The sequence below is a fragment of the Bactrocera tryoni genome, chromosome 5 (genome assembly GCF_016617805.1).
Source record: "Bactrocera tryoni isolate S06 chromosome 5, CSIRO_BtryS06_freeze2, whole genome shotgun sequence".
Lineage (NCBI taxonomy): Eukaryota > Metazoa > Arthropoda > Insecta > Diptera > Tephritidae > Bactrocera > Bactrocera tryoni.
In genome coordinates this window covers 3,398,358-3,512,018 of record NC_052503.1, presented here as the reverse complement: position 1 = coordinate 3,512,018, position 113,661 = coordinate 3,398,358, and the positions used below count along the sequence as shown (strand labels likewise).

The window sequence follows — 113,661 nt, the reverse complement described above, 5'->3', positions numbered from 1 at the left end:
TACGGTAAGTAAACTCCAGAGTTGCAAATAATGCCTTGAAAAAATAAATTAGTTAACTTTTGAATTAATTTTTTTGTTTTGTAATCTCAGAAATCTTAATACAAATATTTTAAAATTTTTGATCTGTAATTGCGCAAATGAAAAAATTATTTGTCTCAAAATGTCGGATTAAATTTTTCTGTCAGTTTTTAATGCCAAATAACGGATTGAAAAAAAAAACAATTAAGTCAAAGCGTATAATTAAAAAAAAAAAAAAATTTTTAGAGTTTTATTTTTTTTTTTTTTTGCGTTCAATTCGTTAAGAATAAAATTTTAAATTCCGATTTTGGTAAAAATTGTGACGGGTAGAATTAAAACTTGAAAGTCTTATTTCTAAATCCAAAATTGTTAATTAAAATAAATCTCAAATCTGGTAAACAGATGTAATAGAATTTTGTCTTCATTTAAGCATCATAAAATATGTATTCTACTCACCGAAATTGACCCGGATTTTATATGGCCAAGGGCTATTATTTCGGAGAAAAATTAAAATTCTACCGATTTTCAATCAGTGGCTTCCCAAAAAGCCTGGCACTCATAAGAATTCTTTCACCAGAACCAAGCGCCTAAAAGTATGTATCAATCTCTTAATCCAAAAAAGTAAGTTTCAGTAACGCAATTCTTTCGAATTTTTTAGTAATCAATTAACAACAATACATTTCTCATTCAATTTTACTTTATTTCTTTGATTTAAACCATAAAACATCTATTATGTAATTATTGCTCATTGCGTATGTATATTATTATGGGTATACAAACTACTACATTCATATACAATATATTTAATCAATTGATTTTTATATTGACCATAGTTTGGATACATAAGGAAGAATTAAGTTTAATATTTTTGGTTATTGTTGTCATCTATATCTGTGTAGTGCACCGATTATTACATGTTACGGATTTGTTGAAATGTTAAGTGGGCGAAAATCTTGAGATTCTATTATTAGGAGCCACATATCCTTAGTGCAGTGGAGTAGATGTAAAAAATTATAATTTAGAAGAACGTAACCGTTAGAACCGACGATATGTAAAAGCACATCACTTCATAGTATTACAGTAGAATTTTAGAAAATGCTAAGCTAAGTGAGATTAGTTGCTAGTATTCTGCACGCGAGATATAACTACGTGTACCGTAACTGCAATAGTAAACTTGTCAGTCCAGTGGAGTATATCAGAATTGTGTTCGCCAATTTGGGAATGTTGGATTTTGGCATTGAGTATAATCATCTTCTTCATTGAGTATAATTACTCTATGTTAATTCTCCACAATCCAGTTTCTGGCAATCAAATAATAAACGGCTTGTGGCGGCAGTGAGTACCTAAGAGTGTATAAAAGTATGGTAGCATATTATGTGGACACCTAAACCGAAAGGAAATTTCAAAATTGTGTCGGTTGCACTTTGTGTACACGTATGTATATTTATATGAAGCAAACATCTAAAAAACAAAAACTATTTATGTATATTGGATACAAATCTTAACACGTCCATATTTTCCGAATTTCGTAGAAATCACTTCAAGACCTTAAATAACGTTTTATTAATAAAAATATTTGATAACATCATTCAAGGTCAGCTTTAAATTTCATTACTTCGTAATAGTAAGAAATATTATAATTAACGACGGATGTATGTATGTATAAAGATGAGTTGTAATATCCAGCATAGTTTATAAACTACATTTAAGTTTTGAGCATGATTGAAGTTTTATGTAAAAATCTTTATATTGTTTTTTTTTTGTTTTTATAAATATTCATTATCATTTCATAATCTTAGTATTTTGCTAAAAATTTGGGCTTTTTAATATGTAGTGGAGTTAGCTCAAAATTTATGTGTAGTTGCATATAAATTGTATGAACATTTTATGTTTACAGTTTCCATTTTGTTATTTATTCTGCTCTACTCTGGTTTGTATTGGTGTTAAAGGGCTGCTCATGATGATGCTGCTGAAAGCAGAATATATTAGATTCGATTTTGAAAATAAAAAATTAAATGAAAAATAAACATGTGTTTTTATGTATGTGTATGATTATATGAGATTGAAAAACTGCTCCTTGACACGAGTGTTGCTTCCGTTAGGAAGAAAAAACTTCTCAGCCTCCCGATAATTTTACTTGCGTTTGCCGCTGGTGTCGGAACGTTAGTGGCATTCATATTTGCATTTACATTAGCGTTTACAATGGTTGCTGTTGCGATATGCGTTTAATGGATGTTGTTTTTTGGTTTGTTACTACTAGCGTTGCCACTTGCAGCCGCATTGTCAACTCATTTCTTACCGGGAGGCTGCAGCGGTTGGCCGCGATCTTTTCCACGTAATTTTATGCCAATCACACGTTCAATCTTGCCCAAAATTAAGTTATTAGGAATGCCGCGGCCCGCTTCGTAATCCGTGACGACCTGTTGTTTTTCACAAATTTTCTATATGAAGGAAAATATTTTTGTTAAAATTACTAGAGGCCATAACGAAATTACTTGTACTCACAGTTGCCAAATCCTTCTGACTAAGACCTTTCGACTGACGACCCTGCATTATTAATTTGCCAACGTCTAATGGAATTTTGTCATGTTTTAACTCCTCAGTCTCTCGATCCAGTTTGGCAGTGTTTTTTGTGGTTATATGTTGCTTGTTGGTGCCCGCACCATCTAATATAAAGAAGGTAACATGAAATGATTGTAACAAATAGATATTTCTATTTCAATTGACCAGATAATTAGCTAATCATAACCAGAAAAGGTTTATATCCAAGGTAATGACTTTCATATCGGAAGCATTTCTCAAAACTATAATCGCCCCGTTAGGTGAAATGACAGTTTTTTGCATTATTTCTGCAACGCTCAACACAAGCACTTTTTATTGAAATATTTTTTGAGATTCGATTTCATAAAATAAAAATTAAATAAATAACTTTCTTGCACATAATATAATTCATAATAATAAAAATTTGGTGGCAAAAATAGCGTGAATAAAAATAAACATGATATAAATATCATGCCCACTATTACATTTGACAGTATGATTTGTCTACCACACACGAAATATACATAAATGCGATAAAGTGCGGCAGGCGAGAGCACTGCTCTAGCAGTATCTTGCAATTGCATACGATGATGAAAATCACGAAGTTGAAGTGCAAGTATTGTGAAATTGGAAGCATGCTACGCAAGATAGATCAAAACAATAACATTTAGCGCCGGGAAACTACTCGGCAACTGCAATGAACATATGTATGTACATAGAAACACATACACATGTTTTGGCTTACATATTCAGATATAAGTACCTCTAAATATACATATATTCGACATCTCATCTATACAATTGCGTAAAACTTGTGCTTTTCGCACAAATCGGTTTATGTAAATATTTAATTAGAAAACTGTGCCACGGACTCACTGAAGACGTGTCTTTATAACCAATTAACTCACATTTTTGTGTTGTTTCCACGGGTACTCCTTGTCGTCTGGCATGATTAACCACTGTTTCCGATTTAGCCGCACTGCCTTTGGGCGCCTTCTTGCGCAGAACAGTAACTGTGTCCCAATCAGACATCTTCTTTTGTTTCTATTACAACGTTAAGCAAAATCGATTGTTTTCCTCAAACTTAAAGCTTCTTTAAATTGAGATATGTGCCGAAATATCTACTTGAATTTATTCTTTCCGAACGTTCTACATACATATGTTGATTGAGAGAAGCAGTATGAAAAGTTAGTATGTAGAAAATTTAGTCAGCTTTATGCTACTTACACTTTTAATAGGAAATAACAAATTGTTTATATAGATTTGTTTCAAAACTCTCTATTAGCAAAGTATTTTTCGATTCCAGAAAAATCCGAATTATATGTGACGAACTTCAGCTACGTTTTCGTTTGACAGTTTGTTTCGTGTGATTTTTCGTTTCGATATTGCCAGGTCAATGTACCAATATGTGCATGCGGTCCAGTGACATATGATCGAAAAGTAACCGAATCGAATTATTGTTGCAGTATTTGTATAATAGTATATAACATTCGAGAAAGACAGAATTTGTTTTATTGAAAATAATTATTTAAATCTTAAATTATCTGTTACTTTCTGGTACGACTTTCAAATTTGTTGATTGTTTGTAGATTTTTTTGCACAAAAATTTCAAATATCTGCTTTACTAAATCTTTCCAAGTTCAACCGTGTGTTTTTGCGGTTTGTTTCGCTGACATTCTTTTGAAAGAGCGAGATAAGCATATAACATTTGTGATGTATCTTTGAATGCACTGTGAAACATTTGGACAAAGTGAAATTGGAAAATTGTCTCAAACGACGAAGAACGACGAGTTGATGCAGACGATTTTCATAATCGCTGCATATTAGATTTTTGTGAAACCTCAATTATAAATTCTATTGAAATTGAAAAAAGTGAGTAACTTTGAAAGCAAATTTTTTTTGCTAATTATAGCACGTTTTTCTCGGCTTGTGCGGGACGGTTCCCATGCAGTGCATTCGCACATAGATTGAAGTGCAAGTGTATAACATTCGAAAAATGTTTGCAATATAAGAAGTTTTGTACACAGATAAGTTTGTAGGCCTTTACAAACGTAAAAGACATGAAACCTACAGTGAAGTGAAATTTATATTACATAAAAATTATCGTGAAAAATACCCTTAAGTTCTAAAGCCTTAGAAATCCCTCTATAATCCAAAGTCAATATTTTGGTACATAGCAATAAAACTTGTGTTAAAAAGAGGTTGGGTGCAGACAAGTTGCACTTGCATACAGGTAGGGCGTGTTTTTCTTATACGCGTAGCCGCCGATAACGATACAGTATTTTTAGTATATAATTTAAAGAGTTGGTGCAAAATATAAATATACCCATAAAAATCGATGTTAATTTTGCTAATCAGAATTGTTTATCTCTTAAAAAAAGGTTATAAAACAAATATTAGCGCCGATAAATGGGGAGTTGCGCAAAGTAGAGAAGAAAAATAATTGCAACTTCCCTTTTATAGGCATTTTATGTCTACTACAAAGTGCGAAGTAACGTAGAAAAGGCGAGTTGAAAAAAGCGTAGAGTAGTGGAAAGTGAGTGCATAATCAAAATATGTAAGAAATCCTTATATTAAAGGGCAATTTGTATACATAACATAAAACCAAAAATGTATGTAAGATAAAAGTGGAAATATACAATCGTATTATATAAATGCCGGAAGTTATATACGTGTAGAGGAAATTATAAAAACGCCGCACTTCCGTCTGTGGTTTGTGCCCAGTTCGCCGGAATCGCCACGAATTTTGGTTTCGGAAGCTAATATTATTGGGTCTCGTGCACACGCCCACCGAATTAGCCAAAACCCTGAGCTACGGTTTGTCATTCGTCTGAAGCTGAACTGAAGTGTTTGATTGCTAAAGATCGAAGTGAAGCTTAAAGCGTATACTTTTTCTCGATATAGTTACTAAGCTGGCAATATGGGCGCACAGCAGGGTAAAGAGCGCGGTTCACATTCCAGCGGCGGTGGCCATGGCGGCACGGCCAGTTGTATTGGTGTGCCAAGTAGTGGCAGCCCAGTCGGCTTGTCGTCGTCTCATGGCATTAGTGTTGGCAGTGTAAATGCACTAGCTGCTGGTTCCACCTTGCGCGGCTCCCGCATCAAATCATCAGCTACACCAGCATCTGTGGGTGGGAGTTCACATCGTTCGACTACCGCTTCGGGTAGTAGCATTGGACATACATCTAAGGACAATCACAGCCGTTGCAATGCCATCGGAATGAACATTTTCACAGAACATAATGGTGAGTTTCCGTGCCGGTCTGGCTTTAATACGTATATGCAAGTAAAATAAATACTTGAGGTACTATTTACATAAAGGGATGTAGGTGCATTGTACTTGTAAGCTATAAATGTACAAACAAACGCATTTAGCTACATTTTTATTATAATTCTTATTGTCTACTGCGTTCATGTTACTTTCTATTTTATATTTGCGACTTTCGCTCCTCTTTATATAGACAACTAAATGCTGCATTTTTTCCACAGCTTTTATGCGGGTGGCATATTGTGTCTAGGTTTTATTATGAAATAGGGTGGATTTTTTGCCAGCAGCTGTTAAGTATGTTTGCCGGCCGTAATCGCACCACCATTGTTTGAATGCCCCTTGCCGGGTTAGCTGGCTGCCATTGAAGGTTTCTATAAGTACGTATGTACATACTATTCATACATATGTACATTTATAACACGAGTGGGGGCTTTTCAAAAGATTACATGATGTTAATGTCTCAAACAATTTTCATAATATATGTATGTATGTATGTGCATAAATTGCTGTGTAAATATATTTTCAGATAATTTTAATAAAAATTATACCCCATTATTAAAATAAACAGTTAACATAAGTAACTTAAAAGAATACAAAACAATGTTAGATCTGTTGCACCGTAGCTAGACTACCCTTCACAAATAAAAGAGTTTCTATACAAGAGCGTGATTTCGATGTCAGTTTGTTTGGCATGCCATAGTTATCCGATCGGAAAAATCTAATCTGATATATGTATATGTCAAATAAATTAAAATACCTTGTTGGGTCTCCGACGATTCTGGGCGTTGCAAACTTCGTGGCAAACTAAAAACACCCTGTTGAGGGTATATGAAATAAACAATAATATTAATATTTTTTCGGCTTTATTCATTCGTAAATATACACACATACATATCTGCTTATATAAATCTTAATTAGTCGCTGTCATCTGATTTTTCTTCCATTGATTTTGGAGTTGTAGTCGTCAGTAACCCGTTTAATTGTATAATTTATTATTAACTTCAAACAAGAAGCCTGCTTTGGTGGCAAATGTGCAACCACTCAGCAATTGTCAATCGAGGGACGACGGGATTGCGTTAACACTGTTGAATTTATATATGAACTTACATATGAACATATACATACATACATATGTATGTGTATGTTAGTATGTATGATATATAAAAATATTATACAAATAAACATGTGGTTATTTATTTAAAAATCTTATGTACATACCTAAATATACATACATACATACATATGTACATACATAAATGAACATTTAAAATTATTTTTGCATCCACATATTCCAACTTCACGCTCGCCCTCTTGTGGTCGCATTCTTTGCTGCATATGCTCTTTGCACTTCATACGCCTTTGTTGTTGCCCTTCATCATGTGGGTTGGGTTGTTCCGTACTCTTTGCTTACTGTTGCTTTTAGTATTTACAAAATTACATTTAAATTTCCAAACAAAACACGTCGCCACATTTTATATTGATGAGGGAAAGAAAGCAAATGGCAACGAAGAAAATAAATGAGTACCTACTAATACACATATTTTTGTACGTGTATATAAAGCCGACAGTATTTTCAATAAATGTACCATAAGCTGAATTTTTCAAACAAATACCCAGGGGATGGTGTATCTGTAAAATTTCCTGTATATTTACCAAATAAATAACTATGTATGTGGATGTTTGTATGTACATTTATAAAGGTGCCTAGAGTATAGTCATCACTTTTATATTTTTGTTTGTGTCTCTGCCGGCGGTGATATTAGTCAAGCTCCGGAAGGCATTTTACGCATTTACGCATTTTATTCCATTGACACGTTTCCCGAAAATGACCTTTTATTGCTTCATCCGGCGTTTATCGCCAACGGCAGCACGAGACCACGACATAGCTGTGCTTTAGCGTTCCGTCATAGGGTTACAACTAAATGCATTCAATCGCATCGAGTCGAACCATATTTGGTGCATACGTTACCCATATAATTTTGAAAACACATCAAGCGTGCACAAATTGCTTTCAAATGAGGCCACTAAAGCGCTGTGAAGACCCTTCAACGCTCAGTGAGCTTGAATTCCTGACAAAGTTCAAAAATGTATGTAATTGCAACTAATGGAGCTGCCATCAAACATATTTATATTTCATTCGATTAGTGTAATAAATACATTATCATGGTATTTGAAAATCAGTAACCGGATTTATTTTATTAAGAATAACGAGCACACCAACTAAGAGCAACGTCCTACCGCAATTGAAAAAGTTCAGCGTTTCTCATGAATTTTATTTAATAATTCACTGCTTAAATAGAAAAGCATATGGCAATTGAAAAGTTGTATAAGTGTACCCATGTGATATGCGCCTATTGTTCCTTGCGCACATATTATTTGAAACTCAGTAGAATTTGAATCAAAGTTGAAAATTTCTTCTACATACAAGTTCATACTTACATACATACACACATATGTATGTATGCGCATATCTGTGTGCCTCTTACTTGTTAAGTGGCTTCATCTGCCTTCATTATTTTAATTCCCATTTCCACTTTTTTATATGAAGGCCTCGAGGCTTGCCTCTTTTTTATAGCATATCTTTCACACTCATATCTGTTGTGTGCCGCATTTGCGTGACAATTACTTGGTTGAAGTGTCGCTGTGGACCTTGAGCACAATTTGTTTCGATTTATTCGCGCATAAGTATGTTTTGCAAGGGAAACGCCATGAATTGTATTTGTATGAAAGTGATTTCCATATCAAGTGCTATACTCGTGTGTATTGTACTTGCACAGACCGGCGAAAATTGTATATTTTATTCACTTGCGTTTTTTTATATAATTCAGTTTTATTTTACTATGTAATCAAACTTTCTACATTCTATTATTTATTACTTTTTCTCTTCAATGCTAAATATTGTTTAATTTACTTAATTGAATATAATTTGAAACAGTAAAATTAATTTATTTTATTTTTTTATTCAAATAAATATTCTACTTACATGTTTTTGTTTTTGTTCTTTAATTGTTGTGATGAATATAAACCCATAAATCATTTCACTTTTCTCATTATGTAAAAAGATATGAACATAAATAATAGAGACACCCTAATGTAAGCGCACAATAAACAAACATATATCTATTTACTTACATATGTAGTTCATGTATGAATATTACGCTTTTCGTTTATTTTTTTAAGGTACTGGTTAGCACATGGCTTATCGCCTTGGAGCCTGATTTCACTTACATATATACTTGTTTCAATCAAGTTAAATACCAAATAAGTACCCAGTGCGAATTTATAACAATATTAATAAAAATATCAATATACTATTTGAACAAATTCGACCCGGAAGCCATAAAAATCTTTCCTAGACTGCTACGTTCTTTCTTTTTGTTTGTGTAAAGTTTGGTCTCCATATGTCAATAAGTGTGTGTTTGACAACTTTTTGTTTATATTTTTATATATTTTTTACTTTTTATTTCGCGATTTTGACCATAGAAAAAAATTTAATGTCGTCGTAAAGTTTTTCGCCCATCCGCGTCAAATTTGATGAAATGGTACAATGGTTTTTACGAACTGCCCTAAGGAATGATTTTAATTTCTTCACATTAATTATATTAAGAAAGCAAACTCTCTTCAAAAGGGAAATGAAATATATACAAGATGTAATTGAAAAATAATTATATGAAATATTTTTTTTTAATTTTCTTAACCTCTATGTATTTGAAAATAATTGTTGTTAACCGTGATTTCTTGATTTTTTTTAAGAAAAGAGTATTTCAGTATTTATTATTTTTCCAAATTTTTCTTGCAGGGTTTATGTGAATAAAAAAATATAATCTAAGTATGTTTTTATATCACACATTTTTGCGGCTTCTATTTTTGCTATTATTTTGCATCTATAAAGCTAAAGTACATATAATATATGTACATACATACATATGTACATACATTATTACTGCTGCATTATCGAAACTTTGGCAAAATCAGAAAGTGTGGCTAAATCAAAGATATTGTGGTTGTTTCCAAAGCTCGATCTTATCTATTGTTTTTGCTTTTCGCATACTTTCAAATTTGCATATTTATTAAGTAATTTTTCTCTAATATCACACTCATTGATTTTTCCTCACATATATACATACATAAGTACATACACATGTACATAGTGATACATATGCCTACATAAATTTGACATTTGTAAACATATGTTCTTATACATACATACATTTGTCAATACTACTAAATACAATACTAATTTCTGAAGTAGATATGTAAAGTCTAATAGTCGTCACTTTGTGCTTGGCTATTCCATTTTATTGTGTTGTGTTTGCATTTCCTCTTTCCTGTCGTTCGTGTCGTCATCAATGCTGATTCATGTTTTCCGCGTAACAATTAAAAATTACAATAATCACCTTTTGATGACTGCCGGCCGCCTGGTCTATATGTTTTGGCACAGGCCGTCGTGTTATGCGCCCCTCTCCCGCTAGTCATTATTACGTGTTATCACCAAAGCGAACAGAAGTGGGCTTGTCATTTGAATTTCTAATTATGTGAATTTCTTGTGCTTAATTAATAGCCCCAAAATAGAAAAAATATATTAACTTTTGTTATTTATTATTTGTTTCGACGTGTAAAACTGTCGTTTTATTATATTAAATATTTGTTAACACTTTTTTCTATTTTTTCTGTACACATACATATGTATGTGGAGAAGTATGTATGACTGTGTTAGTTTGTGGTGAGATTCTTTCATCTGTTCTCTTATTAAAAATAATAAATTTTCAAAAATTTAAGCGAAAAAGTAAAGAGAAAATTCTAATATTTGTATGAAATTGATTATGAATTTTTTTTTTGACCTTTGCCAAAACACACACAGGAAAAATGTACACTGTGGGTAAAACTAAAAATAAGTTGAAATTTAAAATACAATTTGTCAAAAAATTTTCAAAAAAAAAATTAAAATTTAAAGTTTTTTTCAAATTAGTTTTCCTAGTATGTCCAACACTATTACTCAATCTCTTTTAAACTTTTTACTATATATAGTACTTTTATATAAAACAGCTTAGTAACATATAATTGAGGTCACTTACCTAGTAAAATTACAGTAATTACTCTTTTGTGTAACTCTGCTTAAGTTTTAATTTTAATAGCTGCTTTTAGAGTGCGCCCTAAAAACTGTTCACATGCGTTGAAATTTTCGATTCGTGTTTTTGCATTATTTTCAAAATTTCAATTGTGTCGAGGTTTGTCTAAGCTTTGCGAGGTTACCTATTACATTCATCCATATATCTATGTATAAACCTCTATATATAGACGTGTACATACATACTATATGTGAGCTTGTAGTTGTCACTGGCATGCAATAACGGCAATTTTCCGGTAATTTTTTTTGAATCAATGCAATGATAGTTAATGTGTTTTTTTATGCAAAACTGTATCTACTATACATCTACTCGTGTGCTAAGAGTATGTGACAGCAAGTTCAGACCCTATAGGAAAATGAAAACTATTAACAAACGCAAAAGCTGAACTTTCAGTGATTGTGATTTATGCACAATCAGTTGTAATTCCAATTATTTGGATTGCTGTTTCGTGAAAATTTGAATGTAAATCTCTTATGGTGGATAGATATCTGTGTACTTAAGTTGTTGTATCCCCATGTGAATATCTAATAATCGATTTTTGTATCGAATGTGAATGTTGAAGTTTATTCCGCAAATAGTTTCGTAGAAAAATGCGCATTTGTAATAAATTGTTAACTTTGTGTAATCGGCTCCCAAACGCGTTTTTCTCGAAATGCTGTTTTCTAAGTCAGTCAGGAATATTTTGCCGAAACAGCTGAACCCATCGACTTGAAATTTTGAAACGGCCTTATCAGATATATTTGCCAGGTAACCGAAGTCGATAATGATCGAAGGAATAAGATTTCTGATATTAATTTAAGGAAAAAAATATATTATCTTTTTGAAACACTGATATTTTGTTAAAAATCGGAATTAGCGTCTGGATCATTACTTATTTACATCTATAGTAATAATGAGTTTTTTTTTTTATTTTTGGATGTGAATTAATTTTAAGCAGAAACCCTTTCTCGCTGCCAGATACTGTTTTCCGCTGGTCCTTCTCGGGATCGAGATTTTTTTTTCAAAATGACTCATCGAATATTAACGAACATTAAATTTCAAACATTAATCGTCAATACTTCCTTATTAAAGCTGAACTGAAACTAGGTTGTTGACTGCACATGCCGTTTTGGAACATAAAACCTCACTTTATCCATTGGAGCAAAATATGTACGTGCAAAATTTCCTATACGGTAAGCCTCTGGCCATCCATCCATCGCTGCATTTCACACTCGCATTTGCAACAACACCCATCCGATGGAAGTGTAGATTAGTTGACTGTCAGTCAAGGCAGACAGTAAGCTGGATGAAGATATACGTTTGCATGTTTGTTAGTAGTCAAGTGGACGATTGGATAGTTTGTTTACTCATTGCTTAGTGGGCTGATGGCGATTGTCTGCTGCTGACTTTTTGTGTTTGCGCGATTTTACAACTTCAATATGCAATGCTGTGCAAATAGTAAACAGAAATGCAGAATTAGATGAGCAAAAGCGAAGCAAGCGGCTTAACCGCCTTACTCATATACATACATTCATATGTATTAACATATACATACATATGTATGTACATATGGAGTGCCCACGGTACTTCCACCGACCTAATGAATGAATGAATGCATTAATAGTTGGTGGGATGATTTGTGTGTCCAAAAGGGCGTGTATGTATGTATGCTTGTACTTAAACAAAGCTACTGGGGATCACTAAAAAATTTGCAAAGTAATGTTGCTGAGCAAATAGACAAACATAGCGTTACATAAGTGCTTGATGGACATGCCTATGAATATACTCTTGTCTGCGTATAAATGTCGATAGCACATGCAATTGTGATTTGCAATTTGCTTATTTTATTAGTGCTCTTTGGTACCACCATTGCCGCAGTCCGTTGAGTACTTGAAAACTTACATACTTTGTCACATAGTACAATATATACCCATGTACATACATACTACCTTATGTGTATGTGATGTGATGTGGTCACAATGTTTTTGCTCGCGCTGTCAGCTTGTCCCGTGTTTAGCAGTGGTTTTACCTATGCATATACACACATACATACATACATACATACATATGTACATGTATTCATAGGCGTACCTATTTAGTTGTGCGGTGACCAAAGCACACTTGCAACAAATGTAATTAGATACATTTGGCAATGCGTGCAAATAAGCGCAACTTTACGCATACACTTACCGTTTGTCTGTCTGTTAGTTAGTCCGTTGTTTGTTCGCCCAACTTGTTTGTGCGCTGCTTTTGATCTGGTGTGATCTTTTGGTCTGTCCGTACCACTGTATGCCGACCGCTTTGCCTATAATGCCTATGGGCATATGTGGGCTTGGAATGGGAAAAATCACGTAAACAAGTGTCTCGAGAATGGCGAATTACAGTAACTGCCTGCATTAGCTTCGCTGTGCTTAAGCATTTGTGGTGTTTGAACATCATTAAAATAAATTCAAAATATACATATATGGGCTATACTATACAACAACAAATATTTAATCGCTATTTTAGAAAGCTAAAGCCAATTTAACAGAGTCATATATGATCTTTTAGCGTAAAAGGTACTTAACATAATTGACATGCAAACTTTGTAGATAATGTACCACATAAGTTGACAAGATCCGGTCTGACCGAGAGATCGCGTCTTATAGAAAATATTATCTCGATACTAATCATAGAGTACTAATCTTAACTATATTATTGTCAATGTTATTGACATTTGATACCATTTGTCTCAAAGTGACGCCACATATGTTATTTTCTAAGCATCATTTGCAAATGAGAATTTTTGAGGTCACTGTAATTCGACCCATAAACTTTGAACTCGACCAAAAGCTTAAGAAAAGCTTAATTTTCACTCAAATGTGAAGTTCAAGATGGAAACCAAGGCAACAAAGTTTCACACATTTTAAAACAATTCTTTATTATTGCAAAAACGATTCCAATACAACAATGCCAACGTTTAATCCAATTTTCTATACACTTATTATAGACTCCGCTGGCATGGCCTTCAGTGCCTTCAGCGACTGACTTTTAATGCCTTCAACAATTCATGGTGTGTTTTTCGAAGCGGACTTTTCAGTTTCGTAAACACAAAAGAGCCACGGAGAACCAAATATGGCGAATTGAGCGATGACTCCTGTTTCGTGTTAGGCCAAAAAGTCGGAGACACTCTCTCTAGAATGAGACGGTGCATAATACTCGAGAAAAACCCATGTAGTTTTCAGCCTACAAATCCGGTCATTTACGACGGAATCGTTTCACTCAAGCTGCTCAAAACGGCCAAGTAATCTTCCTTATTGACCATTTGACCCTATTGAACGAATTTATGGCAGACCACATCACGGTTATCAGAGGGAACGATGAACTACACCTTGTTTTTTGACCGACTTTGATGTGTCTTGTTCGGTTTTAGCTCATTTGTGAAGTGTCATTCGCTAGTTTGCTGGACAGTTTCGACGTCCATATTTCAAAAACCAACGTTTCGTTTGGTCGCTTTTGTGACCTCAACTCAACGACGTTTTTGCAAAAAATGCATGTATCTTTCTGGTGCCAATACGATAGATTTCAGGCACGTCTGTAACAGTGGTGGATGGGCGACCCGAAAAGGGAAGTTTTCGATAACTTCACGACCTTCACTGAATGCTTTGGGCCTTTCAAATACTAGTGCTCGTGATAGGGTAGACTCCTCAAGAGACTTCTGCAACATTTTTAACAATTCCATAGCCGTGATTCCATTAGAAAAATAATTAATATTAATAATAGTAAATTCGTTCTAGTAGTTAAATGGACCAGTTCAAGCCACATTTGTTCAGATTGTATATATTAACTTTTTGGTCTGTATAACCCAACGCCCGAGTAAAATTTTTACACCAATATAATCTCTGGTTATTACATCTAGATGACGCTAGATTCGAGATATGTTAAATACTTATACAACGAAATATTCATTAATTGATGCTTATGCAAATACTCGTCGGTTGAGATAGGTGATTTTAGTTTATAAATTCAACACATCAAATCAACCGTTAGTTGAACGTAAGCTGCTCCCGCTTTTCCCCATTTTATGGAACCTGCTTTTATAAGCGAAAATCAAAATCATAATTTCTACACGCATTTACTAATCCATATGTATGTATGTATATGTAAGTAAGCACCTGATACTCCGCAAGCGATTCGTAACAAATACAGCTGCCGTGAAAGCATTAAACGAGGCGTAACCGCCTTCCCTTCGAATAGCCACAGCAATCAGCCTCTCACTTATCTAACATATAGACGAACATTTGAAGCATGATTGATGAATTGCATACACCTATTGATCAACCGAATCAGCATCACGCTTTGATTTTGCATGATATTCAATATTCCAGCCGAAACCTTACGTCTGTGTATTGCATTGCTTACTTACGGTACTTTCAATAGTTGTTATGCAATAATGACAACTGAAACCACAAACAGAGCACTTATTAAAACCAACTTGTGCAATCATAATATTATATAAATCGGGAATTCGAGCTAACGAGTTGAATGTGTATGTGTATAGACGTTGTTGTTGTTAAATAATCGCACAAATTCCATTATCAATAAAACGTCAGAAATTGCAGCAAACACACGTTGTCAGCAATTTCGCGCAGAAAATATTTGCAAGTCAACGGAAATAACCAAACTAAGTAACCATGAAGGCAAGCCTCCAGCGAGCGTGGCATCAATAACACCTGACACACACTCACTCACAGGAGTCGTTCCTTTATTCAACATCCTTCAGTCGGTATTGGCGCTTTTGCAACGACTTCAACACTTCAACACTCCGACATCCAGAATCAGAGTCAGGGCCAGGGACAGGGGCAGAGTCAGCACATTTGTCTAAGTAGACACTTCACCACACTTCAGCGCCAGCGAGCAGAACTTGACTTTAGCATCGCAGTGCGAAGAGTATCATGCCAGAGACACGCGCGGCACACAAACCGGCACCAGTATGGTGGTAAGAATGCCCGAACTCGGTCGTGTAACGGTGAATCACCCACAAGCTATTTAGGTGTGAATGCCGAGTTAGTGGGCGAGGCGTAAGGACACTACGCTGTCGCTGCTGCTCCAGGCGTTGCTCACACGTGAACATTATCGTGTGGATTCATATACCATATTATTATTATATGCATGTGTACGTTTTTATATAGGTATGTACATACATACATATATCCTACACATGCTGGGCTCTTTGGTATTTATAGCGTGTTTACGCTTGTGCTCTGGATCGATCGATTGATTTATAATTAAGTTTATTGCCTTTTGTGTGTGCCGATGACTTCGAGTGCGCCTTTTGTTAGGTGTTATAACCAGCTTTCGGCTTTCGTCACGTGTGCTGTTGTTGTTCTATGCTGCTCCTGTCATATAAGCGTCCTGTCAGTTTACTTGATAAATGAAATTACTGTGGAAGTTGGCTGGAACTGGGATTGCTTTTCAGCCCTTTCTGCACTTGACATTCTAATGCCGACAGGACTCATGGCGCACAGGGTGATGTTTTACTTGGAAATTTCGCGACGAATTAGTTGAACTTTAACTCTGGACGTTATGGATATTCATTTAAAGTTAATTCTATCTTTTAACATGAAAATTTTATGTTTCCTTTTCCAAAATCCTATTAAGTGAACACTGGTGGATTTATATAATCGACATACAAGGTGCGTTCCAAAGAAAACAGAACTTTTGCGTTAGAATCTGCTATCTTTTACGATCGTCCAGTGAGAATTTCATAACATTTCATTGATTGGAAGTGAAGTTATTGCGTTTTAAGTGTCAATATGTTTGTGTTATCGGTGCGAAAATGAGCTTCGAACAAAGAGCCAACATTAAATTTTGTTTTAAAATTAGTAAAACTTTTACCGAAACATTTCAATTGATGAAACAAGGTTACGGCGATGATTGTCTATCCCGTAGCAGAGTGCATGAGTGGTTTCAACTTTTCAAAGTGGTCGTGAGGGCATAAATAACGATCACTGGAAATTCCATCGAAACTGTGCGTGAATTCATCAAAAATCAGCCGAAGTCATCATTGAAATTCATGGAAATGGAATTGAACATCTCCGAAACATCGATTTATCGCATTTCGACCGAACATTTAGGTGTGTGCACGGTTTGTTCCACACAAATTGACTGACGACCAAAATTACTCAGAATCCAACATTTGAAGGACGATTATTTGACCAAAAATCACATTTTAACCATTAACCACTCCCCGTATTCACCTGATATGGCACCGTGCGACTTCTTCCTTTTCGGAAAAATGCATTTACCCTTTCATGGGCGTTATGCAGACGTAGAGGCCATTCAAAAGGCTTGCACCAGCGTACTAGCGGCCATACCGGCCAACGAGCTAAAACACTCATTCGACATGCTTTTGGACCGTGCAAAAAGCTGTATTGAAGCAGAAGGAGACTAATCTGAATAAAATAAATTGATTTTGCCGGAAAAACCATTTGTTCTGTTCTTTTTAAGTCCTGTTTACTTTGGAACTCACCTTGTAGTTCTTACAAATTTTGAAATTTTCAAACATAAGTTACACTGCAGCAAAAATCTCGAGCAGTTAAGATTCGTTGTTGTGTTTGAAAAGTCTCTGCTTAACTGTTGTTTGAAGATCGATTTGTAACAGATAATAAGATCGAGACAGGCTTGAAGCTTTGGATATATTATAGTCTTGGGCAATATTTCGAATAATAAAATAGGTATTTCGGTAAGGTCTTCTATTTTGAATTTTAACCGACGAAATATTCAAAGTCAAAGAAAAGTTCTCCATTCAATTCTCGGCAACCAATGGTTAGGTATTTGAATGAGGATTTTCCATAGAAAAAAGTTGATTTTCATCTTCTTTACTGGCGCAGACACCGCTTGCGCGATTATAGCCGAGTTAACAACAGCGCGGCAGTCGTTAAATTTCCAACTACAAAAGTAAAATTAAAATAAAGTTTCATTAAAAATTGAACTCTCTTATTCTCTTTTGTCATTAGCCATTTTTATTGGATTTTCCATTGATGTAAATTTTGAAAAATGTCGATGTCTTTTTTCTGATAAAAGAGGGTTGATTTTTTCTACTAAATTATTATTGTTTTAAGCTTTGCACTGCCTAGATTAATGTTCTGATAGTACCAAGTGAATATAATTTTCTTGGAAAAATTCTGTCCCAAAATGATGACTTCTTCTAAGTAGTAATATTATTGACTTTTTCTCCATAGTATGATTGCCCAACCCATATAATAAGCATATTCACTGAATCAGCTCATCACGCAACGAAATTTACTAAATACCCAGCTCTTCAAAACGCCAAAGACTTGACTCCCATAATACCCCACTTGAGGAGCACATATTGGCTGTGAGATTTACTTCAAGTATCGACCCGTCACACGGCTGGTGCTTTGTTGTTGTAGTGCAACGGTTTTAAGCAAATATTTATGTTTGCTTTCCTTTGCACGCGTTTAATGTAACGTGAGCTTTTCAAGTGTGCGATGTGGCGGTCACCAGAAGGAAGCTACTTAAAAACCTACACCGTCTAGCCACACCGGCGAGAGGCCGCCGAACAGCCAAGGTGAGACAACACATAATAAGGCAAATAAGGAAAACGGCATATACAGACACTGTTATAACTATACATATACACAACTAAATATAAGCGAATATAAATACGGAAAATTCTTTATTTTTTCAATTGGAATAGGAAGAACTAACTGACTGTAGTGGAGCCTAAGTGCCGGTGTGGGTTGTGGAGGAGGTGTCATATTTTTTTGTTGGGGCTGACAGTGAAATTAAAAGGCAAATGAACTTCACAACTAATGAGCTGCATTAGAAAGTGTGAAGTTGCACGACAGCAAACTACTTGAGTGGCGCAAGCGAACACGCGTGCTAGCTCCAGTAGTTGGCAGTGTGGCATGAGTATGCAAGAATTTCAAGTATTTATTTTTTTCTATTATATAAGGGTTTGCTGGAAATATGTTTTGATATTTTTATTGAAGTTATATGAAAATATTCAGATATAATTATATATAAAATTAGAGTTTTAATTAATTTTAAATTCTTCAATTAATACTCTCGGAATTAGTCGCTGTACTGAAAAAATTACACTTCATATTTTACTTAAAGATTAATGATACTTAAATATTTGTACCAAGTATGATGATTGCGCTCCGACACAAAGTAGAACCGCAACTCTCTTCATTCGTACCCTTAAACCTTCTTCTTTATTTTTACCATAGTTATATTATCGCTTAAACTGTACAAGAAATCAAATCTCACTATAATTCTCGGGGAAAACTTTGCGTCAATGGCTATGTACACTGTAGGTAGTAGACCAAAACGGAATAAAAACTAAAATTTATAAGAAAATGGGTGCACACATTTGTGGTTTTGGCTTTTTGTTAGTTAAAATTCTGGACTTTTTGCTGAAAAGAGAGATAAATGTGCCCAGAATATCTTTAAACGCATTCTTCAAATTTAAATATACCATCTGATTCAATTTAGTTGGATAGAACAGTTTTTTTGTAAGACGCGAATCGTTTGTCTGGCGATTTTTACCAGGAAAAACAAATTGGACAATTGCTTGAAATTTTGTATTTCCAATGGAACTCCGGCTACTTAATATGTTGCGGAAGTCTTTGGGGAACACAAATTTTTGAGTTGCACAAAGCATTCAGTAAGGTTGTGAAGTAATCAAAAACTTACCTCATATGAGTCGGCCATCCACCTCTGTAAGTGAAAATAACATCGAAAAAGCTAAACAAATAGTGCTTGGAAATCCTGGAGTTGGCATCAGAAAGATAACAGAGGATCACAAGATCTCTTATGGATCAAGTCAGCACATTTGGGTATACAACCCATCAATACTATACTCGTATATATCGGAATCTTTTGCACAAAGGTGTTGAGTAGAGATTGCAAAATAGATAAACAGCTGGTTTCCCGACCCTAATTTAAGTAAAAAATAATTCATTTCAGTTTCATCATTTGATTAAATTTTTATTTAAATGTCCATGCTTTGCTATTCAAATATTATTTAAATACGGTCATATGCAACTAAAAAAACTTAAAAAAAAAACAGAGCAAATGGTTTTTTCGGCAAAATCAATTTATTTTATTCAAAATAGTCTCCTTCTGCTTCAATACAGTTTTTTGCACGGTCCAAAAGCATGTCGAACGGGTGTTTTAGCTCGTTGGCGGGTATGGCCGCCAGTATCCCGGTGCTTAACGCTTTCCATTCATAGGCAAATGTATTTTTCTGAAAAGGAAGAAGTCGCACGGTGCCATATCAGGTGAATACGGGGAGTGGTTAATGGGAAAATGTGATTTTTGGTCAAATAATCGGTCACAAGCGTCGATCCATTCTGAGCAAATTTTGGTCGTCAGTTAATTTGCGGAACAAACCTTTCGTAAGCCCAAATGTTCGGTCGAAATGCGATAAATCGATGTTTTGGAGATGTTCAATTCCATTTCCATGAATTTCAATGATGACCTGATTTGATGATTCACGCGGTGATCGTCATTTATGTCCTCACGACCACTTTGAAAACGTTGAAACCACTCGTGCACTACGGGATAGATACTTGAAATGTTTCGGTAAAAGTTTTACCAATTTTAAAACAAAATTTAATGTTGGCTCGTTGTTCGAAGCTCATTTTCGCACCGATAACAGAAACATATTGACACTTAAAATGCAATCATTCCAATCAATGAAATGTCATGAGATTCTCACTGGACAATCGATAAAGATAGCACATTCTACCGCACCAGTCGACATATAGATGCGCCACCAGGAGCACTGTATTCAAAAACTCCTGTTTGCTTTGGAAAGCACCTTATATGTTTACGTTTTGCTATCAGCTGATTTGACAAATAAATACAAGCGTTGACAGACTTCTAATGAGTTGCCGGGTTAACGTAAATGTTAATAATATGAATAAGGAAACGTTAATAAAATCACTATAGATCACTCTCACATTCTACAATTTTCTATTAAATTTTCTTCATTAAAAATGCCACGATTTTAGAACATTCGCGTTGAGCCATATAATCCCCTACGTTCTACAAAACAAAATTCGGATACCGAGAAAATCAATACAAATATATTTACAACCCAAAAGTAGCTTATAAAAAGTGGCGGTTATTTCATTTCAACACGTTTACACGAGTCTTTAAATAATTTGATTTTCTAAACAAATTTCATGGACCTTAACAAGTTCGACGATTTTCAAGTTCAAAAAAGGTGTATGTGTAAACAAAGTTGTATGAGACTTGAAAGTCGAAAATTTACAGTTGCGGTAAAGTCGTATTATTAAGAAAATATACAAAAATGTAAAGGGGAAGTACATAATCACACTAAACTATTTCTATCGCAACTCTTCAGCTCTTGAGATTATTTGCCTGCAGCTCGAAGTGTAAAATATGTTTAATATTCACTCGCTTGATTTTGAGAAATGTGGCAATTATAGATTTGGAATGTTTTCCCGAAAAATGTAAGCGCACAGCCCGACACATACGACATAATTCGACTTCCATAAATAAGTATTTATTGACTTGCCACGCATGGATTCGAGGCGTCAGACGCATGGACGACAAAAAGAAAAACACATGTGCGCCTCATAAAGAATCGCGATGACAAAAACGAAACGATTATTTTCATTTCATTTTCATTCTGCGGCGAAGTGGCCATGCATGCGAGGAAAGACAAGCAGGAACTGCAAGGCATTCTAAATTTAGTACAACTTCCATTTCACTTACGAACACATACACAGAAATTCTGGACGTGCATGGCGTAGATTACCCAGCGCCAGTGTCGTATATTTATTTCTTTGAATTCTCAATTCCCCTTTGACGTCTTATATGCATGAGTTATTGTGTACTTTCGGTTCCTTGCTTTTCCATTTTAGAAATGCTCAACGCGTTCGGCTGCATTTACTGCTTTGTTGTTGTTAGTGAGTCAATTCCTCGAGTATACTCGCACTCACTAGTTAACCACTCGATTCCTGCTTCGCTACTTATCGTTCGTGCGCATTCCTTTATTATTATCGCCGTTCTCTGTGGACGTCTATGTGTTCTAAAGCAAAAACAAAGTGCCGAGTGGATAAATCATCAACGCCACCATTTGTGCAATTAAATATTTTATACAGTTTTACTCCTTTCTGTCCAGTCTTCCGAGATTAAAACGACAATGTCATAAAACTGTTGAATAGTTTTGGGACCAGCAAAGGAATAGAAATGAGAAATGTATTTTAATTGCCATTCAGCAGTTGGCAATTTGTTGCTTGCTTTATGCAAAGTCACCACTTCTGCTTCCAAACGTTAGCCAGTACTGCTTTCGTAAAATTATCCGTCGCGTATGTGTGTGCGCGTGGAGTTTATCAACCTCAGATAAGGCAATTGTTTTATATTCTTAAAATCAATACTAATCCCTTTCCTGTGTTCATTTTCATCCAGTGGGATTAACTTCACACATACATTTATACCCAGTCTTCGCTTTATGCGCTTAGTCTTTACGAATGGTTTTGAAAATGCGAGTATTATTTCCGCGAAATATTTCTAATTAATAGTGGCTCTCAGCTCTATTCCGGCTAAGAAGGCGTAATCATTATAGCCAGAATTCGAGATGAGTGCGTGAACCCATATTCTTATTTTTCTTCTTTATTGGCGTAGACACTGCTTACGGGTTATAGCCGAGTTAACAGCATAAAGTCAATCATTTCTTCTGTTTGGCGCTAAATCGAGATTCTAAGTGCAGCCGGATCCTCTTCTGCCTGATCTCTCAAACGGAAACGAATAATTTCAAAGCTGAAGTGTTTTCATTCATCCGGACAACATAACCTTGATTTGCTGAATTATGTCCATGTCGCCGTACAACTCATTGTTCCATCGATTGCGATATCCTTCGCCAATGCGCAAAGAACCATAAATCTTCCGCAACCCATTCTCTCGAACACTCCTAACGCCGGCTCATCAGATGTTGCCATTGTACATGCCTCCGCACCATATAGCTGGACGGGAATAATGAGGAACTTGAAGAGTTTGGTCTTTGTTCGTCGAGAGACGACTTTACTCTTCAATTGCCTACTCAGCCATTTTACCACTGTAATTCTCCTGAAATGCTTCGAAGTACTCGAAAACTTATTCGGAATAGTATCTGGTATGGTTTAGGTCCAGTGGAGATAAATCCATAATTTTTTTATTAAATTAAAATATGTATTTAGCATAGTTAGATTGATCCGATTTAGGTCAAATATGGCTCGTTTCTTTCAATAATTTGTTGCTATCATTCAGCTGGTGATCACTTGGTGACAGGTCTGGATTATAAGTACGATGCATAAGAACTTCTCTACTAAGATCCCGAAACTTCTGGCAATCCACTATCGATGTATTTACCCTGGTGTTGTCTCTACGGAATACAATTCCTCTTCAGTAGGTCGCTTCTGGGCAATTTCTTTCTTCAGACGATTCAATTGTTGTATAGATCCGATTTAAGAGTTTAGCCGTAAGAGAGCAGCTCATAGATAATTCTCTCAATCCCCAAATACATAGCAAACTCTTCCTGACAATTAATCCTGGCTCGCCTATCATTCGCGCCGGCTCACCGCAGCTTGACGCTTCACTTTTCATCACCAATAACCATCCGCTTCGGAAATGCATCTATTTGAAAATTCGGCTCGTCTGGCTCCTATACATCAGCCGCTTGGCTTGCCATTTCGCCTTTATCAAAGAAGAACTGTAAAATATGGAGTATTTTCTCTTTGGTTGTGTCCATATTTGACGCGTGCTTAAACAACACTGAGTCGAGAATCACAAAACTGTCTAAGAAGCTTTTTTAGCACGAAATCTTAACCGTAAAAACCGAGATTTTAAAATGTATTTTTACGTAATCATACAAATATACAAAAATATAAAGTGAATCATTAGCCCAAAGCCATCGACTAATAGAAGTTTCTTAAAATTTATATGTATGCATGTAGCAAACATTTTCAAACAAGAAACTACAACAACAGTAAACAAAACACAAAAGGCACGTGATGCCTCCTGATACAGTTATCTGCATGCATAATTTTGTCGGTCAGTTAACTAATCAGCCAAACAGTCCGATATTTAGCAGTTTATTATTAACATAAATAGAACAGGTTACGGTTGATCAAACTGGCCGTTAAAAATTATTTATTCTTCTTTTTAGCTTATTTCATCGTTCATTTGCTGCTGCATTCATTCACACATTCGTGGTTCCGCATTAACAGCTTATTTTGAAAGTTTCGTAACTGTTGAGCGGCTCTCCAGGCCATTTTGTGCTTGGCGCACTCGGCAGCTGAATAATAACACTTGCTCAACGCTGGCAACAGCGAGTCTGGGCCATGAACGTGAGCGGTGAATCAGCATTCATCGTGATAACGAAGTCATGTATGTACTTGTATGTATGTACATACATAATTTCTATATCAAAGCACGTTGCGGTACTATAGAGTTTTTATTTCGATACCCGCTCGCTCGCTATCTGCAATCGAACACAGCGAACAGCTTGTTGTACATCTACAAATATTGAGATATATGTATAGTACTTGTATGTACTTGCATTACTGATATACAAAATAAGTGTGTTTGTAATTTGAATTCAAGATTTTTTTTATTATTTGAGATATTTTATTCGTTCACTCGGTGGCTTTCGTTCATTTAGTAGCGGCATTAATTTAAATTAGTGCAATCTGCGCACACATCACGTTCCATTCCACTCGATGTCAGCCATGCCAACACGCCATATGCCCACATAAACTGTACATATGTATGTATGTATATAGCGTGCGTTTGTATGTGAGTATTTATAAACGAAAATCGCTGCTGGCCATGACTGATTCGCACATCACGTATTTACTGTCTTCGGGGCTTACTTGCACGCACACTTACTGCGTTGGGGACCTTGACCTCCACGCTTCATTACACTACAGCTATGCAAGCGGGGAGTGTTTAATCGTACTACAAAACTTTGGATTCCCCCTCATTTTCACTGCATCCATATATTTATGCTCATGTATACATAAGTACATATAAACCCCTTCCATAGTCCATCGTTTCTTCTGAAATTGCACGAAGACCAACCGGTAGTAGCTTCAATTCGTCGAACATTTTATAGCTCGTTTTATTTGTTGTCACATTTATCGCCAGCCGCTGGTCATTGTCTGGCTGGTCCACGTTTTTGTCGGCTTTCTCTTCGCATGGCCACCTGCGATGGCCAATTGGGGAAATGCTTTTGGAAACGTGCAGCTTTTGTTATAGCGCTTCTTTGGCGTGTAAGGTCTGCATTAAGCTTCAGGTGTGCACTTCAAATACTTGACTAACAAATTCTTGGTAATTATTGGTATGCGTTTGTAATTAGAAATAGTCTCAAGTACACAGAAATACTGGCAATGAAAATGCTGAAAAATGTTTGATGTTCACTTCTAAGACTTCGTTTCGATATTTGCGACTTGTGACAGCGATTAGCTGATTAAAATGCGTCAATAAGAAATTGTGTAGCGGAATTTAAAATATTAAATATATCTCGTCCGAACTTCGCATGTCTTTTTCAAACTTTTAGCTTGTAATCCTAAGAAAGTATGAAAATCTGAACAACATTTACAGTAAGTAAATTGTTTTTAACATAAAAATATGTTTATTTTATTTAGTTTTTTTTTGTCGGCAAAATTACATAGTTTTAAAAGTTTTCTTTGTCAGTTCGCTTGGAATTTCCTTAGAAATCTCTCAGAAGTTGGAAATTCTAATTTTTAAATAATAATTTCTCGAATTCAATTTCGGAAAACCGCTGGTTTTAAATCAATTGATTTAGTATCTATGCGTGAAAATGTTGTGCCTCAAAAATTCACTTTTTGCCAATAGTTATTCATTAGAGGAGACCGTTGGCATAAAATTATTTTGGGTCGAAAATATGTAGTCGGTTATAATTCCTAACGAAGCCCAATCTCAAAACGTTTTCATTCATCCATTTGGGGAAGTATATTGTTTGTAATATGCAGAAGGAAAATACAATTCAATACAATTCTACAAAATATATTATATATACTATAAATTATCAGTATGACGGTCTGAGTCGATTTAGCCATGTCCGCCTGTCTGTCTGTATATACGCGCTGCTCATTAGTCGAAACTGTCGATATCGGTCCACTATAGCGTTTAGCTGCCGTACAAACTGAATGATCTGTATCATGTACTGGTATGGAAAACTGTTTCATTTGACGAGATATCTTCACGAAATTTAGCATTGGTTATTTCCTAAATCAAGAATGGAATCTGTGAAGAAATTGTTCAGATCGGACTACTATAGAATATAGCTATCATACAAATTGAACAATCTGAATCTAGTTTTTTAAGGAACCTTTCGTATTTGTGAAGGGTATTATGGCTTCTTAAGGATTTAGCATCTATTTCCCAGCGAGTTTTGTATATCCGTTCTCTGAGAAGATGTTTTTATTAATCACGCTATTATTATTACTAACAGTTAATATCATGGAACCTTCATTGCCTAAGATTACGTATCAACAACCTTCAATACTTTAAACTTATGTATGATTGATCATTAAAAAAATATATAGATACATATAAGCTAAAATCTTAAGTTAAGCAGCACAAAAAAGCAAAGCTTCAGAAATGCGTGTACTTCGAAGAAACTATGTGTGGGGTTTATTGTATTGTTTGTTTACTTGATTATTAATAAGGTTGAGGTGCGAATTTCCAATAAAAAAAATGGCTATCATCAATGCCAACTCGATTGCAGTTACATAGATTTCTTACAAAAGATAGCGCTAACCTCAAATAAAGTATTAACACTAATCTCATGTCGTCGGCAGCACCTTTTAAACATTTCATTTCGCATGTTTTTTTTTGGTTTATTAACAAATTGCAAATAGTTTGCTAATAAACTGACGAAATTTAACGAATTTCAACTTGGTTTACATACAGATAAATAGCTTTGGCTAGGGGCAAAACAGCTTCCTTAACCCAAAATGTTCAGCTTATTTTGATAGGTACATATGTATGTATATACATACATGATATGTACATAAATACCATGTTAAAAGTAAATTCTAAATTTGTTCGTCACAATCGCTTTACTTGCGTCCTTATAGTACCCACATCTATACCTACCACACATGAACAGTCGTATTACTCTTCCTTTTTAATGGCCACACCTATTGCTGGTTGACAGTTGCAGTTTGCAATTCTATTTGTTCAATGTCTGAAAATTTTCCTTTCTTTGCTCGTAATTCTGTTGGTAATTTGTTTGCGCGTCGCCACTGCCACTGCCGGATGGGCGGCCGTCAGCTAGACGAAAGACCATCCAGTCGTACGTGACCGGCGTTGGCAATATTATTCACACTTTTGTCGCCTGCCAGCCAGCCAGCCGATATTCAGCTAAATTTAAATATTTTCAATTGCATACAAAGTGTTGCTTTGAGCGAGTGCTCCTCCACCTATCTCGGTAAACAGCACCGGCGCATGGGTACCTATGTACATATATGTACATACATATGTATGTATGCAGCACCACCGTGCAAAGAGGCGAGTAGTTTCACCATTCGCCATCTAGAGCCATCTTTATGGAGCTGCCGTTTTCCCTGCTGACTGTCTATTATTGAAGTTGTTTATTATTATTTGTGTTTAATTTTTATTTGGTCTTTTCTTCAAAGTTGTGAGTTGTTGCACACGCCATTTGGCGGCTCTTCTATATTTTCTTGCGAATCAACTGCGGCAACTCCATTCAACCGTTGCACCTTGCACACACATTCAACGCTTTTGTTTATTTACTTGATATACATTTTTTTGCTTCATTTCTGCATCCACATGCTTTCCTCTACCTCTGCCTCTCCTCTGTAGTTTTGGCAGCGTCGTGTGTAAAGTTTATGACTTGCTCACTCGCTCGCTGGCCATTGCCTTTTCCTGCGGCACTCCGCTGTTTGTTGGGTGCATAAAATATTTTATTTTACCTCCTTTAATTTCCATGCATTAAATATCTTCAAATATATATGTAAGTTAAGGGCGTTTTTTGTGTTTTCCTGTAAAATTGAAACCAGCGCCCTGTTAGTCCCTTTAGGCGTTCCCTTGATGCAAAGGTGGCGCCACTTGTTACATTTACAGCCCATAATCCCACGAAAATTATAGCTAGATGCTATTTCATTTCTGGCTGCTTTCAAGTTTTAACTTTTCCCGTTACATTACCTTTTGTGATTAGTGAGGTTAGGTTTAGTCTGCTATTACGGTCATAAATTACAGACTCTGATGGCTTAATTCCGTACGCTTTCTTATTAAACTCAAAGCTTATTGCTTATTATTGAAGTGAGGCGTTTATTTTGACAATACGTTTGACCTTGTGACTTGTGTGTACAAGGACGTTTACGTAAATACGAGTATACACATATGCGAAAACACTTTTTTGGGTTGTTTGGTAGAATATCTGAAAAAATTACAATAGCAAAGTTAAAATGATGCCACCTGTTCGAGAATTTCAAGCTAAATATTTTTTAAAACCGGACGTACCCTTTAAGAAGTCTAGTTGATAGTATTTCTTAGGACAGTTGCCACCTGTTTGGGAATTTTAATTCATGTAGTTAATGAGATGAATTGAAAACAAACAGCTATATATTTATAATATTTATAACATTGAAGCAAAAAATAATACTTTAGCTCCACCCTGTATCTTTTTGGTTCGTATTATATCATTCGCCACAAATAAAAGAAAAAAATGTGTTTTTTTTAATAAATATACTTTTGTGGCAAATGCACACGAGCGAACAAAGTACGCCCTACAATTTACTCACTTTTTTTAATTTTCCTGTAATCAAAGGCCACTTAAAAATGCGTTGAACTCGTCTGGATGCTAACACAAATAAAGAGTAAGTGAAAAATAGTAGCGAGCCAAAATAACTTCATAAAATACATAAGAGAAGTCAAATTAAATTTAATTTCATACGCATATGACTGCAAAAAGTGAAACAAAAACAGAAAGTCCTCAACAAAAAAGACAATCACAAATAAAAGTTGAAAACTATGAGAGTCCGACAATATCATCGCGTCGAGAATAGCCGGCGAGGAATGTGTGAAGTCAGCGCCTGGGCGCCCACAATTATACATACATACTTATATACACATTTATAATCACGAAAAACATATGTTTTCAATAATTTAGCAACTCCAGAGTGTGGCGAGGCCGATGCGACCATATGATAGACCATCAGCATGCCAGTGCCGACAGAGTTTGTGCTCTTATTCGTATTCACTTGCCACTACTCTCCATAATATGTCTGTGCGTATAGATGTTTCATTTATGTATACTACATACATGTGTACGAGCATATTTATTTAAATATTTGTCACGACTCAATACATTTGGTAGTAGACATGTGCCTATCCCTGCAAGAACTTTGATCAATTCGAGTTGGTCTGAATTCCAGAACATGATTAGCATGTGCTCGTGTGTTATATATTTTTATGGCTCAATTACATATAACTTTTAGGATTCTTTCTGCTCAAGACCCCATAAAAGAATATTTTCTGGTATTCAAAAATTGGTTTCGACAGAGCAATCCAACCTTTTCCCAATAGATTGCTACGGAGTTTACATTCCTTGACGATAAAGAAATCTATGTTCATCTCACACACGTAGAGGTGACCGCAGAGAGTGAGGTCCATCTCATTGATCAGCTGTTTTACTATTTGGATGAGAAAAATATTCGAAAATTGCTTTAGCATTAATCATTTTAATTTTGTTTTACAAAACATTGAGGGGTTTACCTGGGTTTCCTCGGGTGAAAAACAATAATTTTTTCTCATAAAAAAAGAAATATTTTATTACAATTTCTTATTGTTACAACTACATACACTATTAACAAAGAAATTCTGAAATTTTTGGAAAAAAATATTTTAAACTCGACCATTGCGTCGCCATTTCCGGTGACCTCTCGGAAATATGTAGATGCGCCCGCGTTGGCAGGATAACTCTTTACAGGATAATCTAAAGTGAAAAAATACATACGTGTTTCAGTTAAAACCCTAACTTAGAACTTGGGCGAAGTGAAAAAAAAACTGTAAATTGAATTTTTAGCAGACATTCTTAAAAAAAAAAATTAACATTTTTAAATGCGAAAAAAAATCCTTCGTTCAAGTCTTTACGAATATTATCTCAAAGGCCTATATTCTGCTGAAAACAAAATTCACCCAAATGTTAATAAATTGATTTGCGAAAACTGTGTTTCAACTACCATATAGAATCCCCATTTCATCTCATTCATCCATCCATATCTTTGACTCGACAAAATTTTATCTTCGCGTAATGGTCTTTTGCACAAGAAAGTTTTAATTTTTGGCATTCAAAACAAATTTGTATGACTCATAATAAGTCTTTACTAGTTGCAAATGAAGCTATGGTCTATGCCCCGACTGGCTGTTAGCAAGCACCAAAGCAACTCGACATGTCTTCGCCGACAACTCCACACGCGACACCGTCAACTAAAGTTATTTTATTTTTACTCTGCGAAAAATGCAACCTCCGTCTGCATACAGGCATATGGCTGCTACAGCCACATTTTTATTTCGCTTGTATTTTTATATTATTTATAATTAAAGTCACTTTTTTGCTATTTTGAATTATTTCGTGTTTGATTTTTATTTATTTGCAATTTACTTAGGCGTATAATTACTTTGATAGCCTGTTGACCACCGGCTGAAGTATACCTATAAGCAAATGAATGAGCCAGCTCATGACTTGCTGCAATGGCTGAGCTACACGCTGGCGATGGTTGGAACGGGTTTGCACGGTCGTTGGTCTATTGATGGTGATCAGGTTGCATGCTTACAAGTTTATAATTTTTTATATGCAATCATGTATGTATGTTTGTAAAAAGTGTATACATGTTTGAAGCTAACGGAGTATATTTTTATATGTACATATGTATGTATAAATTGTCAATGTCACTTGAGGGGCCTAGCATGTGGTAGCTAAAAATATCAATCTGATATTAAAGTAAATTATGCAATGTTTATAAAAATCGCTCTTATGTGCTTATTATATTTAACCAATATGAAGATAAAAATATTCTGAGGGCTAACTCTCTAATTGTAGATATTAGATGCATAATAATAATGGAAATTGTAATTTATAAAATTTACATGTTTGGTAAATATAAATAACTTAATAAATACTTTCAAATTATTTTTTTAAAGTGCATAAATTATATACATTTGTATATGTATGTATATATAATAGCCTTGAACTTTCTGTTCGCATAATTTTTTGGCATATACTTCGGACATATGTATGTATGTATGTATGTAAGTACTAAAATTCATTAAATAATTCCACAATGCACTATTTACATGTATATTTCCATATTTATGTACTTACATTAGTGTAGGCAAGACCTACATATTTGAGGCAGAAATTCCTCGCATGAGCATCGCAAATCTGGAAATTGTATTCGGTATTAAATTTCCTACATATACAAAAGTATACAAGGCTATAACCATAAATACATTTATACATATGTATAAATGTAATATGTACATACATATACATATAGCATATAAGTACCTCTAAAAATCTCTCCATTTTATTGTCTCGCTTTACGGCACCCACAATTGCTTTCGTTTCGTCACTTCCTCTTGTCACGACTCGGCTGGTGGTAATTGCACTCAATTATTTGTTATTTGTTGTAATGGTGAATCTGGAACTGCATACATTGGATTGTATTATGGGAAATAAAACATGTTCCAACATGTTTCCTGGCGGCTAATTTTGAAAATAAAATAAATTTATTTTCGTCGATAATTTGAGTTCCTTCGTATTTGCAAGATTTTCTTGCCATCTAGTTTTCCCATTCGCCATCGAATCAACTTTTATTGCTTGTAAACTATTCTGGTTATTTTCTTTTTAATTTTATAATATTAGTATGAATTGTAGCTGGTAAAAAGCAGTTATTTAGATTTTGTATGCATCTTTTAAAATCGAACAATTTATATACTTCTTAGAGCTTTATCTTACAAATTGTACTTACCAACGGATAACATATTCTCGATAACTTGCTGCAAACCGAAAAATAGCTAATTGTTGAAATTAAGACAATGTGTGAATAAATTTGACTCGGACTAAAAAATAAAAAAAACGGTTTTGGGTATTTTAATACAAATCTTCATTATCGCCGCCAAAATAGTAGACTCCTATTGAGCAAATACAAGCATGCCCATTTTACCCAGTTTTCCATACACTTTTTATATGAATGTAAGCCACGGCCTGGATGGCCTTCAGTTTCTTAAGTGCCTTTATCGAAATTCGGTTTTTTGGTTTCGTCTTATTTTTGGAGCACCATTCGCTAGATTGTTGAACATTTTCGACTTTTTATACCCTGAACAGGGTATATTAAGTTTGTCACGAAGTTTGTAACACCCAGAAGGAATCGTCGGAGACATTATAAAGTATATATATAAATGATCAGTATGTCGAGCTGAGTCGATTTAGCCATGTCCGTCTGTCTGTCCGTCTGTCTGTATATATACGAACTAGTCCCTCAGTTTTTAAAATCTCGTTTTGAAATTTTGTTAACGTCATTGTCTCTTCAAGAAGCTGCTCAGTTGTAAGAACGATATTGGAGCACTATAACATATAGCTGCCATAGAAACTGAGCGATCGGAATCAAATGCTTGTATGGAAAACTTTCACATTTGATCAGATATATTCACGAAATTTGGTATACACTATTTTCTAAAGCAACAATGTAATCTCCGAAGAAATTGATCAGATCGGTTGACTATAGCATATAGCTTCCATACAAACTGAACACATAGTTACTAACAGAAATGCTCCTGTGAAGGGTATTTAGCTTCGGTGCAACCGAAGTTAACGTTCTTTCTTGTTTTTATTTAAAAACCCACTTCTTGTCGTCAGTAGTGACGCGTTCGATGCGTGTAAGGTTTTCAGCTGTCAAGCATTTTTTTTGCAATTTCTACTCAACTGTTTTTATTTTTTTGATCCATTCCTTTAGCAAACTGGTTTATTAATTTAAAAACCAGAACATTTTTCAAGTTTTAAAAAGTTGAGGTTAGATTTCATAGTGTTTCCTTAGTATAGGGTAGTCGAAAAAGTATTTTCGTATTTCTAATCAAATTTCAGCATATTTTTTTTATATTTGTAATGAACTTTAATGAACCAAATATGTACCATTTTGGTCGACCATTTTTCTGGTTCCCCATTAAGGGAGTTCTGCATTGACCGAAAGAAATGGTAGTCCGATGGTGCTAGGTATGGTGGATGCATCAAAACATCCTAGCCAAGTTCTCCCAGTTTTTGCCGAGTCATCAAAGATGTGTGTGGTCTAGCGTTGTCCTGATGAAAGACGAAGCCCTTTCTGTTGATCAGTTCTTGCCGTTTTTTCGATTGCTTGCTTCAATCTCATCAGTTGTTGACAGTAAAATGTAGAATCAATCGTTCGACTAGGCTAGAGCAGCTCATAGTAGATGACTCCTTTCCAAACCTGAGGATTGGGTTAATTTTTCGAGACGTCAAACCACGCTTGGACCATTATATTTTTCGCACATTATCGTCGTATTTGATCCACTTTTCGTCTTCTGGTACCATTCGCTTCAGAAATGGTCCGATTTAATTTCGTTTCAGCAAAGAATTACAGATGTTAATTCGCTCCATTAAATTTTTCACAGACAATTCATGTGGGACCCAAACATCGAGCTTCTTTGTGTAGCCAGCCGGTTTTAAATGGTTCAAAACCGTTTGATGATGAAGGTTAATTTCCTTAGCGATGTCATGGCTGCTTATTTGACGGTCTTGGTCAATCTTTTCCATAATTTCATCGACTTTTTCAATGATAGGTCCACCAGAGCGAGGTGCGTCTTTCACATCGAAATTTCCAGAACGGAAGCGATCGAACCATTGTTGTGCCATACGAACTGATACAGCATCGCCTCCGTAAACTTCACAAATTTCATTGGTGGCTTGCGTGGCATTCTTCCCTTTTTTATACAAAAATTTCAAAATAAAACGAGTTTCTTCATCATTTTCACTCATTTTTAAACAGCTGGAACTTTTTTTCAGCTTCCACGAATTTAATTTTTCTGGTTCAATGAAACTTAAAAGCTCACCTTTCCAATTCTATGGTGTGACAAATGTGATTGGTAGCACTGAAGATATACGACTACAACGACATCTATTGATAAAATACGAAAAGATTTTTTCGACTACCCAATATACTCGAATATTAGTAAGTCATAACACTTAACCGCATGCTTCTCTCTGAGATCTAAGACATTAGAGTAAATGTATTCAGAAAAACTTGCATAAATACAGAATTTGTAACGAATTTTTGGGGGCTGACCACTAGAACAATCTTACCACCTCCAGTTTCATAAATATTCTCTCATAAGCAAATGCTTCAGCGCTCCAAAAGGTCATTAAACTTTATTGCCTAGCTTCCATTGACAATGTCCATTAAGCTTGCTATTTTCCGCTTTTAATTACATACAAATTTTAAAAGCTGACAAAATTACACATTTCCGTTATGCCAGTGTTGGAATTATGCAAACGATTGTTTGCAAATATGTTTCAAACGAACGCAAAATATTATGACAACAATGCTAACATTTTATGGTAGTTACCGTTAATGTTAATTTAGTTTCTTGTTGTCATTCGTACATATATGTAAGTGTGTGTGATAGTAAATATTTTTGTATGTATATACATACATATATGTAATACGGGCGTCGCCTGGGCAATGAAAAACATAGCCACCGGGAAAGTCGAGACCTTCTACCCATTAATTTGTAGCAGACGAGCACTACACCATATACATATGTACGTATATAGAAGTGTGTATGTACACTACATAGTGTAACATTTCATTTGGACTAGTTTGTGGGAGCACACTTTATACAGGCGACTGGCTGCCCTCGTTGCTATGCCTCTCCATTTACATGTGTTTATATGCAAATATGCTCTTAGATGTGATGTGACAGCTCTATCCCCACCAATTGTGGTGTTTTCGTTTTCTATGTTCCTTAGTTTGTTGTTTTTATTGTTGCACTAAATGTTTGCGGTCTGACATTGTGTGGGCTGTGACATTTAAAGCACCTTTAATTAGATTTTATATTGTCATTTGTGGTGTTGTTTTGCTTTTCTACCAATGCAAAACTGTTGGTGTAAAAATGCTGTACCTTTACCGTTACAAAGTCATTACAGTGATTTCACTACATGTTCTCGATTTGCCTGCTTGCAACTTGTCCAAAACTATTTTTTACAATATGCCGACAGTTATCGACAACGAGAAGTTCACAAGCACAGTTCAGCTCAAGGAGGTTACAATCGATAACCGTTGTAGGCCGTCAAGGTGTGCTGACATTTTTAGCATAAATACTATAAGTTCTTATTTCATGATTTGCGGAATGTAGTGTTCTTCTGGTGGAGATTAATTTTCATGAAGCTTATGGTAAAAAATATATTTATATATACTATTACCGTGATGTTTAGATATGTGTTGGATTCACAATCTATTGAAAATAGTTTTCATGTTTTTGAGAGGAGAAATTCCGTAAACAATTGTTTAATAGAATGTACCAAAGACACTTAGTCCAAGGAATTTGGTGTTGAAATCACCAAACAGAAACTTTTAACTTGACAACATGCTCTGGTGAAAATCTGATCTGTGTGATGAATCCGGACTGGTCCATTTCAATTGCGACGCTAGAAGATTGAGCTACAAGTTTGCTGGAAATTTTGTGGTTCTTATGGAAGCACGACTACAGAATCGTTGAAAATGTTGCAGAAGCAAACATTTGCGGGAAGAGACTAAAAACGCCAAAAAAATCAATTCACAAACATAATATTCCCAATATAAAAAAGTCCTTAAACTTAAAAAGGTATTCCGAGCGAAAGAACTGATCATACTCCGGTGTTGGATCGTCCTGTCGTTTAAGTGCCCCTGAAGACCGCAAATGCAGAAATGGGATATTGTTTTGAAGATTTTGAAATCGGGAGTTTCTGGCTTAACCCATAACAGAGCTGCAGAAAACATTCAATAAATATAATAATTCAATAAAGATAATATTGAAAAAGTTAACGAAACAGTGCTTTTAAATTGTCTTGTTGGCATCAGAGATCTCTCTTTTGGATCCACTCAACATGCTTTTTTGTTAAAGTTTTGGGAATGAAGCGCGTCGATGCCAGACTCGTACTACTCGTCGAATGGAGATCGTAAAAGGGAGACACTTGGCTTTATGAATATGACGTCAAAAGTATTCAATAATGTAGCGAAGGCGCTCTAAAAATATAGAAAATTGAATTAACCGTTAACAAGCTTGATAGTCTAAATGGGAGCCTATATTGAAGGCCATAATACAGATATGTAATAGGTAATTTTTGTTTTTTTCTTTAGTCCGGGTCAAATTTGATCAGATGGCATTTCGCCATAGAAATGTGTGTAGTGGGATGTTCATTAGTCCCAATTATACATATATATTATTTATTTAAAAAATAGTAACAGACATATACTAAGAAAACCCTATAACACCACTCTTTAATATTTCTATTGAAAATTTTGTTAAAACAGAGAAAATCGTGTTTTAATTCACAATGTATACGAGTAACATATATGTATGTATTATTTATTTATCTATTATATGTAAAATAATAATACAATTATTTTTGTACAGAATAAAAGGAGCACTAGCTACAGATGCTTTCATATATATGTACATATACATATGTATATTTTCTACTTCCCATTTGAAATTGAGTCATTGCATGTAATTTAGCAAATATCTAACAATAATTTCAATACAAACAAGAAGACTCGAGTACATTTTTGCATTATTTTACTATATAATGGAAAAATATCTATGAACTTATGTATGTATGTATGCAATATAAGAGTTTGTACTGTTATTTATTATTTCCTCAAGCGCTCCATTACCTGCCACTTTCGTAAACATTATTTAATAAATAAAGAAAAAGAGAAAGTCTAACATGCAATATAATATGATATCTTTATTTGTAATTTTCTCTGCCGACATGTATTATTTAATTGTCGAAGTGATGACAACCAATTATAACTTATTAGGTAAATTGACGATAAATGTTTAAATATATTACACACATTTTTATGCTTTCACTGAAAATTTACAAATTATTGCCGCATAATGTTATAAAATAAGTGAAATTGCCAGCAAAAATAAAACTTTTCTTTTATGTCTTATGTTTTGGTGTTCTTTTTATTGGTTACGGGCTTTCATTTGTCCATAAAAGTACTTTTCTTTGAATGCTAACATTTCCATTACTTTGTCTATAAAAAACTAATAGAAACCTTTATAAAAATACAGAAAAGAACAAAGCGCGATTTTAAGGCTCATTAGGTAGAAGTAGCAGTAGGAAATTAAATGAAAAGCTTCCAAAGTAGCGTGGGCGTATGCTCGAAGAACAAACATGAGACAACACACCTCTTAGCCTAGCTGAAAGACTTCACAACTTTGTGCTGTAGACAAACTGGTTTAGTGGCATGTTGGCTTGTCATTAACCATCCGCCGCTAAATACCAACATTTTTGATGGCAACAATTTTCCATGCTTTTTCACAAGTTGGCCCGTATCAATCGGGTTTCTCCTGTTTTCTAATAATGTTTTATCGAGCAACTTCATCAACAACAATAACAACAAAACAGAAAGAAAAACTCCAATGCCGTTTACAATTTCAATAAACTCTTTAATGGTTTCACTGTCATGCCACGCAGTCAATCGCACACACCGGCTTCCAGTTCCAACTTTAGCGCTCCACCCGCCTTTGGCGCTGTTCGACCGGCTTTCCGATTCCGCCATTCATCCTCAAATCGTCGCATGTAATGCATATACTTGTTGTTGTTTGCGTCAAGGCTTCCTAGTGTTGGTATGTACTATAAGCCTATGAAGTCAGCTTGACTCCGAAGACACTTCCAATGAATTTGTGCGTGTTGCAACAATAACAAAGCATTAAAAGAAGCGTGAAAACAAATATGTAACAGGGAAAAATCTCACTAAAATGCCTGAGCAGTATGCGTGGAGTTGTGGGAAGAAAACCCACAACTTTTACTTTGGCATTTTAGTGCGTGCATCGAGTTCACGGCAGTTCAAAGCGTGTGTTGCATCAAATTCCGATTGAAAGACTTCGGTAAGTCAATTATGAATGCAGTTTCATGCTTGTTCGTGAAAAATTTGATAACTGCATTATTTATTTGTATTTAATACGGTTAATTAACAGTTATTATTTTAATTATTTTCCGTTTTTAGTTCATTGTTCCATGCTGTAATATGAGTATTTATTAATTGGTAGAAAAAGCATCAACAAAATAATTGTGTGTATGTGAGGTCTAATTAAAAAGATATAGAGCTTCTAAATTTATTTTTGTTTGATTACACCAATACATCTGATTTTTATTTGCTGGTTGTTCGACCCACAAAAATGTCTAAAAGCAGGACTTTTTGAATCTAGCGCCCCCTGGTGGCGCCATCTACATATATGTCGACTGGTGCGTTAGAATCTGCTATCTTTATCGATTGTCCAGTGAGACTTTCATGACATTTCATTGATTGGAAGTGAAGTTATTGCGTTTTAAGTGTCAATATGTTTCTGTTATCGGTGCGAAAATGAGCTTCGAACAAAGAGCCAACATTAAATTTCGTTCTAAAATTGCTAAAACTTTTACTGAAACATTTCAATTGATGAAACAAGTTTACGGCGATGATTGTCTATCCCGTAGCAGAGTGCATGAGTGGTTTCAACTTTTCAAAGTGGTCGTGAGGGCATAAATAACGATCACCGGAAATTCCATCGAAACTAATGGTGTTAAATCACAACTTGAAGGCCATTCAATGTCACAATTTCTTGAAATAATCGAATCTCCAAAGTTTTTCCGCAATAATTCAGTTGCACGTTCTGTCGTTTGCTTGGACGTCTATAGTAAGAGCTTGTACGGTTTTATATTGCAAGATATCTTCACGAAATTTGGCCAAGATTATTTCCGAAGGCAATACTATAATCACCGAACATGTTATTTAAATCGGAGCATGCTATATAGCTGCCTTACAAACTGAACGATCAAAATCAAGTCTTTTTATGGAAAGCTTTCCCATTTATTACGATACTTTTACGAAATTTCACATATGTATGTATGTACATACAGTGATGGCCATAACGTATGTAACTAAACCAATATTTTTAAAAACTATATATGTATATCTTACCATTAAATATTGCAGACTGATAACCATGAAATTATTATATGGTATTTTTATTTTCATCTAACGTTCTTAAACAAAAAAATTTAATTCATAAAAAAGGTGCAACATATGTATGTAGATCTTACTAATATTTTGTGTAATTGTATCTTGCCATTTTCCATAAAACAAAATAATTCATTTGCAAACACTAACGACATGGTATGTTATGGCCACCACCGTACATTATTGTTGATTCGAAAAAATTTTGAGCTACCTCAATTTCCTTTACCTTAATTTAACATTATTGAATTAAGCTAATGACTCGTAAAATAACATTAATTTTAGTTTTTAGTGTACTTAATTTCAGTTTTCAACATTAGTATAAATATGAAAAGGAAAAATTATTAATAATATTTTGTATAAAATGTATTAATTAAGTTTTAGCTCATTTTCCCACGTATACCAACACTCTTCTTACAACAATAATTTTTTATGAAGGCGTTATTTGATTTACTCGCATAAAGTAGCTATGAAACACTTGTTTAATATCTCATATGATGCGCCTGAACACTTAATTAACCATTCAAATTTGTTTGCACCGATGTCTCATTATCAGCCACATACATATGTACATATTATACATATGCATGAGCACTCGAAACATGAATAAAATTCACTCGCTGCCCAATTGCTCGAGCAACGGCGGGACTTTATCTACAGCACACTAAATAATTTTCCCCGCAGAGCCAATGAAAACAATTGTGTTTGTATGTGTATATGCACGAAAGCATAAATAACAAATAACAGCCGGCAACAAGCCCCTGCTTTCGCTGTACAAGTTTGGTGTAATTTTTGGCATTTTGCCGCTTTGTTTCGCATTTCGTTTTTATGAGCGCTCACCTGTCGGATGCTTTCCGATTCCGATTCGCCATCTCGACCGTTGGCCAGTTTCATTCATACCTTCGATTCAAGTGGCAAGTTAGCCAATTTCGACATTGTTTATGCAATTTGTTTATTTTTGATTGCGTGTTTGCGCGTGTGTGTGTGTGTGGACATGAACCTGAAATTTATTTGACTTTCAGCGCCGTGTACGAGTACATATTGTGATCTTACTTTTCATTTGCTGTGCGTTTAATTGAGTAAGGCGAGTGAATAATTGGGCGAAAATTGTGTAAACAAAGAAATGCAATGCTTTTCCGAATTCGTGCTTGTTATTTATTGTTGCCATTGCCGATTTCATTATCAATATTTGCAGAAATAATAATTCGTTGACCTTTTGATTTTCTTTTTCGCCGCAGCGCAGAGAAGAAAGTTTCCATGCACGAGTTAAAGAAAAACGTGAATGGATATGATTTGCTTGATTTTTTAATGAAAGCAATTGTAATTTATAATTGATTTTTCGATTTTACTTTAATCAAATAACTAAAAATATCAAGCAGCTGACCGCAATGAATGAATATTTTTCTACACTATTTAGCTGAGTTATAAGAAACGCATAAAGTATTGAACACCGAAAAGATGAACTTAAGAAAGTAGGGAAAATACGTAGATATGTATAAGTGTAACCTTTTCCCCTGTTCAAAACAGTTTAACTAGGGTTAGTATTTTAATTTAAATTGGCAGTCAGATCTTGATTTCATTCTCAGGTTCTGCCGCAAGGCAGCCTTATACCATATGCGCAAATTTAAAATGATTATTTTTCACAATAGTTAGAAGCAATCATTAAAATACAAAAATAACACTTAAATTTAAAATTTTTATTTATTATCTGATCAAATTTGATCCGAACTAACAAAGAAATGTTTTCATGGTTTTTGATAAAAATCTGTGTTATCGCATTCAAAATTGGCTCCTGGGCCAATAAGCATTGGAACGCTTAATAATTTTTCCAAACATTTGTTATAAGCCTCGGCTGCATTGGCCTTCAGTGCCTTCTGCGAATTCTGTGATTATCGGTTTCGACTAATGTTTGGAGCGCCTTTCACTAAATTGACTGTTTCATAAACTCTTCCTAACAGAGGTGGATGGACGACTTGCATAACTTCAATGACTTCACGACCTTCACTGTATGCTATGTGCCTCTCTACTACTTGTGTTCGTGATAAAGTAAACTCCCCCAAACATTTCTGCAACATTTTCCTCCATTCTTAGCCTGGATTCCATGGAAGCATAAAACTTGAAGCAAACTCGTTTTTCGACTTTCAAAATCGCCATACAAAGCTTTTGTGTCGAAAACAAACAGCTGCCAAACACACACTAATAGTTAGTTGAATATCAAAATTTATACTTATGAACATAAAAAACAGATGTAGCAAACTAAGGAAAAAATTGTTTATGGACCAGTTCAAAACAATTAATTGATCAATTATCAAAATAAATAAATTAATCAAATACATATACACCATCATATTTTTAATCAAAGAGCCTTATATTTTTTTGTAAAATTTTAATAACTCTTTAACTAGTGATTTTAACCAACGTCTTATTTTTATTTCCAGGTAAATTTACGGCTACTTTAACTTATTTATCTGTTACAGAATCGTAAGTATCTGACTTTGTTTTAACGCCGTGAACATTTGGATCATATCACTGTACATATGTACATATATACAAAATCAATTACATATACTAGGTTCACTCATAAATACATAACGATATATCTTAGATCACATTTCCTACTATCGAAATTTATATAAAATATTGTAAATATTATGAAAAATATAGTCCTGAGCTCCATTCATTTGAAGCATTAGCATAAGTGTACCCAATACTCTTCTTTTCTTAATTTTCCCTGATGAAGTAATAAATATGAATGTACATAGTCATATCATTTTTAAGACACCGGATGCATTTTTTCTGACATTAGTATAGCTTTTTCCGACCCTCACTACAATTATTCAAAATGCAAACTATTCCACATTTTGTCATGCGTTTCCTTCACATACACTTAAATCATTTTTACATTTCATAAAATCACTTGACTTTTCTTCCGTTTTGCTTTCTTATTTATTCAATTTATGACTAATGCTTGTTTAGAAAAGTAATTTCACTTGCAAAAGAGACCTTCGTAGAATGTCCTTTCGAATTGACTTCCGATGGAGCACAATGAGTGAGTAAAGAAGTAAAAATATTGAGGTTTATTTGTAAGTTGAGGTCTCCCACCTCTTTGACAAGTGAACCGTGCAATGGCTTAATCTTTCAAAGAGTTTTCGTTGCATTCGAGAATAATGTTGAACATTATTTTTTTGAAGCTTGATGCCTTAAGTAATATTTGAATGATATTGAAAAAAATGTAGACATATTATTTTTTTAGTTATAATTAAAATTCAAAAAATACTGTAAATATTTTATGTTATGCTTTAATTTTCTCATATAAGAGCGCTTTAAGCCAAAATATTCAAGTAATCTGCGACTGAACATGAGTTCATTAATGTTTGTTTACCGGAAAATGCTTTCCATACAAATTGTAAAAGGTCGGCATGGATTTGCGAAGCATTGTTGCTACCCGCTTTCTGGCATCACAAGCTAGGCCACCTCAATGCCTCAGTTGTGGAGGCCAAGGACATGCAGTCAAACGAAAGCTGCGCCATTTTTGGCTAACGAACAAACGAAAAGCCAGCAGCACAACACTATCACTTTTATTTACACTGACTGCATCCGCGAATATATGTATGTACATACAAATGTATAAGGATAGATGAATGAATGGCTGAACATTTCACTTATAATATCACCAATACTGAGGCACTTTTATTTGCAATGATTCCAATATTTTTCCATTGTTGTTAAATTTTCGCTTTTGGCAATGTATACATATATGTGTATATAGAATGCACACTTGCGCCTCGCATTGTTGTTCTTTTTGTTGTCGTTATTCATATGAGCACATTAATTCCCCAGTGTCATTGTTGATATTTGCGCAGGCATCGACGGCTCCACACAATGGCTAAAGTCTCGATTTGATGTGCGGCATCAGAAGTGACGGCAGTAACGGAAAAGTCATCCTTTAGTCCGCACTTGCAATAGACTTCGCCACGCACACACACTCTCTACTACCACTACAGCCGCATTGTCTCATCCTGTTTGTGTGCGTGTATTTGTCTACTTTCGTTGCGCCACACAGTGGTGCCGCTTCATACAATCCGCGGCAAAAAATAGAAGGAATCGAGGTAGGGCTTTGAAATTTGACACACATCTCTCATGTTGCCAAATTAGATGAAAAAAAAAAAATTTGTTAAAATCCGCCCACAACCACGCCCACCTCCCATATAACACAAAAATCAAAAATCATCCTACAGTAACAAAATTTTCTACAGTGTAATATTTTGTAAATATAAGCTTGTCCAAAAAAATTAAGAAAATCCGCCCACAATTACGCCCATCTCCCATATAATATAATCACAAAAGTTGCAATATTTTCGCTGTTATCACAGCTAGTTGTAGTAGATTAAAATGCTAATTACTCATGAATTGGCAGCTAATGGGAGCTGATTTTTTTTTCTATCGATGAAGGAGATTTTAAAGTTTATTTTGTTTAAGTGGCTAACCTGCGCGCTCCTGCGCACAATAGTTATATTCTGTTGAAGTTGTGAAATATATGATTTTTTTGGACCATGAAAAAACATCATATTAAAAAAATCTTGGAAAAGAAAGTATACATTTGATGATGTAAATCACATCTATAACATTGGTTTTAATAAATAGAAACTTTATAATTGGTATTTTATAGTTAACTTTTGAGTTTTAACCTTTGCAATATTCATCACATTTTTCTGAGTAACTTTGCGTTGATACTTTGTTGGACTTTGAAGCTCTCCCAACAAAAAACCATTGAATATATCAAGCCCAAGTATTCGGACAATGTTATTTGATTAGTTCTTAGCTTAAATTGAAAAGATGGTACAAATTTGGAATGATAAAAAAAATCCTTTTTTTCCGCTCTGGCACCACTGTGCGCCATCCTTCGGCTGCCAACTTGCGTTTCGTCCATTGTTACATGGTCGTATTTTTCCCCAGTTGTTCGTGTAATGGCGAAAAAATTGCAATGATTTTTTCCCCTGCAGAGCCATAAATATTAAGGTGTACCACAATACCATCTCACTTCTACATTTCACACAAGTGCAAGTCTTCTCCGGGTGCCCCGTGGAGCTCCTCGCTTTTGCCGCCGCAAGCCTTACCAACGCATCCTTGCTGTGCTCACATACTTACATTCTCATATGTACATACATATATTTCTACTACATTTATCGATTTTTATGCTTTTACTCATTACTCATTTCCTCGGCTCTTCGTTTTGTTTTTCCGGTCACATATTTATTGAGGCATGGAGTAAAAATTTTTGCTATTTCATTGTATGCGTAATGGTGTACAGCAGCAGCACGCATGTGGATTAAGCTATCGTCATTTTCGTCAACGCCCTTGCAACATATGCAACATGCATATGCTTACCGATTACACATGCACATTAGGGTGGTTCTTTTTTTTACTTTCAAATTCTCACTTTATCTGAGCATTATTGTTGGAGCTTATATGACTTCAATAATTCAGATCTGGTGAAACAAACAATAAGTTATTATAATCAAATGATATAGCTTCTTGGTAAAAAAAGAGCGAACGAATCTTCAACGTTTCCTTCTGGGCGTTACAAATTTCGTAGCAAACTTAATGTACCTTGATCAGGGTATAATGAGTGACATTCGATTTATACATCTCAGGGTCATCCAGTCTGCATATTTTAGATCAACATTCTTTTATTATACAACAAACATATTTTATTGTGAAAATACGAGCTTAAATACATCCCAACCAAGTTGCTATCTTTCGGTTTAAGTTTTTTTAAAACTTTTTATTTCACGAGAACTCAACGTTTTCTACTGAGTTGTAAGCATATTTGAGTATAACTTTAAGAAGGTCAACAATGTATATATAATAGCCAAAAAAAATATTTTTTCTTACCCTAATGCATTTCCATCCACAAACGGTATAAGACCCTAGTTCTTCTAGTAAATGCGTTGGTAGCGTCGAGTAATTGCACTTCACTGAAGCCTTTTAAGAGTGAAATTTTTACCGGTGCATAAATTGTATTTTTGCACATACACATATGAGGGTGGTTTTACACTTTATTCCACCCAGTTGGCACGAATCTGTTTGCTTTTGCTTTCTTTGATTGTATATTGCTTTCTTTTCGATTTTTCTGTGCCCTTTTTCTTGCCTACCGATAACGCTCATACTGTGCCGCATTTCTTACGCCTCTAATGCACTATAACTGCCGGTAGTGTGTAGAACATTTACTCAAGAATACCATGCAATACTTTGTATTGTTGCTTGAATTGTATTCCTGAAAGACTTCTATAACAAAGCAGCGCCGGCGCTGACCACCAGCCAACGGTGGGTTAAAAGCAAAAACGTGTTCAATATTTACATTGCACTCTATTTGATTGAAGCATCATTCCGGGCAATACCCTATTGTCATATCTAGAATCTCATAAATTTTCGTCTTTCTTTTGTTCTTTTGTTATTTCGTTTTTATTAAATTTTATGAACTTGCCTTTTTCTCCCTTTCGCGTCAGTTTTTTCGGTTTTTCGTCTATTTGGTGCTTGTTCAAATATTTATTTTACGGTTTTAATGAATTGGTCACACTCGTCGTACGTGTGCGCTTATTTGTAAAGGATATCTCACGAAAGTCAAGCTAACGTTGTTATTAAACAAATTGTTTACCGAAATTGTGCAAAAATCCGAAAATTGTGAAAGCATCCAATTTTGACCTTGCTCTGCTTGGCTATGAAATTGAAGGGTAAAACGCCATGACAGTGTCTGTGTGTGTGGCTGTTTTAGAAAGTTAGTAATTAAGTCGTTTTTGTCGTCGTTTCGAAGTTTTTGCTTGGACATTCCCAACTGGTAGCGATGTTATTGTTTTTAGGATTATTGTATGTATCTACAGAAGATAATATTAAATAAATAATAAATTGAGTATAGAGTCAGCTCTTCTCCTAAATACTTTTAATTGAACTATACAAATCGATATTGGTATGTGAATTGGAATATTGGAATTAATGAGCACCCTCCGATTGCTTGAAAATGCTATTCCGTATTTAAAGAGTCAACCGTCTATACTACACATTTGGATTCTTAAAACAGTCTCTTGGGATTCACTGATTTGCTGGACGAAATGTCCGGGCAAAGTTCATCAAAAATTAAATGGTTCTAAATGAGATTATTAACTAGGACTTTTACGTAACTTAATACTGAAAAACTGTATATCTCGTCTTAACTGAGTCGATAATTTTAACTCTTATCTTTTTATCAAAATTTCGCCATAAGCTTGTAAACCGCACTTTTTGGAACTCGAGCTCCAGATAGGCTAATATGCAAATGGTTCTGGCCCCATCACTATTATCGGTTATGTGGCTACATCTTTAGGTTTATAAAAGTGTGGATTCTACTGCCTTCAACCAGTTTTATCTAAGTACCCGTTAAACTAGTAATATAGTTTACAGCTTAGAATGTGTTCCCGAAAAAACCGTATGACTCATTAACATAAGGTCCTTGTATGGTAACTTGAAAAATCACTTTACAGTAATTGTTCTGGAAAATTCTTTAGATCTAAAGAACTCTCTATTAGAGCTCCTATTATTCGACTAATCGATTAGATTAGTTAATATTCATACGAACGTTTGAAAAAGTCTATTGGAATGGTTATTCGAATAATTTTAAGAGCCTTACTCTCTATGTTACATTTCATTTGATCAAATTTGATCCGGACTAAAGAAAAAAACTATATTTTCACGTATTTTTTGTTATAAGCCTAGACGGGCATCTTCAGTGAAGTTTTTGTTTTCGGTTCAGCTCATTTTTGGAGTTCCATACGCTGGATTGTTGGACAGTTTTGGCGTCATTTCATAAACCCTCGACATAAGTACTAATGCGTTTGATAAATGTAGGATTCTCAGCTACGTTGTCATTGTCAAACATTTCTTTTGCAACCTCTACTTGCCACTGTCTTTGACTTTGCAAAAGATTCAAGTCTTTTGATACTAGTTTAGCATTAGCACACTTCATACCCAAAACATTAACCAAAACGTGTTGAGTCGATCTATAAGGCTTGTAAAGATATCTCTGAAATATGATATATATATTTACTTTTTCGATTTTTTCGTCTTCAACAGAGTTGGATGGCAAGATTTCAACGACTTCATGACCTTCACTGAATGCTTTGTGCCTCCACAAAACTCTTCTGCAACATTTTGAATGATTGCGTAGTCGTAATTCCATTGGAAATACAAACCTTTAAGGGGGTATTCTGGTCTAGAAATTTAAAAAAATCGATTTTTTTTTTTTTATATTTTCAAAGTTTAACTATTCAAGAATATGTGTACAAGATGATTTTTCAAAATTCAAATTATTTTCGGAGATATAGGCATTTTTCTGACCCGGCATCTAAACTGGTTCGGCCGGAACTAGTCGAACAAAAGACATTACGCGAAACTTTAAACGCGTTTTTTTTCAAAACTGACTTTTTCGGAACGCTACCCTCTACTGGACCGATTTACTTGAAATTTTTATAGAGAGTCTTCTTTATAGGCTTGTCTATGGTTGGAACTAGCCCCATCCTCAAATTTTTATTTTTTATTATTTTTAAAAAATTCGAAATAGTCAGAAAAAGTTTTCCAAAAAAACTTTTTTGCAGGCAGTCGCCATCTAGTGAAAAAAATTGTTTCCCACTTTTCCGTAGTTCCGGCCATTGAGACATTATTCTCGATTAATAATATTTTTTTTTTGGTTTCAGATGACTAGGAGGGTTGAAATCACGTGAAAATTTTTAGAGACCGTCCACTTCGTCAGCGCATAATTTTTGAAATTTTTTTAGTTTTTAATTTTTTTCTGTGCTCTTCTAAAATTAACAAATAACTAATAAAAAATAGGATAGTAAAAATATTAATTGCCTTTTTTTACGACACTTTAATAATTACCTGAAATTCATGCTTCTAGACCAGAATACCCCCTTAAGCAACCTCGTTATTAATTTCTTTGTCATTTTAACTAACAGATGACTGCTTTATAGACCTTGAGAAAACGACCCCAAGGATATGAAACCACACACCAGCAAAATTAAAATTGCAATAACCAGTCCGGGCAGTTTCTATCGAAAGATTGCTTTAGATAAATATCCTGGACGTTCATCTCTACAATCGTCTTTCATTTCTCAACATGCTCAAAGAGTTACAGCACGCCCAAAATTAAATATAATTATACATTCATACATACATACAACTCCAGACATTTATCTAATTTCCCACAACGGAATACAATTAAATTTTTTCTATGCACCATTAAGTAATACCAAAATAATTTTTCACAATGATAACCACTATACTTCCATGGAAGTTGTTTGACAATATTCCGAACAACGTACGCACACACACATACATACATATGGATGTAGAAATACAATATTAAATGAAGCAAAAAATTAAATGTGTGGCATGCGACAAAAAGCACCGGCCGCAGATACTCCAAATGACGAATTGACTTGCGTCAGACAATCTTGGGTGGGATATGAGAATGAATTGCAGCGAGACAAACGAACAGATGGAGGGCGACAACGGTGACGCAAATTCGCACAAAACGAATAATGCAACTCTGAAAATACAGACTGAATGAGCGGCGATAGTGTGGCATTTGACGGAGTTAAGGCAGACTAGAACTCTGAGGAAATGAATTTAGAATTGAAGCTCATTTCATATATACTTATGTATGTAGTTATGCTTGTATGTGCATGACAGGCGAATGGCAGCAACAAATGTTGCCGTTTCTGCAGATGATTGCTCGCTGACAAGGCGAGCGATTGCTGGCGGGCAGCTCGTCAGTCGGCAAGGGCGGCATAACAAAGGCGAGTAAGCGCATTTCGCTCGTCGTATCTATTTGCAGTGCCAAAACTGTCGGCTGAGTGAGACATGGCGCGGACGTAAGCTTCCGCCTGACGCTGTTTCCGCTTCAATGGAGGCGCAAAGGCAGAAGACAAATTGAATTGTAGTGCCGGCAAATGGAATTGAAGTTAGTTGGCGAAGTTGAAGTTGAGCGTCTGCCTAGAAGTCCAGTAGTTGGTGTCTGCCAAACTGGCAGACGATGCCGAGAATGCACATTTGTCACAACTGTCGCTTGATGAGTTGCCACGACGAGTTGGCGGCGACTAATTAAATATTCGCAACAGCATTGCGTAATTATTTAGAAGCAAAGCGAAAACTTACGAAAATCTAATTGATGCGTCAAATGCAGCAAAACTTTGTGAACTCAACATTATGTCTGTCTGTGATTGTGAAATTTAAGCTAATGATGCTTGAATTGCTTCAGCAATTCTCTCATTATTATGTCAGCGTTGCAAAATTATCACCAGCACGACGCGCTCTATGCAACTACTTGGCTTTATGTTATACATGTACATATGTATGTGTGTGTGATTGTAGCACTGTAGGTGGATGTGTAATTGTTGCAGCAGCTTTAAAGTGCCATCAAATGGATTTTGCCAGCAAAACGAGCGTGTACACAGACACACACACACATGCACGCTCATAGCTTGAGCATAAAGAATATCTGGGGCTCATTGAAAAGTGCTGCCAAGGGCAAGACAGGCCGGGCCGCCCGAACAATGGCCACAATGAAACTTTCGCACACAACTAACTACTGGCATGAAAGCGAAGAACATGAATGATTTGAATGGCAGCGCTTGCAGCTAAATAAAAACAACAAAAACCTACATACTATTGAAAAGCATAAGCACAGCAACCCGCTTACAGTGCTTTCGGTGGGATGTTGCTGACTTAGTCCGTTGCTTTGGCGCCATTACTGACCCAGTTGAGAGAATTGGAAAATTGCCGTCTATTATTAGCACAACGAGATTGATGCTGGCGAAAAATTTCAAGATTTCAGATACCAAAACAAGTGTCCGGCTTCATTAAGAGCCGTGTAAAATGAGAGCTTATGATTTTCACAACACAAAAAGATATTTAAAACCCGATTGTAAGCAGAAAATCCTCGAATAAACGGCTATCAATCGTGAATATGAAGGGCAGAGACTAACTAAAAATGCGATTTGAACACCGTGGCCGTCGGTGGCATTGAGTCGATATTAGCAAGCACAAATTTAAATACATAAATGCTTCAATTAACGTCATTTCTTAGTTTTTTTTTAGTTTCGCTTTACTTTCCGTTTGCTCACTGAATTGTTTCGCTTTTCCCCAGTTATTATGTTACTTACTTTCAGGTTCGTGCCACAACACTATTCGAAGCCATTCAAGCGACAACCGGAACGCCTTCCTGCTCATTACTTTGTGATTTCGTTCATCAAATATTATACTATATACTACACATTTACATACACAAAATTTTTTTGCAACGCAGTTGGAGCGCACAAGCAAATGACGGGAAAAAGTTCGTTGTAGTCAACGAAAGTTGTAGAAATGCTAGTGAAAAGAAGTAAAAGCGTAGAAGTTCTTTGAACTGTTGTCGGAATTCAAGAACCAAAAATCCATAAAGGAGTGTATAACACTTGGGGCTACTGGAACTGAACTGCAAACCCTTTTGCGGATGGCATGCAATGAGAGAACTGTAATAAACAAATGGGAATAATTCTTTGGGGAAAATGAAAGCGCTGCATAACCGAATTAGATTAAATAAAATAAAAAAAAATTTAAAAATTCAAATATTTTACTTACATATGTATGTACATTGGGAAAATTGTGGGTATGCCATGGTATTAAATAAAAAAATGTTTTAAATTATTACGACTTCAGTGTCATCTGATGGTTTTCAATCGAACTTTGTAACAACCAGAAGAAAACCTATCAAATATATCTATAAATGATCAGCGTGACGAGCTGAGACGATTTCGCATTTCCTTCTGTGCCCTTCATTTTTTAAACCGATCTGTAATATTGTACATCTTTTTCTGCACTCTAAGAATATATAGGATATATCTGCCATACAAACTGCTCCATCAACTTTTTATTTTACAAGATGACATGAGAAATTGTCTAAGACAATTCTACAATATTCTAACATATTAGTCAGGTCGGTTCGCTATAGCATATAGCTGTTATACACACGATCAATATCTAGATAAAGAACTATAAAATATATTTTTTAAATAACCTTAATTCGATTTGAAGGTAAAAGGCGTACAACGAGGTTAGAAAGAACCAACAAAGCTTTTGAGATTGGATATAAACCGTTGGCCGGTTATGTCTTCAATTTAATTAAACACATATGTACATACATATGTTATGTTGTTGCTATAAGAAATTCATCTGTGAAGAGTATTATAACATCGATGCAGTCGAAGTTTAAATGGACATAGAACTCATGATCAGCTATTAATCGCTAAAGTTTTTTACCGAAGATTGTTTTGAGGTCTTAGAACAGGAGTATCCGCTATATTGCGGTAGAAGCATGTTAGAAAATAATAAGTAAGAACATTTTACTTATAAATTTTGTGTATGTCCAAATTAAGAATGGAATATAAAAAATTTCCTTAAATATTTTGACCTCAGCGCCATTTTTGAGTTTTAGGTTTTTCATATTTTATAAAATTTCATCATTTTTATATTTATTTATTGCCTGTAAAATATTACAATAGCCTTTTAGAAAGTTCTCTCATTGAATATTTAAATAATTAAGTATTCATTCATTCTACTGGGATTTGAGTAAATCCTGCACTTCACTTCAGCAGTATTTCACCAAGAAGCTATGAGAGTATTCCTGTTACAAAAAAACACAAAATTAATTCCATCTATGTTTTTTTTAGCAACTTCATTCATATTTATTTAGTTCTTGAAGTGGCACCTTTTATGCTCGCACTCACAACATGCAACGCTGAGGAACAAACCCTTCAGGTTTACGCGCTCCTTTAAATTCTTCATTGTGCAATTGTATTAGTTGCTCTTGCTGCTGCAACAATGTTTTCAGTTTTCTTTCCTTTTTTTTGTTATAAAACGTATGCATATTTTTTGTGGCTGCACTTGTTTGCTGATTACTTATATTTTCGTGATTATTTGCCCCTCTTTCTGCCGCCGAGAAGTTGTTATGGACTTAACGAATTCAAAGGGTATTTCAGTGTGAAAGCTAGAAAAGAGTGGAAGCAAAAAATATTACTTCTTTCTCTACTTCAACAACAGGGACAAACGCAATATGTTGGTACCGTTGCAATTTGGGAGCAATGTTCGTGCAACATATGCTGTCACAACAGCGCAACATGCAAGTTGCAAGTACCTATGCGTGTTCGCAGTCTAAGTCCTGTGACTGTTTTCCAGTTAACAAGTTCCAGGGAAGTCATGTATTTGCGCAAACAAGTGCAACAACAACAACAAAAGCTTGCTGCTAAGGTTGACGCAAATATCGACAACTAGCTTTAGATCGCAAGCAAGTGCAGAGATTCTTACTTAAATAACTATGTACGTATACCTATACATATGCACGCACATTTACGTCATTGACTTCAGTGTTGCAAGCGACGGCAATGCTCTTTAACTTTGCTTGCATATTTTTAAAATTTTGTTCTCCCTCATTTGGCCTGAGTTAAAGCAAAAAATGTGCAAGGACTAATCAGACAAGGCTCCTGACATTTTTCAAACTATCATATATAACTAGCATACTTGACGTCTCACCACCACCAATATAAATATGTGTGCTTGACAAGCGCCTGCTAGCTTTGTAGACGTCTTGTCGCATCACACGACCATCTACTGCGTCACTACTGTAACTACTTTAAGTGTTTCACTTTGCTTTCTTTCACTAACGTATACCATCTTTCACCCTTGAAGTATCCTTGCGCATTTTTCTTGCAGTTTTTATTCATTACTTCACGACGCCACGCACAGCAGTCCATGTACATGTACATAAATGAAGATTCTTTTTCGCTTCTCCTTTAATTTCTTCACTCACGTTTTTCACTTCTGTTCCATTTTTTTACACACTCCCACGCTCTTGCCTCAACTTAAGCTGCGCTTTTCTACACATGCCCTTTGACATTCACCACACTTTCTAAGGCATCAACGCCAGAACTGCATTTTATTAGCTGTAAGTGAGGTAAAGGACACAGGTGCCACAAGCGCGTTGCTATCCGACATACACTTAGGTAACTAACTCTAACTTTAACCCTTTTAAACTTTTTATATCCATATGTTTTCTAGTTTTGCCTCTTTACCTACAGTTGTAAAGGTTTTATTAAGAAAGTTGACTTTAAGAAAGCATTTATAGTGATTAACTTCAAAATCAAAAACCAAAATATTGTTGTATTTATCGTTTTTAAAAAATCATTCTCACCCTGTCCAATGTTTGAACAATTTTTTTTGAACAGTTACATTAGGGTAGTCAGAATTTAAAAAAAAAATCGTTTGTTTAGTCTAAGTAAGTAAGTTTAGTCTAAGTCTAATCTATTAAAAATTCAAAATCATCGGATGAGAACCAGTGTTTGCCAGTGTTGGTTATCTAGTAAATAGGAGGTCCTAGCTTCGAACATAAAACGATTGGTTGCATTCAAAGAGGGAGATTACTCAAACAGTAAAGCGAATCTCAGTCCAATTGAAAAGGCCACATAACCATAAATACGATCGTGCTGTTTGAGAACGTACTAAAGCTTTGCTCCAACGTGAGAGCGTAGAATAAACTGGTTGAGAATTAATAATAATCATAATAATAAGCGGATAGTTAACTATTATGATTTCACTATCTATCTACATAAAATAAAGGAGGCGAATGGGAGAATTATTACAAATATCGAAAGCGTGGTGTTTTTCAAGTTTTTCTCACGCCTTATTTAAACTACAAAATAAATAGAATGATAAATTTCAAAATGCCATTATATTTGAATTAACGGTCCTTATACTTAGTCCGATTATTACAGAAGTGACTAGAAATAACTTACCTCAACTGTCATATAATTTCTATTGACTATCAATTTTAAATTCGCCCTTAGTGCATGCTCTCACATAGTGCCTGGGTAATTATAGCAAACATTATTTACGATGTGTAATAAATGCATCGCTAAGTATATTCCTGGGGTTTTATAGATTATCCCTTGTAGCCTCATGCAACAGCTTTCCCACCTACACGCTTAGTTGCATGCACATAGCGGTATATCTATTTGCTTTTACCGTTAAGATGACTATTAACGGAGATAAATTCTGACTTTTATAGCCACATAACCACAGGAACCAACTACTACCCTGCAGCTGCCGGGTGTAGAAGGATGCTCCTTCAGTGCCATTGATTATATTGCTTACAAAGGCTATAAACTTCCTCATTTTTATTGTTGCCTTCACAACGCCGCAAAATGCCTTTTTCGACCTACTAACTCTAAGCTTTTAGCACGGCTACAAAATACCGGCGCTACCGATGAATATACGTACGTATTCGTGTAGAACTACTTATATGGAACTTTGGCATTGGCAGTCGTGGCATGCGCTAAAAATTCTCCATATTCTCATGTCATGTCAAATCGTACTTTTCACAAATAATCTACGTGTGACTTTGTGCAGGTGAACATTTATCGTCTTCCGAGCATTGTGGCAGAGTGCACGTATTATCTACCTTAAGCAGAAACCTGCTGCCAAAAGGTCGAAACTTATACGGAGAAAGGCACTCGGCACGACTTGCCTTAGGCTATCCTTCCACCATTCAGACAGACTGTTTGGCCTCATTCAGCATTTGAGCTCATTCGCATCCTTTACGAGCAGCAGGAACTTTACTCTTCTTAGTCTTTAAATGTTGGTATACCAGGCAGCATTTTCCGGCTTTTACATACATACATATGTATGCTTAGTCAGTGCTCCAGTCTCTTCAAACATCAGTTGCTGAATTCGCAAGTTATTCTTAAAATTTCGTGAATGGTGGAATTTGTTATTAACGAGCCCTCTCTGTGCATGACATGCCGTCATTTTTGTTTTGCCTTTGATGGACACTATGTGTAAACTTTTGGTTTAAATTTGTCTTGTCTTTAAATTGAAAGTAAACTGTTGTTTCAGTTTAATTTAGTCTTCTAATGGGTTAAGGTTTTTTTCTAGTTCCAATTTTTAATACTTTCCCAATACGTTGCAGAGAGCATAATAAATGTTTGTAAAATATCAAAATATTTCCCAATTCAAAGTGAAACATCATCTTAAATTTCTTGACCGATTTGAACTGCATTAAACAGAAAATGGGCTAAAACGCTTCACTACTAATAGCCTTTTCGCACAACCAAATTAATTTAGTACGTTAAGATTATAATTGAGAAACCAGATTTGCCTTTCGCACAGCTCGCTATTCGCTCAACGATAGGCTCGGAAAGGCTATAAGTCTACTACACATATAACGTCAATATGCAACCCATTAGATTCAAGAAAAGACAACCAGTTACGGTTAATACCATCCGATCAAAATTTAGTCGGACTGACAAAAAAAAATTGACATATGACAAATCTTTATTATCGCCTGATCATTTTTAGTACAATCATCGAATTTTTTTTTCAATTTCCGCTAATTTTTGGAGGGTCATTCGGTAAATTGCTGGACAGTTTCGACGTAATTTCCATAAACCCATGTTTCGTCATCAGTAATGGTACCTCTAGTCGAATAATATTCAGATCTAATGCACGAGTTGCGATACGTTTGCTGACACGTTTTCTGCCCTAAAGATGTACCAAAATGTGTTTAGTCTTAACATTTTCGGTTTTATATTCATTAACAGAGGTGGATGAACAACTCGAATTTCGATGACTTCACGACCTTCACTGAATGCGCTTTGTTATGTTCGTGATAAAGTAGACACTCCAAAACACTTCTGCAACATATACAACCATTACGCAGCGGTGATTATATTGCAAACACGAAATTTCATAGAAACTCATCCTCATCCTTTCACGATGTACATCGTCAGACAAACTTTTCGCGTCGTAAACAAGCAGTTGCCAAACACACACTAATTGACAAATGGAGATCAAACCTCATACGAACATGAAAAATGTTGTACTAATCTAGAGGAGAAAATATCTAAGTCCGGGTCCAATTCGATCTTAAGTCTATTTAATTTTAAAATTTTAATTCCAAATTATAATGCCTTGATTTTGAGTAGTTATAGCTCTTTATTTAACTTCGAGACAAAATGGAGCTATATTTAATTCTGGAAATAATCGTGAATATATGTATTTATGTATATTTAACTAAATTTTCTGAATCAAAAAATGTATTTCGAATTAGGTATTGTATTTTGGAACGACATATGGTATGTTCTATAAACAAATCACAACAAAGTTTAAAACACCCAGCTGAGAGTCAGTGGGTCAGCCTAGCCTACTCATAACTTATATATATGTATGTAGGTACATATGTACAGAAATATGTCATATATAGAAGCAAATGTGTGTATGCACAAGAGTGTGTTTGAGAACTTCGTCACTTTCCTCTACACTTTTTACGACGATATGTCGGCTTTTATAGCCGCCTGCATACATAGTGACACACAGTTGGTATGTGTGTGTGTGTTTGTGAGAATTTCAGTCCATTAGTGTGCGTTCACAACTTGGAAGAAGTTTTAAAATATATTTTGTTGTTGTACATCGGCTATTTCTATGAAGAGGCTGCCTTTCAGGTCGTTGGCCCCATTTTATTATAATAATAATGCCACTACATCGGGCAAAGGCAGAAAGTCACACCATTAGTCGCGCACATGCATATATCGAGTATATACTTGCATATCTATATACAAGTTTGTATATTTAAAACTACATATTTTGATAAATGCACACGCTGCATATTTTTTATAGCAATACACACGAACATGCTTCACTGCTAGTTTTTATTTATTTTATATTTCGCTGGCACACACTCGTTCCCTTTTACAAACTGAGTGTATCGATTTATTTTTTCGTACGGGTATGAGTATCTTGAAGTTTGAGAATGGATTGGGGATACATTTAGAGTGCTGATGAGGCATGAATGGAAAAGCTGTGAATTCATGTATGTTTGTACGAAATTCGGTTACTTTATGTACTATAAAATAAATCAAGTAATGAATCTTGTGTAAACCATATACAGCCGTCGATAGAAATGGTTCGAAAGTGAGTATTAAAGTGCTAAAAGTGTAAATTTATTGGCTAGTCTTCTAGGCTGTTGATCCCTCAATATAAAATAGTCGAGGCTTAAAATGGTCCTCCTTGGTTACAATGATGGCTTGGATAAGACCTAAAAAACTCTCTACTAAAATATATTGTCTATAAAATGACTTTCTTTCTTTTCTGTCGAAAAAAAATCAAAAATTACAAAATTTTTACATTCGATATTTGTTGAGAAAGATGCAAAAAAGTTAATAAGGATCGGATCATTTGCCTCCGAGGAATCATTCAAACAAATTTATAAAATATACATCGCTTTGAGAAAAGCGTTATGCTAATGGAACTGAGCGACTACACTTGAGAATGCTGTAACTCAAAAACTATTTGAGATGTCGCTTTAAAAATTTAGGATGTTATTTCTAATGGCATGGCCTTTTGAAATCTGATTTTTTTTAGTTCCACGCTAGGATTGAATCGAGGGTGGCACTACGATATGAATATGAGAATGAGGTAGTTTAAACTATTTGAGTTACAGGTATGTATCTACTTACATTTGGCAAACACTCGTTTGCTCTAAAGTTTTCTTTTTAATAAAATTAATCAAATATTTAGCAAACCATATTTAAATTAATGAGGGCCTTAATGAGCCTTACACAAGTTATATTGGTTTAATGATTATAAATTTCGTTATTAATTGAATTAATACCAACTCGGCACTCTCACGAGTTTTCCTTCACTTAATGTACACAATAATGTTTCTAACTTTTTGCCTTACCGTCTTGGCTATTAATAGGAAAAAGTAATTCTCATATTCTAATCACCCATTCTTGTACTCGTAATGATATGCCACTCAGCTAAAGGAAGCGCGCAGACATTAAGGCACCAGCAGCTCGTCATACAACCAACATACGATCTTACATATATTTACATATAAACACTTACGTAACTAACTATTAACATGAAAATAAGCGGGAAAAATAAAATAAAATAAAAAAACTCAATTGCGCAAATTATGTGAACCGCGTTCGCCGGTCATAGCGCTGCGATTAAGCTGCATAAATTTGCGGAAATTATCAAATGGCCAGCAGAATTGCCGACAAATTGCATAAATGACAGCCACAAAGCGTAGTTCCGCCGGTGAAAGCATTGAGTTTAAAATGAATCCCTGCATTTAGTTACTCCATAGTCCATAGTCAGCGGTATTTTGAATTTGTATATTTGCGCTTAATTTTTCTGCATTTCATTGCTGGCTCTCATCTAACATTTAACGGTTCAGTTTTTAAATCGCTTTATAATATGTACATATATGAATATTATACAATTTCCCACCCAAAAAGCGCTCATTTTCTATCGCCTCTTCTTAGCCTACCGTCATTCGTCAATTAACGCCACATCACAGCTCGTCATTTATCAGAAATCTTCTTCACAGTCACCACTTCTTGCCTCACGCAAAAAGCTTTGGTAAACCTCTTTTCCTTAGCGGAAAAAATGAGAAAAAATAAACAAAATTATTAGACCCATACATACTAACAAAGAGTGTGCATAAGTATACGTATGTATGTATATATCATAATTTAGTGGCGCAATCCTCTCGCTTCATTAGCACTGACTTTATTGTAAATAATTAAAGGCGCGTTGTCATCATCAAAATCGCACTTTTCACTTCATCATTCCCCCGGCGGCAATGTGGTACAGTTGTACGCAATTTATTGTTGTTGTTTTAATGCAAAAAAGTACTGAAGAATTTTAACATATTAATCTGTTTTCTGCTTTAACAAAATATTCTTCTTTTATTTACTTATTCTCCCATTATAGGTCCAATGCACAGAGTCCAACAACAGCAACTCCGTGATGCGGCTAAATATCAAATACATTTAGGTAAAATTAACCAACTAACCGTTCAATCAACCGAAACTAACCATAAAAAATAGAAATCAATGAAATCTTAACAATCACTCATCAAGTATCGCTGTACACTTAGATTTGCACTTTTACTAACTTAATTGTTGAAAGGATTTGAAATGTCACCACGCCTAATCCCCTTGATTATGCCATAGCGTTTGTATGTGTGTATGTACTTGCACGAGTACTTTTTGAAAGAGTTTGCTTTTTGTGCCTGTCACTTATGCTAATGAAATTGTGCTGAAGGCTAGAAGTGCTGAAGTAGTTAGATCTAGGTATTTGGATTACCCGGTATTTAAGTATGTATATTGTAGTGAATAATAATTTGGTAAAAAAGCTTGTTTTGCCTTTGATTGTATTTTCATGTTTGCTTGTTAGTTTTTGGAATTTTGTTTTATTATTTTTGTAAAATTTCCCTGTATTACAAATTTGATTATTAAATTATTTAATTCAATATTTTGTAAATACCACCCACACTAAGAGAAGCGATAGATTTAAATCCAGGCCGAGATAAATTTCCAATAACATACGTTCTTTATAGACAATCGCTTTTCAAAGCTTGTTATGTAAAAGTTTAACACTGGAATATTTCTGACATCAATTAATGATAGTGACAGATTTTATCTAAGTTTTGACTGTCTTGAAAAGAGAATAGAGATAGTCGAAAATTTCCTAAGCAACCGAAAACTACCAAATTTTGAAGAAATTGTGCAAAATGTCCTAACAAATTTTCAGATTCTGTGAGCAAATATTGAGTTTCAAGTTTGACTATCTCCGCTATCATCTGGATAAATTTGCGGATAATTTAGGAATAGTAAGAAAAACGAGAGTCATTCCGCCAAGATATAAAAGAGATGGAAAGCAGGTGATAGCAGATTAATATTGATCCTTAAAAAACGATTATCGAATGGAAAATTATAAAAGAAAAGCTTGTAAAAGGCGTCTTAATGAAATATAACCAATATTTTCGTCATTTGTCTTTCTGTTTACTTCGATATATTTTTAAATAAGACTTCTTTAAGCCAAAAAAATTCCGTTTTTCCAAATCTTAGAATGATCTAACCTCTTAAGTTAAGCAAGGCGTTTTTATGCACCTTTGTCAAGATTTTTGTTTTGAATATAGGTTGGTGAAATTGCTATTGATCTAAGCATTTTTGACTGAAACGCTGTAAAATGGCAATAAGTTGGATTTTTGTTTAGAAGCCAGTTTAATTTCACCTGAGGTACACATGCAGCCCTTATGGGTCGTTCACCAGATGTGAAATCAGCTACTTAAATAGTAAATTGCTTATTTCCGAAAGGTGAATGAATTTCATATGGTAAAACTGTTATCACATGCTTAATCTACGTCAATATAGAAATTATATAACCCATAAATGCCGATATAAAATGATACTAAAAAAGTATGACAAATTCAGAATTTATTCGTAGAAACGCAAGTGCTCAAAATGTTTTCACGTCTAAATACAATATGTACATATATATTTTTGATTGAATTCTCAGCCTGCTCTTGACATCGCCGCGTTGAATATTTATCAGAGCAAATTTTAAGGCTTAAAGACCTCGTTTTACCCCTTTTTCCCTTCCTATATGGTTTGTATATATGTCTATGAATATGTCTATATTAGTGACTGTTTTCCATCCATTTTAAGCAAAAATAATGGTGCAATTTAGAAATCAGCATTCCATATAATCACCGCCGCTCAACAGTTTTTCATTGAAATATGGCAGCCTTTTGTCAAGTCAAAGTCAGCCAACTGGCGACTGATTCTCTTGTGCCCAGTCTTTTTATTGTTATGCCTGAAAATATTCACGCAATTAATAGCTCGGCTTGGCGGTCATTCAATATTTTTTTATTATACATATTATGTACATACATATATACATACATATATAATGGATATGTAAACGAGTGTAATAGACATATGGGCGTGTTTGTATATATATATGTACAATTTTTTATGAATTTTCGCCATTTTAATGGACAATTATTTGCATTTTAAATTGGTTAATGTGTTTATCAGTAATTTAAATACACACAGTTCTTTTTAATTGTGCTTTCGTTTCTATATTGAGCTAATGGAAAATGAAAACGAACAGGTGCTATGAATATTATGCCAGAACTTAATTGCTTATTCTAAGAGTTAAATGTTTTTATATGTGCTTAGTGTGGCCATCGTAGTCACGTAATTTAGTCAAGGTCATATGATGGTACCCTTAGTAAATAACAGTTTTGGAAGTTGTGTCTTAAACACTCCATATGACTATAGTGGTGTTGTGTGGTCATTTCCACATGGGTGACATAGTCCCCAACTAAATCTGGATAAATCCTTTAATACTCACATTCGTTACTGATTTTGAAAGCCACACAGCCAGTCAAAAAAAACCTCATTTCAAAATTATTTCCGAGATTTAAAGAGAAAAATTAAAAATTCAATTTATTACGTCCTCATGGCCGTAGGAATTTTTAGGCATTTAAAGAAAATATCCAGTATTTTGTAATGTATTCAAAATGGTCAAATTTCAAGACAAGCAGTAAAAAGTGACCAATAATACATTGTGACAAAAAAGTACCCAGAAATAGGAAATAAATAATTAATATTTATCAAATTAATCCCCACCAGATTTCAATGATATTTCCAGTCCTAGAAACACTTTTCATAGGCATTTTTTAAGATGGCCTTTGGCCCCTCAGCGAATTTTCTTTTATCTCTTAAAGCGACTGAAAACAAGTTCCATTGCGATGATTGTTGACTTGTTTGTATATCCCCATGAAGGTGGGATCGGAATTCGCATGACCAAGCATGTCCAAAGTTTTTTTCTTTGTTCGATATTTTTATCAATTGTAAGAATCGCAACGCACTACTGAGGTGTTCCGACTTAAGCAGCTGGTGTAAACAAACTGGTTGATAGATCGCGCTCATATTTGTCATAGTTATTAAGGACAGTCCTACCAACTTAACAAAATCGAACGATTAACAAAATCTGTTTTTTTTTTAATATCATTTACCCGGATAATTTGATTACAGTTTCCGGGTGTTTTTTTTTTTTTGTCTCAATGAAGGTACTTTCTCTGTTGTTTTTTAATTGATAAAAACAGTAAAAAAAATAACAAAGATGTGAAATTGAAAAACCAGAGCAATGGACAAAAAAGTGCCACAAAGTTAAATTTTAGTAAATGCTTAAAATTTAGAATTAAAAGTTAATTAAAACGTAAAAATATTGCATTATTAGATTAGATGTCAAAATATTTGTTCATCATTCGAAGTGCCATGAACATAATCCTAAGTTCACACAGAAGATGCAAATGCAAGATAATAATCAAAAACATGCCACGAAGTTTCAAAAAAAAATTCTACGAAGAAGATCGACATTCTGGATTGGCCAACCCGAAGCCTTGACTTGAGTCTGATTGAAAACCTAGAAAATGAAGTCAAGAATGAAAAAAATTTGGTACGCTATACCTAAAGCTAGGTGTCAGGCTACAGTTTTTGATCCCTATTTTTCTAGGTTATGCCATTTATGTGTCCAAAACAAACTTAACACCACAGTTTTCGCATTTTGATCATTATTATTTTTAAACATCAAAATGTAACTGTATTTTTTGTGTAAAATATAAGAATGTAACTAAACATTAAAAAACCCAACTTGTTTATATTAAAAACATATACGATACTTTAACACCAGAAAGAAACTATAAAAAATTTCCATAGCTCTATATTTCGATAAGAAATTTTTACCACAACAAATATATGATACGTAACGTTTAACGAGTTGCCATAATTGAAGAATCCATTTGTTCGAGGGTAGCGCTCCTTTTCGAGAGAACAAGCTGAGTAGGCATGCGGGTCATGTGATGCTTAGGAATGGCTGCACGTTTTGATTAATTTTTTACATAAGTATGTTCAAAAGTCATATTTTCTGTATTATGTGTGAGTATGTAAGTAAGTATGCATATGTGCACACCTGCGTTAATATGTCATGTCATCACGTACGGAACGATTTTCATATTCGAAATTATGAAAAAGAAATTTCGCTTATAATTTCATTTCGCGCTGACCTCTATCTGCAACCATAATTGTGTATGCATGTGTGTGTACTTCCGGCTTGGAGGCTCCGCTGTAAGACAATACCTTTTATACGCTTTGTAAAAGTCATAACTTTTATGAATGAAATGTTTGTGCATGTATTGTATTTCATAAATGTGTATATGAGCATTTACCTATGCATGGGTGTATAGACACATACTTATATCAAATATGCATATAATGTACCATTGTATGTGTAAAGGAGACAACTCATAAATTAATGTTGGGCCTGTGGCGCTCATTTGGGTCTCCGGTCAGTCGCAACAACAGCAAAAACGCTAACTGTTTGATAGCAAATGGTGTGACGACAAGCTGGTCTTATTGCTCGTTTAGATTAATGAATATTTCCTCTTTAATAATAATTTATATGCTCGGGCATAATATGTAAGTAAATATGTTTGTTGGATTTGATTTTTAATTGAAAAGCAACAATATATAAATATATATGTATATGTATATGTATGTATACGCATACATATCTTCTTAGGAAGTAAATATGTAAGAAGATGTTTAAGGATATGGAAGCGAACTTTACCTAAGGATCTTTAATTTTCATAAGCTGTCTTTGATTAAATTCTATTTTGTAATACAAACTTTTTTGTTATTTTTTTTTCAAACCTACTCATTCTTTCACACTTTTATACTTCCTTATTTAAATGTTTTACAATTTTGCAATTAAAGCAATCCGCACATCACTCCCACTTGTGCCCCAGAAAGCCAAACTTCCAGAAGTTCTTCCAACTTGGGCATTGTATTTCGCACTTATTTTCGTTCCAGCTTGCTCCCATTAAAAGTAAAGCACATTTGAAAAGAAACCGCCAAGCTTTTATTTAATCACCAGAAACGCCAACAACAGTGCCGGCGTCCGCGTGCGCGCCGGCGTCGGCGACAATGTTTGTGGCTTGCTTCTGACGCGTTCGCACTGCATGACATACATACACACTTGTCAGTTACAAAATCTTTTGTGGAGATGTGTTTTTATGGTTTTACGCAATAGTTATACATTAAATCGTTTTACCAGCAAAAAAAGAACCAGAGAAAATAGAGCGAATCTGAGTAAAAAGTGAATGCGAATGAAATACATACATATGTATGTATGTCTATACACAATGCATGCAGTCCATCAGTTTATTAATCCAACAATTTAAAAGGCACTCAGAACAGTCTTCTTAAAGATGTACGTAGCTATGTACAGGGTTTTCCAATAAGATTGATATGATTTCTTAAAAAAAACAAAAAAACACACACTAATTTTTAAGGAAATTCAAATGTTTTTTATTTGGTGTGAAGTGCAATCGATACAATTAAGTTCTGAATATAACATTATTCAAAAGGCTTTCACTACTTCTTTTTCAGGAACGAATTCAATGAACCCCATTTTCGACTACTTTTTTTGTATGTAATGAATAACACGTTTAATATTGACTTCTAAAGCTTGAAGAGAATCTGGCTTATTGCTAAAGACCAATGACTTTAAATAATGGTGTTAAATCACAACTTCTAGGAGACCATGCAATGTCACAATTTCTTGAAATAAAATACTCTCTAATAATTCGGTCGTTGCACGTGATGTGTGGCACGTAGCCCCGTCTAATTGAGTCCAGATGTTGGCAAGATCAACTTCTTCCAATCACGGCAATTGTTGGTTATCATCGATTTATACCGCTCTCCATTGACAATAAGCGTGTCACCAGCTTAATTTCGAAAGAAGTTCGAACCATTGATTCCACCAGACCAAAAACCACACCAAATTGTCAATTTAGGTGAATATAATCGTTGTTCATAAATAATTTGAGGATTTTCTTAGCACCAGAATCAACAGTTTTGCTCGTTTACCGCACTACTAAGATAAATTAAAATTTAAAAATTTGTAAACGTTATTCTTGTGTATATCTTTCCATGATGAAATTGTAAACATTACAAAATACAATGAAGAAAAATAATACAGACCATGACATATTAAAAATGAAACGACAATTTGAAACCACATCATCACTATTGGAAACCCCGCTACATATATAATGAGGGCGAGGAAAAAATATATAAACGTACATATCAGGACCTAAGTTGATTTAGCTCGATTCGTTAGAACCTTGAGTTTTCTATAAATTTGACCAGAATTTTTTCGATTGTCAGAACATGGACTTGTTTACAATTTCTTGGTCGCTTTGTATCCCTTGAATATAAGCTCCACAATTAAAATAAAAATTTAATTTTAATGTTTTTTTTTTTTTGAAACGTGCGATTTACACACTTATGTATGTACATTAATACTATTTAAAAAAAAAATTATTTAACAGTTTTTTTGTTTTTTACGTCTTTTGTCGCGAAGTTTTGCAAAATCCATAAGAAAACGTCGAAGACCTACATAATACATACATACTCATAAATGATCAGCGGGACGAGCTCGGTAGATTTATTCGTCTGTCTGACTCTGCGAACTCGCCGGAATCGCCGATATCATATATGTACATACATATGTATGTACAAACATAGCTGCCATTCGAAATGACCGATTAAAAGCAGGTTCTTTTTTAGAAACTGCATTATTTGTGAAGGGTTTCTAGCTTTAGTTTTTCCTCAAGTATTTTTGTGTTTTATTTTTTATTTTTGGCATATTATTTTTCAAAAAATGTATAATTTAAATAAAATCTTGATATTGTACATGTATTAGTTGTCATGAACGAAGTCGTTTATCAGTTACTTTTCTTTTATGAATTCTAAATTGCGCTAATGTTAAAATTAGTAGATAAATTAAATAACCATATACATACATATACAAATATGCCAATTATTCACACTGATTCTTTTGACTTAACATTTTAGCAGACTAAACGGGCTTCACACATACGCACATACATATGTACATATCAGTATTTATATTAATATATGTATATTCTTACGTTTTTCACAAATAAAAAATACAAATTGGTTTAATAATTTCTGTATCTTCAACATTCTTGTAATTTTTTCATGCGTCTTCCCACAACATAAAAATGTGGCTTCTTTGAAAAAAAAAACATACAAAATAAGGCTAAGAAAAGTACTGCAAAGAGCAGAACACGGTTTTCTTTGCTCATCCCCACTTTGCTTCGTGAATTATTTATTTTCTCAATGAAAATGGCAGCTTCAAACGCACGAACACACCAGATACAAACATGCCTCAGATTGAAGTGGCTGGGCATGTACAAGATATATGTATATGTATCTATGTAAGTCTGTAGGCAGATATCTGCCGAGCGTATTTTCATTGAGGCATTCCTGCATAAATGCTTTTGCGATGCATAAATTGCTTGTAAATTCCAGTTCCCATCCATTGCGACAGAGCAATCGTGGCCTCTGTTGTTATTATTTGATACTCAGGTGACTGTCATTGCGCGCTCCTTTGCTCTTCTCCAAAGCCCTTAACTGTGGAATTCCAACCGAACCGGCAGTGGTGCTCACATTTGTTGCCGGTTCTCCGCTTGTTTGTGTTTGTATTGTTGTTTTTGTGTGTGTTCTTTTGTAAAAATCTTATCACATAAATTCAGGTGAACGTTCAATTGTTTTGCTTTTACTCTTTGGCTTTGTACAAAACAAGTTTCCTTATTTATTTTCAACTTGCTGGTAGAAGTGCTTAAGTTTTTTGTATGTCAGTTGAAGAACTTCCGATGCTGGTGTTTTAGCGGAATTCAAAATAAAAAAAATAATAATGTAAATATTAGGGAAAAATACCAACATTTTCCAGTGTAAAACAAACCGTTATCAAAAATTTAAAATACTCCAAAATGCCTGACCGAAAATTTCCAATTTAGAAGACTATTAAATATTATTCTCAATAGTCGCTACAAATGTCTTCCACGTATGAGAAGAACTGCCTGGAGACTTTCATCTTACTCCAGTTATTTTTTGTTGGTTTAAGTAAAGTTTGCGTAAACAGTCTTGACGCAAAGTAACATTGTTCGATAAACACACACATGCAAAAGTGGCATAACTAAATTTCTTATTACTCTGAAATTCGCAATGATTCAGCTTGCTAAAGTTAGAGAGAATCGAATAAAATTCAATGCGACTGCATTTTCGAACTAAGAACACTAAAAAGGCAAAACAACATTTGTGGCGAACAATCGAACACGACGAAAGGCAACACATAAACATTTTCTCGCCGAATAAATAGGCTGCAGCAAAGATAAATTAACAAAAAAGACTTTGTAGTATTTGAAAGCCGACAACAGTAATGTATAGCGGCGAGGAGAGCATTGGCAATCAACTCAACAACAACATTCGCCATTCATAGCCTACTGTGCAACGTGAAATGAATCGAAATGATGACAGCAACTTCATGGTTATCAATATGGCGCTTGATTGTCATTCTCTTGATCAAAAGCTGTGTTTGTTTGTTTTGTATGTTTATTAGACAAGTCCTTCAATGTCGGCAGATAATGTTCGTTAACTTGTTGCCATTTTGAAGGTAATTTCATAATGCCGATACTCAGAGAAACGCTCGTCCCAATTACCAGAAAACTGGGACAGTCGAGGACACAGGGGTAGGTGGTGATCATTTGGTTGTAGGTCCAGATTGCAAGGTGGATGTATAAACACCTCCCATTAAGCTCTCGGAGCTTCTGGCGAGTCACTATCAATGTGTGTGGCCTGGCGTGGTCCTGACGCAACACAATTCCTTTCCTATTGGTCAAAGTTGACAACTTTTGAGCGACTGCTTCGTTCAGTCGGTTCAATTGTTGACAGCACTGTTCCTAGTTTTCTGTAGGGAATACTTAGTACATGAGATTACCTGCCAATCACCCCAAATATATAGTAAAAACTTTTGTCAACCTTGATCACTGTTTCCGCCGAATTCTTACCGCATCTATCTGGATTTGCTCCGTTTAGGATTCTTAGAATAAATCTATTTTTCATTGCCAGTGACAATTCGATGCAAAACTTTCATGACTTTGAAGCAAAATTTCAGTGTTGTTCGGTTTTCCATTTGTCTTTCATTCAATCCATGCGGCACCCATTTTCCACACTTTTGGATCTCTCCCATAGCTTTCAAACGGTCTGGAATTGTTTATTGCTCAACATTTAACATGGCTGCCATTTGCTTTTGACTCAAAGTATGATCTTCATCCAATAATGTTTGCAGTTCGGCGTCTTCAAACTTTTTTGATGGTCTTCCACGTTCTTCATTTCTCACATCAAAATCATTCTCTCTGCACCGTTGAAATCATCTTTTGCATGTTGCTTCTGATAGAGCATGATCTCAATATGCCTCGACAAGCATTCTATGTGACTCTGTAGCACTTCCTCAAATGAAAACAAAAATTAATGCTTTCCGAAAATCGTCACTTTTCGCTACAATGAAAAAATATGATGTTGTTTGTTCAATGGCTGTGCTTGACAAATATCAACCAAACAGGAAAGAATTAAAGCTCGTTCACAACTTGGTGCATCTTTGACACCAAAATTACCGGATCGAAATCGATGAAACAAAAATTGAGTGTGTGATGGCTGTTACAGTGTCAAGATTATAAACACGATCCACATTTTCTTCCTATTTGATTGTGATTTCGCCGCAGAAGGCCTGTAAAAATTGGTCTATTGTCTCTTTGCTAATGTCCACCTTTGACTTTGGTGCTCAAACTATACTGAGTCAAGCAATCACAAAACTGTCTGAGAAACTTTAGCACAACGTCGTTCAGCGAAATCCGATCGCGCAACGCCAGATACAGATTACTAATGCTATATGTTGGAAAAATAATGGATTTTTAAGCTAAACTTTTTTTGGATATAAGAAGAATAAATATAAATATCTCATTCTATGTGCAAAACTTTTTCTTATGAAGCGAATGACCGTTATTCAGTCCATTTCTTCACTTCATCAATAAACCATAAAAATCTACTAATATCGTTGTACATTTCTGTATTAAAATTAGAGGCTGTCATCTACATCAAACCCCCTTCTAATTGCTTTTATTTACCTATAACTTTATTAACAGAAGCACTGCGGCAATCTCGACCGCTGCCACACATTCCGGCCGGCACGACAATGTTGCCTGACGCCGATCTGCAATGCCAAGATGGCGTCTCGCTACACACCCAAAGCCACAGCACAGGTCACAATTCCGCCACATCCGGCTTTGAAACGGCACACCGCTGGACATCCAAAGAGAATCTGCTGGCACCTGGTCCCGAAGAGGACGATCCACAGCTGTTCGTAGCTTTATATGATTTTCAAGCCGGTGGGGAGAATCAATTGAGTCTGAAGAAAGGCGAACAGGTGCGTATATTGTCTTACAACAAATCCGGCGAATGGTGTGAAGCACACTCGGACTCTGGCAATGTCGGTTGGGTGCCATCGAACTACGTGACGCCGCTGAATTCGCTGGAGAAGCACTCTTGGTATCATGGTCCCATATCGCGCAATGCCGCCGAATACTTACTCAGCTCGGGCATCAATGGCAGCTTTTTGGTGCGCGAAAGTGAAAGTTCGCCAGGGCAGCGTAGCATCAGTCTAAGGTATGACATTAATGCCGATTGTTGTATACAAATAATATTTCTATGTATGTATGTAGAAATTTAATTATTAAATGACTATTTTTCTCACGAAAACTTTTAGATACGAAGGTCGTGTGTATCATTACCGCATTTCCGAGGATCCGGATGGTAAAGTTTTTGTAACAGCGGAAGCCAAATTTAATACACTCGCCGAACTTGTGCATCATCATAGTGTACAACACGAAGGGCACGGGTTGATTACGCCATTACTATACCCAGCGCCCAAACAAAATAAACCGACCGTTTTCCCACTCAGTCCCGAACCGGACGAGTGGGAAATCTGCCGTACGGACATTGTGATGAAGCATAAGTTGGGCGGCGGCCAGTACGGTGAGGTGTACGAGGCCGTTTGGAAGCGTTACGGCAACACAGTGGCTGTGAAGACGCTGAAGGAGGACACAATGGCACTCAAGGACTTTCTCGAAGAGGCGGCTATAATGAAAGAAATGAAACATCCAAACCTTGTGCAACTAATTGGTAAATATTAAACAATTTAACTATTGTTGGGATTAAAAAAACTTCAAACTTTCTTGCCTTCAGGTGTTTGCACGCGTGAACCGCCCTTCTACATCATTACCGAATTCATGTCGCATGGCAACCTCTTAGATTTCCTGCGTTCGCCTGCCCGCGAAACACTTGACGCTGTGGCACTGCTTTATATGGCCACACAGATTGCCTCTGGTATGAGTTATTTGGAGTCGCGCAATTACATTCATCGCGATTTGGCCGCACGCAACTGTCTAGTGGGCGATAACAAACTCGTGAAAGTTGCCGATTTCGGCTTGGCGCGACTTATGCGCGATGACACGTACACAGCGCATGCCGGGGCCAAATTCCCCATCAAGTGGACCGCCCCAGAGGGTTTGGCGTACAACAAGTTCAGCACGAAGTCGGATGTTTGGGCATTTGGCGTTTTGTTGTGGGAGATCGCCACATATGGCGCTTCACCGTATCCCAATATTGATCTCACCGATGTATTTCATAAGCTTGAGAAGGGCTATCGCATGGAGAGGCCGCCGGGTTGCCCACCGGAAGTGTACGATTTGATGCGTCAGTGTTGGCATTGGAATGCGGCGGATCGGCCGACATTCAAGAGTATACATCATGCATTGGAGCATATGTTTCAGGTGGGTGAGGTGTGGGATGACAATGGTGACAGTGGTGAATTTTGTGAAGATTATGAAGATGATGAGGAAGAAGAAGTTGAAGAAGAGGAAGATGATGATGATAATGAATACGATGATGATGATGATATTGACGATGACGATGACGGCGTTGAACTTTGATGTGATCGTAACGGCAATATGGGGTACAAATGTACCGATGCAACAAATAGGGCCACAGCAGCCAACCTGTTGCTAACCACTGTGACCGATACATTAAGAGACGCTGTTATTGTAGAGCCTCATAGATATAAAAAAATTCATGAAAATCAAAATGATGATGATAAAATAGCTATGAACATGAAAATACGTTGTAAGAACAATAATAATAATGGACGACCACGTCTCGTTTTCTTCGATCTGCAGGAATCATCGATTACCGAGGCGGTCGCAAAACAATTGAATGCCACAACGATGACGCAGAGTCTAACGCCGCAAATGGGCAAAAAGGGCATACCAGCGAGTGGCGGCGGTGGTGGTGGCGGCAGCAGCAGTGGCGGCGGTTTAACACCGAGCGGCGGACTACTGGAACAACCCGTCGGAACGCCAATGTCGGGTAAATATCGCAATAATAATAAATTTGGTATACTGGAATTGTAAATAATATATTAATAACAAATAAAATTTTAAATGTACCTGCAGAAACCGGTTCGACTTCCACCAAATTAAGTACATTCTCCAGCCAAGGTAAAGGCAATGTGCAAATGCGCCGCACCACCAACAAACAGGGCAAACAGGCTCCCGCGCCACCGAAACGTACGAGGTGCGTCACTATTTACAGACAACAAAGTCCTCACTGTTTATTATTTTTTATATTTTCTTTTGTTTTTGCAGTTTACTTTCGACCAGCCGTGATTCTACTTATCGTGAGGACGATTCACGTAATCTCATAGATGAGCACAACACAAATGGTAGTAGCATCTTTTTCAACCTACAGCAACAACTACAAAAACAGCTGCAAAAGCAAACTCCAATACAACCACAACCATATAACGTTGTATCAACCACAACCACAACCCCAAACAATAACACTAATAATAAACGTTGCAAAACGAATTCTTATACTTTGTGTACTACACCACCTCCTCCCCAATATTCTATAAAGAAATCATCCTCTTGCAGTAGTTTCCTAATCGATATACTTTTTCGAGGTATTTCACACCTGAGTAAGATTATTAAAACATTTCCTTTGTATCGTTTTTATCATTTTTGTTAAATGTTTAAATTTATTTAATTATTTGTGTGTTATTTTCGATACTTTTGGTACTTTGGTTATCTTCTTATAGTAAAAAGAGTTATTTGTGTGCTGAGTAATGAATTGGTAAATTACTAGTAAAAGCCTTTTCGTAATTTTTTTACTACTCTTGCAGAAATATCCTATTTATTCAAAGATTTTGATTAGCTTTGTATGTACTTTCTAAATAAAGCTTTTGACTGTTCTCTGAAGTTCATTACTCATTTGACACACCTGTTGTTTGTTTGTTTTAGTTGTTTGTTTTTTTTTAACTTTTCCTTCCATCTTTCATTGAGTTTACGTTTAATATTTGTTACTTACTAACATTTTTACCAGTATGTATGTAAATTTATATTAATCAAGATTAATTATGAAATTATACAGGGTTGCAAAGGAGTTAATGTATGTAAGTACTAAGTTAGCTTTTCACTTCAAGTTGCGCCAAAAATAGAATGACCGAAAAAAATTTGCATGCTTGCCCGTTATCTTATGGATTGGACCACGTTCGAATATGTGTATCTTGAAGTGAGTGTCAAAGCTATTGTCCTTGCTTTCCAGCTCACCCTGTATAAAAGCATATACATAGATATTAAAATCTAACTTTAATTAATTTGCTTTATGCCTTCCACATTCATTTCGTCTTGAATAATCTTACTGCCTGGTTGCTGGACCTCCATCCAAACTAAATGCTAATGTCGCCCCCCAAAACCACGCATCCACCTATCTACGCATTGCTCTACTCTCTGCCAATACATATTATAAGCATAAAACTGCAGTCTCTCTTACTTACCAACTAACAATTATATTTTTTCGATCTTCTTATTTTCTGCATACACAAATAGGTCTCACGCGCGATATTAATAGTCTGACCCAACGTTATGATTCCGAAAATGACAATACAACAGGTGATCCCGACACTGATGCCACCGGTGATAGCTTGGAATGTCAAAATATACCCACCAGCCAAAGTAAGGTGCAGCACTCGCTCCACAGCGGTGGCATCGGTCCACGCTCGGCTCAACAGCATAGCTCATTCAAGCGACCCACGCCCGTCATGGGCAATCGCGGTCTCGAAACACGTCAAAGCAAACGATCTCAACATCAACAACAACACCATGCGCCACGGGACAATAGCGCAGGCGGTTGTACGTCACATCACGTGACCGTCGGTGCATTGGAGGTGAATAATGTAAAGTGCGTAGTCAATCGATATGGCACTTTGCCGAAAGTGCAACGCATCGGCGCATATCTGAATAGTCTGGAGGATCCGCATACGCTACCACAGCACAGTATCGCCACCCACCTGTCAACAGTGGCGCCGGTTGCCACCACAAATGGTCATGGCGGGCATACAGCAGCCATACGTCAACAACTGCCACCGGCACATGTGATGCCGTTGCCGCCACCAATGAAGTCCGTCGCGAATGTCACACCCACTGGGAATTGTGGCAATATACCGACGCCACCACAGCAAATGATACGTAGCAATTCATCGAGTGGTGTTACCATGCAAAACAGCGCTTCAGCGAGTTTGAATAAATTACAGCGTCATCGTACAGCTGCTGATGGCACCATGATGACGTTTTCCTCATTTCGTGGTACATCCTCCAGCAATTCACCCAAACGCAGTCAACAGCCGGCGTTAGCTAATTTGGAATTTCCACCACCGCCATTGGATTTGCCACCACCACCAGAAGAGTTCGAGACACCACCGCCGCCACCACCACCCGCACCAGCAGCCGAGGTGTTGGAAGAACTACAATCGGCAAGTATAACCTCAACACAATACCCTTTACCGAATAGCAGTAGTAATGATGTCTCGAACACTGCACCCAGTGTTGAGGAAGCAAGCACACGATTCGGTGTGTCGTTGCGTAAACGTGAGCCATCGACAGACTCATGCAGTTCGCTGGGGTCACCACCGGAGGTTACAAATGCCAATACAAATGCTGGTGGTAATGTGCAGGAGTTCAATATGAAGGAGAAATTGATGGCGGAAATCAAAGACCGTTCCAAAGAGAATTCCGCCAACAATGCAAATTTACAAAACGGCAGCACCATACCAGCAGGCAGTGGCGTGGACCCCGTGTCTTTGCTGTTCACAGAGTTGGCTGAAATGAATTTGACAAAGCAAAAGGCAACACCACCGCAACCACCAAAAGCTCAAGGTGGTGCCAGTAACGGTGATTCAGGCGGTTCGCAAACACAATCTCAAGAGAATGGCAATACAAACTCATTTAAGGCACAGCTAAAGAAAGTTGAACCAAAAAAATTACCAACACCCACACAAAAGACCGAAAATCAAACGACGATCATTGACTTTAAAGCGCATTTGCGAAAAGTTGAAAAAGACCCGAAAGATAAAAAAGACGCAGCCACAGATGAGGCGCCTAAAAATATACTACAAAAGGCACAAACTGTGATCTCTACGGGCACTCTGGGCCGCAAGGGTGACAAGAAATTCACCACACCTATGACAATGGCGCCAACAATGGGCACGTTAACAACACAACAAAAGACTGAAAATGCAAAACATGACATGACCAATAGCAATAATGGCAATACCATTAACCCTGCCAATACCAACACTAACTCAACTACAAATACCAATGGTAATACTCAACATAACGCAAATGCAAATTCCAATATAAACTGCAACAATACGCCAAACACCACAGAGCCAGCAGATGCGCCAGTGATGGCAAACGATGGCGATTCTGGCAAACGTCGCAGCACAGGTAGTATACATAGTTTGAAGAAATTATGGGAGCAACCGGGCAGTGGCGCCGATTATGCAAGCACCCAATCACAGGCGAACTGCTCAACAAATAGTGGCAGCACCGGCACGAATTCCAACATTACCAACAGCACTAGCACCTCGAGCACCAATCAACTTTCGCCAAAATTCAGTTTGAAGCCCATCTCGAATGCTGCAACCACGCCCACAACAAATTCAAATCGTTTTCCACCACTTAGCACCCAAATCTCACCACGTACCAATGCCATGAATGCCACTAATTCCATGGCCAATAAGCCGCCACCAGCTGCACCACCACCACCGCCCCCTACTACCAATAACAGCACAAATAATCAAACTCAGAATCACAATCAAAATTCCATTTTCAACAATTCCCATTGCACGAAATCCCAACTAACAACCTCTCTCTCAACTCAACTATTCACAGATGGTAATCATCAGTATGGTGAACAAGGTACTTCAAACACCAATAATTCCACCGCTAACACATCAACCGGAAATAACACAACGACTAACAACGAAATCGCTGCAATGAGCCAATCACTTTTTGTAGAGCACAGCAGTGCTGCAAACACCGGCGGCAATCTAATGCAGCCAAACAATAAACTCACCACATCGACTATCACTACAAATGCGGCTGCTACAGCTGCGAATAATACAACTAACAACAAACCCGCCGTACCGCTGAAGCCCACCAAACTGACCATCTACGCCACGCCCATCTCACAGAAGATCGCCGCCAGCGCATTGGATAGCACCACAAACACACCACTGGGCAGCGCACTGCAAAGTTCAACACAAATCACACGCGAAAGCATATTAGAGCTCGTCGGACTGCTCGAGACTTCATTAAATCAGCATCCCGTCAACTCGATCTCGGCCTCACAGTGGCTACAACTAAGCGACAAGCTCAACATACTGCAAAATAATTGTGTAGTCTTCGCTGACAACGAAACAATGCCGCCGCATTCGAAATTCCATTTTCGCGAATTGGTGACACGCGTCGAAACGCAATCGCAGAGTCTGCGCACTGCCGGCAGTAAAAATGTACAAGACAACGAGCGTCTGGTCAGCGAGGTGGGTCAATCTTTGAAGCAGCTAACAAATGCCTTGCATAGGTAAATATTATTAAAGCGGGAAACACGGTCGGGGGTGAACAGCGCTTACAGTTGCAATGTTGGCGACGGGGGAACGCAGGAGTTGCCACCACCATGGCGCAGTTGGCTAGACGCCGAGGGAAATTTCATTAAACGCAAATGAAAGTAACAGCCGCCACAATTATGGGTTGTGCGTGGTTGTATGTTGTGTGAAGAATGTTCAGAAATTCAAGGCTTTAGTTTCCTGCTTGAGTGAATGTTGTAGGCATATCATGTGTGTGACGAAACTGTGGGATTTGAATATGCGTTTTAAATTCATAGATTTCTTGTTATAGAACAAAAGACGATTCCGATCATGCCACAAACAAAAAGAAAAATGATATTTTCAATTAATTTTAAAGTGTTGATCAACTTAAAAACACAACCTAAAACACACACCACACATACATACATAAGTAAAAAAAAGTATATTTTTATGCAGCAGAACTAGACATTCATTATTAATCAAAACAATTATGACTACTTAACTTCGGACGAAGTACAGGGTTCTAAATCCTAACATATTTATGCGTATAATTAATTTAATTTTGTCATACATACCGTTGTAAACTGCTTGCAGCTTACTGTTCATGCGTAAACCCTGTATATATTAAAGTGAAAATACAAAATCTAGTCATACATGAAGAATCCAATTTAAATTGCTGTTAGTTGTAGACTTACCCCAAAATGAAATCAAGACATTTTAAACTACTTGTACTAGTTACTAGCAATATAACCATTATGGAAGCAAGCAAACATTTTGATAAGACTTGCATTAGTACTCATTTATTAAGACTTATTTGGTAGGTATTCCTCTAACAACATGATTATTATATTTTAATTCCATATATTATATATTACATATATATTTAATAAAAAAAAACTGTTTCCATATTTTAGAAATTTACATGTATATTTTAGGTATTTATAACTAGCACTGTATAAAGTTAATGAAAGCGATGCGATTATGTAAAAATATAAGCAGACTTTTGTGTCATTTTTAGCACTATAACGGTGTTTTTAACTGCTCCTACAAAAATATAGTTGCCAGAAAAGCATAATGCAAAAAATAAAATTGGAAATTGTATAACGGCCTACATATATTGCAGTATTTGTGAAAGTCGCGTATGTTTGCATAACAATTTAATCACATTCAAGTGCCAAAAAATTTAAAAGCAAGCTAAAAACATGCTTTAGTATTTATGATGGCATATATTATTGTTGGTTTCGATTGTTTTTCGATTGTTCTAACAACTTCATTGTATGTTTGCAAATGCATGCCTTTTGTCATAAAAATTGCTCAGGCATATTATGTTGCCACATTCTCAAATTATCATGAAAACATTTAGTAGCTTTTCGACTTTCGCTCAAACACTTCCAGAATTTTCGTTAATTAAAATATAAATTTTCGTTGCTCTGTGATACATTTAAGCATTTTGGCACAATATCCAACTAATATTGTAATGTTTGGATTAACCAATAGTTGTTTGTTCTTAATTTTTAAAGGAAGTGTATTAGAATTTTTACTACTTTTTTCTATAATGAAGAATTTTTACATTGTAGTTCAATGTTGTTTAGTAAATTATTGGAGAACAAACTATTTTGAAACAATTTTAGCGAATTCTTGTACATTTTAGTTGTCTAGCAGTTTTGCTCAGCTCATCTACAAAGAAATTTATTAGTGGCATACGAACTTTTTAATTATAAAAAATAATTGGAAATTTCTATTGAGAGCAATAAATTAAATTGTTAAATACAAAAGCAAAACAATCGGTCAAATATGTATTGTTCTTAGTTTTTAACGTTACAATAGTAGTTATTTTTCTTGTCAATAGATAATGTTTTTAAAAATTAATATTTTTTTAGCTACAACCGTCAATTGTTAATAAATACAAATTTAATATTTAAGCTCCTTCCAAATTTTCAAAACTACAAAAAAACAAGTAATTTTAGTTCAAAGTGAAAGCAGCATTAAAATATTTTTGTTTTTGTTCTAACAAAATTTTTACTCGCAGTAATTTATTTAAAATTAAATTTTTTCATTGTCTGCTAACCAAACACGCCATTTTAATTAATTAGAGCATAATTATTTTCTGCAAAAATCGGTATGTAATATATAAAAATATGACGCCTAAGAAACCTCGTACGAAGTTGAAACAAACTTCCTGTTACAAATATAGTCTTGCAGCAGACGGGATATATTTGATTGAAAGAATCGTACAAGGCATATTAATAAAGTCTTTTATTCAGAAGATCTAACTTTATTGTTTCTCATAAAGGTGATAAGTTGATGTCTTGTAAAAATATTACGTATTTTACTTCATAGTATCCCGTCACTTTTTTAACACAATATGCCAATTCTTACAAATAAATTTTGCTATTTTTTTTTTTAGACATTTTCTGCGCGCAAATTGATAAAATGTTAAAAAGAAAAACCCAAAGATATTTATAAATAGTTCCATATAACCACATTATGCATATGTGCGAGTGTACTATATTTAAAACATTAAGCTTGAGACGAATATAGTCAGTTGTAGCACGGAGTCAAGTACGCTTAGTTGAAGTTTCACATTTGTTAGATTATACTTTCTTATTGTAGAGAAGCATACGATGACAATGTAGAATTATCGAATGAACGTCTTTAAATGTAGAAAACCACTGAAATGTTCAGCTATAAATGTGCTGTGTTGATATTTATTACCTTGCGCTCCATTCTCGGTTTTACATAAATATATTTTTCTACATTTATAAAAGAATAAACGAAATGGAGAAAATCAAATGACAATTAGAAGCACTCGATTTCTTAACAAAATTCATTTTCTGTTTTTGTTTGTGTACTTTTAAGCCAAATTTGTTAAGATTTAAAATGATTTCAAACCTTTGCAAATATGCAAATAATTAAGCATAATTAATTAAGACATGAAATGAATTAGGAAGGTCATTGTTGCAGGTGAACTACTCTACTAATACGAAAAACCAAAAAAGTATTTAAAGGAATATTAAAAATAAGTGAAATAACAATCACAACTACATACACTCTAATTATTAGTATGAAAAGCAAAAAAATATGTTATGCAATGTAACTAAATGTATGGAATGATAATTAACTGTTTGCTTGCTCTTGCTCTGCGGATCAGAAATATGTACGAATTCTTAGAAATCAACATGTTTAGGTGTATGTGTACTACCAAGATACGCAATGCTCAAATCAAATTAATATATACATATATACAAACAATTGCATAAATATTTACAAAAATGACGAATACGTTTTCCAAAAATCATTTTATAATCATAATATGTAATACCAAATACATTTATATGTGGTAAATTAGTAATGGAAACATTTATTTTAATTATAAATATACTAGTGGTATTTAGATATACATACATACATACATACATCTTAAACTTAACTCATATAAGAAACTCAAAATAATATAAAAACACACATCTCATTGATATCTAATAATTATATGCAAACATATTATAAAATTATGATAAAATTTAAAATAATTTATGAGCATATACATATATACACCTATAATTACATTCATATACGTATATACATACATACATAGATACATTTACACAAAAACTTATCTACACATATACATATTTAAAAAACAAAAAAGTTTCGCAATATTTCTCTACATTATTGGAAATAATAATATAATTAACTAAAATAAAGTATAAACCATATTTTATCGTATTATGTATATGTTATAATGATCATGACAATGAGTATAATTTAAAAAGTTCAGTAAAATAAAACAAAAAAGAAATAATTTTGTCATACATACCAAAATATATGGAAACGGTGTTTTATTTATTTGAATGGAAAGTATTTAGCAGCCCTTAAGTTATATATTATATTCAAAAGCTTAAGATAACCAGCAGCTACTAACGCGGAGTAATTCGAAGTGCCTCTAATCAGAGGGAAGGTTGTACGCTTCATGTATATATGTAAATGTATTTAATATATGTACATATTTAGTAAGTCCACACAGCAAATCCTTTTGTATGACCCTTATGTGTAACACACTTTCTTCAAATATGTCAGAGTTCATGTTCTCCAAATAGAGTTTTGAAATGCCCTTTAATTGAAATACTTTATTTAAGTACAAATCCCTCGGTTATCCCCTAAAATGACGACAACAAAAAAACAAATCCCTCGCTGTAAATGTCTACTATTACATGGATCAGAGTATCTTGAAAACGGAAAACATAAACTTATTGTTAATCTTATTAACAAATACCATTTAATATATTTCCAAAACGTATGCATATGTGTTAAAAAGTTAAGCCATTCTCCATTGTTTTAAACGCTGTTGATTCTTTAACTGTATTTTAACATTATATCCGTCCATGTCGGCGTATTTCTGAATTTTATTTTATTTCCGTTTCGCCATGACTCATTATACAAAATGGCAGCACACTGTCAAGAATATTTTGACATTCGCAAACTTTCGACAGGCTGGCAGCATTCAAAAGGACGGCTAAAGAGAAAAGTCAAAAGAAAAGTAAAAACGAAAACTTTCCTTTTATTCAACTACACCCAAGAACGACAAAAGTAGAAAATTAACAGAATAAAAAACTGGTTAAACCGATAAACATTACGAAGGGCGAGTAAATCCATTAAAGTTGCATTACTAAAGAACAAATCTAATAACACAAACAACTTGCGAAGAATTCTACGATTATTCCGGCAGTGGTGCAGCGAATAGCAATTAGTCGCAGAACGCAACGAGCCGACTACAACAACAACAGCGAAAAGACACATCGACCGCAGGAACAGTGTGGCAGCGATAGTAAAACCGCAGTGCAGATTGATAGTCATAGTCAAATAAAGTTTGTGCGTTAAACAAACATTAACATTGAAGCAGTCTGGTGTGACAGTACGAAAAAATAGGTGTGCGGTAAACCGGGTGTGAATAACGTAAAGTGCCAACGTAATGCCCTTGTTTGGAAAATCACAAAAGACCCCCGCCGAATTGGTGCGGTCGCTTAAGGAAGCAATCAATGCACTAGAAACGGGTGGTGATCGTAAAGCAGAAAAGGCACAAGAGGATGTCAGCAAAAATCTTGTCTCCATTAAAAATATGCTTTACGGTAGCAGTGATTCGGAGCCACCAGCGGATTATGTAGTCGCCCAGCTGTCGCAGGAACTGTATAATAGTAATTTATTGTTGCTGTTAATACAGAACCTGCATCGTATCGATTTTGAAGGCAAAAAACATGTAGCACTGATATTTAATAATGTGCTGCGACGACAAATTGGTACACGTTCACCCACAGTGGAGTACATCTGTACAAAGCCCGAAATACTGTTTACGTTAATGGCCGGCTACGAGGATGCGCATCCAGAGATTGCACTAAATTCTGGAACAATGCTGCGTGAGTGTGCCCGATATGAGGCTCTCGCAAAAATAATGCTGCACTCAGAAGAGTTTTTCAAGTTCTTCCGCTATGTAGAGGTGTCGACCTTCGATATTGCATCAGATGCATTCTCCACTTTCAAGGAATTGCTGACTCGACACAAGTTACTGTGTGCCGAATTCCTAGAGGCCAATTATGATAGGTTCTTTACGCAACATTATCAAAGATTGTTAAATTCGGAAAACTATGTTACCAGACGACAAAGTCTGAAGTTATTAGGTGAATTATTACTAGATCGACACAATTTCACCGTGATGACACGTTACATTTCGGAGCCGGAAAATCTGAAACTTATGATGAATATGTTGAAAGAAAAGTCCCGTAATATACAATTCGAGGCCTTCCACGTCTTTAAGGTGTTTGTAGCAAACCCAAATAAGCCGAAACCTATATTAGATATCTTGCTACGCAACCAATCTAAATTGGTTGACTTTTTAACCAATTTCCATACGGATCGTTCAGAAGATGAGCAGTTTAACGATGAAAAAGCATATCTGATTAAACAGATAAAGGAGCTTAAGCCGCTGCCTGAAGCTTAGTAGCATAGAAGCCTACGTAAACGAATCGCCAACCAATATGTACAGCATAAAATAAAACATCTGCAACACAATTTCCAACATCTTCAGCAAACCCAAAGCTACTATCACCACTTTTACCGTCATTATCGGTGCTAATAACTCCATCCGTTCTGCCAATTTAAGGCCTCAGCAGGTCCTGAAAGCCAGTTTTATCCGATCACTACGATCAACAACTTGCTGTTGATGGCTCACATATGTATATGCAGTCAGCTTGTGTGAAAATTAAAATTAACTGAATGATTGACTGCATGGCAGCAGTAATTGTGTACTAGCAGTGTGCGTTATAATTTAAAGAAAAAGTAATATATAGTCAACTCTTAAATTATTTTCGCAGCAACAGAAATAGAAAGAAGTTAAAAATAATGAAATGAGAATGAAACCCGATTACAGTAAATTTGCAAACATTTTTTTAATAAATTTTTTCTTTTTTTGAGTTATGAAAATTTAAAAACATTAAATGCTAAAGCAAAATAGCCCATCCATCTGCTGCATTTGGAAACGATAGTTTGGGAAGTGTTAAGGGTGGAACCAAATTTTTTTGAGATAAGATATTTCAACACGCTTTTACCAACGCGTTATTGTCTTGCCGTAAAAAAAATTGTTTTTTGGCATAATATTCAACTGCTTTAAATTTTATGAGAAGAATGAAAAGGCAATAGCTTCTAAGTATAAAACTTTGGGCTTGATTGAAATATAAATCGAGGACAAAAACAGACTAAATAAAATCAAATTATTAAATAGGATAATGATAAAATAAAAGAAAAACAAAACATAATACGACTTACATACATACATACATATATGTGAAGGCAACTTTATAATGCGGCTTACGATTGACACTTTTGTTTTTGTTCTTTGTCGTTATTTTGTATGTTTGTTCATTTTACTATGTTTAGGAATGCAATTCAAATAAAACTAGTTATAAACTGCGAAAAAGTTATATAATTGCTTTCTTTTTACGATGCGAGTTAAATAATAGGGTTGAAGAGCTGGTAAATGCGGAGAGCGAATGTTGCCTCCCCACATAACATAATCAGATAAATAATAAATAAAAAATTATTTATAATAAAAAAACACGATACATACGCATGCAAATATACAACGTACGTACACCTAAGCATACATAATTGAATGTAGTATATAATGATTACAACCTTACTTGCATATACTATTACTATTAAAATATTATAAAACAAGAAAAATTATTTATATAATTATGCCTAAAATTTAAATGAAAAACTAAATAAAAAAACATAAATAAAATGTGCGATTAGCAGAAAACCTAAATTGTTTGACGCATTTTTATACATTTACCTATATATATACGAAACTATGCGATATGAATAATATACAATCACGTAATATAATTAAAAATGATAAAGAATAGCATTGACCAAACCTAGTAGTGGAAACGTAAAAAGTGCATATCAACTACATACATATACATAATTTTATCTTTGGTATTTGGGCAAACAAGTATGAATATACATATGTATACTAGCATAAGCAAATGGAGGAGAATTATTTTTTTTATCTGTAAATAGCCTTTGATAAATATTGATTAAAACAAAATGTCAGTTTACAGTTTATATTAATTGGTAGAGTCCAAAAATGCTGCAAAGAAGAAACACTAGGGACGGAAGAGACATTAGCAACTACACTTCTATATCTGAAAAGCACAATGACACATATTTTCAAATTCGAAATTTATTTGAATGTTTTAAGAAAAATAAGTGGTTTTTTGTATACATATTTAATCCTTGCGCAGTTGCACCTCTTCTTCTGTAATTCCATCTTTCGTGATGACTTTCAAGATTACTGAATCACCAGTGTATATATCACGTTCCGCGGCTGAAATGAAAGCATCTTTAGCTACTTCCTTAGCCTTCTCCAAGGGTACTTTAGGTTTGTTTTTCACGTCTCTATCTTTTCCACCAATTTGGTTGTCCAATACTGGTTGCAGCAACGTACCGGCCGAACCACCTGCGCGGTATGTGGTACGTTCGCAGTGACCAATCGGATCGTATGAATAGACAACACCCTTTCCTTCCGAGTCAAGTCCAGCCAATACATTTGAAACGTAGTAAGGGAAAAAGCGACGGTTGTACATAAGTATAGACAACATCTGTGCTACTGCTTCTGTTGACATGGTCTTCAAGTGTAGATGCTCATACATTTGCATACGCGCATTAACAAGACTAGTGAGCGCTAATGTATCACACCAGCAGCCAGTTGAACCAAGTACAGTTTTCTCCGACAATTGGAAAAGTTTGTTTTGTTTTCGCGTGTGAATAGTGTAACCACTGCTCAAACGTGTATCTGCAGCAATTACAACGTAATCTTCACCGGCAATAGCAACAATGGATCTGTAAATAACTTCGCTCAGAAAATGTATTATATGAAATTATTTAAAAACTTACCCTCCATTTGATTCGTAAGGTGAGAAATCTTGATGCTGCGCACCGGGAACTTGATACTCAGGAAACGATTGAATTTTATGCATTTTTACTTAATGTAATATTTTTCCCAGCAAAATAATTAAAACGATAAATCGTGCGAGTGATTTGCAGAAATTACTCCTTGTGTTGTCTATTGAATGACAATCAACATTGCTGTTTGACAGTTTTAGAAAGGGCTGCCACTATGAAAATATAGTAAATATAGGCTGCCACATGTCTAAGTATAAATTATTTAATTTCAGATAATTATTTTTTCTAAATAATTTATTAAATTAAAAGATGTTTGTTTGTACGTAAAGCAGGATATACACGTGCAAGTTCTAGGTATGCATACAAGTATGAATAAAATTGAAATCTTTCACTTTTTTTGCTTGTTGTTGCGTCGGGCATCAACAGGTAGCAACGTGTAAAGTGCGGTGTGCAGACCGATTTCATACTTGTTTAAAATATGAAGTGAAGTGAAAGGTTGTGCGCACATCACAATGGCTATTACAGAAAATGAATTTTGGAGAAAATTTATTGAAGCCTTTAGAGAAGAAAAAGTCCTGTGGGAAATAAAAAATGAATTTTACAACAATAGGCTAAAAAGAACAAAAAGTTGGCAAAGACTTGCAAACAAATTGAAAGAAATTGATAAGTATGCCACAATTGATACAGCAAAAAAGCGCATTAATGGCATGCGAAGTTGCTATAGGAGAGAATTGTGCAAAATTAAAGCAACTGAAAAGTCTAGTGCTGGTGGAGAGGACATATATGAGCCCACGCTTTGGTACTTTCACCACCTAGACTTCCTTCGAGGAAACGAAGTGACAACGACAGGAATAAGTACGCTGGAAGACCCCGATTTTGAAAATACGGTGAGTAAAATTTATTATTGAGAATATTTATATACATATATAAATTTATACATATGTATGAATATTTATTATTACTTTAATGTATTATCCTATCATTATTACATGTTACAAAATTTATTTTGCCATGGAATTGACCCAACTGTATTAAAACACTCTTTGTATTTATTGCGAACGTGTTTCGCTGCATTTGTCGAATTTCCTCCTTGAATGGCTCTTAGTTTTAAAAGTTCCCAAGTACTTTGCAAAGGTGCGTTTTGTACATTATTTGTGTTAACATTTTGTAAATCTAAGCTGGCACTTATATACTGCAAGCCATTTTTCCGTGACGAGAAATTATAAATATAACAACATGCGGGTAAAATTTAGAATAGCATCCCCGGATTTCGGGAATAAAATGGGTATCACTGGAAAGGTGACGTTCTCCTGATCACGAAAATATATATATATAGTTGCCGCTGACTTATAGTTTTAAAGATATTTGCATTTAAAGTTGAAAAATTGACAACTTTTACATTGATAATTTGTGTATTGTGAGTAACTTTTTCACTTATATTGTGCACTTTTCACTTACTAACACTTCACTATAACGTTTCGGTATATTCATTTTTTTAATATTTGTTGTAAATAAAGCTTTATAAGTGAAAAAGTTACTCACAATACACAAATTATCAATGTAAAAGTTGTAAATTTTTCAACTTTAAATGCAAATATCTTTAAAACTATAAGTCAGCGGCAACTATATATATATATTTTCGTGATCTGGAGAACGTCACCTTTCCAGTGATACCCATTTTATTCCCGAAATCCGGGGATGCTATTCTAAATCTCAGCCCTTAATTGGGTAGGACTACATGCTTGCCACCGATAGCTCCAATGTAGTTGGGGAAATCCAAAGTATATAGAAATCGTTAGCGTTTGATTTTGTTTTTGGAATCTGAAATAAGTGCAAGAATAATTTTAGTTTTCCTCTATTTCCAGGCTCATTCGCATAGTAAAAAACGAAAGAAATCTCACAATAATTCAAAGTTTTTTGAAAAGGCAATAGAACACCAAGCAAAAAAACCAAAACCTATACGCGATGATGCTGACGTATTTAGTGAATCATGGGCAGTTTTATTTAGGAAATTATCTGCGGAACAGCAAATATACGCTAAACGAGCTATAGACGAGATATTGGTACATGGCCAGTTGGGAAACCTACATTTGAATTCTGTTCAGATAAATGTTGTGCAAAGAGATCCAAGAACTCCATATACCTCTTCAGGATCCCCAACAGATGTTTATCCAACAGCCATAACTCCAGCGCCACAAATACTTATATCAAGAAGCAATGTGAATAAAATTGATTATTCTCAATCAGTGTTAGAGGAATCAGCTGAGTGTAGTAGTATAAAATCCTCAGCTCAATCTTTAAATGAACTTTCTAGAGATTCCCAGTATGAGTAAATTTAATTTAAATGTATTTGATTTTTTTCATTTTTCACATGTTTAATATTTAAGTACATTTTTTCTACCATAAATAATTAGAAAATTAATGCCAAAAATTAAAGTATTCGATTTTTCTTTTAATTTTCATGGTTATAAAAATAGTTTTCGTGTTTGAAATAAAAAAAATATTAAATAGGAAATGAAATACCTGAATATTTTCGCCCAATGTTTCTATTATTGCTTCATAAGTTTCAATCACAATATGGCTTAAGCTGTGCGGAGATATTGCTGTTAAAAAGTTTTAAATCTTCAAAACTTTCGCCTGATGACGAAAATCTCATGTGGCGTAATCGCGTCTCTCCATGGCTCTACCATGGACAAGAGTTCTTTATAATTTTCGTTACTCATGCGTACAAAGTTTTTAAATTTGTGCATAGAACTTGCTTGCAATTCTTTAAGAAGTGGTACGTGCGCATATGTTTTGCGTTCTTTCTAAAATTTTTCGCACCAAAAGCGTTGCTTTCGTTTTTTTGCCTTGCACACCGAAATTACAAGAAGCTCGAAATTTTCCTTTTCTGAGGCCATGTCCGTTCACTTCAACGATTACAACGAAATGGTGTCTGAACAACTTGTGCGACACGGTATGCATACAAGTCTGCACGTGTATATCCCGCTAAAAATAGTATTTTAGGTCATACATATAACCGGGATAATATGAAACACTATTTTACTTATAAACTTTAATGGTTTGTGAACTACTAGATTATGAATGCATTACAAAAATTCGAAGAAAGTTTATATACAATTATTAACACCCATTATATTATTATTATAATAATTTATTAAAGCTTTTAAATTAATGCTTAATCACTTTGGTTATTTCAATAAATATATGATACAACGTTTAAAATATCCTTTAGGTCATTAAGCATTAAGCGGAAGTAAATCTGTTCGTCTAACCAAATTGCCACGATTCCGGTCGACCATTTCCTTTACGTTATTGTACCATACACCTAGTCATAAAATCGAATTCTAAGTCTTTAAATAAAGAACTGTGTTTATATTTGCCTTACCAATGTTTGTATTTTTCATGCAATCTCCAAATGTTTCACAACCTTCCATGCTATTAAGTACACCAAAAACTGATAGATCAGCTAAATTTGGACGGTCACCTCCCATAAATTTCTTTTTCTGCCTTTCAAGTTCTCCGGTCCACTTATCAAGTGCATCATATATGTGCGAGCGTACATCATCTGACAACCCATGTCGTCGTTTTATTATTTTACTTATACCCCACATAGCAAATGCACCCACATTCACCATTAGATCACGTTCCCATTTGGGGAAGTAAATATCCCATTCGCCTGCCTTCGAAAACCACTCAAATGTTTCACGTGCTTCGCTCAAAGTGCGGTAGCAGTTGGGTGAGATAAGATGCACAAGATGTGAATCCGCCCACGTACGCCATTTCCGTTCGTTCCTGAAGCGTAGACAAATAATAAAAAGTTTTAATTATTTTGAATTGAATGGCATACTCACTCCTGAATTTCTCGAGTTGCATGTTTTGGTGTTTTATCTTGATACATAAGGAAGTATTTGTTCATTATATCCAAGCGTTTCTTATCGTCGTCATCGAAATATGATATCATGGGATAAAACTTGGCTAACTCGCCGATGTCAGTTTCCTTGTCATTTAAATATGATGCCAAGAGAGAGATAATTGCACTTGAGTCCGACATCTGTATGTAACGTCCGTCGCCTTGCTCAACCAAAATCATAGGCACTTTCTTTTGTTCGGACCATTTTATGTCTTGTCGCAGTACTGCATCAACCTCGACCACAGAGTACGATATACCCATGAAATCAAGATAAGCTCGCACTTTGCAACAGAAGGGACACGTTTGATATTGAAAAAGTATTATGTTTAAATTTGATTTATCGTTGGGATTAATGAATCGCTTAGTTATTTTAACATCTGGTAGTTCTTTGAGAATTTTGGGCGGAATACGTTGATGCTCCATGTGCGAGCTTTTATCTTTCCAATTTCCATATACAGAATATGCCGTACCTGAAGCGGCTCCAATGCCTGCTCCAATAAGTGCTAATTTAAAGGTGCTTGTACCATTTCTTTTTGGATTAACCTGTGATGCATAACGTCTGCACTGTGCACCAATTGATCTGTATACGGGCGACACATTGCACTCAATAGACCGGCATCCAATGCCTGCTGCAATTCGTCGACTTATTCCAATTCGCAAAGTTGACATTGCCGCTTTTCAATTAATTGCTATTATTTCAGATTAATTAAATTTTAATATGTTACTTAATACCGGTCGAAAATCTTTTAAATGGAATACTTTTCTTTTGATAAGCACCAATCTAGAAATAACCTTCTTGATAGTCAGCTGATATGGGCAATGGGAGATGCCACTTCAACTATTGTCATTTAAAGCGTTTTATTCACCACTACTGGAAATTTTAGTTTCATTTCGCTAATTTTTTGTTCTGTTTTGTTTAAAAACTGTGAATTTATTGTGAAAATTAAATAAACTTTCCCCAAAATGTATTTCCATTAAAGTTCTTATTCGTTCATTCCAATAAACTGTATAATATTCCAGTTTCAGTAAAAAGTTTTTTGTGAAGAAAGTTCTGAAGCAATTGCATATAAATTTTTCATTCAAATTTTTGGCATTTTTATTTAATTTCAGCGTGAAAATATAGCAGGATAATTTGAGTAAATATCCGACGGACGGTTTCTCACTCCAATATACTAAGGACACGATAAAATAATGCACATAACAGGAAAGGAATGTCGTAATTATTTATTACAAAGGAAAAATTTGGTACGAAGAAGAATTTATGAGGCATATCCAGAAAAAAGCAACATACTACATATATGTATGTTTAAAATTTCATTTAACAGCCTATTCGTACAGTTCCGGCCTTTACTTATCAAGCACTGCAGAAGAACACAATTGTTGAACCACCGCCAAAGTGAGTTTCAATCGAATGAAATTTTGAACACTTTCGCTTAAGTTTAATTCGAATCTTCGTAGAATCTATATATACAAGAAGCGCCCTGTTAAGGAAACACTTTTCAAAATGTATTTCCGGCGTGGTGACATCCCGGTAGCTAAAAGAATAAAAGGTAGTGGAAAAGGTATTTCAGGAACAGTGAAATGGTTTTGTGAGCCAAAGGAACTGGACTATTGCTACTATTTGCCAATATTTGTGGATGGGTACGTGTAAATATTTCCTCAAGATATCATCTCAATGTTTTACTTTTCTTTAATTCCAGTCTAGCGGATACTGATATCGACATACGCTCACTTGCGCAAGAAGCTGCAATGGATTTAATCCTTAAAGCGCCGCATAAAATTTTACCAGTTCTGCCCAAACTGATACTTCCGTTCAAAAGAGCATTCAACACTCGTGATAAGCGAATAATAATATCAGCGCTGAAGGTCTTGCAAACTATGGTTCTGGTTGGTATGTAAAAAACATGATTACATTAAAATTTAAAGAATTGCATTAAATGTATTTTACGTTAGGGCCTTGTGTTGGACAAGCTCTCGTTCCATACTACCGGCAGCTGTTAGCCGTATGTAATTTATATAAGAACATTAATGTTAACCTCGGTTCTGGTGTTGATCCTGATCGTAGTCGTCGTATCGGCGATGTTATCGAAGATACACTCTCTTTGCTTGAAACATGTGGAGGGCCCAATGCATTTATCAACATAAAGTATATGATTCCGACTTATGAGAGTAGCACCCATCCTATATGTGAGCCGTCGGCAGAAAAACCTGCTGCTTAAAGCATAAAATATAATTAGAGTTAGATTTTTATAGTACAATAATATAGGTTACGAGAGAGCAAGAAGTTAAGCCATTTATAAAATAATATTTTGTACTTTTTATTTTATTAATGGCTTATATATTTGCTTACTTCTGAACAGTTAAAATATATATCTAGCGCGACATTATATCTTATATGTAAACATTTAGAGCGCTTATTGTCATGAATACCTTTGCAATATGAGAAAAAATAAATTCAAAATTTATAACCGTTAAAATATTTTGACATTTTCACAAATTCGATACACCACTACATACATGTTCTTGTTAGTTGCTGTCAATTTTACTTTCATGATTTGTTAGGGTTCATATACGCTATTGTGACTGATTTGCAAGTAATTGAAGAAGAAGAAGCAGACGCATCCTAAAAAATAAACAAACGGAGAATTTTGTAAACATTTCTTTGATACAAAAAATAGCATTAATAATATATAGAAATTATGGGGGCCATTTTTGAAAATGGCTTGAGGTTGGGCAGATATAACAGTGACGATCTCTTTAGTGCGCTGCTACGTTATGGATTATTTCTAGGCGCAATATTTCAGCTCATCTGTATTGCTGCATCGATTTTGCTTCCTGCTGCTAGTGAAGGATCGAATGGCGAAGATGGAAACGAGGTTTGTTGTAACATATAATGGCAACCTGATTCAAAAATACGATTTCTTTTAATCTCTTGAAGGATTATAAATTCAACGGCGAAATGGGAAATATGCGGCGATTGCACAAGTTACGCAAACAGGATAAAAAGAAGCGACGTTGATTTTACCATCGTGTACAAATATTTCTAACTTAGAACATTACCTTAGTATATGAATATATGAGTACACAATGTAATTAAAATAGTAAGATTTATTTGCCGATAGAGTGTCATGCAATATTTACGAGTTTCATTTTATATTTTAAACAGCAAAGCAGTTAAAATGCCTATACTCAATATATACACTCTCGACATATGCACATATTTGTATGTTAACAAATTATATTACAGTAGCGTGAAAATTACATTTTCATCAATGTTCAGATAAAAAATTTCAAATATATTATAAACATTCCCACACAACTTCTAAACATATTGTAACACTACTCGAGAATATACAGGTTCGTATTTCGTTAAACTTTTCAACGGCAGTTTGTCTAAAAAGTTAACTGCGGCGACAGTGTTTTAGCAGCACTTGGGCCTACACAATTCCCAAATTAAATATGCGCTTAGCATTCTTATTAATATTATTACACGGACAGACATTGAATTGTAAGTAAAATTATGCAGTATTTACATAAATAAATTCAATTCAAATGTTTATGCTTAGTGTTTGTTGAATGCATTCCATCAACGGATTGTGGCGATGTGTCTGACTGTGTTCCGGAGAGTCAAAATGGTATATGTGCACTCGATCGGCAACTTGTGTGTTTTAAACATTTTGACTCCTTATGCCATCTGAAGTATGAAGAGTGCCAAAATCAAAGAGGTTTACAACTCAATTTTAATTGTGTTCTTTAACATTTTAATTTTTTACTTTTATTAATAGAGTACGAGGTTTATTTGCAAGCATACTGCGAAAATTTTGCCTTTATGTGTAACACCTAATTGGAGTTGTGGCAATCAAGTTTGAAGTTGACTTTCTAGTAATAGTTCATAAACGGAATGGAAGGATTATTCTACTGAAAATATAAAATATATGTATATGAATAACTAAGAATTGTTTTTGAAATATCTCTTTTTACCTTTTAAGCTATTAGAAAATTTCAGCAGTAATATTAATTTGAAAGCGTAACGTTATGAAATTACGATCTATTTGTTGCTGTTCGTGACTGGAGTTTACATATGTATGTATATGCACACCTGTGTTTATACGCTATACTCTGTGCAAACTCAGCGGTGAGCGTTTTTTGTGATAAAACTGCGGAAATAAATAAATATATAAAACAACGTGCACAGCGAAAAATATGGTCTCTAACAAGTCAGTAAAAAAAAGGTTTGAAGAAGTATACGTATTAAAATCCAGAAAAAACGTTAACTTCGACTGCTTCGAAGCTAAAATAGCTTGACAGGGGCATTTCTTCTAGCAACTATCTTTTATTAAAGCAACTATAAGCTTTACTAAATCTGAAAACTTTAGCGGTAGCTAACATTTTAGTCGGTAAATTGCTATGCCAAAAATTATTTCATACAAAAAAACTTTATTTTGAGCGGTCAGTTTTCATAACGTCTATATTTTAGCTCAGTGAATAATTTATTCGGAGATTTTAGCGTTATTTTGGACAATCATTTATATCAAAATTTGTGAAGATATCTAATCAAATAAAAAAGTTTTCAGACTTGACTTGATCGATCAGTTTGTATGACAACTATATGCCACAGACATCCCTGTATATGCTATAGAGATCCGATATCGACGGCTCCGACGAACGAGCAGTTTCGTGGAGAGAAAAGGATGTGTGCAAAAATGTGTGCATCGATAGCTAGAAAATTGAAGGAATATTTATATATATTTGTTGTCTCTGAGCTCTACTCTAATTTTTAAACTACTGTAAGTGACCAAAATATAGTGTTTATAAACACAAAATCCAGAAATAAAATATTTTTGCCAGTGTCTACTGATAATGCGAACAAATTATAGGCATGTACATACATAAGTACTTTAATTGAATTAGCTTAAGAAGTTAGTTCCTCTTCAACCGTCCACAGAAATATACGTTATTATTATTTAAAACATGCTAACCGTAGAAGTCGCGCTATGTTTATTATTAATGTGTGAGTAAAATTGTTTACTATAGCTCTTTACATACACATTTACATACATATGTACGCATTTAACACCCAAACAACTATTTTCAAAATTGAAAAGGCTCTTTTGCGAATTGTGCGGAGAGTGCCAGCGTTGCTGAGAAGAAGCCACAACCTGCTATAGTTAACGGTCCTCCAAGTGTGACAGGAAAATGTGATCTTGAGAGTAATTGTAAGATAAATGAAACTACTATACCGTTATGTCGTTATGATGACGGTGCGGGTTGCATACGGAAATATGCATCGAAATGCCATTTGGAGATAGCAGAGTGTATGGCTGGTACGAGTAAGTAACCCAAAAGTTGTGAATGAATGGTTTCTAAATGTGTGCATGTACATATGTGTTTTATATCTAATCGTCAAAAAAAATTGTAGAATACACAGATTACAGCAACGATTATTGCTCAATGGACACTTATCTATGTGAGGAGGGCTATGAGCGCTGGACGATATTCTTTGGATATGAAAAAGCTTAATTTTGAAATTGTCAAACAAGTGATAAGAGAAAACCGATTAATTACGATGATTGACGTATGTACGCATGAAATATACAAAATTATGTATGTATGTATATAATTATGTACATAAGTATGAATAAATAAACGGGCGTTCTTGACTATATTTATCTTGAACGTCGATGAAAGCTACTTATAGATTATCTTAAATTGATATTTGCACTAGTGTTGTTGTATTTTACGGACTAAACCCGTTACATTTTAAATCTCTCTTCATTCCACTTCCTCTCTAATTATTACTTTTAATTGATTTAATTTTTTTTATAATAATCACTCGAATCTAGAGTGTAGACGCATACTAACGGTAAGTGTAATATATATTTTATTGTTATCAAATAACTTTATCCCAACTTACTTTTTAGTTGAATTTCACTATATGTTTGTTGTTGCTGTATTATAAAACAGTTCCCAATGGATTTAAACGGTGATTTACGATCTGATCAAAATTGACTGAGACTGTTGGATGAATCAAAGCTAGTGGGAAGGTTGGTGGAGGGGTATATATCATAAACTGTCTATAAACTTCAATTTTAAATCTGACTGTTGCAGTGTTCTTCAACCTCTTTCAGAGAAGTGACTATCCACTCTGAGAGCAGGGCAGTAATGCTAGCCTTGAGCTCACTAACCGTTCGTTCATTCATGATTGTAAGAGATCCTATGAGCTCTTTTTCCTCAGAAAGACTAATCTCTCCCTACTTGTGGGGCTTCCCACTGTTGCTGTAGAAGCTGTATGGAAGAAGACGAGGCGGAAACATCTCAGCACTTCTTGACTGTCCGCGTTGCCGATATTTAGCTTTAAACACTTTGGAGCCCACACTTTTTCATATCCCACCAAATGGGAGTTGAAAATAAACGCCTCAGCAAATTTTTATTGGCCATTACCGTTTTGCTGACTTATAAGTACAGGAGTAAAAAAAAAGACTGCATATATTGGTCCAAGTGCGATGTCTGGATTAGCCATCAAACCTAGATAGTCAATATTGTTAGTTAAGTGCCAATATTTCACCCAAAAGTGGTCGGGGAATTTAAGCAACATTCCAATGCGTTGCTCAATTAATGAACGAAAATAAAATTAAAGCAAAATATGTGAATTATATTTTGCAAGGAGTTGTTGTAAAGTAACCCGATCGTCGCCTAATTCCCACTTATGAGAGATCCAACTAAAGATTTTTTACAATAAAAAACTCAAAGCTTTTTTAGAGCAGAATAATTTTAGATAGAGACCGTTAAAGATCTTTATGAATATCTTCATGAGTTATAAATATACAAAAAGCAAACAATTTTCTAAACACCCTGTATTCAAAGAAGTTCTTGTGCTTGCTTTGTAATGACAATAATTTTGTTGACACAAGTGTAAATTTAATTTGAAATTTACAGACCTAGCACACACAGAGCTATCCAATGCTGCTCGCATTATTATATCATATACATATATGTAGGTATATTCGAATGATGATGTATATTTCGTAGAATTTTCATTTTGTTTTTTCATAATTCTCTTACCATAATTTGGGAAGCCACTACTTCTCATTGCCTTCAGACTTGAATATTCTTGATTCTTCCATTACAGAAAGTGATTGATCTAAAAGAGGATCTCCTTGAACAATGAATATATTTAAGATGTTCTCCCAATAAGATTAAAAGAGCATTAATTGAAGGAGTTCTCTATACAGGCATTGACATAAGCTCATGATTCTATAGAGCTGTGTTTGGCGCCTTTTTTTGGGAAACCGAACTACATAATTAACTCATATGTATATCGTTTAGTCAATGTAGGTAACGGTTTTAAGAAAACTATACATACATATATTATGAAGTTTAGACGGGCTCCACTCTCCGAACTCCAGATCAGCCTTTAAAGGTGAATATCTCTTGGACCCATCCTAATAACAGCTGTGGACAACTGTATGCGCATAATCATATATAATGAGCTGAATATTTAGGCATTTATAGTAGTTTTGGAACGTGCTGAACCGATAGTTATTGAAGCGGAGAAATTCTTGCGCCAACAATTATTTACAAACACATACATAATGTGAATAGGTTACGCACCTACAGTTATTATTATTATTATTATTATTACAGTTATTTTAGTGAAATGAAAATTTGTCACGTAGCAATTTTTAATAAATTTTGTCGGCAAGCAAGATTGCTGTCAGTTGATTCGTTAAGCCAGTGAGTGTTTAAACCAGTATAACGGTATAGAGTTTCAGAAGATGTCTAGTCGTAAAATTTCGCTTCTATTGTTGGTGGCATGTAAGCTACTAAATCGCTTGCAGTACTTATTTTGGTTACATGCGTTAAGATAATTTCAGGTTCCATAGCATTAATACACGCACGGCCTAATGAAAAGCTTGCTGCGCGGCTCTCACGTCTCTACTTGGATCCAGCGAATGACGAACGCTTCAATGACATCGAACAGTTCAACGGCGACGAAATGCAGTATTCCGCCAGAAAGGATATGAAGGATAAAGAAGTAATATTACGGATTATGGATGAATCCACCAAAAAACCTGATGAAAGTGTTGCACTCACCCAAAGTGCCGAAATAGAGGAGGGACTAACGCGTTCGATGGTTTCTTCGATATTCAGATTTATGGGCAATGTGATGGGACACTTTATACGTTAATTGTAATAATTAAACAGATAAATATATATACATACATACATACATATGTATGTATGCAATATTTTATATGTAAATTGATATTCTTCCAGTAAAAACGATGAGCTTCGAGATAAAATGTCATAGCCCTGTGTTTCTTAATTTTTTTAGATTTATGATATCGAAATGTAGTAAGAAATTTGTAACAAATTCTTTACACCAATAAATAGCAAGTTTAACGTTTTGAATTTTTGAAAAGAAAAACTTGAATGGGTTGATGGTTGCGTTTAGCTGATGATCGGAATAATTGGACGAACCAGAGAATGTAAAGACATATGTTAAAGAGCATTAAAAAGACATATGTCTTTACATTCTCTGGACGAACTGATTTATACTCTTGCAACATGCAACTATTGAGGCCAGGGAAGTGCCTTTGGTTACATAAGGCTTGTTAATTACATGATTCACCGTTATAAGAAAAACACGAACCATCTAGTTGGTAACCGGTATAAAGTCATCTGGAAGTTCGAAAATTTTTGTATTAGGTATATGAGAGCTAATCGATTTAACCCACTTTTGACACACTGACGTACAATCATCAGAATTCTCCCTGAATTTCAATTATATATCTCACACATTGACTGATATTTTCGGACCGATTTGGATAATTTCTCAAAATAGAGTGGAAAAGATTCTTGCAAAGTTTATGTATATACTAAAAAGTAAAGGAATCAAATGGAATTTAAAACTACTTTTAGTAGTTTTAGTAGTTTTTAACGGCGCAGGGTTATACTCCGATTTCATCCATTTTCACACTGTCGGTAGGGGTTCTTATAATAATTGCGCTAGGAGAATTTTGTTGTTATAGCTTAAGCAGCTTAGGAGATATGTACATAAAACTTATTAGAGAGTAGGACCACGCCCATTTTTTCAAATTGTTTTGTAACAGGTGTTTCTTGCTACTGCGATCCTCTGTACCAAATTACAGATTTATATCTTAATTTAGTGCTTAGTTATGGTACTTTATATGTTTTCAGTTAATGCCCTTTTGTGGGCGTGGTATGAACTCGATCTTTCTTATTAGCCAAGATATCTTAATTTTTACTCAAGTCAAAGCTTGCACGGAAGGACAGACAGTCCGCAACCCGATTTTTTATTTCTATATGCTTAACCCTATATCTATCTCACTTATAGCAGGAACAGCGAAAAACGCTACTCCCTTCCTCAGTTGCCGTCCTTGTTTTCATTTGAACAATGTTACCATTGCTCAATACGGATATATAGTTTTGTATATGTACATCTAAGTTTTCAATTACAATCTTTCATAATATAAAATATCAAAACTGAAAACAAACTATTAAAAATGGTTTATATATTTGGAAATAATAGCATTCGACTCTGATTTTGAGTTAGTTTAAGAAAATTTCAAACATATTGAAGACAATTTTTATAATTACTACAGTATATCGAGACTGGCAACCCTGCGTTGTGAGAGAGCAAGCAGCTGACACGTTTCGACGTTTCTACGGTAAAGCGGAATGTAGAAGCGGTGTTGGCTGATCATTTACATTGCGCTCCCATAAGATCGTATCAGTTGACACGGGCCACGGGTTTACGTTGTTCGCTGATCTAGCTATTAAACTCGGTAGAAACATGTTGCAAGTGCATAAAAAACTATCAAACGATCAAATTATCCAAATGTTAGCCAATACTTTTTAACAATAAAATATGATGAATTGAATTTATAAGCAACGTTTTTCTCCATTTTTAAATTTAATAGTTAGACAGTAAAAATCAATGACTCCATGTCTAATTACCATAGCAACATCAACATCTCTATTTCTATAATAATTATGGTGAACTATAAAATTTAGTCTAGTATATACTGTTTTCTCTCTTCCTTCTTTTCTCAGAAATTTAGCTTTTATTTCTTGAAAACTTATAAGCCCACAAACAGAATAGCAACTTTAAGTAATGGCAAAGATATGAGGAAACTTCGCATATCTTTTATTTGCTTTATGATGGCAACCACACATTCCGTTTAGCGGTAGCTTTCGTGAGCGAGTTTCGTGCCTTTTTTCCAATTAGCTATCATTTCGATTTAGACGTATAGATAAGTGTACTCGCATGCATATTCATAGTTTCTACTTCGAAGCTGCGGTAACATGGTAACAAAAGGTATATTCGAAAGCGTTGTTTAATTGGCAGCAATGCAGAAATGTCCTTACTTCGTCATCTATATACAAACATAAAATATAGAAACAAAGAAAAACTATCAGATTTTGGATGACAACTGGTTTTTGGGGAGCTTTTTCTGTGTGTATGGGCGAGTTCCTTTGGCGCAACTTCTTTCATGTCTATAATGAAATGCTTGTCCCCGGGACAAAGAGATTGGTTGTTTTGCCACTATCTCTATGAAAGTTCTCAGTGCGAACTTAATTCTCACTAACATCAACAACATTGCCACAGCACACGCTCATCGACAGGCTCCGAGCTCGTAAGTCTAATGAAAAAGCTTGTCAAAACAAAATTTTGCTTAAGGCTTAAGTAACTTTAAAGTTTTTCTATAATATAAAATAAAAATAAAAAACTAAAACACCGGCTTTTGCTGGTAGGATACTCGTAATAAAAACTTTGGTATTTCTTTATTCTATTTTAAAGATGAGAACATTGTTTAGAGTCAAGTTTGATTGGTTATTTGTTGTTTTGTTTATAATTATTGTCTACAAGAAGTCCACTTAAGTCTATGTGTAGTGATAATTTAGTAGATTTCTTTAACATTTAGATTGTGATGACATTGCAAATAATTTATTAAAATATATATTGGTGAAGGCGAGTCCTTAGTCCTTAGCAAAGCCTATAAGCTGGATGGGTTTTTCGTTCAGCTAAATCACACAGAGACATATCTACCGTTTCGAGATCTGAAATGTAAAGAATTAAAATTTAATAAGTTACAGTTATATTATTACACATATAGCGTGTTTTTTAGTAGTACGGATACTCTGAGAGGGATGAAAATGAAGTTAAAGGCGACGTCAAAGCCGAGATTTACCTGTACTCATCTTTGACGTCGAAATTTTTGGTTCACAAAATATATAAAAATCTTTAAGTGGACAGTGGTGACCGAATTTAAGAACCAATAAATTCAAAGTAACAGTGATTTCATTAATTTTTATGTGAGTTTATTGGAACTAATATTTTTATAATACTGCTGAGAACAAATTCTACATTATATTATATTGAAGAATATGAACCCATGACTAAGTATATTGTAATATTGAACTGGCGAATTTATGGATATATTTAGCATACGTTTTATATAGTACTTGGATTCGACATTAGTTTTCAAACAATATCTTTTATTTTTTTTTTGAAAAGTGACCCTTACAGACAAGAGCAAACCTCCAGCGTGCTTACGTGTAAAAATTTCATCAACAGGAAGTAATATCGAGATATATGGTATATAGATACCAAAAGAGGGGGTAATAAATAATATAGTATATGTATATAATAACTTGAGAATCCATGTAGAATTGAGATAAATTTTGATCTGATTTGCCAATTGGCTGGAGATGTACTTGTAGTTAAAAGAAGAACGGGAGGAAAAATAGTAAGGAGCTAAGGTTGGAGTGCAATTTATATTATTGGGAATCCATTAATTTGAGAGTGCTTCTTATGAATTCTGGAAGTATTTATATTATATTTAAGAAAACTATACATACTTTAAGTTTTAAAAACTATCATATCAAGCCAGAAATTTAAAACAATTATCAATTTATTAGAGTCATTTGTAGAAATGGGAGCAGAAAATTCCAAATATAAGTGATTTGTACATTTTTTAGGTGGCTTGGAAAGGCGTAAATGTTAACTTCGGCCACAACTTCAGCTCGCACCCATTCTCAACTCACCACAAAGTTTTTCTGTTGTGGTCAATGAACTAATGGTATTTTTTTATAATAAATATTTGTAAGTAATACAAAAAGCTTATTGGAAATACATCGGTATTAACCAGACATTTCTAAACTATTATCACTATATTCTTCGAAATTGTATCAATAAATAAAATATTTATAGTTTGTGTGAACTTATTAGACGCATTAGAGGTTAGGAATGAATTTTGATTAATTTTGTTTGTCTTGAAAATAAATATGTATTATAGTGGGCGCAGACAGTTCGTCAAAGTTTTTATTTTTCTTTTCATAGAAATAGCAGTTCATTTGAACTGCTCTAAAAGTATACTCAAGGTCTTCAAAAGGACCTCCAGATTTTAACAGCAGTGAAACTTTAACAGAAAAGGCCCTTCGAAGATTCTCTTGCACTCGCACTTAGTAATTAATATTATTCACAAAAAAACAAAAAAAAATCATCAAGTTCCGTTGCTTTCGGAGCTACTTACTGTGCTTCGTGTTACATTTTAATCGGTCGTACAGACATTTGTTGTCAAATCTAGCATAACAATTACTGTCATAACCGCAAACAAGATCTCGTGTCGTGGGACATTCTTCGTTGCATTGTTTCGGCTTCGACTGTGACTCTGAATCTGCACTGGCCAATGCGACAAGCACGAGCACTAAAATTAGAAAAAAAGTATTCAGTACTCGATTAATAATTAATAGAAATTATATAATTTCATTCGACATTTACCCATTAGCACATAGATAAAAGACACTTTTGTTGTTGTATTCGCCATTTTAATTTCAAAATAAAAATCACTGTTATTGTTTTTAAAAGAATTTTTAATTATGTCTAACAATTATGTAAATTACGCTGGCGCTGCAATCTGTCTGTCACGGAATCTCTTATTCGACTGTTTTTGCTGCGTCGGCTTAAATGTGCTCGCTGGCGATGCGAATTTCTATCCCAGTTTCCGTTATAAAGTTGGATTTTGCATAAATAAATATACACACAAATTCGTTTATATATAAGTAACTAACAGTATAGGCTGCGCTTCACAGTAGGCGCTCAATATAGTCAACTTTTATGCCAAATCCAGGGAATAGAATTGACTTATGTATGTAGTTGTACATAGTTGTATTAATATTTTCATATATACAATTATTCAAACTTATTTTAGCGTAAAATTAACTATTTTCAGCAAAGAAAACACGTATGGATATTTAAATGAATTTTTGTATGAACTTACTAACTTAGAAAGCAATCCGTCTGCGTACAGATTATTGCCGAATGTTAAGAAAATTCTTTGTTTCAAATTATTTATTAATAATTTTTCTAAAAAAACATATTTTTATGTATAGCTTTATGTTAGGATTCACTGTATTTGGCGCCAATGAGCTAAGATTATCATTTAAAGCGCCTGTTACGTACAAACATACCTCACGACTGGGCTCCACAAGCCAATAGACATACATACGTATGTGCTTATTAGTACTTATACACAAGTATGCACGTCATTGCAAATACTAATATAATTTCTCTGATAAGTATGTTCATTTTCTATGAAATATATAAGCAAGCAAATCGGTGTATATAAATACAGATAGAAATATGTATGTATATAACATATTGAAAAAGCGAAGATTTATACTATCATTACGGCATGCAAATACATACACTTACATATGTATGTTTGCAGCTATAAACGGTGTCCACAGTGAATACTTGGATCATATAAGGGGCGTTTTGGATGTTGTCTACGTGGCTCGTGGACAAAAGTGATTGCTAGATAACCTAAGTACATATTTTCAGGAATTCTCATCATCATGTCATCATTCATAGAATCGGTGAATTTTTAAATATTGCTTCAGCAACATAATTTATAGTAAATATTGAAATTTGTATAGAGGGTGCTTAATTTGGTATGGAATTTTAGATACATACATATGTACATATATACATGTCAATCACTTCATAAATATAAACGATTTTTTACAAGAATGTCATACAGATATTATACTATATGCTATAGTTAAAATTCTCTCTAGAAGATGTTTACCTACGGTCGAAAAAAATCAAAAATTCACAAGATGGTGGCGTTTTTAAAAAAAGTGTAATTTTTCCAAAATTTGGTTGTTTTTGCCTAGATCAAAACATTAGTACAGAACTTTTTAAAATATGACTACTAGATATAACAAATATCCTTGTGGCGTTTTAATGTGGATAGTAGCAAATCGAACAAGCAACTAGTATGGAACAAATAAACTAGAATAATCAACAAGTAAGGAAGGGCTATGGTCGGGTGCAAGCAAACACTTTATACTCTTGCATCGTGCAAGAATTAAAGCCAGAGAAATAGCTTACGGTTTAAAATGTCAACCAGTGGATCGGAATCCTAGCAATTTTATATCTACATATGTATACCACTCATACACTGCCCCTCAAATTCGGCATACGTCAGAAAAACGAAAATCATTTCAAGCAATACATAGTATGTATAGCATATGGGAGTTGGGGAGTATCGAACCGACTTTATGTATTAACTATTCACATGCCAAATACTAAAAAAGTGTTCCTGGTTTTCAATGATTACATTAAATACAATTACCAATCAAATGGAGTCAGCCAGATGTTCAAAATTCTTGATATTAGTTATATGGAGGCTAGTTGAAGTTTTCGCACGAAGATACACTGTTATGAGTACAACACGCTTTGCAATTTTCATAGAGATAACTCAAATATTGGCCGATATATGAAGGAGGTCACCCGGAAGTTCGAAAAACTTTATAATAGGTGTATGGGGTCTCAGGGAAGTATTAATATGATCGCACAAAAGTTACACCACTATATTAAAGTACAAAACTTCTCACTAGTACTTAATTCAGCTTTATGATTTTGTTTATGTATTTACATGCCAATTCGTTGATAAGAGACTTGTGTATAAATAGTGAGTAGAGAAGCAGCTATATGAGAGGTCAGGTTTTCCATACACTCGTATATTTCGGCACCCAATGAAACATTTAACGTAGGAAAAGGTGTATATTTTCAAACTCTGGAGTAAGGGCTTACTGGACTAATTTTTTCTATGCATAAAAAAAAAAATTATGCAATACAAATACATACATATGTATTTTGTTCGTCACTACCGGCAGCTTAAATCGGAAACAACTTGTTTTCCTTAGCTGACACACTTAGTTGAAATATAGGGCGTTTGCTTACATACGTTATATATGTATATTACATTATAGTCAACATATTCATACATAAGTTTATTCTATGTATACTTGTATGTATTTGCTTTTGCATTTCGGAGTTTGTGCGCTTTTAACATATTTGTGAATATTCTATGTATTGCATACTTACATACTTATGCATACATACATACAGTACTTACTTACACATAGATACATTTTTACGTGCATCCGAATGTAAATGCATACTACTCGCATATGTCATCGTACTTGTCGCTATTTTTAAATTCTCGCTTCTTTGATGCCTCCGTAGGCTGTGCAATTATACTCACAAGAAGATACGAGTGAAGCTAAAAATAAGTCGTCTTGAGCTATAATTAGCTGTATAGAGAACAATTAAAAGAAAAGTAATCGAAGGGGCATAAGTACTTATGAACGCAAGCATCAATTTATACTTATCCTCATTGATATATTTATGTAAATTAGGGTGGTACTTATTTTTAAGGTTCAAAAATGTATACAAATTACAAACGTGTGGAAACATTTTTATAATGAATAGTAATGTAAAATGTAGAAAATAAATTTATGAAGCTTTGGTGAAAACTTAACTTCGAAATGGGTACTGATGACCGCCGGAGAAAGTTAAAATTATTTGTGATCTGTTTCTTTCTCCCTTCTGTTAAGTTCAGAGCTTGGAAGGTTTGAACAATTTTCGTATATTAAATTAATTATTAATTATCATTATCACATTTATTAATTATTTTCACTTAAATGAAAGTTTTAAAGAGTGGTAATGTTTCGACTATATAAATTCGTTTTATCTATTTGTTGTCAAAAATTTAACTGCAAACGGTATTATACATACATATGTATGTAAGAACAGCTTGAATATATTTGTATAATACTTTCGAGTCAAACTTGTGAATAAATTTATATATTGGGTAGTCTTTTCGTATTTCTAATCAAACTTAAACTTATTTATTTATATTTATAATAAACTTTAATGAACCAAATATATACCATTTTAGTTGACCACTTTTTGTATTTTTCCGCTAGAGACATTATTCCATCAGTGTAAAACTTTCTGGTTTCTCAGCAAAAAACTGCGAGAAGTAATTTTCACAGGCTTCTCTTGAAGCCAAATTTACTCCATTAGGAGAGTTCTGCATTGACCGAAACAATCGATGGGGCAAGGTCAGGGCTATATGGTGGATGCATCAAAATTTCTCAGCCCAGTTCACCTAGGTTTTGACGGGTCTTCAAAGATGGTCTTGCGTTGTCTTGATGGTTGATCAGTTCTGGACGTTTTTTCGATTGCTTTCTTCAATCTGTGGTTGACAGTAAAATGTAGAATCAATCGTTCGACTAGGCTAGAGCAGCTCATAGTAGATGACTCCTTTCCAAACCTGAGGATTGGGTTAATTTTTCGAGGCGTCAAACCACGCTTGGACCATTATCTTTTCCGCACATTATCGTCGTATTTTATCAACTTTTCGTCTTCTGGCACCATTCACTTCAGAAATGGTCCGATTTAATTTCGTTTCAACAAAGAACTACAGATGTTAATTGGGCACATTAAATTTTTCACAGACAATTCATGTGGTACGCAAACATCGAGTTTCTTTTATAGCCAGTCTTTTTTAAATGGCTCAAAACCGTTTGATGATGACGGTTAATTTCCTTAGCGATGCCATGGCTGATTATGTGACGGTCCTGGTCAATCTTTTCCATAATTTCATCGACTTTTTCAATGATAGGTCCACCAGAGCGAGGTGCATCTTTCACATAGAAATTTCCAAAACGGAAGCGATCGAACCATTGTTGTGCCATACGAACTGATACAGCATCGCCTCCGTAAACTTCACAAATTTCATTGGTGACTTGCGTGGCATTCTTCCCTTTTTTATACAAAAATTTCACAATATATTGAATTCCTTCATCATTTTCACTCATTTTTGAACAGCTGCAACTTTTTTTCAACTTCCCCGAAGTTAAAGTTTTTGGTTATATGGGTTATATGGTATGACAATGTGACTGATAGCACTGGAGATATACGACTGCAACGACAACTACTGACAAAATACGAAAATACTTTTTCGACTATTCAATATTTTTTGATATTTTTAGTTAGTTTCCATAATAAAAGTAAGTTTATATTTTCATAAAGTTTCCTCCACACGTTATTATGAAATCCATAAAATATTCATATTCTGAAATCGTGATTAAATTGGAACAAATTAACTTTAAACTCATTTTTATGACTATAAAGCATAGTTTAAGGGAAAAAGGGGTTTCTTTAAATCGTTAAGTGACAGTTAAGTGATAAAACTACAACGTCATTTACCACTAACTCCAAACAAAAGTAACTAAAAAGTAAAGGTGAAACGCCTAATATAACCATAAAAATATTATTAAAAAACGAGAACCACATACTTATTACTAACGCATCTTATTATGAAACAAAGATAATTGAAAAGTTAATTTTATTTCCAACACACTTTGGATAATGAACTTTTTCATACAAAAGACTTAAGTAACGAACTTGAAGTAACTTTAGCATCTATAAATTTTCGAAGATATTCAACAGCTCATCATCGCCAACAAAGGTAACACAAATTAGATTACGCTGACTCCAGCCACGCACGCCTCCTAGTCAACTCTGCTGCAACATGCGATATTTGAGCATTTTCCAAGACAGAACGCTCTGGTTCAAACCCTCGCACAGCCGCACCACACAGCCTTTAAGTAAGGAAACCACAAAAACACAAACAAAAAATTACAAAAAATAATTTGTCGAGTTAATTAGCTTTAAATATTTAATTCAAAATTGTTTTCAACGCATCAACTGGTTCTGAGCGAGTTCAGTGACGTCGCACGGCCAGCACTTCAACTCGTTTTCAAGCGCAAAGCGGGCACAATGCATGCCAACATGTTTACAGTAAATAACGTGCTGCGTAAAAGTCAATTAGAATGAAGCAAATAGTCGATTGAAACCACTTTCATGCGCAAATGAAGCACTGAGACACTAACCCACAAGATACTTGATAACTCGCAGCAAAACCATAATTGAGCACTTGAGATTTATTTTTATTTGAACTGAAAAAGTGTGCTAAATATCAATATTGTTATTGTTGTTGTAATTATGTCGTTTTACTAAACGCCGCGACGCGTTATTCGCCGTTGAACCGCTCAAGTTGTTTGCTCGCCGAAGCTTAGAACGCAATTGAACGCAGAATCGAAATGCAACGTTGATCTTAAACGAAAAGTACGAGTGTGTAAGCGACCAGCTACAACACTGTGGGTAGGCGAATGTTGCAGGGTATGTGTTCCGGCTGATTGCCTTTGTTGCACCAGCAAATTTGGCTGTTTTGTTGCCTGACAGTGGCAGTGGTAACGGTAGTTGCATTTATTTGCACATTCGCTAAGGAGCTTGTAGGTCGTGGCTTTTTTGCTGCTTAATGAACAGACAACCACACATATAAATGGCTCGTTTCATGTGTTGCACATGCGCGTTTATTCCGCCATGAATGCAACTAAATTTGGTTTTTCTGCCACTAAAGCCCACACGTCGATACATACGCACATAAATACTTGATTGTAAATAGTCGTATTGTTACATATACAAATGCACACACATACCCACACATAAACATACACATACATATGTATATATATGGTATTATGCTCGTTGCTTGTTTGTTGATGCAGAGGACAATATCTTGTAGTAGACGCTTTGATTAATGGCCTGCCTATGATGGCCGAAAGCGTGTCTGCGCGCAGTAGTGTTGATAAACTGTAAACACTGTGTGTTTAATTCTCTTGAGAGTTTGTTAAGCATTTAATGCCGTCATAACTTTTTTACTGCATTCTTAAGGAATTTAGTGATTGGTAGAAAATTGCTTCACAATCCCTGTGTTTCCAGCTAAATCTCTTTAAGTCTGATTTTAAAGAAACTATTGTTCTATAAATGTATTAAAAGACCTCTTCACACTTCGGTAACAGTTTAACTCGATATACTACTCTTACTTATCCTACAAAAAGAGCATCCTTCTGGTGTCTAAAAACTTACTTTAGAAGACATTGTGGGCAAGAGAATACTATCCCGGGTTCCTGTAAGAATATCTTTATTTTATACAAATCTATAGTTTTGTAAATCACAAGAATAACTCTTTTATTTTTTAAATTTTCCATAAAGCTGAATTTGATTTGATCTTTTTAATGAAATTTGCCATAATCATATGTGTATGTTCAGGAGAATTCAAATTGACTTCAACTCGAAAGCACTTGGCTACTCGATCTTGATCCACCTTGTGATGTAGAGAGTGGAAGTTAAGTGATATTAAAAGGATGCGGTGGTTACTTTCAAATCCGCAGACTGATGGAAAATTGCATAAAGCCTTTACTTATATATGATCAAATATGACCCGGACTGACAAAATACCACAAACCAAAAAAATACATTTTCTTGGATTTTAGTACATATCTTCATTATCGGCTTCAAATTAGGCTTCTAAGCCCTTAAAAGCATGCCAACACGTAATCAAATTTTCAGTACTCGTCAGTGTCATTGACATTCCTCATATCTAACACAGTAACCAAACTGTTTTGACTCAATCCATAAGAGATGTTGAAGCCCTCGGCCATTTCTCTGATGTCAACAGAATGACTTTTAAGCACTGTTTCTTTATTATATTTTTCTCTCAATTTTGTCGTTATTAACAAAGGTGGATGGAGACTCGTATGAGGAAGGCTTTCGATGACTTCACGACCTTCACTGAATGCTTTGTGCCACTGAAATACCTGTGTTCGAGATATAGTAGAGTCCGCAAAATATGTTTGAACCATTTTCAAAGATTCTGTAACCGTAATTCTATTGCAAACGCAAAACTTCGAGCAAACTTGTTGTTGAACTTTTTCCAGGATAAAAATCGCCAGGCAAACCTTTTAGCGTCATTAACAAACAGCTGCCGAACCCACATTAATTGACAAATGGGTAATCAAACTTCACTCGAACATCAGAAAGGTTGTACCAATCTCAATTTTTCATGGATTTTTTTTTTATTTGAATTGCCTGTACTGTTTAATTGGCATAGTCCGGTTTAAATTTGATCAGAACGTATTAAGGCTGAACTTTGGAACCTCTATTCTGAAAATAAATATCAAAGCCAAGATATGTATATTTTTATCTGTATGAATCCAGCACCAATATACTAGTTTTCTATTCTTATACCTCTTTCTGGTTAGTTGTACAACACTAGAGTCTTAATTACTGCTTCTACTACACTTACAATTTTTCGGTCTGCACCCCTTCTTACAGTCTTATAGATGCTTGCTTGAAGATATATTTTTTGTTGTTCAAACATCAGAATTTGTTTGTGCACAGAAGGTGTTGTAGATATGCTAATGGCTTGCAGCTGCGGCAAATTTTTTCAATATTGCGTTTTGTGTCATTTTGTCGACTTTTTTCTACCTAAGGCAACATATAAATACAAAAGCATATATTTTTTAAACGTAATTTTTAGTTCAACCAATTTCTGGTACAATAAATTGCTGAAAAAGCGTTTGGATAAAACCGTTAATCACCAAATTCGGCTAATAAAATTGAGTGCTCACTAATTTCGATTGTAACGTGTTGGCTAACGGTAAAGGTATCACTCGCTGACGCAGAGCAACACATACATACGAGAATGAAGCGGACATGAGTAGAAGGGGCAGCACACACATGTTGCAACAGTGACATGTAGCGGTGCGCACGTACATAGCATTATGCTTGCAACAACACAGTGAGTGACGTGCATATGCCTAATTGCCGCCACACAACCTTCAACGGTCACTAACGGGTTGGCGCATGCGCAGCGTCGGTGCTGGTGATCGTGAATTTGAACAACTTTGCGCAGTCCGTTGTGGCTTTCGATACAACAACCTGTCGTGGCAGCACAAGTGTGGCGTGTTGCGTGGAAGTAGAAGCTGTAAGCTCTGTTTGTTGGTGTATGTGAATGGCAAATATTTGTGTTTGCACTTCATTGCTGGCTAACGAGTAGGTTTGTCGACTTTTTGTTGTTATTGTTGTTGTGCTCTATTGACTACTTGCCTTAGTTGCATTACGCAATTCGGTAGCAATAAACTTCAAGTTGGCCATTTTCGGCAATTTCCATGTTAACGTTTTCCGTTTTTCCGTGCCTTTCGAAGCAGAACGCTGCCACGGCGGCCAGCGAATCGGCTTTGGATAAGGCAGTTGTCGCAGGCACGAGATATTCTGTTTACGCAATGGACGTTGCAATCAATCGAGCCGTTCACCTTCACGCAGCAGCACATTTGACTTCTTCTTCTTCTTGTTGTTCTTTATTTATTTATTTACTGTTGTCGATTCGTCTGCATGGCTTTCGGCGCGGCAGTTCATATGTATTTGTATTTATGTTCTCTCTTTGCAAATATGAGCGTTGAGATGTGTGTGTGTGTGTGTGTGTAAGTGCATTCACTTATACAATGAGTTAGTTTAGAGTTCATGTCACCACTAAATTAATTATCCTCCACTCGTATGGAGCTCTGCAAATTATCCATAGATCAGCAATTAGGCAGTACGAAAACGGTAAAGTGACACATAAGTGCATGTGTATGTGTGTGAGTGGATCAAGTTTTTATGCGTCCAATAAGTGGTTGTAACTGAAATAAATAGTTATGCCTCTTAATGCATACAACTGCACTTAATTGAAATTACTTGAAATTGCTGATGTTTCAACTTGTTTAAAACTTGAAAGAGAGAATATGCAATTAAACAAGAAAGCGCTCAGTTCAATTCTGGGGTGAAGATAAGCCGCCGTAATATAACGATTAGCTTTAAGAATGCGAACCACTCTTTAAATTTAGATTCATAAAATCTTAGCGAGATCATAAATATGAAATTATATGTCCAGTGAGCAAGACATTTACAATAAATTTACGCAACCCATTCTTTCGTCAAAAATACGAAAAGTTTTATAATATTAATGATGACTTAAAAGACATAATTTATTAAAAATATGATCGGGTTTGTTGCTGTTGTAGCTTAAAACGCTTTCGAAATATCTTTAAGAAATTAAAACTGTAGTTGTAGGAATTTTGTACATACAAGATGACGTAGCAGAAGTAAGACTTGCTTTTAGAAAGAGCACTGCCATGCCACAAGGCATTATGTGAAAAGTTTTCATCAACGATGTACAGCTCTACAAATTTTTTTTTCGTTGCCCTGAATATCTTAGCACATTGAGATAGCTGCAAGTGTCAAGATTACGAATTTATTTATGAAAATATCGAATATGCTTTGTTCGTTTTATATTTGAATTTATTGTATTTTGGCCAATTATCGGCTTGTTATCAATAAAATTTATTTTTCCAGTCATGGTTAGGGTCTATCAGGCTCCTTAGAGGAAACATGCGGAACATTATGCCGAAAGTTTAAAAATTTTACTAAAAATTAAACGTGGAGAGATTTATACTTACAGTTTACTGAATGCCCAGTTTTACTCAATGAAAGGTAAGTTAGTGATGAAAAAGTATCAAAGTTAATGAGATCGCAGATTATAAAAAATAGATTTTTAACGGGAAAAATAATTGAGATATGATGAGTTTTTGACATTTGTCGCACCATTAATAGCGATGTTTCTTCAAGCAGCTGACATTATAAAGATATCAGCTCTTTGTTCATGTTTTCTGTTTTTTTTGGAATGTAAAATGAAAATAAAGCTTTGAAAACAAACGAGAACTAGTCTTAGAAAGCCATTGAGAGTTGCATGCAAATAAATATATTCAAAATTGAGCTTAAATATTAAGCATCAAAACCACTGTAGACTTTTGTAATAGTTGCGACCAGATAAGGCAATATGCCCCACCATGGATGACTTCTTGTGTGAAATTTGCCAAATTTTTGGGCGCAAAGGGATATCCAAACAAAATAACATTAAATGGTTATTTCATAGCGCGGGTTGAAAAGTGCGGCGCTATTTGAATCCGATAATCCTCTGCAACGAAGCCTCAATCAAATTCATTAACACATAATTTAATCTTACAGCAAGTTAACGCCTGAAAGTATGCTATATTGAACATTTTTTGAATTCATCTATCTTAAATTCAAGCAAAACGAAAAACATGCGCCTAAAAGCAGTTCAGGAAAATTGCTCCAGCTTTCTACTATTAGCAAATACACTCAAATATATTTAGCCCACAATTTTGATTGTGTGTGTGTATCTCATTTATTAATGAAATATCTGAATTCTTAAAATAAAAAGTTAAATTTATATTTATTAAATAATTACTAATATGAATTATTTAAAAAAAAAAACAACTACCATTATTAAGTAATACAATTTAATTAAAAAATCAAAATGGTAGAACTAAATGAAAAACAGCTAAAAGTACCGCATTTAAAATAAGTCAAATCTTTATTAAACCAAATAATTTACAATAATACTAGTATATGTATATTATTTTCTAGTCTAAAAATAAAATTGAGTAGTATATACACATATACATACATTCATGAATACACACGTATACACATCGTAGTATTTCAACCAGAGAATGTATAAACATATTTATTATTATATTTATATATTCTCTGCTTCAACATCAAAACAAATTGTTTATTGTTTTGTTTCATTTAGCAGAACGTTCCCTGCCGGCCGGCTGGAGTTGCGCCGGAATCTTTTTATGAATGGACTTTTGTGTTTGTGTGCTAAATGAGACTGAGACAAGAGAATGAAAATTGCGGTCGCGTGCGAGAGCGTGGCTCTCAATAATGTCATGTTTCGCTTACACTTTCTACAAGATGAATGGGAGAAGTAAACAAAACAACACACACATTTATATATTTGTATATATGTAAGTGCAAATTAAGATTATACTTACATACATGCATGCCGGCATACACACAAACGGCGCTAATGAACGAATGACAGGAAATACTATCACTATTTGCAAATATTGAAAATATTGAGGTGGCGGATAATTAACGCAATTAAATGGCGCGCTTAATATAATTAAAAAAATTATAGACTATACTAAAAAAAACAATTTTAGATTTATTTTCTTTTTACTTAATGTGCTTAGTGTCACATTTTTTATTATTGATATGATATACTGTGAGCACAAAATATTAAGACTTTTTAACTACTTGAGTGTTATTCGTCGTTTGCCTGAAGCATTTCCAACCAATATAGTGTCGCAACCACCATATTCGCCCGACTCAGCTCTGTGTGACTTCCAGCTATTCAGCAAACTCAAAGACTGCTTCGGGGAAACTGTTTGGAGTCAATTGAAGGCATTAATCGTGAATCGCTACGCTTATTAAAGGCTTTAAAAACTGTTAAGATGATTGGAAAAAACGTTGGCACAAGTGTATTGGGGCCAAGGGGTACTACTTTGAGGGAGACGACATATATCATTTTAAGGGAAGCATCTTTTGTTATTGGGGTAAAATGGATAGAAAGGAATATCGCGTGTTGATAAAATATTTTTGAACATAAATACAGTTGAAGCAAATAAACCCGTATTTGTGCGTCGATATGTGATAATAGATGAAACATGGCTCCATATTTTCAATGCTGGAATAATTTTTATAGACTGTCTTTAAAAGGAACGACCATCAACAACGACTATTACATAGTGTTATTGGACCGTTTGAAGGAGGCAATCGCCAAAGACCGGCCGAAAAGAAAGTACCAATCCAATTCACCGTGTCGCCAGTCAGGGGAAATTATGAACGCCGAAACCGAGGCCTATTTTGAAGCGAAGGAAAAATCATTCAACAAAAAGTATCAAAACGTTGGATGTTCGCTGTAATCAGTGTTTGATACCTCCTTAAAGGGGACTATGTTGAATAAAAAACGAATTTTGTCTAGAAAATGTGTTTTACTGTGATAGGGCGAGGGCGTGACCTAATACGTATTAAGCTAATCAGTTAGTAGACTTTAGTATATATTACAGATGTCCTTAAAAACTTTTATA

At 34.9% G+C, this 113,661-nt stretch overlaps 12 protein-coding genes across 24 annotated transcripts; 8 read left to right on the top strand and 4 right to left on the bottom strand.

The window, feature by feature from the left end:
* Window positions 1–697: 697 nt before the first annotated feature.
* On the bottom strand, window positions 698–3,923 carry LOC120777856 (endothelial differentiation-related factor 1 homolog). Of its 3 annotated transcripts, XM_040109399.1 has the most exons (5): window positions 3,787–3,923; window positions 3,468–3,708; window positions 2,524–2,684; window positions 2,318–2,459; window positions 698–1,984 (listed from the first exon to the last, which is right to left on the bottom strand). In XM_040109399.1, exons 2-5 carry the CDS (start codon window positions 3,589–3,591, stop codon window positions 1,974–1,976), a joined length of 438 nt encoding a protein of 145 aa, XP_039965333.1. In that variant the 5' UTR covers window positions 3,592–3,708; window positions 3,787–3,923; the 3' UTR covers window positions 698–1,973. The 3 variants fall into 3 exon arrangements, with proteins under 3 accessions (XP_039965333.1, XP_039965334.1, XP_039965331.1); XM_040109400.1 differs by having other exon boundaries at window positions 698–2,459; window positions 3,468–3,603; XM_040109397.1 differs by having other exon boundaries at window positions 698–2,459; window positions 3,787–3,922.
* A 420-nt stretch (window positions 3,924–4,343) lies between these two features.
* On the top strand, window positions 4,344–76,839 carry LOC120776340 (tyrosine-protein kinase Abl). Of its 11 annotated transcripts, none has more exons than XM_040106889.1 (10): window positions 4,344–4,431; window positions 5,139–5,804; window positions 59,070–59,132; window positions 69,223–69,742; window positions 69,843–70,258; window positions 70,322–70,908; window positions 71,311–71,500; window positions 71,587–71,707; window positions 71,779–72,110; window positions 73,021–76,839. In XM_040106889.1, exons 2-10 carry the CDS (start codon window positions 5,480–5,482, stop codon window positions 76,056–76,058), a joined length of 5,592 nt encoding a protein of 1,863 aa, XP_039962823.1. In that variant the 5' UTR covers window positions 4,344–4,431; window positions 5,139–5,479; the 3' UTR covers window positions 76,059–76,839. The 11 variants fall into 11 exon arrangements, with proteins under 11 accessions (XP_039962823.1, XP_039962819.1, XP_039962817.1 ...); XM_040106885.1 differs by having other exon boundaries at window positions 5,023–5,804; XM_040106883.1 differs by having other exon boundaries at window positions 4,941–5,804.
* Window positions 76,840–80,583: 3,744 nt separating this feature from the next.
* Window positions 80,584–83,029, top strand: LOC120777750 (protein Mo25). Its single transcript, XM_040109245.1, has one exon. It carries the CDS (start codon window positions 81,028–81,030, stop codon window positions 82,048–82,050), a length of 1,023 nt encoding a protein of 340 aa, XP_039965179.1. The 5' UTR covers window positions 80,584–81,027; the 3' UTR covers window positions 82,051–83,029.
* Window positions 83,030–83,778: 749 nt separating this feature from the next.
* Window positions 83,779–84,695, bottom strand: LOC120778778 (proteasome subunit beta type-1). The gene is made up of 2 exons (XM_040110762.1): window positions 84,510–84,695; window positions 83,779–84,455 (listed from the first exon to the last, which is right to left on the bottom strand). The coding sequence occupies exons 1-2, from the start codon at window positions 84,590–84,592 to the stop codon at window positions 83,843–83,845; spliced, it is 696 nt and encodes a 231-aa protein (XP_039966696.1). The 5' UTR covers window positions 84,593–84,695; the 3' UTR covers window positions 83,779–83,842.
* Window positions 84,696–85,009: 314 nt separating this feature from the next.
* Window positions 85,010–86,916, top strand: LOC120777388. The gene is made up of 2 exons (XM_040108681.1): window positions 85,010–85,405; window positions 86,384–86,916. Exons 1-2 carry the CDS (start codon window positions 85,031–85,033, stop codon window positions 86,849–86,851), a joined length of 843 nt encoding a protein of 280 aa, XP_039964615.1. The 5' UTR covers window positions 85,010–85,030; the 3' UTR covers window positions 86,852–86,916.
* A 735-nt stretch (window positions 86,917–87,651) lies between these two features.
* Window positions 87,652–89,245, bottom strand: LOC120778291 (prostaglandin E synthase 2). Its single transcript, XM_040110076.1, has 3 exons — window positions 88,373–89,245; window positions 87,907–88,313; window positions 87,652–87,846 (listed from the first exon to the last, which is right to left on the bottom strand). Exons 1-3 carry the CDS (start codon window positions 89,098–89,100, stop codon window positions 87,758–87,760), a joined length of 1,224 nt encoding a protein of 407 aa, XP_039966010.1. The 5' UTR covers window positions 89,101–89,245; the 3' UTR covers window positions 87,652–87,757.
* Window positions 89,246–89,361: 116 nt separating this feature from the next.
* Window positions 89,362–90,808, top strand: LOC120778770 (parkin coregulated gene protein homolog). The gene is made up of 6 exons (XM_040110750.1): window positions 89,362–89,396; window positions 89,542–89,676; window positions 89,757–89,827; window positions 89,890–90,072; window positions 90,132–90,322; window positions 90,385–90,808. Exons 2-6 carry the CDS (start codon window positions 89,623–89,625, stop codon window positions 90,648–90,650), a joined length of 765 nt encoding a protein of 254 aa, XP_039966684.1. The 5' UTR covers window positions 89,362–89,396; window positions 89,542–89,622; the 3' UTR covers window positions 90,651–90,808.
* Window positions 90,809–91,019: 211 nt separating this feature from the next.
* LOC120778769 (protein anon-73B1) lies at window positions 91,020–91,567 on the top strand. The gene is made up of 2 exons (XM_040110749.1): window positions 91,020–91,307; window positions 91,370–91,567. Exons 1-2 carry the CDS (start codon window positions 91,131–91,133, stop codon window positions 91,448–91,450), a joined length of 258 nt encoding a protein of 85 aa, XP_039966683.1. The 5' UTR covers window positions 91,020–91,130; the 3' UTR covers window positions 91,451–91,567.
* Window positions 91,568–91,845: 278 nt separating this feature from the next.
* Window positions 91,846–92,387, top strand: LOC120778768. Its single transcript, XM_040110748.1, has 3 exons — window positions 91,846–91,939; window positions 91,998–92,156; window positions 92,217–92,387. The coding sequence occupies exons 1-3, from the start codon at window positions 91,891–91,893 to the stop codon at window positions 92,273–92,275; spliced, it is 267 nt and encodes an 88-aa protein (XP_039966682.1). The 5' UTR covers window positions 91,846–91,890; the 3' UTR covers window positions 92,276–92,387.
* A 940-nt stretch (window positions 92,388–93,327) lies between these two features.
* Window positions 93,328–94,113, top strand: LOC120777813. The gene is made up of 3 exons (XM_040109350.1): window positions 93,328–93,442; window positions 93,537–93,761; window positions 93,851–94,113. The coding sequence occupies exons 1-3, from the start codon at window positions 93,403–93,405 to the stop codon at window positions 93,949–93,951; spliced, it is 366 nt and encodes a 121-aa protein (XP_039965284.1). The 5' UTR covers window positions 93,328–93,402; the 3' UTR covers window positions 93,952–94,113.
* Window positions 94,114–96,143: 2,030 nt separating this feature from the next.
* LOC120777812 lies at window positions 96,144–96,837 on the top strand. Its single transcript, XM_040109349.1, has 2 exons — window positions 96,144–96,246; window positions 96,306–96,837. The coding sequence occupies exons 1-2, from the start codon at window positions 96,207–96,209 to the stop codon at window positions 96,617–96,619; spliced, it is 354 nt and encodes a 117-aa protein (XP_039965283.1). The 5' UTR covers window positions 96,144–96,206; the 3' UTR covers window positions 96,620–96,837.
* Window positions 96,838–99,198: 2,361 nt separating this feature from the next.
* On the bottom strand, window positions 99,199–101,390 carry LOC120778851. Its single transcript, XM_040110878.1, has 3 exons — window positions 101,240–101,390; window positions 100,992–101,165; window positions 99,199–99,516 (listed from the first exon to the last, which is right to left on the bottom strand). The coding sequence occupies exons 1-3, from the start codon at window positions 101,283–101,285 to the stop codon at window positions 99,443–99,445; spliced, it is 294 nt and encodes a 97-aa protein (XP_039966812.1). The 5' UTR covers window positions 101,286–101,390; the 3' UTR covers window positions 99,199–99,442.
* Between the last annotated feature and the right edge of the window lie 12,271 nt (window positions 101,391–113,661).

Excerpts from the sequence above, each read along its gene's own strand:
- LOC120777856 (XM_040109399.1), bottom strand. The coding sequence starts at position 3,591 with ATGTCTGATTGGGACACAGTTACTGTTCTGCGCAAGAAGGCGCCCAAA. Across the intron at positions 2,685-3,467 it reads CGTGGAAACAACACAAAAAT|ATGGTGCGGGCACCAACAAG; the intron begins GTGAGTTAATTG and ends TCTTTATATTAG. Across the intron at positions 2,460-2,523 it reads GTCAGAAGGATTTGGCAACT|AAAATTTGTGAAAAACAACA; the intron begins GTGAGTACAAGT and ends TCCTTCATATAG.
- LOC120776340 (XM_040106889.1), top strand. The coding sequence starts at position 5,480 with ATGGGCGCACAGCAGGGTAAAGAGCGCGGTTCACATTCCAGCGGCGGT. Across the intron at positions 70,259-70,321 it reads AAACCTTGTGCAACTAATTG|GTGTTTGCACGCGTGAACCG; the intron begins GTAAATATTAAA and ends TCTTGCCTTCAG. Across the intron at positions 71,501-71,586 it reads CGTCGGAACGCCAATGTCGG|AAACCGGTTCGACTTCCACC; the intron begins GTAAATATCGCA and ends ATGTACCTGCAG.
- LOC120777750 (XM_040109245.1), top strand. The coding sequence starts at position 81,028 with ATGCCCTTGTTTGGAAAATCACAAAAGACCCCCGCCGAATTGGTGCGG.
- LOC120778778 (XM_040110762.1), bottom strand. The coding sequence starts at position 84,592 with ATGCATAAAATTCAATCGTTTCCTGAGTATCAAGTTCCCGGTGCGCAG. Across the intron at positions 84,456-84,509 it reads CCTTACGAATCAAATGGAGG|ATCCATTGTTGCTATTGCCG; the intron begins GTAAGTTTTTAA and ends AGTTATTTACAG.
- LOC120777388 (XM_040108681.1), top strand. The coding sequence starts at position 85,031 with ATGGCTATTACAGAAAATGAATTTTGGAGAAAATTTATTGAAGCCTTT. Across the intron at positions 85,406-86,383 it reads ACCCCGATTTTGAAAATACG|GCTCATTCGCATAGTAAAAA; the intron begins GTGAGTAAAATT and ends CTCTATTTCCAG.
- LOC120778291 (XM_040110076.1), bottom strand. The coding sequence starts at position 89,100 with ATGTCAACTTTGCGAATTGGAATAAGTCGACGAATTGCAGCAGGCATT. Across the intron at positions 88,314-88,372 it reads GCAACTCGAGAAATTCAGGA|GAACGAACGGAAATGGCGTA; the intron begins GTGAGTATGCCA and ends TCTACGCTTCAG. Across the intron at positions 87,847-87,906 it reads CATGAAAAATACAAACATTG|GTGTATGGTACAATAACGTA; the intron begins GTAAGGCAAATA and ends TTTTATGACTAG.
- LOC120778770 (XM_040110750.1), top strand. The coding sequence starts at position 89,623 with ATGCACATAACAGGAAAGGAATGTCGTAATTATTTATTACAAAGGAAA. Across the intron at positions 89,677-89,756 it reads TATTACAAAGGAAAAATTTG|CCTATTCGTACAGTTCCGGC; the intron begins GTACGAAGAAGA and ends TTCATTTAACAG. Across the intron at positions 90,073-90,131 it reads TTGCCAATATTTGTGGATGG|TCTAGCGGATACTGATATCG; the intron begins GTACGTGTAAAT and ends CTTTAATTCCAG.
- LOC120778769 (XM_040110749.1), top strand. The coding sequence starts at position 91,131 with ATGGGGGCCATTTTTGAAAATGGCTTGAGGTTGGGCAGATATAACAGT. Across the intron at positions 91,308-91,369 it reads ATGGCGAAGATGGAAACGAG|GATTATAAATTCAACGGCGA; the intron begins GTTTGTTGTAAC and ends AATCTCTTGAAG.
- LOC120778768 (XM_040110748.1), top strand. The coding sequence starts at position 91,891 with ATGCGCTTAGCATTCTTATTAATATTATTACACGGACAGACATTGAAT. Across the intron at positions 91,940-91,997 it reads ACACGGACAGACATTGAATT|TGTTTGTTGAATGCATTCCA; the intron begins GTAAGTAAAATT and ends GTTTATGCTTAG. Across the intron at positions 92,157-92,216 it reads AGAGTGCCAAAATCAAAGAG|AGTACGAGGTTTATTTGCAA; the intron begins GTTTACAACTCA and ends TTTTATTAATAG.
- LOC120777813 (XM_040109350.1), top strand. The coding sequence starts at position 93,403 with ATGCTAACCGTAGAAGTCGCGCTATGTTTATTATTAATGT. Across the intron at positions 93,443-93,536 it reads GCTATGTTTATTATTAATGT|GCTCTTTTGCGAATTGTGCG; the intron begins GTGAGTAAAATT and ends AAAATTGAAAAG. Across the intron at positions 93,762-93,850 it reads AGAGTGTATGGCTGGTACGA|AATACACAGATTACAGCAAC; the intron begins GTAAGTAACCCA and ends AAAAAATTGTAG.
- LOC120777812 (XM_040109349.1), top strand. The coding sequence starts at position 96,207 with ATGTCTAGTCGTAAAATTTCGCTTCTATTGTTGGTGGCAT. Across the intron at positions 96,247-96,305 it reads GCTTCTATTGTTGGTGGCAT|GTTCCATAGCATTAATACAC; the intron begins GTAAGCTACTAA and ends AGATAATTTCAG.
- LOC120778851 (XM_040110878.1), bottom strand. The coding sequence starts at position 101,285 with ATGGCGAATACAACAACAAAAGTGTCTTTTATCTATGTGCTAATGG. Across the intron at positions 101,166-101,239 it reads TTTTATCTATGTGCTAATGG|TGCTCGTGCTTGTCGCATTG; the intron begins GTAAATGTCGAA and ends TTCTAATTTTAG. Across the intron at positions 99,517-100,991 it reads AAAATGTAACACGAAGCACA|ATCTCGAAACGGTAGATATG; the intron begins GTAAGTAGCTCC and ends TTTACATTTCAG.